Genomic DNA, 119,297 nt, shown 5'->3' on the forward strand with positions numbered 1-119,297 from the left:
CAAGTATTCACGGAGCAAATAACTGCTTTAGGGTTGTGTGCCGAAGTGCTGAAGTCGCAGTACCTTTTCATGGCATGTTACGTTTCGGTGCGTACTTTGGATTTTACAGAGCATCTTTACATTCCCAATTTCACTTAATCCTCTTCAGGCACTTACTACCTGACCACTGCTCCATTCTGCAGAAGAGGAATCCCAACCCTACTCTTGCCAGCCCACCTCGTTATTTTGAAATCCCCTAGGTCAGCACAAGGCACCTAGTCTTGCTGCCCCCGAATCCAAGGAAGGACACAACTGAGACACCGACAGGGCTCCTAGTGGCATTCCGAGCTCAACAGTCCCTGCCAGCAGAGTTTTCCAGCAAAGGTGACTAATAGGAAGCCATTTTAAAAAAACATTTTATTAGGGGCTCATACAACTCTTATCACAATCCATACATATACATATATCAATTGTATAAAGCACATCTGTACATTCTTTGCCCTAATCATTTTTTTCTTTTCTCTTTTTTACATTTTATTAGGGGCTCATACAACTCTTATCACAATCCACACATACACATACATCAATTGTATAAAGCACATCCATACATTCTTTGCCCTAATCATTCTCAAAGCATTTGCTCTCCACTTAAGCCGTTTGCATCAGGTCCTCTTTTTTTACCCCTCCCTCCCCGCTCCCCTCTCCCTCATGAGCCCTTGATAATTTATAGATTGTTATTTTGTCATATCTTGCCCTGTCCGGAGCAGGAAGCCATTTTTGTTGTTGTTTCTCAGAACTTCCATATCATTTTGGTGCTTCCCCCCAAAAACAGAATTTCCTCCGAAATCAAGATGAAAGACCCCAAAGAGAAATCAAGCTGCTGAGCCATCACGAGGTTATTTAATTCGATGATTTCATAAGAGGACACATGCGAAGCTAATGTGCATGTTGCAGTTTTATGTGGGATGTTTTCACCCTGCTGTGGTTTAGCCAGTTGGGGGGTGGCCATTGCAAGTGATAGGACTAACTGAGCTCTCTTACCCACTGAGGCATGCAGTATCTCACAGAACTCCAAAGCAGAATGAAGTCAATTCTAACAAGGGCCTGGGAATCCGTTTGGAAATTTAGGAACTATGGCAGTTTCTCAACAATCTTCACTCTCTTTATTCCCCTCCTCAAATATTCCAGGGTCTACCTGCTCCTGCTCTCGTGTAGCTTATAGTTTAATGGAAGGGGCACATCCATTTCAAAGGCACAGTAACTAACGTATCGTTCCAAATGACTTTAAGTGCTTTGAAGAAAGAGCACAGTTTTATAAACACCCATGTAACCCAAACCAACTAACCAAACAGACAAACTCACTCCCATCGAGTCAATTCCAACTCAGTGACCCTGTAGAATCTCTAAAAACTGTTCTTCTAGCACAGCCTCATCTTTCTCCAGTGGAGCAGCTGCTAGGTTTGAACCGCTTAACTTGAAGTTAGCAGGCCAAAGCCTCACCCACAGTACTACCAGGACTCCTGAAATAGAGTGGGATACGGAAGAAGACTTCCCCGAGGACGTGGCATTGGGGCTGAAATGCCCAGGATGAGGAGGGTGGGGAATGCTATTGTTTTTAGGTGCCATTGAGCTGGTTCTGACTCACGGTGACCCAATGTACTACAGAACGAAACACCACCGGGTCTGTGCCATCCTCACAATCGGACTTAGGTTGGAACCCATGAGGCAGCCACTGTGTCCATTCACCTTGTTTTGCTGAGACTGGGGAGTAGGGGCGCAGGAAGTTCCCAAGCAGGGACGGCAGCTCTGTAAGTAAAGGCTCTAGATCAGAAATGCATGTTGGGAGCCCTCACGCTGTCCTGCTAATGGCCTCCCTCATCCAGATGATGTAACTGTATTTTGGCGTTGTCTTTGTCCATTTTGAGACTTAATAAATGTTCTTAATCAATAAATTTGAGCTTGGGGTCTTTTGTACCCTAAAACCACCTACAGAAATGAGTAACAGTGCAATGTAGCTGAGTGTTGACTGTCTGAAGGGAGAGGTGTCTGGTGGTTAGAATGATGACCGAGCCATGGACCGTTGGGAAAACAACTACCAAGCTGGAAGCTGCCCGGTGAAGAGGTCCATTTAGCACGAAACTGAGGGAGCCCTCCAGTCAATAGCCACCATGAAGACCTGACTGCTGACGACAACTTCATGAGTAAGCTTGGGGCTGGATCCTCACTTCGTCCAACCTGTAGATGTGACCTCAGCTCCAAGTAACACTTTGATTTTGGCCTTTGAGAGACCTTGAACTACAGGAGACTTCAAAAGCACACCTAGAGCCCTAGACTACGAAAATTGACTTGGAGCCTTGGCTATTTATCAGACAGTTTGTGCTTAGACCAGGATTGAGAGGGGTGAAGGAGCTGGAATCAGGACCCAGACTTCCTTGGATAACTATTTCACACAAATCAGGTTTCTTAGTTGTAGGTTGAGTTCGGCAGTCTCCTCCAACAGGATAAAGCTCCATGCAATGACATCCTCGTATCATGGTGGGATACAGGCCACTCCCTGAAATGGAAAGCTGTGGGTTCTGGGCCTGGGTTTGCCACTCATTAGCGCAGAGGCCTAGTTCAAAGCGTTTTAATGTTTCTGATACTCAGTCTCTAACATGGGCAAAAGTGAAATTTGCCCTAGAGATTTCTGTGAGGGATTAAGTATATAATAGAGAAAATATTTTCTGCTGTAAAGACTTCTGGGATGGACAATTTTAAAAAGAAAGAAAAGACATATGTGGAGTCCCTGAGTGGTGCGAACGGAAGGTGGTGGGTTGGAGCCACTAGAGGGGCCTGGAATGAAAGGCCCGGTGGGTGATCTGCCAAGAGCTCACAGCCACCTGACCCCAGCTCTACACAGACTCCTGGGGCCATCGTGAGATGGCATTACCTGGGGGCACTGGCTGATTTTGGAAATTGTGTAGTATTCCACAAACTGGGCTGGGGTGGTGAATGGACAAGTTCGAGAGATGAATCTCCGTCTTCACATTAGAATTAAAAGGAAGCCTTCTTTAAATAACAGAAGAAGGGGAGTGGCATCGGAGCCTCTGTAAAGCATCTCTCTAGAGGAGGAAAGGCCAGATGAGAGCGCTGGTGGGCGCTGGAAGACCAGCTGGTGCTGCTGCAGCTTCCTGTGGTCAAGATGCTGGTGGTTTCGGTTGGAGAAATGCCAGTGGAGACAGAGAAAGGTGAAGAGGTTTGAGAGAGGTGAACTGCCTCAACAGCAGAGGAACTAGAGAACAGGGAAAGGGGGCTCCGCTTCTAGAGAGCATCATCAGTTCAGTCTTTGACAGCTGGGCGGAGACAGCCAGCGTCAGGACCGCACAGTCAGAAGGCTGGGCTTTTGATTGATAGCTGGGCGTGGAGGAGCTTGCCTGGGGAGAGGGTGGAAAGTGAGAAGACTATCTGTGATTTAGACGCAAGGAACATCCACTTACGTTCAGGTAGATGAGGGGACGGAGTTGAGAAGAAATGGGCAGAGAAAGAGGAAGCATGAGAAAGTACCTCATGGGAAGGCAGGCAGTGTTTTAACTTGGAAATAGACCTGGCAGCCCCACAGCTTTTAATTTCAAATTCCCAGCGGGAGAACCTGATCTACGGTGGACACATTTGTACCATCAATTCAATACATGGTAGCTGTGAAGCTTCATCCCCTGGAATACAGGCACAGTGCCCAAAGAGCTCATTTTCTTCCTCTAATCCTGCTATTGGAATCTTTGTGGTCAGGCCAAATGGTCTTCTGTAAGTTACCTGGATAACCAAGTTCTCCCCTACTTCAGGGTCTTGACACCTATCATCTCTGCCTAGTCTAGCCTTCACCCTACCCTGAACATGACCTTCTCCTCTTTCTCTTTCAAGGTCAGAGCTCAAAATCCATTGTACTGATGCCAACTGGATCACTTTCCTTATTACCCTTTACCATATCATCTTCTTTCTTTCTTTGGTAGCACTTGCCACAAGTTGGAATTTGTTTAAATTTTAATATCTCTTTACCCACCCCTAGAATAGAAGCTCTGTATGGACAAAGGCAATGTCTATCTCAGTAGTTCTCAACCAGGAACAATTTTGTCCTCAAGGGACATTGGATAATGCATAGAAACAAATTTCATTATCACAACGAGGAGGGGATGCTACCTAGTGGGTAGAGACCAGGGATGTAGCACAATGCCCTACGATACACAGACAACCCCACAACAACAAGTTACCTGGCCCACAGTGCTAAGGCTGAGAATCTCTGTTATCTTGTTCACCATTGTAAACTCAGCACTGAACACGATGCCCGATACCCGACGTCTTTATTGAAATAAATAATTAAAAACTTGTTCAGCAGAACAGAGCTACCGTTTGCATGCTGCATTTCCTTCATTTTCTATCTTCTTTCCTCCCTAGGAAAACAAGCTTTAAAGTATCTGTAGAATGGCTACACAAACGAGACTCGTTTTCCAAAGTGAAGACAACAAGCTTCAGGAAAACCATGAGTAAGTATCTTTTCTGAATTTGCGAATGAAAAACGCTTATGGGAATTGAGGGGAAATATCTGCCTTGAAGTGTGACTGGGTGAATAAATGGTCATATTATCTACTTCAGAGCTTTAGTGATCTGCCTGTCAGAACCATAGAATAAACTGTTTTATGAACCTGGAGTCCATATTTGATCAGGACTCTACCAAAATCCTCCCAGGGGCGCCACAAAAATGAAGATCCATCTGGAATCCCTTCAGGGTCTCCGGTAAGAGGAGAAGCAGTGATAACGTGGAGTGTAAGGCTGGGCATTGATCAGATCACTTCATGTCTTATAGCACGACGAGAGATGCTGACAGAGGTCCAAAGCAGCAGTCGAACGAGAGGGATGTCAGTGGATGTGGCAAACCGTCATATAATGGATTGCTGGTCACACACGTAAACCAAACACAGGACTTGCTGGTAAACACCGTACTGCTCTGTCCAAGAAGCAGCGCTTACAAAGTGTTGTGTTTTGCACTCAATGTAATTCTTCAGGCTACAAATAATTAGTTAAGCGCTCATTTCTAAAATTCCTCCTTTAGAAAGGATGGGAGAATCTGTAGACTGTTGATAGAAATTGGATAGCCTTCTTGTCCATGCTATTAAGTAATCCAGAGTATGTGAAAATTTTGTCACTGCTACCAAAGACTGGCATCTAAGGGATTTAATTCTGAAATGTTCCCTCCTGAGATGTGTTTTTCTTTAGAATTCCCTAAAATCTAGCTCCAGAAATAAGTTTCAGGAGTGCTATCCAAGCAGTAGGGTGACGACAAAAGAAACAACGTCTAGTCTGAAACACCTGAGCTGTGGGCTTAGGCTGACTCTAGGTGTGGAGAGCGGTCTTCCTAAAGGATGGGCCAGGGGTGTAGAACTCAGAACTGCTTGTGGTTTGGAAGCAGTTGTCATTCATGCTTGTCAGTGCAAGGCTGGCCATACCCATCTCCCTAATCCACAATGGAGATATCTTTGAAATGATAGTTGGTCAAAAGCAAGAGTTACCAGGAAAGTAGTTGTGTGTTTGCTTTCTTAATCTTGGTAAGTTGTATTATAAAGAGCATGAGGAAAGGTCACTGTCGTCTTGAGAGCCTAAGAGAATCTTCCCAAGACTTCACACATGGGTTAGATCATTCCGTTTCATATTAAAAAAAATACTCATTTTCACCTCTGCTTCAAATGTATCCATGTTTGTGGTGGAACATACAAGTGTGCAAAGACCACTCTTAATGCCAGCCACCTCTGGGCCCTTCTTTGCCTGACACATGAGCAGCAGTGGGACAGAGGGGAGGGCTGTCTCAACACCAGGATCCTCCAGAGTCATCCTTCATGTGCTGTTATCAGATGTCACCGGGCCGGCTCCGACTTACGGGGAGCCTGGTGTACCAGAAAAGACAACACAAAGGAAGCGTGGTTACTCCTGCCCCGTCTTCATGGTCGTTGGTGTGTTTGAGTTCATGATTGCAGCCATCCAGCTCATTGAGGATCTCGCTGGTCTTCGCTGGCCCTCTACTTTACTCCATAGTCTGACCTTCTCCAACCACGGGACCATCCTGGTGACGTGTCCACAGTGAGCAAGTGGACGTCTCAGGCAATCTAATATGATCCATGAGCCACAAGGCTTGCGATGACTAGTTTTAACCAGGGGTTGCTGGGCAGGCATTTCTTCCTACCCTGAGTTGGTCTGAAAGCCTCATTGAAATCTCTTCCTCACGGATGACCTTCATGACGTATGGCCTACTCTTGGCATCACACCCAGCGTGACAGGCTAGCACATGGAGAGGCAGATTTGGTTTTCATTGTGTTGTGGGTACCAGGCACATTGAGTATAAGTCAGACACATAATTTAATATATTTGGTATACCCCGCAGTCAAAATCTAGAATGTGCTTAATAATAGATCTTCAAATGTTAATGATTCAAAATCCATGTCATAAAATACTATGTCGTTGTTGTTGTTAGATGCCATCGAGCCGATTTCAACCCATAGCGACCCCTTGTGCAGCAGAATGAAACGCCGCCCAGTCCTGCACCATTCTCACAAATGTCCTTATAGCTGAGAGCATTGTTGCAGCCACTGTGTCCATCCATCTCATCCAGGGCCTTGCTCTCTTTCGCTGCCCCTCCACTTTACCAAGCATGATGTCCTTCTCCAGGCACCGGTCTCTCCTGATACAAAGAGTGTGAGATGAAGTCTCCCCGTCCTTGCCTCTCAGGAGCATTCTGGCTGTACTTCTTCCAAGACAGATCTGTTTATGTTCTCTTGGCCCACCATGGTGCTTTCAATACCAAGATCATTTTGCATGCAGGGAAGACTGAAGGAAAAGGAATGAAAAATCGACCATTCCGACTCAAACCCAACTCACTGCTATTCCAACTCGCAGTGGTCCCACGGGACAAATTAGCACTGCTCGCAATGCTGCACCTGAAGCAGGAAGCAGGATTTCGTTTTTTGGAAGACGAACGAGTGCCCTCTAGTGTTCAGATTATGGGAAAGTGTTTCCTTAAATGGGGGACAGGCGGGGTTTCAAGTGGTGCCAGTAGGGGGTTCGTGAGATCAGAAGATGTGTTGCATTGGGTAGACCTCTTTAGAACATGGAAAAGCAACGGTGTTACTTTCAAAACTAAGGTTCTCCTACCCCAAGCTATGGCATTTTCTTTTTTTTTTCTCCTCTTCTTTTTTTACATTTTATTAGGGACTCATACAACTCTTATCACAATCCATACATATACATACATCAATTGTATAAAGCACATCCATACATTCCCTGCCCCAATCATTCTCAAAGCATTTGCTCTCCACTTAAGCCCTTTGCATCAGTTCCTCTTTTTTTTCCCCTCCCTCCCCATTCCCCCCTCCCTCATGTGCCCTTGGTAATTTATACATCGTTATTTTGTCATATCTTGCCCTATCCGGAGTCTCCCTTCCCCCCTTCTCTGCTGTCCCTCTCCCAGGGAAGAGGTCACATGTGGATCCTTGTAATCAGTTCCCCGGTATTTTCTCTTTTTTAGAAATCATTTTACTGGGGCTCTTACAGGCCATGGTATTTCCAGTGGCCTCGTGTGCATGTGAGAGTTGGACCCTGAATAAGGAAGACTGAAGACGAACAGATGCGTTTGCAGTGTGGTGCTGGCAAAGACTACTGACAGCACCACGGACTGCCAGAAGGACAAACAGACCTGCCTTCGAAGAAGTACTGTCAGATGCTCCTTAGTGACAAGACGGGGAGACTTTGCCGCACGCACTTTGGACGTGTGATCGGAAGCAATCAGTCCCTGGAGGGAGACGGAGTGACAAAGTGACTGCCGCAACGGACTTGAACATGAGCACAATTGTGAGGACAGTACGGGACCAAGCAGCGTTTCACTCTGTTGTCCAGGGGGTGGTGATGAGTCAGACCCGACTCAACCCCATAGGACAGAGTACAACTGCCCCTAGGGGTTTCTGTGCCAGAAGCCTCGTTTTCTCCTGTGGAGCAGCTGGTGATTTTGAACCCGCCGAGCTCTGAGCGGGGAGGGACTGGAAGGCAGTGAGAGAATGTGAGGATTCATGGTGGACTGCTAACCACAAGTTGCGAAGTTTGAATCCCCTAGCTGTTCTGAGGGAGAATGATGAGACTTGCTGTTGGTCTCCAGAGCCCACAGGGACAATTCATTACGCCATGCAACCCTATCGTGTCACTGGGTGGAAATCGATGCCGTGGCAGTGACATGATTTGTTTTTTTAGAGTTGGTGGTACAGTGGATGATGCATTGGGCTGCTGCTACCTGCGAGGCCAGTGGTTGGAAACCACCTGCTGCTCCGAGGTAGAAAGATGAGGCTTTCTACTTCAGTGAAGATGGACAGCGTCGGAAACCAAGAGAGGCAGCTCGGCCCTGTCCCATAGGTCGCTATGAGTCAGAGTTGAGTCCAGGATTGAGGTTTTTAAGTCAAAAGGCAAGAAACCTTGGTTCAGTAGAAATAGGAGCCTATTTTATAGATTTACAGCCTCAAAACCCTATGTAGAGTCTTTATGAGTTGGCAGGGACTTCTGGTTGTCGCGCATGACCTGAGCTATATGTTTGGGATCTATTCCACCACTTATTGCTCTGAAGCCTGGGGCAAGCGGAATTTTCTGTGCCTCTGTCTCCTGGTCAGTAAAATGGCATTAGTGAGCGACCCAAGCCACAGGCTGAATCGTGTGGGAGGGAGAGTGGCAGGATGCCCACACATGTATGCAGATTTGACCGAGGACAATTGCATATGCAGATTTACCTTTGTTGTAAGTACATCCATTCATGGGGTGGTACATACAACATACGGGGGTAAAGTTATGAATGCACCTTAGACCTAGCAAAACATCTCGTGGGCCTCCCTGTGGGATGCACAACAGGAAAGTGGGTGAAGGGAGACATCAGACAGTGTAAGATATGACAAAATAATAATTTCTAAATTATCAAGGGTTCATGAGGGAAGGGGGGCAGGGAGGGAGGGGGGAAATGAGCTGATATCAAGGGCTCAAGCAGAAAGCAAATGCTTTGAGAATGATGATGGCAACAAGTGTACAAATGTGCTTGACACCATGGATGGCTGTATGGATTGTGGTAAGAGTTGTACGACCCCCAATAAAATGATTAAGCATTTTTCAAAAACATCTTGTGGGAATGAGCTGGTAGGCCAGGGGGATCAGGACCCTAGTCTCAGGGGACACGAAGGTCAATGGCATCACATAGTTCACAAAGACAGTGTTCTACATCTCACTTTGGTGAGTAGCCACCAGAGTCTCAAAAGCTTGTGAGTAGCCACCGACGGTGTAGCGATTGGTCTCTTCCCACCCGTGGAACAAAAAAGACTGATGGATCAGAAAGACATGCGAACAATTAGCCCGATGGGCTGATGGATCATGCAGGTATCAGTCTCCACAGCCTGAGACCAGACCTCGATGGCCCATGGCTAACACTACCAACTTGCTCAGAAACGGACCTCAGGGGGGCCTGGATAGACTCGGAGAAATGTGAAACAAACCTCACAATCAGACAAGAGACCAAACTTCCTGGTTGGGTAGAAACTGTTGGAACCAGTAGCCCTCCTTCACCCTTCCAGTCTGGAACTGCCCTCCACTCGACGTTAGAACAGTCAGCCACTTACGAGCAAAGGAGCAGCCATTTCCCCCACGACAAAGTTCAGAGGGATCGCAAGGGACGAGGAATGGAAACAGGAAGCAAGAGGAAGAGGCAGGATAAGTGGTGATACGAGGGATGCGCTGGAACAAAATAGGTATGAATTGTTGAGTGTCAAACTATGATTGTCCCCATAATTCACCAAATTCACAATTTAAAATGGAAAGAAGGAAACAAGGTAATTGATGGAAAGCACTTTGGTGCTGGCCTGCTAACTGCAAGGTCCCTGGTTCAAACCCTCCAGCTACTCTGCAGGAGAAAAATGAGGCTGTTTGCTCCCATGAAGATTTGCAGGCTTGGGAACCCTCTAGATACTTGCTGTGCGTCAACTCGACGGATAAAAATCTTATGACAAGCCATCATTCCATTGTACTAAGCACACTTGTACATAGGTTTCCATTAACATTTCCAAAACATTTTCTTTCTACTTGAGCCCTTGGTATCGGCTGCTCTTTTTTCGTCTCCCTCCCACCCTCATGAATCCTTTATCAATTATATATTATTGTTGTTATTTTGTATCTTACACTGTCCATTGTTTCCCTTCACTCGCATTTCTGTTAAACATCCCCCTGAGGGGTAGGCTATTTATCTAACCTTAGGATGACTTCCGCTCTCTCCCCACCTCCCATCCTCTGACCTTCATGATATCACTACTCCCACTACTGTTCCTGAGGGGGTTATCTGTCTTGAATTTCATGTGTCGAGAGTGCTTATCTGTACCAATGTGTGTACTCCGGTCTAGCCAGATTTTTAAGGTAGAATTGGGTCATGGTAGTGGTGGTAGTGGGTGAGTGGCGGGGAGGAAGCATTCAGGAACTAGAGGAATGATGTGTGGTTTGTCAGTGCTATACTGCATCCTGGTTGAACTGTCCCTTCTGTAGGGGATGTCTAATTGTCTACATATGGGCTTTGGGTCTCCACTCCAACACCCTCATTCACATCAATATAATTGCTTGTTTTGGATCTTTTGATACTGGCTGCTTATTTAACTTCTAGCGTTTAAGATACCAGATGTTGTATCTTTTGATAGCCAGGAACCATGCACTTTCTTCACCACATTTGCTTATGCTCCTATTTTGTCTTCAGTGATGTGTCGGGAAGGTGATTATCAAAGAGTGCCAGGTTATTAGAATGCAGTGTTCTTGTGTTTAGGGAGGCCTTGAATAGAGCCCCAAAGTCTGTCTGCTATCTTAATACTTTCTTAAACATTTTATTAGGGGCTCATACAACCCTTATCACAATCCATGCATATACATACATCAATTGTATAAAGCACATCCATACATTCTTTGCCCTAATCACTCTCAAAGCATTTGATCTCCACTTAAGCCCTCTGCATCAGGTTTGTTTTTGTTTTTAATAAATCATTTAATTGGGGCTCATACAACTCTTATCACAATCCATACATACATCAATTGAGGAAAGCACCCTTATACATTCATTGCCCTCATCATGATCATATCTTAATATTTAACATATAAATATATGTAGAGTGACCTCTATCCCTTTCATTCTAAATTAATATATTTACATATATACTTGCCTATAGCCATACCTCTATAAATAGCTTTTGCTTCCCATTTCTTTCCTCTGTTTCCTTTCACCTTCCTCCCCCTGCCCCACTATCATGCTCTCCCTCCACTTGGCTCTCAATAATTCCTCTCAGATACATTGCACCTGATCAAACCCCACCAGGCTTCCTGGTCATCATTTTTCGATCTCTTGTTGTTTCCTCATCCCTGAGTTAGTTGGCTCCCTGTTCCCCCTCCCTGCCCCGTCCTCTCCCATGTCCCTCCATGACTGCTGGTCCCATTGGTTTCTCCTCAGGATGGTTTGCCCTGCCTATCTTACATAGACATAGGCCGAAAGAAAACAACAAACAAACAAACAAAATGATAGTCCCAGGTCTGTCTGCTGATCCTTATATGTGTTTTCCTGTCAGGTATGATGAGGGGCCAAGCCCTGTCCCCCGAGGCAGAAGTCTATTTTCAGGATTCCTCAGGGACTTGGTTCCTTTGCTCCCCTTGCTGCCCTGTCACACTCCCTTCTTGTTTCACCCAGCTGCGCGTGGGTAGACCAGGCACACTTTCTGCAGTGTCTCCAGTGCTGTCCATAGCACTGAGGGTCAGTGAGAGACCAGCCCTAGGGTTTTGGTGGGGTCAGCCCTAGGGTCCTCTACTTTCTTTTTCTGAGGGTCATCCACCTTGACCTTCATGTACCGTGACCCTAAATATGCCAATGAACATATGCAAATCCAATGTGATCAATGAGGTACAACACATAAAAACCTTACTAGTAAGGGGAGGAAACATTGAAGAACTAGAGGATAGATAGGTGGCATACCGCACCCTGGCTCTATTATCCATTCTGTGTCTTCCTTCAGAGAGGGACTGACCAATCAGCATGCAGGCGGATTTTGGCTCTCCCTGGCATTCACACCCCTTCACATTGAGTTGGTTGCATGTTTTCAACTTTTGATACCTCTTCCCATTGACACCTCTGATATGCCAGGGCGAGATTAACACATGTGCAACGTTAATTAAAGTAAGTTGTTATTAGCTGGCAGTTAAGGGGAGGCAAGAGCCTGATGCACCCTCCACCCCGAGTTCTTAAGATGGAAACTTTTAATACTATTGAATAAACAAGGCATAGGGGCCAGGTGGCATCACACTATATGGGGAAATTGGGAACTTGGATACAAAGGCAGGTGGTATGATATTGGGAAATACTGAACCTGACAAAAATAGAGCAGGGGGTTAAACACATTGTCAGCAAGTTCAAGAATAAATGGCAAAGGCTCAACAGTTACAAGAGTGAGGTAGTTAGTTTATTGTGCCAACCTGGCCCTTAAACACATGTGGGGTTAATTGAAGGGCGGGGAGATAAATGGCTCAGTGAACCTCGCCTTTCTAGTTCTCGGGTCTCTTGCTTTGTGATGGTCAGACCAGGGTGCAGCTGCCTTAGCCAGTTCCCTGCTTCAGCTGGCAAGGTTCACTTCCTGCAAGACATCCCTGAGGAGGAGCCACATGGACCTACCCCAATGCAGCCCTGGGTGCTGGAGCAGGTGTGTGGAGACCCCTGCCAGCGCTGAGATGCTTACACATTCACTGACTTGGTTTTCCTCCTGCAGTCGGCATCATTGCATCTATTTTGTGAGATGGAGGAGGACTTTGTGGATTGGTATCAGATATATGTGTTACTGTTGGACTTGCGGGCTTGGGCAGCACTGGGTTGGGATGTTTTCTTGATGTGTACTTAACCTTTATATAAAACTCTCTCTTATACATGAGTTTCTGTGGATTTATCTCTCTAAAGTACCCAGACAAAGAGGAATGACAGTAGTTTCAAAACGGCCATACTTGGGTCAGTACAAATGGCTACACTCTGACTAATTCATACAGTATATTTACATTGTTTAAATGGCTACATCTAAATTGACTGCTATATCGTTGTTACATTGGAGTTGATTGTGGTGGGTTACTACACCTCATGGTCACCAGGCTGTTGTGTTTCTTCCATGTGGGTTTTGTTGCTTCCCTGCTAGATGGCTGCTTGATTAATTATAAGCCTTTAAGACCCCATACACTATATCTCTTGATAGCTGGACACCATCAGCTTTCTTCACCACATTTGCTTATGCACCCAATTTGTCTTCAGCGATCATATCAGGAAAGTGGGTATCATACAATGTCACATCATTAGAACAAATCATTCTTGTACTCAGGCAAGATTTAAGTAGAGGCCCATAGTCTATATAGTCTATCTTCCTTGTTATATATATACATGTATCCCTCCTACCCCACTGTTATGTTTACCCATCATTCACCTTTCAGTAATTCTTCTCAGATACAATTCACTTGTTTAAACATGATAGATAAACTATTCACTCCTCGCTGGCAATTTTAGAACACTTACTATTCCCCTGTACCTGTCATTATTGGCCATTCATAAAGTGAGTAGTGGCCCACTTGGGCAACATGTAAAGCCCACATCGACCACCTAAACAGTGAATTCAAAGGAATGTAGTTTACTCCACACACAGCTTCCTCTGATAGCTGAAAAATATTTCCCCAAAGCAATCACTCACTGCCCATTCAACTCTCTTAGTACTGATCTCTGGAACAGATAGCATGAGGCCATTCCCCCTACCAGTCATCAATGAACAGACATTTGCTGAGCACCCCTCAGTCTGATGAGGAGACAGCACTCACCCCTCTGCAAAGAGAGACAACCCAAGTATGGCAATAAGTCAAGAACACCAAACAGAACAATTGAGATCTGAGTACTAGGGAGTCTGCCACCGTTGCTCCAGTTTACCAGGGGCTTAAAGCAGGCAGGGCAGTGGAACAGCTGCATCGTGAACAAAACAGAAGGCTTTAGATCTGCTCTGGTGGTTGTAATGGGAAAATGGAGGTAGACTAATGAGAACTGGGATGTCTATGTAGTTGGCTTGGGGGTGCATATTGGTCTTTCTAGTTGGTTTTGAGTTGAAAGCAAAGGGGAAAAAATGGGAAGCTGGCAATCATGGTCCTGGGACATTGGTCATTTAGCTTCCTGGACTGGTTGCTGCTGAGGTGGTCTGTTGTATTTTTAGTCTCTTACAAGGCAGCAGGTAGTAAGTGACTTTAATTTCTACACATATATCAATACTTTGGGTCGATCAAAGGTGTTAGGGAGAATGAGGGCGTTGTCAGGGCAATGGCCAGAGAGCACAGACCTCCACAGCCCTTTGTTTCCTCAGCAAGGTGAGTTGCTAAAGCAGGTCGGATCCGTCTGAGTTGGCACTTGGGTACCTGTGTGAGGAGAACCTGGGGCAATCTTAGTCTTGCCTCTTTCCACCGTTTTCTACTCGACTGTTTTTTATCTTGTAGAAACTACAGGGGCAAAAGACCCAGTCTTCAGCTTGCGAGGACTCTGAAGATTGGCTTTCAACTCACAGTTTACAGTTTGAGAAGCTCACCTTGCCTGACCTCATCAGTCAAGGCACAGCTGTTATGTAAGTCTGTGAAGCCTGCCCTCCCCTCTGAGCCTGCATGGCATACCCACCTCCTGGGACCCAAAAGACCACCCTCCTAAGTCTTTGCTTCTTCAGGGAGGAGGGAAACAATGTCGGACAGAAAGTGCATTTCTCCACCCAGCTCATCCACCATTTCGAATCCAGGCTTTCTGCGTAAGTATGTTTCCCCCTGTCTTCCCAACCACCCAAAGCCCAGGAATTCTCATTTCAGTAGCCTGAACCCGGCATTGTTCAAGCAGCCATCTCTATGGGGCCTTGGGAAGATTTCTCCTCCCTTTAGGCCCAGTTTTCTCTTTTCTGAGGAGCTCAGGCCACAGAGGTTCAAGCACTCGCCTGCTAACCAAAAGGTTAGTGGTTCTAATCCATCAGGTGCTCCATAAATGAAAAATGCGGTCAACTGATTTCATGAAGATGTTGGTTGTTGAGTGCCATCGAGCCAGCACGTGCGACAGAGTGAGCCATTGCCTGGTCCTGCACCACCCCCTCATATTTCCTGTGCTTGCACTGTTGTTGCAACCACCGTGTCCATTATCTTACAGAGGATCTTCCTCTCTTTGGCAAAAGAGGAAGCATGATGTCCTTTTCAAAGAAGTGGTTCTCCTGATATCATGTCCAAAAGATGTGGATCAACTCCCTGCAACCTTGCTTCTTCTTCTTTTTTTTTTTTTTTAAAGCTTGTAGTTAGTTCAAGAATTGTTTGTTGGCCTTTAGGAGTGTTTTCCAGTCCAGTCTGTTGGGGCACCACACCCTGGCCCCAAAGTCCACTTCCAGCATTCCCTGGCAACCTTGCCACTCCATTCCCTTGCTGTTCCGCTACACTCCCCCAGTGCTTTCCCTTAGTGTGGTGGGATCAGGTCAGGCTCAATTCCCACACTGTGTCTCCGGTGCTGTCCCCGCAGGGCCATGGGTCAGTGAGAGGCGTCATGTCTCATAGTGGGGCTGGCCATGTGGTCCTCTCTGTGGACTGGCTGCTCTAATGGGGTCACATCCTCAGAGCCTGGTGGGCCAGGATGTGCTCCACTCTCTCCTCCTCCCCCTTCATCTGCTCCTGTGTTCGCTGATCAGATATGTCCCTCTCCCAGAGCTACAGATTCAATGTCGTCCTTTGAAATAAATTCTTCTGTGGGGAGGGGCAGGCATCCACATAATATTTGGTACTGAGGCCAGCCTCCCAGACCTCTCCACTGGTTCCCTACACAACCTTGCTTCTGTGGAGCATTCTTCTCACATTTCTTCCAGGACGGGCTCATTTTTGTAGGAGCGCATGGTGGCTTCAGTATTCTCTGCCAACACTCCAACTCAAATGCAGCCATTCTTCTCCAGTCTTCCTTATTCATTGTCCATTTCCCCCCATGCGTGGGAGGCAATTAAGCATACCATGGCTGATGCAGGCGAACCGTGCTCCGCAAAGGGATGTCTTTTCAACACTTTAAAGTGGTGTCTTTTGTAGCAGATCTGCCCAATGCAATATGTAGTTTGATTTCCTGACTTCTGCTTTTATGTGTGTTGATTATGGTGTTGAGCTAAGTAAAATGAAATTCTTGGCAATTTCAATTTTTTCTGTTTATTGGTCCAGTTATGAGAATTTTTGTTTTCTTTACACTGAGGTACCATTCACAGTGAAGACTGTAGTCTTTGATTTCATCAGTAAATGCTTCCAGTGTGTCATCTTCATATCACAGGTTGTTAATGAAACTTCTTCCAGTCTTGGTTCGGCGTTCATCTTTATGTAATTCAACTCCTCATATTATTTGCTTGGCAGATTGGATAAATATCATAAAAGAATCCAATCTTGATGCTCCTATTATCTAATTTTAAGCCCCACAGTATCCTGCATTTCCCTTTGAACTAATTTTGGTCTGTGTATAGGTTCTGCCTGCGCACAATGACGTGTTCTGGAGTCCCCATTTTTCTCAAGGTCACCCATAATTTGTGATGATCTGAGGATGTCCGCATTGGGTTGGGTCATCTTTCTTTGGAATGGGCCCAAATAGGAATCTCTTCCAGCTGGGTGGCTGTCTTCGGAACTTCTTGGCATAGACAAGGGAGTACCTGCAACCGCATCACCTGTTTATGAAAACATTTCCATGGTTATTCTGTCAATTCCCAAAGCTTCGGTTCTTTGCCAATGCCTTCAGTGAAACTTGAATTTCTTCCTTCAATAGCATTGGTTTTTAATCATAGCTGCTTCCTGAAATGATCGAATGTCAACCATTTCTTTTTCGGTATAGTGATTCGGTGATTTCTTTTCCTCTTCTTGTGCTGCTCCAGGTGTCCTTCAGTATTTTGCCCTCAGAACCTTCCAATATTACAACCTGAGGCTTGGATTTTTTCTTCATTTCTTTCAGCTTGATTTTCTAACTCCAGGGCTTTGCGCATTTCATTATAATACTCTATTCTCTAGCTGCTCTTTGAAAATTTCATTTTAGCGCCTTTACTGCATGCTTTCTTCTGTTCTCGTTCACTAAGCAAATTAGAGCAGGTGCAGAATCTTTTCTTTCTTTTTTTTAAACATCATTTTATTAGGGGCTCTTATAACTCTTGTTACAATCTATCAGTTGCATCAGACATATTAGTACATATATTACCATCATTCTTTCAAGACATTTACTTTCTATTGAGCCCTTGGAATCAGCTCCTCTTCCCCCCCCCCTCCCGACCCTTATGGCCCCTTGATAGATTATAGACTGTTATTATTTTCATATCGTACATGACCACTGTCTCCCTTCCCCTCTGGTTTCTGTTGTTCTTCCTCCTGGAAGGGGGTGTGTAGTTATGTGCCATTCATTGCGATCAGTACCCCCTTCCTCCTCACCTCTCCCCCCGCTCCCCCTTCCCTTTTGGTATTGCTATTCCCATTTCTGTTCCTGGGCTCCATGTGTCATGAACATTATCTTTTGCCTATACCTATGTACATGCCCTGGTCTAGTCCAGAGTGGGAAGCAGCACTGAGATCATGATAGTGTGTGTGTTGGGGGGTGGGGTGGGGAGGGAGTCAGTGAGAAGCCTCAAGGGATCAGAGGAATATTGTGTGTTTCTTCGGTTCTTTACTGCGCCCTGGTTGACTCATCCCTTCCCTGCGACCCCTTTGTGGAGGATGTTCCATTGTCTGCAGTTGAGCTTTGGGTCTCTGCTCTGACCCCCTCATTCTCAACAATGTGTTTTGTTTGTTTCTTTGTTTGTTATGGGTCTTCTGATTCCTGTTACCTGGTCTTGATGACACCTCATGATCGCACCAGCTGGTGTGCTTCTTTCATGTGAGCTTGTTGCTTCCCTGTTGAATGGCCGCTTGTTTAACTTCAAGTCTTTAAGACCCAGATGCTGTATCTCTTAATAGCCATGCACCATCCACTGTCTTCACCATATCTGCTTATGCACCCATTTTGTCTTCAGCAATCTTGTCGGGGGGTGGAGTGGGGGTGAGGTGTAGGGGGGAGCATCACAAAATGCCATTTTGTTAGAACAAAGTCTTCTTATATTGAGGGAAGATATGAGCTGAGTCCCAAGGCCCATTCACAGCTTCAGTGTATTGCTTTATAAATATATGTACATAGGCCAATACCTCTATTTTTAGGGATTAATGTATTAACGTAAGTACACACCTCTGTCAATACCTCTATCTATAGCTTTGCTTCCTAGAGCCGTCCTCTGTTTCCTCCTGCCTCCTCCTGCCCCACCATCACATTCCCCTTCTTCCTCGGGAAAGATCTCAGAGTCTTTTCTGTGATTTATTTTTCTCTCATCTTTTTAATGTCCCTTTCTTTCTTCATATATGTTTTTAATAGTTTTATTAATGTGCAACTCACATATCATGCAATTTAATCACGCAATTATATTAAGAAGAGGTGTACAATCTTCACCATAATCAATTTTGGCATATTTTCTTTTCATACTCGTTGTTAGACCCCCACTCCCTCCAACCTCCCCTGTCATTCCCCTAGGTGATTATTGGTCTATTTACTGTCTATATAGATTTACCTTTTCCCTGGATTTCATATCTAGAAAAGCATACAAAACATAAACAGGAGACTAAAAAGGACAAAAGAGAAAAACATGACTAGAAAGGGAAGCTGAAAATAATAAAACCTGAAGCCACTTTAAAACGGGTCAAAGGGGAGCTCAAATGATGGTGGTACATTGTAACTGAACTCCATCTCCCATACTTGCTTTTCCAGTGCTCTCTGCCTGATAGCAAGGTGATTCACGTCCCTAGATTGTGGTCCCAGGGGCCTCCCTGGAGTCTTAATCCCTGTGCAGACTCTGCACATGGAGTTTGTCCTCCCGCTGTCACCCATAGCCTTTGATAACCCAGGTGTTCACCATTTGAGGTCTGATACTATTTCCTCCTCCAGCCTGGATTTTATTAGTTGCAGTCCTTGGATCACAATGCTGGTGTGCTTCCTTCGTGTGGACTTAGTTGACACCTCACTGACATGCCTGCTTGTTTTGAGAAAAGTTTTTAAGACCTCAGATGCTATTCTTTCTGATAGCCAGGCACCCCCTGAGTTCTTCTCCACACTCAGCTCTTGCACCCATTTCTTTAGTGATCTCCTCATGGGGCAAGTATCGAGTAGGGCCGTATCATAAGAATTAATTGTTCTTAGATTAGGGCTCAAATTAAGTGTGAGCTCAAAATCTATTCACATCTGTATGGATTATATAGGTCTCTGGTTCAGGTGAGAGTTATCGAGTTAGAGTTATCAATATCTTTTCATTGGGGAATGTTACAAATCATACCCTGCAGGCACAAAGTAATTCTATTAATAGTATTATTAATCTAGCCAGTGGTATAGAATTTGAAGCACTATTGAGAAAGGGAAATTACACATGTATAGGCAAGCTTTTCATACCACAGTAGTTGAATGGTTGAGTTGTATAGATTAAAATTTTAAGTGGCTGGACACTATTTACCTGAAACATGGAGGTTGGTGATAGGGCAGAACTCGCAATAACACTTATTCACAGAGGCAGAACCGTGCCTATCACACTAAGGCATGTAGAAAGCAAGGGGAGCATTTAAGTAGTACATATATGGTTGTCCCAGGCCACCCTTACTTGGGAACCCTCAAAGAAAGAGATCCAAGTTCAACAACCCCCAATTCCACACCCTTGGGATAGCAGTCATCTGCTTCTTCTCTTACTAGGACATTTCAGCCTTAAGTCCAAAGAGGGTGTCCGTTCCATAAGTCTCCTACAGGTGCGTTTGAGGCAAAGCTCAGATTGCTTAGTGGGGTTTCTACATGAATCCTTCTGGTGTGACTTATGAAGGATATTGTGTGCCTCGAAAGGACAAGGTCTAAAATCCCAGTAGTCTATAGCACATGGCCTGGGTCACCAAGGGCTAGATAGAAACCAAGTCAAAAGTACCCAGTTAGGAACACGGTACTGGGTGGATTCTCCCCTTGAATTCCATATAATTACTGTTGTGTTTTTTCCTGATGAAAGTTGTTCCACCCAGTATACCCACCAACAGAGTGTAATTGCCCTCTCCAAGACATGCATGTCCTCCCCGAGTCTTGACCTGAATCATCAGCAAGTGTCACTCATCACTCTTGTAGGAGTGTCTGTGGATTCGGGGTACCCTTAGCACAATATTGAATGGCAGAAACAGAATGGTCTTCTCCCTTCCCCCCACCATCTTGAGAAACTGACCCCAGCTGAGATGAGATCATACAACATTTATTCTTTTGTGATTGCCTGCTTGTGAACTGTGCTGCAAGGAACATGGGAGAGCATACATTTGTTCATGTCTGTCTACTGCATCTTTAGGGTAGATGCCTGGCAAAGATATTACTGGGTTGTATGGTATTTCTATTCCCAGTTGTCGTAGGGAATGCCATGTCATTTTCTACAATGGTTGTACATGTTTGCAAGCCCACCGGCAGTGTGCAAGAGTTCCAGTCTCTCCACACCTCTCCAGCATTTGTTTTTCTCTCTCTTCATGTATGCTTTTGATGGTCATCTTATGACTTGTCTGGTCATTTGTGTTCCATGTGCCAAATATATTCTGCAGATGGTCTCCAAATTCTCAGGATCATGTTTTGGTTCTGTGGACTTGCTTTAATTTTCTTCAGCTTCAACTTGAACTTGCGTATGAGGAATGGTGGTATGTTCCACAATTGGGCCCCGGCTTTGTTCTGGCTGATGATATTGAGTTTTTCTGTCCTCTCTTTCCATAATTACAGTTCACTTGATACTTGTGTATTCCATCTGGTGAGACCCATGTGTATAGTTACCATTTAGGTTGTTAAAAACAAGGTATTCACAATGAAAACAAGGTATGTACAATAAGTCATTTGTCTTACAAAACTATACCATGTGATTTCCAGCTTCATTTTTGTCACCAAGGCTATATTTCCAACTAGCAGTCCTTCCTCTTTGTTTCCAACATTTGCATTCCAATCACCAGCAATTATCAATACATCGTGATTTTACATGTGGCCAATTTCACACTTTACAGGTTGGCAGAGTTCTTCAATGACTTCATCTTTGTTTTAGTAGTTGGTATAGAAATTTAAATAATAATCATATTGATGGGCCTTCCTTATGGGGGGTATGATATTTTCCTGCCACTGCTTCAAACACAGAAACTGCAAGGATGGCACAGGACCCAGTGATGTTTCATCCCCTTGCATGTGATGAGTTGGAACAGCAGCCGCACACCTGTTCCTCGTTCGCTTGGTCTTTTACCTGGTGTCCTGGCAAACTAACACCCAGTTTCTCTTTGCTAGACTTGTCATATGTATGGGGACTTCAAACTCTTGGGGGGAAATTTCATTATCTTTTCATTCCATTTTTCCATGCACGTTTCACAGCCACCTTGCAGCCTCCCAATGCTTTAGACACCTTTAAAAATGTGCTGCGCAGACCTTCCTTCCCTGTAGATACATAAGTGACCTCAGGTGACACATGTGTTTGATGTCTTGGCAGAGCGATCGAAGTCTATCAACAGAGGATCCAGTGGCTCACTGAAAACAGCAGGAAGGTAACACGTGTGCCTTTGCTCTTTGTTCTCTTTCATTCCATCTGTATTATTTAGAACTCTTTCTGTTGCAAGTGATCGCCCCCAAATTAAATTGGTTTAATACAAAATAGCACTTTCTGAATCTTATAAATGAAAAAACCCAAGCTCAGCTCACTCCAGATGCCCAAAGCATGTCACCATTTCCATTTTCCCCTGGACTCCATTTCCTTTAGGTTGGTTTTATTCCCAGGAAGTCTCTACTCAGGCTTAGGAAGATGTCACCAGGGGTTCTACACTTCCTAGTCAATAGTTAGAGAACTGCAGTGGGAAAGGACCTTACTCTCCTCTCCCAGAACATCCAGCAACTCATTTAAAAAGTGATTTAACCATGGAAGGGTAGGAAGTGAGAATACTATATCAAGAAAGTCATGGGGGGCAGGGGTGGGGGGGGTGGAGAAACCAAACTTGACCATTGATTCCCATAGGAAAGGGAAAGAGCTGTTACACAGGGGCATTGAGTTTATGTCAACGGTGGTAGAATAATTTGGAAAAGGATATCGATAACAGCTGTACAACACAAAGAATCTAATCAACGACACTGAATGATACAAGTAGAAGTTGTGGAATTGGAGATTTTCTGTTGTGTATATTTGCCACAATTAGAAAAAAAGATGAATAACAATGACTACAAAGAAGAAGAAAATCTTCCAGAATTGAATATGGTGACAATTGTACAACTGCTCTTGATATGATTGAATTACTGCGTTGTTGGCATGTGGATGAAATGCTAATAAAACTCTTAAAAAAGAACATCCAGTCAAGTCCTCAGATGTCCTCTGATCTCACTGGCCAATATGTACCAATCATTATGGCCAAGGGAAGGAGACATACTCACTCTCTAGGTCTCACCTTGGGCAAAGCAGGGAAGGGACAAGAAAGAGGACCTTGGGTAAATGCTGGCCTGACCTCGTGTAGAGGGAGACATGGTGGCACATGGAAAGGGCCAGTGGACAAGGCCATTTTCCTCAGAAACAAAACTTTTCGTGAATACTTGATAATTCACTTTTAACTTGCCTTAGCTTATTTTCCTCCAACTCAGACTTTTCTACTCTTAAGTCATCCTAAACTCTTGTTTTAAACTCTATACCAGACAGATCCTGAGATTCATGCTCCCTCCAACTCCCCTTCCCCAGTCTGCACAAGACCAGTAGGTGACAACACAGTGCTGAGGCTGCCTCTCCTAACCACTTCTGGAGTGTAGTCTCCATCTCAGATTCAGAACATCTGTGTCTCTCTTAGATTTCTCTGTGAATGCAGGTACCCAGCTATGGCACCTCACACCCCCGGTTGTACATGATAACACAGGTAGAGAGAACCCCACCCATTCGCTCATTCCTGTGAAGCCAACTCTCTGACACACACAGAACCTATGGACCAGAGTAGAAGTGCCTCATAGGGTCTCCAAAGATGTCATCTTTAGGGAAGCAACTCTTTCCGTTAGCAGACCAGCACTTAACCCCTGCACCACCAGGGTTCTTGAGAGAGAACTCAGAAGGATGAAATCCTCAGGTGCCCCGACATCCTCCATTCAAGGCATGAGGCACTTAGATCATCCAAGTGGACAGGGATGGATGGGCATGTCCTCTTTTCCACCCTTTCTGAGACAGATGAGGCATGAAATAAGCCCAGATTAGATCCCAGGGGAGACATCACCTGTAATTAAACTATCAGGCCCCTTGATGAAGCATTTGAGTGATTGGTAGGCCATCCCTGGACTGAATTACAAATTGTGTGCTCAGGGAGGCCCTGGGCAAAAGGGTTTCGGTCTCTGTATCTGATTTAGAAACTAAGATGGACGATGTCAACGTAGCTCTTCTTGAAAGTTTAATTAATTCTTTTCCTCAGACACCAAGGGTAGAATTGTGATGAAAGGCAAATCATTGATTACAGAGGTAACCAACCAGGCCAATAATTCTGGCCCTGGCCATATTCTTCTTGGCCCGTTCCTTTAAATGTTATTGTTTAACTTGTTACAGTGAATTAGATAAAGATTTACAGAGCAGATCATCAGTTTTCATTCAGTAACTCTTACTCATTTTGTTCCACTCACTCATTACAGTCCCCTCAGTGCAACATCACGTATCCCACTACTTCCCAGTGTTTCCTGTTTTTATCCCCCCCCCCCCCCTTAGAATCTTCTGAACGCTGTCCTTGGGTCAGTGCTGCCCAATTGTTCTTAAATACTTGATTATTCTGACACAGGGGTGTCTTAACTATTATAAAAGTGAGTTAGTAACATTAAAAATTCGGTTATTTCACCCTTAGCCCCGCTTTCAGACCTTTCTGGCATGCATCACTAGCTTTCCATTTCCCTTGTGCACTCACACGTGTTCAATAACTGCTTCAGGAAATAATTTCGGAGCTTCAGTGGTTAGGCTTAAGGGAATGCATATTGTCAGTTACAAAAGCACTAATAGAAAGCTTATTAAAATATTTAAAAGGAATATAACTCGTCCTATATTGAACAGTTACTGACTTGTTAAGCTGCATTGTCTAGAGAAACAAATCCAGTGATTATATATCTATATAATGCCCCTGTGTAACAGCTCTTTCCCTTTCCTATGGGAATTAATGGTCAAGTTTGGTTTCTCCACCCCCCCACCCCTGCCCCCCATGACTTTCTTGATATAGTATTCTCACTTCCTACCCTTATATTTATATTATAAATCCACTGATATATAATCACTGGATTTGTTTCTCTAGACAATGCAGCTTAACAGGTATATATATATATATATATATATGGTTTACATCAAGAAAGCATCGCAGCCCAGTCCAACTCAACTCCACAAGTCCGATGCTAGTCCAGAAGTCTCTCTTCTGACACAGGTAGCTTCAGGCTTGTGAGGCAGGAAACAGGATGACACCAGTCAGGGGGCGCAGCGTCTCATGGATCTTTAAGGTCAACGGAAACCTCACAGGGCGCCTGCAGCTCTCAGCGTTGGGTAACTCACGTGAGGCTTCCCCTTAAGACAGGCACAAGGGCAGGAAGGCACAGTAGCAGAAAGAGAAAAAGGCCCTCACTCTTACACAAAAGGCTCCACCCCGAAGGACGTGTTGCCTCCTTGATTATCAGACTCCACACTCAACCAGCAGTGTCTAGTTGACATGAAATCAGCTGACTAGCACACTGGCCCAAGGCTTGCTGAGAGTCGGAATTGACTTGATGGCGGCAGTGCATTTTTCTCTTCTGTTTTTGAAGGATGACCAGTGTCCTGGGAAGCCTCACACTTTATGTGGGTCATCAATGCCTATCATGTGACTACTGAATCAGACATTGTTCTGGGTTCAAAGTTACAAATATAACCAATAGAAAGATTCTGCCTTCATTCAGAGAAGAAAGACAATGAATTAATTAACAATGCATATGGAAGGTCAGTTTAAACGTCAAATGGGACTCATTGCCTTGAGAGAACGCCCAATTTCCTGTGAATAAAGGTTCCAGCTCGTCATGCGACTGTGGCAGGATGAACACCTCCTACATGGAGAATCCCACAGCCATGGGACAAACGAAGCAAAGTCTGTGAGAAACAGTGAGAAGCTCCTGAACACACCGCTGCTGCCACTGAGCTTCATGAACGCATCTGCCTTTGACGGCCAGAGAAGGAATACAATAAATAAGAATATAAAGAAATTAAATGAGATAAGCTGATGCAATTAGGTATCAAACTTTATAGCCTAAAACAATGGATGCTTTTCTCTAAATTTCTAGCTTTTGTACAATGAATGTGTGTTACTTTCATAAGGCTGAAAAATAAATATGAGAGACAAAAGGTTTAATAACAGATGCCACCAATTGGGGAAGATAATGCCTAGCTCTAAAGTCAGGCTATTGGGTGGTTTTTTTCTCTGTAAATAGGGTTTCCATTTACTTCTGTAGAAGTGAAATGTTTGCCTGAGGGTAGGGGGAAGGTTGGGAAAGAGGGAGCCAATCACAATGATCGACGTATAGCCATCCCACCCCCAAGGGGAACAAACAACAGACACATGGATGAAAGGAGACAGTGCATGGTGTAGGATATGAAAATATTAATACTTTACAATTTATCAAAGGTTCAGGAAGGGAGAGGAAAAAATGAAGAGCTGATACCAAGGGCTCAAGTAGAAAGAAGAAAATATTTTGAAAAGGATGATGGCAACATATGTACAAATGTGCTTGACACAATGGATGTTTGGATTGTGATAAGAGCTGTAAGAGCCCCCAATAAAAGGATTTTTTTTAAAGTAGTGAAATGTTTGCATCTCTATGTTGCTCAGATAGGTGAAAGGTTTAAGAGACGGTTGGGAAACCTCTTTTCCAACAGGAAAAGATCTTGGATATTTTTAACATCATTCATGGGCCGTACACAATTATCAACTTAAAAATTAGCCTGCTCTCTTGGTCAAATACTTAATGAGCTCGCTTTAGTGTGAGCTTGGGCAAGGCGGGTGGTGCTAGCTGGTACGGATGGTTTTTGCGGGGCTCGTCTGGCTCACCCTTGTTTTGAGAGAAGAACAGCATTGTTGGTGCGTCCTGTTTCAGAAGGCTGTGTTTGGTTGTAGGCATTTGGCCTCATCAAAGGGGCCCGAGTCGGCCTTCTCATCGGTGTGTCAGCGGTGAGCAGTGGTCCTCAGCGAGAGGAGTTTCAAAAGGACCTCATGGTAAGTCCCCAGCATGCAGAAGTCCCCGAAACCAGGCCTCCTCCCTCTCTGTGAGCTTCATTTTTTTTTTTGGTTACAGCGAATGCAAAATGAAGTATCTCATAAAAGACAGTTCCCACTTAATTATCATCTACAGTTTAAAAAGTGTGTTCTGTTGCGAGACACCCCACCCCAGTAGTTTTCAGCTGCAGTGTGAACTTCTAGGATTCTCATCCTCACAGTACCCGCTTCAGAGTCCACAGTGCCCTAGAAAGAGGATGTGGAGACAAGACTCGCGTGGAGTTGACTCCAGCATATCGGAGCCCAAGGCTTCTCAACATCTTCTCAACATCTCCCAGGGGAGCGTGTCTTCGAGTTTCTTTTTTTTTTTTTTTTAGAACCTGCCTTGCACATCCCATAGTTTCTTTGGTATTCAGTTCTAGTTTGTTTGGAGGAAACACATACTATCAGTCTGAGTCCATAACAGAGACGCGACAAACTCTAGAGTCAGATGCTAGAATCGGATCCCAGCCACCTCTACCAGTTGGGGGCTGTGTGACCATGTTGCCTCCTCTCTCTGCGCTTCACTGATCTCCCCTGCCCAGGGGGAATGGTAGCTCATAGGGTGGTTGGGCTGAAGGGAGTTCAAGAAGAGCATGCCCAGCACAAAGCCTGGCAGAGAGCAAAACACCTCGATAGTCTCTGTCAGGTCACATAGAGGGTCTTTTTTCCAACCCTGAGAGCTTGGGATCAGGGAGCTCTGGTGCCATATGAGTAACTGGTGATATAGTATGGTTTCATGTTGGGCTGCTAAGCACAAAGTCCATAGTTCAAAGCCATCAGCCACTCCTAGGGGGGAGGGAGGGGGATGAGACCTTCTACTCCCATAAAGCACGGTAATCTCAAAAACCCACAGAGGCAGTTCTACCCTGCCCTCTAGGGTTGCTACAAGTCCGAATGGGCGGGATGGCAGTGAACTTGGCCTGGAATGGTGCTCTAGTGGGTTATGAGTGAAGCTGCTACCACAGTTGCTGTCAGCGATGGGAAACCGCCAGCCATGTCCCTGGAAAAAGAAGAGATTTTCTACTCCTGTGAAATAGTTCCAGTCTTGGAAACCCAGCGGGGCAGTTCTACTCTGTCCTATAGTGTCAATTTGAGTCAGACCCGTGTCCTTGGCAGTGAGAGTGAGAGCTTGAGAGGCAGACGAGAGCATCCAGAGCCTGTTCAAAGGCCTCTCCTAGGACCCACCATGGGCCAGGCCCTCGGTCCTGTCCCCTCCCTCTGGTCTTAGCCTGGGTCAGGGAACAAGACCTTTTCGATACAGGTTGCCCTTCAACACAAGGCCAACCAGCCAAGTTTCCACAAGGCCACTGAAAACAGTAGCTAAGGCAAGACTCGGGTTGGTGGCATGCAGGTGAAATTTCCAACTGGCCAGGCAGCAGGGGAGGGGTTATCTTTACTGTTGGCGACTCATAAGCTACTGCTTGAGAGCATCGCAAGCAGATGGCAGGCCTGTGAGACACACCACTGCCCCGCCCTCTGTCCTCCCTTTGCAGGTGTCACAGTCCCAACGGTGTAGCCTTAGTGCAAATTGAGCTAGGCAGCTAAGACTCTCATCATATCTACTTCCCATGATCCAGCGTGATCCAGAGTGAAGCAGTCCGAAGGTGCTGCTTCAGAAGCGATCTTAACCATCAGTCAATGGGAGGGAGGGAGGGAGGGAGGGAGGGAGGGAGGGAGGGAGGAAGGGAGGGCACAATCCCAGTGCTCGGAAGACCCATGCCCCATGCCACAGTCAAAGGACCAGCTGGATGAGCAACTAGCCAGCACCTGTCACAGTCCCTAGGAGACACAATGGATAGGAAGGAGAGGTCACCTTGGAGCTACTAAGCCTAGCTTCAAGCAGCCTTGCTTCAGTACAGCTCAATTGAGCCCTGGGGGCCAGTCAAGGCAAGCGAGGGGGATGCAGCCCCCCTCACTAGCCCCTGGGCTCCTGGAGCAGCGGTTTCCTTCTGCCTGGCAGAGCCTCGTGGACGACCAGCTGAGCCACAAGGAGAAGTTGTATGTCCTCTCTTTCGGTGCCATCACCAGAGCGCTCTGGCCAGCCCCAGTGGAAGTCAGCGTCTCCAAGTAAGTCGCCATCCTCCTCCCCTCACCCAGAAAGGGTTTACGCATCTTCTTCTCCGCCATTGGCCTCGTTCTATGGAACGTAAAACAGCCCCAGAACTCAACCCGATAAAACGACTTCAAAGAGACAATTCCCAAAAGGGGAAACACAGGTAGCCAACCATTTTGGGGGGAAATGTTCACCCTCATGAATGATCCACAAAACGGAAGGCAAAACAACCCCAAGACTCCATTTCTACTCAGTGAAGTAGCAAAGATGACTTTAGCATGATAAAAATAGTACCCGCTAGTGGTTCGATATTATTATTATGCAATCAGTACGAAAGGATAAATAGACAGCCATTGCAATACTTTGAGCTCCATCGAGAAAGTGCCAGGCCAGGCAGAGCCAGGCGGCACTGGGCAACTCGGACTAAATAAAACTTAACGCTTCATGGGCAAAGGGGATCCTAGGAAGCTGAGGCAAAATGTCTTACTACACATTTTGTGTGCAAACTTGCCTGGAGCCACACAAGCAGTGGCACCCAGCTACTTCTGTCAGTTTCTCAGACCTCTAAGAAGTACTCAGAGAGGTGGGAGATCATGTCTGCTAAAGAGAAGGGGGAATTTGAAGACATGGCTAAGGCGGACACAGCCTGTTATGAGAGATCAGTGAAAACTTCTTCCTAAAGGGGAGAGAGGAAAAGGTCAAGGATCCCAATGCACCCCAGAGGCCCCCTTCAGCCTTTTTCTTGTTTTGTCCTGAGCATCACCCTTAAATCCAAGGCAAGCCCCGGTCTGTCCATCGGGGAGGTTGTGACGAAGCTGGGAGAGATGTGGAATCACACGGCAGCCGACGGCAAGCGGCTTTATGCAAAGGCAGCCAAGCTGAAGAACTATGAGCAGGATATTGCTGACACCTGATGCCACCAAACACGGAGTTGTCGAGGCTGAGAAAAGTGAGGAAGAGGAGGACGAAGAAGACATGGAAGATGAAGAAGTCGGTTTTAGCGCAGTTGTTTTTTTTCTTTCTCGTCTATAAAACATTTACATCCCCCCTGTATACAACTCACTCCTTTAAAAAAATGGAAATATATGACTATGTAAGATTTGCTTTTAAACTGTAGTGTCTTTTGGGGTGCAGTTTTGGGGAGGCACAGTTAACACACTACCGAATGTGTCTTCACACAGCCCTGTCTTTTCAATAGCCACTAACCTTGCCTGGTGCAGTATGGGGTTGTAAATGGGCACACAGTACAAGTTAGTTATGTATGGGGATGATAGTTTGTTTGGGTTTGGTTTTTCATCTTTGGTTGTCTGATTCTGCAGCTTAGACAAAATAATTGTTGTTCTGTTAACTGAATACCACTCTAATTGCAAAAAAAGCTGCAATTGGTTTGTGGACATTCTGAATGCTTCTAAGTAAATCCTTTTTTATTTAAAAAGAAAAAAAGTGTAACTGATGACAAGTGAACTCCCCTCGGACCCCAGACTTCCACCTCACCTCTCAGAGGTGACCAACAATAACTGTGTCTTAGGTCCCCTTCCAGAAACAGGCCAGGCACATCCATGCAGCTGTGCCTTTGTCCTCTTTTATTTAAATGAAAACAGGAGCATGCAACACTTTTTTCAAAGCGTTTTATTGGTTTTCCATTCAACAATTGATAGACATTTTGCTTCATGTCACTGATTGCCATCCCCACAATGTAATTGTATAGCCCACGTCTTCCCTGTTGTGTTAGACAGGGTTCTCTAGAGAAACAAAACCAGAATGCTAATAATTTTATATATATTTATACAGATAGATAACATAATAAATAGTTAATTAAATTATAAATCAGTACAAATGGCTCAGTGCAACACACTCCCGTGAGACAGTTGTGAGACACTGGCAGTCCTTCAAGTCTTGAGGGCCACCGGGTAGTCCTCTGCAGAGCAATTCAGGCTATCCGGGCACAGGCAGCAAACAGCAAAGCAGGTCACCAGCAGTCAGCCAGATGACAGGGTCTGACAGTCCCCAGCTCAAGAGATGTAAACTCCGATTGTGTGGCGAAGCGGGTCTTGAAGGAACCTTAAATTACAGCGACACAGTCCACAGGTTAGATGTCCCACAGGTCGTGTAGCTTGCAAACTGAGGCACAGAACAAGCAAGGCGGCCGCATACTGGTCCAATGATCAAAACGCAAGAGACCTGAGAACTCGATAGGCGAGGCTCACCGAGCCATTTATTCCTCCGCCCTTCAACTAACCCCACCTGTATTTATCGGCCAGGTTGGCACGATAAACACCCTCACCTGTATTTCCTGCTTCCATTCCGTCTTCATTTCTAGCTCTTCTGAACGTTGTCCTTCAGGAAGTGCTTCCCTTTTCTTCTCAGACGGTTGCTTATTTTAAAGCTGAGCACCTCTCTGGTGTTATTGTTTCTCTTCTACTCAATGCCATCGAGTTGCTTCTAACTCAACACAACCCTATAGACAGGGCAGAATGGCCCCTGGGGGTTTCTGAGATGATAACTCTTAACAGGAGTAGAAAGCCTCATCTGTCTCCTAAGCAGTGGCTGGTGGTTTTTAATTGCTGGCTTTGCAGTTAGAAGCCCAACATATAATCCACTACCCCGCCAGGACTCCCTTGTTTCCCTAATATACCTTACTCTGGATTGGCTGAAAATTGAACCACATGGGAGAAGTTTACCTCCAGGCCTGAAGGGTGGCTAAGGGCCATCGTCTCAAGGATCCCAGCAGTCTCTATTCAACCAGTATGCCCAGCCTTTCTTGGCATTTTAAGTTCTGCTCCAATGTTTCTCTTCCACTCCACCCAAGACCTTCGAATGTGATCCCTTTCCGGGAAGTTGATAGTGGTAGCCCCTGGCACGTGCTTCTGGACTCAGGGCTAGTGGAGGGCAATGTTCATGTGGTCCTTTAGGCCAGTGGACTTGTTTTCCTTTGTCTTGGCTTTTCTTCGTTCTTCTTTTTTTGAACAAGGAGAAGCCAAGTGTTGAACCTCAGGGGCTGCTCATGAGCTTTGAAGACCCTCAGCAGGACTGGCCAGGAGGATATAGAGCAGTTTTTGTGAACTGGATGGTGTCAGTTGACTTTGGTATTCCCTGAGACTGTAGTCCTGAACACATAATGCTTCTGAACCTTGGCTTTCCCACCTAGTACTATATCCTGAATATCATTCCCCATCAATGTATACATAGCTACCCCCATTATAATAGAAGCAGTGATAATTCATTGGGAACATTTTTGCTTTCCAGGCAGGGGACCCAGGTTAGATTCCTGGCCAATGCATCACATGGACAACCACCCCCCATCTCTCCACAGAGGCTAAGGTGTTGCTATGACGCTGATGCTGGACATAGGTTGCTCCAGACCACTATGGACTCAGAATAAAGACCTGGCAATCAGCTTCCAGAAATCTAAGAAAAACCCTGTTGGACCACAATGGTTTGCTCGGCAGTCAATCAGGGGATGGCACAGGGATGGGGAGTGTTTTGTTCTGTGGTAGCTGTAAGCCAGGGCCTGACTTATGACAGCTAACCACAAAATCGTATCCTTTTTATCGGCTACATATTTCACTGGGAGCATGTATTATGGTGTCTTTAAGTATTCCTTGATTCGGGAACTACTTTTTAAAGGGGGAGTTCAAGGTGGTTCTTAGTTATACCAGTAAGTAGAAATTTCTTTTCTGTGAAGCGAGAACATTCTTGAAGATGCCCTGTGGGTTAAGTACTCACTACATTGTTCTCTGGCTGTTTAAAAAGGAAGCTTGACAGCTGTAATAAAGGCTTATTAGTACCAAGCGGATATTTTTTTATTTTATTTTGTCACATAGAGAGAGAATTGCAAAGAGCAGGACTCACTCACTAGGCCATGCGAGGGACTGAAAAAGAAATGGTTTAGCCATTTTTCCCTCTCACCTTTGGACGACGCATCCCACCCATTGGGGAAGTAGCTCGCTGCCCAGTATCTACTCCTAGAGCCTTTGCATGGTGGGGGCATTCACTCAGTGCTCCAGATTGAGCTTTGGATCCCAGGAAAGTTATATGTGGAGATGGAAAGTGGCCGAGAGGGGTGCTCATCCCAAGATCCTTAGCTCACAGAGTAACCAGAGCTCAAGTTCTAGAGTCAGCCTTGGATGGAAATCTTCATTTTACCAGTTAACTGAAGTCTGACCTTGGGCCAATCACCTAATTGAGTCTCAGTTGCCTCATCTCTGTTGTCATCAGTTGCCATCCAGTCAACTCCAATTCATGACAACCACCACAGCAGAGCCAATTGTCACCCAGGCCGGTGTCATCTTCCCCATCACCAGTCGGAGCTCATTGCCACAGCCCTTGTGCCAATCCGTCTCCCGACAGGCCGACCTCTTCCAGCAAAGGATCCCTTCGCAGGACATGTCCAAGTCAAAGGAGGAGATACATCACTTTGTGTTTTTATTAGGTGGTTTTCAGAAGTAGATTACCAGGTCTTTCTTCCTAATCTGCCTTAGTCTGGAAATCCCATTGAAACCTGTCCACCCTGGGTGACCCTGCTGCTATTTGAAATACCTGTGGTATGGTTTCCAGCGTCACGGGAACACATAAGCCATCACAGTAGGGTAAACTGACTGACATGTGGCGGTCTCCATCCCGAGAGTGGCTTCAATAAACTAACATGCGCACCGGGCCTGGCACCTGGAGAGAGCGTCCTCGATTCCACTGTTAGTGGCGTCTCCGTGGTTATCTTTGCAGCCTCCAGGAACTCAAGCACTGGGTGAAGAAACTACAGCCAGAAGGAGGCACCAATCTGCTACAAGCCTTGAAGAAAGTCTTCGCTGTCAAAGCCCTGAATTCTCTGGTGATCATAATGGGAAGCTGGTAGGTCTCTTTTCCTAAGTGGTAAGGGGGCCAAAGAACTAAACTATTGTTTGAGACAAGATCGTCCGGTATGACTCTTCTTCACACATATTTGAGAGCCGAATGATCTGTACAAGCTCCCCTTTCACAGATGTGGGGGATGAAGAAGCACCGGGACAGGAAAGCCAGGGGGTCAGGCTGGGGCCCACCCAGCCCAGCATGTTACACAGATGGCGTGGGATGCAGGTGGTCAGTTATATGTCCCCAGCTGAGAATTACCATTTTGCTCTGGAATGTTCTCAAAGTGGTTTGTTTAATCGGGGGTCCCCACTTCTTTTCTTCCCCTTCTCCCCAGCCCGAATCAGTCCTCTGAAATCCTCTCCGACTACATCCAGCAGTGCACCATGGGAAGGAGTGTCACCATCCACATCACCACATACAAATGCAACAATCAGGTGCCCCCTGTGAGTAGCCTAGGTTCTCCAGGGTTTCCTTTGGGTCTGGGGATCATGAGCTGGACCAACCTTTGAAGCTCTGGTCCCGGACTGTGGACCAGAAATGGTAGTTCCCTCCTCTCCTCTGCCTCTCCCCAACTTAGCTTTCCTTTTGGTCAAATGGGAAGCATTGGACAGTTGGGAGTTTGAGTAGAAGTGAAAGTTAGTTTGGGTATGGGCGTTGCCCTGATGAGGCACCTTCCCTGCAGGCTGTCCTAAGGAACCTCGCAGAAGCTGTTGAAGGCTGCTACCATTGCAATAGCCCGGAGACAGAGGTAAGGCCTTGCAAACATTGTTCTCTCCTGCCTGCCCTGTCTGCCTCCAAGGTGGTGTGTAGGGGACCTGCAATGTTTCGTGTGCTTGCTTCCTGCCCCGCCCCTCCACTCAATCGGGTTTGCCAGGTAAAATCGGGTTAAAGTTAATACGTAGGTTGCTTAGGGGACACTAAGTTTCCGTTAAAGGTGGAAGAATAATTGAGAGCCAGATAGCTGTGATGATAGTAGAGCATGATGAAGGCAATCAATGTCACTCGATTGTAAATATTGTTGAATTGGCCACTCTTTCAGTCTTTTTTTTTCTACCACCATAAAATGGCATCTATATGAACAGAGACAATATACAAGTCACAAGACATCCTTGGGGGGGGGGGCATGCATGAGAAGTTGATTGCCTGCCTGTGAGTCCAAATGCATTTTTAAGCCCTAACCAGTAGAACCCCGAATCATTCTCCAGGGGTGATTAGCAAAGGCCCTACCCAACCCGTGCCCTCTGAAAACCAGTAAGTTGCCACCGTAGCTTGTATTTGATCTTCTAAACAAGCCCCTGCTATTGCCACAGCAGAGCAGAATGGGCAATCAATTCCATTGCCTTGTGTCCATTAGTGTTTCTGTCCTAATTAATAAATAAATGGAACCCATCTCATGTTCACTGGAGGTAAGGGTTAACAAATGTGTGTAGCTCCATTTAGCAGATTGAGAATCCAGCCTAATGCTCACAGAAGCATTCTGCACAATGAGCAGCCTAACGGTAGAAACAACCCCACAATAAGTAGCCTAGCGGTAGAAATGACAGATCAAGGGATAAAGTAAATGTGATATGTCCATGCAATGGAGTATTATGCAGCCATAGGAGAAATAAAGTTGTAGCACATGCTTACAACATGAATGATCTTTAAAACCATTCTGCTAACTGAGATAACTCAGACACAAAAGGACAAATATAGTATGATCCCATTCATATAAAATATGTACAATAGACAAACGCATAGGGCCAAAGTCTCTTGGTGAGTACCAGGAATCGATGAGAGGGGAAAATTGGAGGATATAACTTAGTGGGCACTGAGTTTCTATTAGGGGTGTTGAAAAAAATTGGATTTGGAGAGAGGTGATGGCTGAGCAATATGATAAACCCAATGTCTCTGAATTGTATGTGTAAAAAGGGTTGAACTGACAAACATCTTTTAATGTATGAGTAAATTTCACCACAATAAAAAAATTTCCATACGGAATTATCTGTTCAGCTAATAGACTGTGCCTTGCTGACTAGTCATTGCATAGAATCAAACCCCAAACCAAACTCCCGGTCATCAAGTCGATGCCGACTCACAGTGACCCTATAGCACAGTGACCCTGTAGCACCGACTAGAGCTGGCCCTCCGTGTCTCTGAGATTGAAGCGTTTTTGTTGTGCTGTGTTTTTACTTGTCAGAACGGTGCAAGATGGGCAGCATGTACTCTATTGCCCAGAGGGTGGATATGAATTAGAATTCCCTTGATGGTACCTCACAACAACAAGACCATACTCACTGATGCAGGAGTTAGGACTTCAGTATACATTTCCGGCTGGGGAGCACAATTTAATCCATAACAAACCTCTTACCCTGTCATCTAGGAAATTCAAGAAAATAATCTCAAATGTACTATTTGTGTAAAAGGTATTATTCACTTACAGTCTACTTTGGAAATATTGGTGAAAATGATAATTTATTTTTAATTATTTTAATGAATTGGTTAAACCAATATTTACTATCTTACTAAAAGTCTTAACAATATGACTAAATATTCATGAGAGAGATATTCAAGAAAATACTACATATTATATACGATAAAATTTGGTTAGAGCAGAGACTGGTAATTTGAATAATAATGTCCAAAACCTCACCCTTTTAAATTATATATGGAAATATCTATTGTGCCTAATTAAACATTTTTTAAAAATCATTTTATTGGGGGCTCTTACAACTCTTATCACAATCCATATATACATCCATTGTTTCAAGCACATTTGTATATATGTTGCCATCATCATTCTCAAAACATTTGCTTTCTACTTGAGTCCTTGGTATCAGCTCTTCATTTTTTCCCCTCCCTCCCCGTTCCCCCCTCCCTCATGAACCCTTGATAATTTATAAAATGTTATTTTGTCATATTTTACACTGTCCCACGTCTCCCTTCACCCACTTTTCTGTTGTTCATCCCCCCCAGAGAGGAGGAGGTTATAGATAGATCTTTGTAATCAGTTCCCCCCTTTCTACCCACTCTTGTTTTTAATTCATTTTATTGGGGGATTGTACAACTCTTATCATAATCCATATATCCATCCATTATGTCAAGCACATTTGTACATTTGTTGCCATCATCATTCTCAAAACATTTTCTTTCTACTTGAGCCTTTGGTATCAGTTCCTCTTTTTTCCCCTCCCTCCCCCACCCTTCCTCTCTCACGAACCCTTGATAATTTATAAATTATTATTTTCATGTCTTATACTTTCTGATGTCTCCCGTCATCCACTTTTCTGTTGTCCATCCCTCAGGCAGGGGGTTATATATAGATCATCATGATCGGTTCCCCTTTCTCCCCCACCTTCCCCTTCCCCTCCTGGTATCTATACTTCTCATTGTTGGTCCTGAGAGGTTTATCAGTCCTGGATTCCTTGTGTTTTCAACTCTTATTGGACCAGTGTATATCCTCTGGTTTAGCCAGATTTTTAAGGTAGAATTGGGATAATGATAGTGGGGGAAGGAAGAAGCATTAAAGAGCTAGAAGAAAATTGTGTGTTTCATTGGTGCTATACTGCACCCTGACTGGCTTTTCCTTGTGACCCTTCTGTAAGAGGATGTCCAGTTGCCTACAGATGGACTTTGGGTCTCCACTCCAACCTCTCCCTCATTCGCAATGATATGATATTTTTTGTTCTTGATGCCCGATACCTGATCTTATCCACACCTTGTGATCACTCAGGCTGGTGTGCTTCTACCATGTGGGCTTTTTTATTCTCAACTAGATGGCTGCTTGTTAATCTTCAAGCCTTTAAGACCCCAGGCACTATATCTTTTGATAGCTGGGCACCATCAGCTTTCTTCACCACATTTGCTTATGTACCCCCTTTGACTTCAGCGATCATGTTGGGAAGGTGAGCATCATGGAATGCCAGTTTAGTAGAACAAAGTGTTCTTGCATTGAGGGACTACTTGAGTAGAGGCCCAATGTCCATCTGCTACCTTAATACGAAACCTATACATATATGCACCTAGATATAGTTCCCCATCATCATATATAAATATATTTACATTTGTACATGCCTGTATTTAGACCTCTATAAATGTCCTTTGCCTCTTAGTTCCTTCCTCTATTTCCTTTTACTCTCCTCTTGTCCCACTATCATATTTAGCCTTCATTTGGGTTTCAGTAATTCCTTGTTACATTGCCCTTGATCTAGCCCTACCAGACCTCCTACACCCTCCTCACCAGCAATTTTGGATCACTTGTTGTTCCCTGTCCCTGGAATTGTTAACACCCACTTCCTTTCCCTGGCTTCCCCCTCCTCCATGCCCCACCCCCTTGGTCCTATTGTTTTCTCCTCCAAATTGTTTATCCCGCCCATCTTATCTAGATAGATCTGCATAGATAATAATAGGTACAAAAAACAAGACAGAGCAAAACAAAGCAGGAAAAGAAAACAAAACAACACACAACAAAATAAAAGCCTGTAAATAATTCAAGGTCTGTTTGTTGACCTTTAGCAGTGTTTTCCAGTCTGATGGGGTGCCATGCCCTGGCCCCACAGTCTACTTTTGGTACTCCCTGGGGATTTCATTGCTGTGTTCCCCTTGCTGTTCTATTGCACACACTTAGTGTTTCGCCTCAGTGTGGTTGGGTCAGGTCAGTCGTAATTCCCTCACTGTGTCTCCAGTTTTGTCCCCTGAAACACGATGGGTCAGTGAAGGACATCATGTCTCAGAGTGGCTCCTCTCTGTGCTCTGAGTGGGAATATCGTCCTCAGGGTTTGGGGGGCCAGGATGTGGAGATTGAAACTCTTTACAGGGGTAGAAAACCTCATCTTTCTCCCAAGTTATTGAATAGTCATGAACAAAATAATATTTTTATTCCACAAATATGCTTAAGTGTTACAAATATTAGCCTTTTCCACCAGAGAACCAAGGTCGGCCAACATTTACCTTAAATGATCCTCCCTTTAAGAAAGGAAACGTTTTGTTCATAGCAGGCAGTGTTGTACCAGTGCTACCACAACCACTTTCAAAGCATGGGACACCCACCCCGTGCACCCCCTCCTCAGAAGCCCTGATTCACCCACACTGGGTGTCATATGGATGGGCCTTCTTGAACCTAACTGTCAGATTCTGAAGGAATTGAAGACTTTGAGGTCTTGGAATACAAGACATGAATGAAGCTGATTGATTTCAGAAAGCTTCTCTTAATACCCATGGTCCTCATTTTTAAAATGTTATTACTTATTTGTTTTTGTGAATAGATATAGCAGAACATATGCCATTCGGTAGCCATTGACCATGTTCTTTGAGTTGTGCACCCAGTCTCAGCCTCCTCTTCTGAGTTATTCCTCCCTATTAGCACAAGTTAGCTGTCCCCTGAAGCTCCTATGTAATCTTTTAGTTGCGATTAAGATCTGTGGACTTCTTGATTTCTCTGCTGTTTTCCCACTCTGGAGGAAGAGATGGTTAAAAAATATCTGATGAGAGCGGGCAACTGAGAGTGGTGAGGACCATGGTGAACCGAATAGCCCCTCTCCATCTCCACAGGGCAGTCACTATTCAGCTCTGGTCAATTGTTGCTCTGGTAGAATGAGATCTGTCTCTCCTGGTCTTCGGATTCTTAATATTCATTGCTATCAAGTCAATTCCAACTTATGGTGACCCTACAGGACAAAGGTGAACTGCTCCATAGCACTTCCAAAGTTATGAATCTTTACAGGAGCAGACTGTACCATCTTGCTCCTTGAATGGCGGCTAATGGGTTTGAACCATGAGCTTTTCAGTTACCAGCCCCCAACTTAACTCACTTTGCCATTAGGGCTCCTGATTTTTCAATAGATCCAAGAATAAGGATTTAAATAGTTTTCTTTTAAAAATCATTTTATTGGGGGGCTCTTACAAATATTATAATAACCCATCATTCAATAGGATCAGGCACACTTGTACTTATGTTGCCATCAACATTTCCAAAATAATTTCTTTCTACTTGAACCCTTGGTATCAGCTCCTCTTTTTCCCCTCCTTTCCTGCCCTGATGAATTATATATTATTATTGTTCTTTTGTGTCTTACACTGTCTAAATGTTTTTCTTAAGCAAATGATTAAGCAGCTTTTTCATCCATATGTTGTGTCAACACTCCTCTGTTTAGTTGTAAAACATTGTCACTACCCCCAAATACATGATTCATATTCATTAAATAATCACACTTTATTCTTCCCCTTGCCAAGCCCCTGTAAACCATCAATCTGCTTTCTGTCTCTATGAATTCACCTATGTTGTATTTTGCCTAAAAATGAAATAATATCATCATTGATGTTTTCTATCTGGTTTCTTGCACTTAGCAGAAATGATTTTAAGGCCTGTCCACATTGTGGCATCATTCTTTTTTATGGCTGAATAATATTCCACTGTATGTATATACCATAAAATTGTTTATCCGGTCCTGTGTTGATGGACATTTGGACTTCTATCTTTGGGCTAGTTTGAAGTAATGTTGCTATAAGCATTCATGTAAATAAATGTTTGGACTATGGTTTCATTTCTCCTGGTTATAGATCTAAGAGTAGAATTGTGGATATACATATATATATATACCTGTTTAACATTTGAGGAACCATTACACCATTTTCCACAGCAGTGAGCTGTTTTATTTTCCAGCCATCAATGTAAGGCGCCCTGGTGGCACAGTGGTTAAGTGCTCATCTGTTAAGCAAAAGGCCAGTGGTTAAAGATAACCAGATGTCCTACAGGGAAAAGAGAGATCCATCTGCTTGTGTAAAAATGTATAGCCTTGAAAGCAAACCCTAGGAGGCAGTTCTGCTCCGTGCTACAGGATCATAATAATTGAAATAACCTCAATGGCACTGGATCATACAGCAATATAGGTAGGTTCCAACTACATTCTCACCCAGACTTGATCTTCTCCTTGTTTTTGTTTTTTTGTTTTCAATTCTTCAATGTCAGCCTAGTGAATGTGAAGTAGCACTTTACTTAAAACCAAAAACCAATTATTTTATTTGGTCAGAAATATATGTAGGGGCTTCAAAGTGCTCAGGGGAAAATTCCTTTATCTTTTGATTCCCTTTCCCACTAACATTTGAAGCCCCCTCATACATTAAAAAAATATTCGCTAACTTAACATGATTACATGTACAGTGCAGTAATGTTGATGATGTACATCATGTTGTAAAACTGCCGTCATGATTCATTTCCAAATGATCCCACTACAATGCTTACAAGCTTGGTGCGCCATGAGCAAAGACTCCCCTTCTCTGTCTCCTTCTCTCCCCTCCTCCCCTGGTAACCACTGATAAGCTTTGGGTTTATTCAATACTTGCCCTTTTCCAACCAACTGACTGCAGTAAGCATGTTCTTGGGGTTCATCCAGGTTGCAGCACGCATCCAGACGTTATTTCTCTTTTGCCTGAGTAGTATTTCAGTGGGTGTGTGTGTGTTTTCCAAACACATTTTGTCTATCCCATCAATGGGTTGCTTCCTCGTTGTGACGTCTTAAACGTAAGGAAATCTTCCCATTTTGAAAGCACTGCAGACTGATACTCTGTACGCGCAAAAAATGCATCGCAGGCTCCCTCTGGTGCATGGAACCCAGCTACGGGCTATGAGTAGCCCGTTGACTTCTGGATGACTGCTTGTTCCCATCTCCCAGCTCTATGCCAACCGGGACATGGACGAGATCCTGGCAGAACTCCATAAAGCCCAGAACCTGCTCCAACACATCCAAGCCCTGAGCCAGAGCGACGCATGTCAGGAGTTCACTGGCATGATCAAAGAGGTAGGCCGGCTGAGCAGTGTCTCTGTGACTGTCCCATAGGCACTCAGCAGGCCGCTTAGTACGGCATCTCATTATCGTCGTGATGGAGCTTTACCAATGTCTTTACAGACAGAAAAGGAGGGCTTTTTTAAAGGAGAGAAAAATAATGATTAATAAGCTTTCATGTTCAATGTTTTTAAAATATGAAGGAAATGATAGCACAGTGGTGCTCAGATATAGAAGAATTCCTAAAGTTTGTGAATTGCTTCACTTTATGGATGCTTAACCGCATACACTTGTCATGTGATTTAACCTCTTAGAGTGCTCATTTGTTTCCATTATTAAAGGGGACAGTACCTGGGCTAGATCAGAACTACTACTTAAATGACTTGATGAGGCAGCTGCTTTTTGAGTTCTCTGAAGCCTACCTTTTTGAACCCATGGAGGGGAGGTGGTCTACCCATTACCTTGAGGTCTATGGTGCTGATCTCAATGGGAAAGGCGGAGGAAAGGGTGGTAAATGAAAGAGGAAGGGAGTTGCTAGGTACTCCTGTCTCCCAACTTCCAGAAATCTCAGAGAAGGGATAGTAGGAGAAAGTTGAACTTTAATGTATCAGGTAATGTTAAAGATGTTCCATTCGCAGGAGAGAGGGGGAGAAGAAAGAGAGGGACAGAGTCAGTCAGTCAGTGGCTGAGCCAAAGGTGGGATGGGTGGGAAGTTGAGGGCTTTCCAGGTCTAAAAGATGACCATGCAATGTGATTCTTTTCATTTAATATAGGTTTCCACGGAGATGGCAAGAGGCTCACTCACAAGTCTCTTGCCTAAACCCCCAAAGCATGAGGGCCCCCTCGCAATCGAATTCCCAAACTTGGACAAGAGTTCTGCAGAATGGCTAAAGGTCAATGGGCTAAAAGGTACGTCTCTAAAGAGAGCAGAACCGAGGACACTGAAAGGTATGATCCTCATGGGCCTTCATGAGCAGCGCCTCAATCCTGTTATTTTTGCAGCCAAGAAGTTAAGCCTTTATCAGGTTCTGGCACCCAATGCCTTCTCTCCAGTGGAGGAATTTGTGCCTATTCTGCGGAAAACAGTATCATCAACCATCCATGAGGTAATCCAAACAGGACGTAGCCATCACTCCAGCCCGCTTGAGGGTGTTCCTTCATGGAGTTTCTTGTCTTCTTAGATGATCCATCAATAAAATGAGGAGGTGGAATCCAAGGACATGGTGCCTGGTGGCCTGATTTGAGATGCAGGATTTGCCAGAGCACTAGAACTTGCATCAACACAACTGTTAACATCTGGTCTTTTAAAAATCTAAAACACAGCTTGACAGATGGAGCGAGAGAGAACTTGGGTCCCATGGTCACCTCTTTCATGAAGGGTTTCTTCCACTCCATTCAGATAGAACAGATTCGTTCTCTTTTGTACCCTCACTCAACCTGGTAAAGCACCTGTAATTTGTTGGTATGCAGGCATTCTTACACACCTTTATTCGCACCAGGCTATATGAGAAGAAAGAATCTCTTCTCTAATTGAGTATCGCCAATAATTGTCAACATTAATTGACTACCAAGCAATGGGTACTTACTTGGTGAATGAGTGAGTGGGTACATGCAAGAAAGAACACAAAGAAGGATGGACAATAAGGATGAACAGGGACATGAATGAAAGTACTGAAGGATGAATTAAAAGTAGGCACAGGAATGAATAAGTGGATAAAAATATGAATAGATGAGGTCCGAAGGGAGAAATGAAAATGGTAATAGAGATAGAATAAAGTGAACTTGCATCCTTTAGGATGGAGAAATGGAAGTGAGGAATAACTGGTGAATGAAAAAAAAACACAGAAAGATGGATAAAATAAATGAAAGATGGATTGAGTGAGAGATGCATGGTTCTCACAATAGATGGATAATCAGCATTTCCCCAAATCTGTTTTGTTCACCTCCCCTGCCCTTGTTGCCCATGCTGGCGTGCAGAAGGTAATGGTACAATTTGAATGGCATGACGGTTCAATAAAGAATATCCACGTGGACCCACCCTTCCTCTATGAGTACCAGGTCAGTGATGGACCCAAGAGTCAGGCTACGAATATGGGGAGAGGGATGGGAGGAAGGCACCCTAGGTTGTGGATTACCAAGCCACTGTCCCATGGTCTGAAGATCCCTCTTGTAAACTGAGCCTTGGTCCTCCCCCACAGAGACCTCTGGGTACACCCTCCATGGTCAGGGACAAAATCCACTACCGTCAAGTTGACACCAATGCATAGCAACCCTATAGGGCAGAGTAGAGATACCCTAAGGGGTTATGATTCTATTAATCTTTGTGCAAGCAGGCAGACTCATCTTTTTCCCTCAGAGAAGCTGGTGAGTTTGAATTACCAAGCCTTTGGTTAGCAGGCAAATGCTTAACTCATTGCATCACCAGTGCTCCTCTGGGAAGGGCCCACGATGCCTTCAATATCTATAAGTGGGGTAGGTTTCCCTCCTACCCCATTTGAGGCAAAGGGATATTTTGATACTGCTGATCCTGCAGCAGCCCTTCCCATGATTTAGCAGAATGTCTATATTGCCCGGGTAACCACCCCCTGACCCACTGTGCCCATAAAAGGATTGGGCTCCACACCCTTCTCCCATCGACCCTTTCATTGGCCATTGTTGAGCAGTCACTGGCCACGCCCCCTGGGTTTACAGAAACAGCTCAACCGGGCGATGCGCATGTATGAGAGGCGGATCGAGTGGCTCTCCCTGGCCAGCAGAAGAATATGGGGCACCGTCTATGAGAAAAGGTACCTTCTAATGAGAATATCATTCCTTTCCAGGGCCTGGGGTTGGGGTGTGGATCAGCACGGCTTTCTCTCATTTCTTCCCAATCAGGAGTGTCAGGAGCATCACTTAGATTGTGGTGGCTCTTAGCTCTTGCCACCTCATTCACAACCAAAAACTGCCAAGTCCCATGCCCCGGACTGCTTGTGTACCAGACCATTGTGATTCACGGCGTTTTCATTCGATGGTTGTCTTAGTCCGGGTAGACTGGAGAAGCAAATTCATGGCCACTCATAAGTATATAAGAGAGAGTTATATATAAAGGGTAATTGAACATTAAGCAAACATCCCAACCCAGTCCAGTCCATGTCCATAAATCCGATATTAGCCCATATGTCCGTTACCAATCTATAAAGTCCTCTTCAGACTCACAAAGCACCTACAATGACGCTGAATTCAGGACGATCACAGGCCAGTTGGCAGATCCAGTGGCGTTGTAAGCATCTCAGCACTGGCAGGGGTCTCTACGTGGCTTCTCCGGCTGCAGAGGTCTGGTTGCATCAGGGTAGGGCCATGTGGCTTCTCCAGCTCAGGACACTAGTGTAGTTCCATGTGTCTTTTCAACTGCTATGTTTCCCAAGGAGTTAACCAACAGAGAGGTGTCTCCCACCTCCAATTAGGAAATACCAGCGTTCCCAAAATTCTCAGGAGAAGACCAGGCCCACCCAGAGGCCTCTTGGGTTATATCTTGATTGACAGGTCAAACTCCACCCCTTCACTCGCAATCCTCTCAAATGGACAACCAGATTATGTAGCTCCCACAGTGGTTTTCAGGAGTAAATTACCAGGTCTTTCTTCCAGTCCGTCTTAGTTTGAATCCTCCACGGAGGCCTCAGGCCCAGGGATAGGATTTTTGCCCTCCCTGTGGGAGACCTGGGTTTGGTGTCCAGCCGGCCCGGAGGGCACACGCTGACGTGGGAGACTTGCGGGCCGCTGTGATTTTGGATGGGCCTTGGTTAGATTAGAGAGCAGCCACCATCCAGCCAAGCCCTCCGAAGAAGGAAGCCTCCACCGCCATCACCAGTATTAATACGATCGTCCTCCTGTCAGTCAGGAGTTTTTTTTTTTCTGTTAAAAAGTGACAGACATCAAATGCAAATTGGCTCAAGTAAAACGGGGACTTTTGGTTCAGTATAACTGACCGTTTTAGGACAGATTGGGCAGCCGTCTTCAGGCATGAGTGGATCTAGGGGCTTATTGTGCAGGAATCTCTCTTCATGTTTCAGTTGTCTTATTCCTTATTCATCTTAGTTGCAGGCAAGCTGTGAGTATTGTTATGAATAACATCGAATAATAAACCAAGGATCAGTGAGGTTTGTTGACTTGGCTAAGATCATACAAGTGTTATTAATAGCATCTAATAATAAACCAAGGATCAGTGAGGTTTGGTGACTGGGCTAAGATCATACAACTAGGAGGACATGGTGCTTTTTTTTTTTTACTTTTAGGAAATGTTTCTTCAACCAAGGTCTTCCGACTTCAAATTCAATGATTTTTTTCCCACCTACTATTTGTATCACTTTCTCAGAATGAGAATTGGTGGGACATGGGACTTACGTAAGAATTAAAGTAGAGGAGGGTGCCGGGAGGGAGGGGAAAAATGAGGAGCTGATACCAAGGGCTCAGGTAGAAAGCAAATGTTTTGAGAATGATGATAGCAACAAATGTACAAATGTGCTTGACACAATGGATGGATGGATGGATGGATGGATGGATGGATGGATGGGTTGTGATAAGAGTTGTACGAGCTTCCAATAAAATGATTAAATAAAAAACAAACAAACAAAAACAAATGGGAAAAATTTTTAAACAAAGAATTAAAGTAGAAAAAGAGAGGGAAGGAAAATGGGACTGGCCATCTTACCAGGAGGACGGAATAAGGTCAAGCTAGGCCTCTTTATTCCTTTAGTACATGCTTGCCTTGTTTCTGTTTTCTCGGCGAAGACCTTAACCTATAATAATAGGTGTTAGTATTTCAAATGGGAGAGAGACGGGACTTTCCCCTTCCACAAAGAGTGACAGTCTCAGAAACTCACAGGGGAAGTTCTACCCTGTCCTATGGGCTCGCTACGAGTCGGCGTCCACTCGATTGCAGGGAGAGTAGATGCAGAGAGAGAGTAGGCATGTTTTGAAACATGAAAATCATCCCCACCCCTTAAACTTTATTCCACCTGGAAGACAAGATGTCATGATCCGTGTCAGTCTGCTGTTGTAAACCCCTCTGCTGGCCTCAACCTGTAGAGTAGCTCTTGGCCAACTGTGAATCTAGCATGCCAAAATCTGCCCGGAAAAAGCTTTAAATAGTAAAATGGAACAAAATAAACGTTATCTAAGAGGTTCAGTTCTCCTCATACAGCTTGTGTTTCTTTTTAGGGTGGTGATACTGCTCGATATCTCGGAGACCAATTCCATGTACATTATTCATATCCAGCACTCCCTGCGACTGCTGCTTGAGGAGCAATTGTTGAACAAGGACTGCTTCAACATCATCGCGTAAGTGTCTCAGAGGTCACGGTCAGGAAGGGAGGGTGTGTGTGTGGGGGGGGGTGCTGCCATTACTGTGCTGGGGCTGCTGGTATGGAGCTGGGGGACAGAGGTTAGGAGCACTCACTGTCCTTGGACCTCAGCAGGCTTATCACAATTGGGTGATCTTGTTTGGAGCATTGAATAATTCAATGGTTGTAGGATGGTCCCATTGGGGTAAAGGTGATAAGAGGCCCCAAAATACACTGCTTGATGAGCCAGGATAAAGTAACTTAGCCCATTGCCCCATTTGGCTTCTGAGCTGGTTAAACACAAAAGAGAAAAAGCAACACTTGCGGGCATGCCCTTGTCTCAGTCCTAACCTCAGTTATAGCAAGCCACAAGATTTCAAACATTTAGGATTCCAAATCTAAACTTAAGTTTTAGATATATGTGTGTGTGTATATATATATATATATATATGTGTGTGTGTATATATATGTACACACACATCTAAAGCAATTCTACATTTGAATTCTACACACATGCATATATCTGCACATTTTCGTTTTAACTGTGATATAGGTGCTAAGGAAACATTGGGCATTTCAACAAGCTTCACGTGTGTCGTTTAGTGACATTATATTTTTCAACACCATCTTTCTCCATTCTCAAATTACACTAGCACTCTTCACAGAAGTTCGGAATCCCCTAAGGCGTGCCTCCTTTCCCCCTTCCTCCTGCCCGCTCCAAATGCTGACCCCTTCCCCGTGGTCTCTGGTTGTCTTGTTTCCCTTTGACCTCTCCACGGGTACAATTTGTTCATTCCCATGCTTTACAACATATGGCCACCAGACAGGAGAAAGAGAGGAATAACTCTGAGGGAAGGGAGTATTTCTTATTTTTATTATTATTATTAATCATTTTATTGGGGGCTCTTACAAATCTTATAACAATCCTTCGTTCAAGTGTATTAAGCACAATTGTACATACATTGCCATCAAATTTCCAAAACTTCTTTCTACTTGAGCCCTTGGTATCAGCTCCTCTTTTTCCCCCTCCCTCCCTACCCTCAGGAGTATTCTTTTTTCAAAAAATGGGAGTAAAAATGACAAGACATTGAACAAGATATGTAACAAGACATTTGCCATTTCAACATTTTTACGTGTATGATACAGTGACAGTAAGTGCACCCGTCCATCTGTTTCCACTCCTTCTCACCTTTTTTAGCAGAAATTCAAAGTCACTGCCATTAAGTCCATTCCAATTCATGGCTCTTAGTGACCCAATATGACCACGGTGAATGTTGGTACAGAGATGCCTGCTTGTGTGCCTGCTTTCAATTGGAGTGGAATTTCTTAGTCACATGGTGATTCTGTTTAACTATTGAGGAAGCAGGAAGTTGACTTTTTTTTTTACAATTTACTTAATTTTTATAACCTTAAAAACCAAGCTCACTGCCATCGAGTCAATGCTGACTCATACCACCCTTGTTCCTTGATGGGCAGTTCAAAACCACCCTCGGCGGGAAAAGACTGGCCATTCTGCTTGTGCCAACAGTTACCATCTCAGGGACCCCGAGGGTTGCTAGGAGTCAGCATTGACTTGATGGCAGTGGGCTTGTTTTTTTTAAATTTTTTATCGGAGGACTTTTTTTTTAATATGAAGAGATGTAAACATGTGGAAAGGCAATGAGAAAGAGAAAGAGGGAAGTGCAGCCACGTGTGTACAGACAAGCAACTGTAGAACACGGTTCCAGAAGAGATCGCCAGTGGGGAAGTCAAGAGCCCAGGTAGAGGAATTAGTCCAAAACCAGAGAGGAGCCACTTGCGCCTTGACTAAATTCAAACGCACTGCCGTTGAGTCGATTCTGACTCATAGCAACCCTATGTGTCTCCCCCCTCCCCCGTGGCGTTCCAAGACTGTCAGTCTTTACAGGAGTAGGAAAGCCTCATCTTTCTCCTGAAGAGAGAAAGGGGATTTCAAGCTGCTGACCTGGCAGTTGGCGGCCTCACTGTATAACCCACGACCGCACTCCTACTGCTCCTTGATAAAGGAGATGAACTCCCTTCTCAAAGATCTTAAATGCTCTTAAAGGAAGAATGCAGTGCGTGTTATAAGAGGAGCCGGTGCGAGGAGAGCGTCAGGGAGGAATCCCTGACTCGCTGGGGCTGAGGACGTGACGTGGAAAAGGAAGAAGGCACAGGTTATGGTCAGCACGGCAGGAGGGAAGCTCCCTGTGTCTTTGTTGAGCGCCCAGCTCTGCTCATACTTTGGATACGCTGGGCATGCCGTACAGTGCAAGGAAATTCCATCACTGGCCCTGGTCAGGGAGATCATTCAGTTTGAGGGGGTAAGGCCTGGTGCCTTATGGGTTATGCATTGAGCTGCTAACCACAAGGTCAGCTGTTCAAGCCTACCAGTTGCTCCTTGGTAGAAAGATGAGGCTGTCTGTGGTCCATATTTAAAGTCTATAGGGTCCTATAGCATTGCTCTGGGTCAAGATCAATGCCAGGGCAACTGAGTGAGAAGTCTGCAGAGCCCAGAGGGCTGGATAGACGTGCTTCCTCCCTAAGAACAAACCTTCTCTGCTTCTTTCCAAGGTTTGGAAGCACAATTGAAAGTTGGAGACCTGAGATGGTACCTGTGAGCCATGACAATTTGCAAAGTGCCTGGCGGTAGGTAACTGCTTGATGCCGTGCCTGCGGACAGCCTTGGCCAGTGTTATTTCCTCCAACATCATCCCCTCTGCCCTCCAACAGACGTAGGCAGAAGACAACTGCTTTTCGTCCCCTTCCTTCCTGGTCCACACGAGCCCTCTTTCCCTGCGAGGCCTTGGTAGCCTTCTCTTTCAGCATCGCCTCCTCTGCCTCCCCAGGTGGGCCCTGAGCCTTCAGTGTCAGGGCAGTAGGAATGTTCTCAGTGCCCTTCGGAAGGCCGTAGAAGTGGATTTCAAGGACAAAGAGAAACATCAATTGCAAGGCCTCTACCTCTTCACTGGAGGCATACCCGACCAGGACATGGTGGGTAGGCAGGGCACTGCACCCTGTACCCTTAGTGACCCCATGTCTTCCCCTAACTGGAAGCCCAGCAACTAGTTGGCCCAACATTTTTCTTTCTAAACCAGTACTGCTCAAATTTGACCTTGTTAAAATGCAGATTCTCATTGAGTTGATCCGGGACCAGGCCCAAGAGTCTGCATTTCTAACAAGCTCCAGGGGATGTCAATGCTACTACTCCACAGACCACAATTGGATAATGGCTGTTTGGTCTCCAAACAGCTCCTCGGGCCACAACTTATTAGGTGGTTGAAATTGTGGCCCAGGCTTGTTTGCTTCTGTCTTGAGTGCTAAGTACTAGACTGGGCCCACCACGGGCCCTCAAGAAAGATTTGTTAGGCTGAACTGGCCTGAACCACAGCCAGGAGTTTCTCCTGCTCTCTCTGCCCACAGTCCCTGCTCAGTGCTTACATGACAGAGGCGTGTGCAGGCTGTGACCTCCAGCTGAATGTGTGCCTATTCTACGTGGGTGAGCCAGAGCTGGACAGCATGCCCCCTGCCTGCTATGCCAGCTGCACAGACACAGCCGATGCCTACAGGGAGGCCACCCGGGCTGTTGGGGGACGCTTCCACTGGTTTGGAGATACAGGTGTGTGCTTGTTGGCTGACCCTTCCCCATCTCGTCCCAGTCAGCTTCTTAGCACCAACATAGCTCCCGTAAGCAGTAACTGTGTTCCAGGGACTCGGTATGTGAAAATCACATTGGAACATGCCGTTGGTAGCTACTGTCGAGCTGGCCCGATTCATGGAATGACTCTCCTGCACCATCCCCACCTATGGCTTGGGCTATTGTTATCTATAGGGTTTTTGCTGATTCCGTTTTTGGGAGTCAATTTCCAGCCCTTTCCCCTTGATCCATCTTACTCTGGAAGCTCCATCGAAACCTGTTCAGCGTCATAGCTGAACCACTCTATAATCGTTTAGAGTGATAGAGCTGAAAAGAGCCCTAAAGATCCCCTAATTCAGTGTTTCTTAAAGTGTATCTTCACACACACAAAAAAAGTGTATCTTCACAATAGGATCCAACAAGATAAACGTAGGAAATTGGCTAAGGAATATTTGTGTGTGTGTGTATATGTGTGTGTGTGTGTGTGTGTGTGTGTGTGTGAATTAGATAGGGGTTTCCATTTCCGACAATCAATTTTGTATTCAACAGCTTAAGCTACCCCCTTAAGCAATCAACCCCCCCCCAATAGCTTCTCTCCTCCCCCTTGTGGAATTCTATCGCCCCCTTCACCCCAGTTAAGCTCTGCTACTCTGTAGCCTATTGCTTCGTCTTCCTTGCTTTGTCTCCACTCCCTTGGTAACCATAAAGGTCGGTTTCCTTTGGTCTGAAAACCTCTGTCTTGATTTTTCCTTTATAGCAGTGGTCTCAAACAATAGTTGTCCTTTGATGATGAACTCATTTTGAGCATAATGTTCTCACTCAGCATATCGTGTCTAGACACAAATATGAGATACTTTGCCCTTTCAGCACTATTCGTAAATGATGAATAGTGTTCAGGTGCATGTATGTATCAAAGTTCTGTATCCATTCTTCTATTGTGGCCACTTACCGGTAGGTTATTTCCATCTCCCTGCTACTGTAATAGTGCTGTGACGAACATGGGTGTGTATATGTCTGTCTGTACTGTGGCTCTTACCTCTTCAGGGTATATTTTAAAGGGATTGTTGTATGGAATTTCTATGCCCAGCTGTTTGAGGGAATGTCACACCACTTTCTACAGTGATTGCGTATTATTAGTCCCACCGCAGTATGAAGTTTCCAATCTCCTCACACCCTCTCCAGCATTTGTTACTTTCTCTTGTTGTTGTTAACTTTGCTGTCAATGCCGGTGTCAGTCGCTATCTTATTATTACTTTAACTTGCTTCCCTCAGATGGTGAAGATCATAAACATTTCTTTAGATGTATCTGTTGGCCACCTGGATGTCTTCGTCAGTGAACTGGCTGGTCATGTCCTTTGCCCATTGAAATTCGATCCTTCATCTTTTTCTGGTTGAGATGCTATAGTTTTCTATGTATTTTAGAAATTAATCCTTTGTCCAATGGGTCATTGCCAAAGAAATTTTCCCCATCTGTGGGATATCCTTTTTACTTTTTTGATGAAGTCTTGTAATATACTTAAGAGTCTTATTTTCAGTAGGTCTCAGCCATCTGTTTGTCTTCTGCTGCGTGTGTGTTTCATTATGTTTGGTAGAGTGTTTATGCCCTGTTTAGGGTCCTTAAGTTTACCCCTGTTTTCTCATTAATAATCGTTATAGCTCTGGAACTGACATTTAGGTCATTAGTCCATTTTGAGTTTGCTTTTGTATATGGTGTGAGGTATGAGTCCTGCTTCATTCTTTTGCAGATGGAAATCTAATTTTGACAGCAACATTTGTCGAAACAAACTATCACTTCCCCATTTCATGTTTTTCATCACTTTGCCATTGTCTCTATGATCTTTTATCTCTGGGCTCTCTGTTTCTGTTCCATTGGTCTACGGATCCATGATTGTACCAGTACCCGGCTGTGTCGACTAGTGTGGCTGTTGAATAGGCTTTGAACTTGGGAAGTGAGAGTCCGCCTATGTTATTCTACTTCTTACGTAGTTACTTGCTGATCCAGGATCTCTTTCCTCTCCGTATTGAGTTGGTAATTAGTTTTTCCGTTTCTTTAAAGAACAAAGTTGCGATATGAATCAGAATTGCATTACACTTATAAATTGCATTGGGTAGTTTTGGCATTTTCACAATGCTAAAGAATTTGATTGATCCATTTGAAAGGCTTTTCATTTGGGCACAGAGATGTTTTGTTTATTATGACTTCATCCTGCTTTTAGTAGTTATGTGATGCCCTTTGTCTCTCACGATGGATGTTTGCCTTAAGCCTCTTTTATCAGAAATTAATACTGCCACTCCTGCTTTTATTATTGTCATTAGCTTGATATATTTTTCTATCCTTTGATTTTTAGTCTATTTTTGTCTTTGTGTCTAAGATGTATTTCTTTTTTTTTTTTGATTTTTTTTTTATTAAAAAACATTTTATTAGGGGCTCATACAACTCTTATCACAATCCATACATATACATACATCAATTGTATAAAACACATCTGTACATTCTTTGCCCTAATCATTTTCTTTTTTTTAAAATTTTTTAAAAATTTTAACAATTTATTAGGGGCTCATCAATTCTTATCACAGTTCATACATATACATACATCAATTGTATAAAGCACATCTGTACAGTCCCTGCCCTAATCATTTTTTTCTCCTCTTTTCTTTTTTTACATTTTATAAGGGACCCATACAACTCTTATCACCATCCATACATATACATACATCAATTGTATAAAGCACATCCATACATTCCCTGCCCCAATCATTCTCAAAGATGTATTTCTTATAAGCAGTAAATTGATAGTTCTTGGCTTCTTATTGAGATGTAGTCAATTAATTAATACAGCCCTCCAAGCCATATTCTCCAGAACCCTGATGGCATAGTGGTTACATGTTAGGCAGCAATCCCAGGTTAGCTGTTCAAAACCACCAGCCACTCCATGGGAGAAAGATGGGACTTTCTACCCCTGTAAAGAATTACTGTCTTGGAAATTCACAGAGGCAGTTCTACCCTCTCCTATATGGTGACCATGAGTCACAGTTGACTCAATGAGAGTTAGTTTGTTTTTGGTGTTTGAGTTTGGCGTTTGCCATAACCCTTCTGTGATGTATTGTAGATTCTAGCATCTATGCCTGTGGGTTTGATCCAGTTTTGGAGGGCGCTCTGTGCTACAGGATCAGGGTGGGGTGTATTGTAGACCCTACTTTCCTGGGAGGTGTGATTTAAGTCACCCTCGTTGTTTTCCTTGTGGGTGTGGTTGGCTGAAAAAGAGAAAACTGCATCTCCTATCAAAGCTGCTCCATTTGGTGCCTTCCGTTTCCGGCTGACTGGGCCTTTGTAGAAATAAGAAAACCGGCTTTGACTTCTGAACATTTTTGGCTTCCGTCTTTGGGCCTTGAATTTGGCTGACCTCTGCCTGACCTACAGACTCGGCACATAACAGCACCCACAATGGCATGAAACATTTCCTTAAAGTGAGACGTGGCAGTGAATCGCAGAGCCAGGGGCGTGAGGGATGATACTCAAGGGAGGAGTGGGATCGGGATGGGGAATGGAGAGGAATAACATCTCGGAACAGTTAAACACTTGGGACACCTTTAATCTCCAGCTCTTTGGGTCTAGTCTGGTAATAATTCTTCTGAAAGAAATTATTATCAAAAAATATTATCTCACTTATGCAATCTTCTGCTCTCTATTTCTTGCCTGGTGCATTTAATCTATTTCTATTCAATGTTATTATGGGCATATGTGGGTTTATTCCTGCTGTTTTGCTCTGTGTGTTGTTGTTGTTATTGATTTCTTTGCTCTTTAGACACTTCTGTGCTGAGTTTCCTGTATCCATGGATTTTCTTGTCCTTATTGTCCTTTTTTACAGCATTTTGTGATTTTCTTCTCTCTCTCGTGCACTCTCTTTTTTTATGAGGGTTTTCCATGTTGTTTGAGGTTACCTTTACATTTATATTTTTAATTTCATCTTAAAAAATTTTTTTAAATGTCATCTTTAAGACAGTTTGGTCTCTCTTGCAAACTACTTATCTTCTTCTCTATTCAAATGTTTTGTAGCTACGCTTTCCCCTCTATTTTATTTGTATTTTATCTTCATTACATATTGATATCTCGGGCCCTCTGTTTTCAGTGCTGTAAGTTTGTTTTATTTTGAATATTGCTTTAAGTGTGATTTCTGGGTGGTGATGTCTTATAAGTTGATCTTAGATTTATGTCTGCTGTGGATTCTCTGTCTAAAAGATTTGCTTTACTCTTTATTTTTGTAAAACTGTTCTATTTTTCACAAATTCTTACATGTCTGGAATTATCCTATTTTCCTCTTATAATTGAGGGACAATTTTTCTGGATATAAGATTCTGGCTGGCAACGTTTCTTTCAGAGTTTTATGTATGCCATCTCATTGTCTTCTTATCTGCATGGTTTCCGCTGAAACACCCAAGATTATTATTATTGCTTCTCCTTTGTAGGTAACTAATATTTTTTTCCCTGAGCTACTCTGAAGAGTCTCTCCTGGTCCTTGATATTGGGAAGCTTGACTGTGATATGTTGGATTATTTTCTTTCTTTTTTTAAAAATCATTTTATTGGGGGCTCATACAATGCTTATCACAATCCATACGTACATCCATTGTGTCAAGCACATTTGTACATCTGTTGCTATCATCATTCTCAAAACATTTGCTTTCTATTTGAGCCCTTGGGATCAGCTCCTCATTTTTCCCCTCCCTCCCCACAACCCCTTCCTCATGAATCCTTGATAATTTATAAATTATTATTATTTTGTCATATCCTACACTGTCCGATGTCTCCCTTCACCCACTTTACTGTTGTCCGCCCCCCCAGAGAGGAGGTTATATGTAGATCCTTGTAATCAGTCCCCCCTTTCCACCCCACCTTCTTTTGAGGTCTGTTCTGTTTAGGGCTCACTCGGCTCTCGAACAGTTATTTTCTCCTCTTTTATGATATTAGGCAAGTTTATTCCAGAACTTTTTGGGAGTGTTTTCTTTGTGGATTTTATTGTTTGATCATGTTCCAAAATCCCAGTGAGGCTTAAATTGTTCCTCTTGATAATGTCCCACATAATTCTTGTACTCTCTTCATATATTTTTGCTCTTTCTGTGGGTTGTTCTTGTAGACTGAAATCCAGAGATTTGTCTTCAAGCTCCCTAATTCAACTTTCCATTGCTTGAATTCTACTGCTTTGGTATTTTAAAGTGTTGTCTAATTCTATTAATCCTATGTGTTCTTTGTGTTTCTTATGATCAAGTTCCTAATTTTTCTCTAACTCTCAATATTTTCCTCTCCCTTTGAACATATCCGAACCTCAGGCTTCTGAATTCTTTTTCTCGTGGTCCCAGTGCCGTTTATTCTGTGGGAAGTCCCTTGGGCTCTGTGGCTCAGTTGCACATTTACGCTTGCCTGTCTTGCTTCTTCGTGTGATCCGAAATTGCTGCTTCTGTGATATCATGACACAGCTGCTGGGGGTGGGAGGGTGCTTATGTGGGGCAGGGGGACAGTTCATTGTGTCAAGTGGTGGGTCCAGGGACGGAATGACAGAACGACAAAGCAAAAAGCAATCACTAAAGAGAATAGCACAGTTTGCATGTGCTCTCTGCTCAGCCCTGGAGAACAGCAGGGGGCATGTGGCCAGCGTCCTGTTTTGCATACTATTTGGATGTGATGTCTCCACTGGGGAGAACGTAACTATTTAACCAGAAAGCTCACAGGTAGTAAGTGGTGGAATGAGAAGTTACACTCCGCCAGGCCAGCTTCTATTTGTATTCTTAATCACTTACTCTAGTATCTCTCAAATGAATCACCACTATTCCCCACAGACCGTTGATACTTTAAATAACACTGTGTGTTTTTATTCATGAGGTAGCAGACAGTTTGCTCCAAACTTCCTTTCCATGGAGGTAAGAGCTCTTGGCTGGATGCCAGGCCCTGGGTCCCCAGACCAGCCGCACTCTTGGTAACCTCACTGTATCTACCCATCCTCTCACCACTGGACAGTGTAGGGTGGTCACTAGTAAGCTCCACTATGACCTCCAAAAATGGGGCCCTTCTAGGGACCACGGCACTTCCCCATGCTTTGTTTCCAGGCATTTATGAGAGCGATGATATCAACGCCATTGTGTCCGAGATGGAAAAGGCTTTCCAGTACTCTCAAAAGGTGAGCCCTGTGCCCTTGTGCATTGACAAGCAGGCTTCAGATGAAGCACTGGTGTTTCTTAGAAGAAACTTGGGTTAGGTCCATCTACTGTGCCTACCTGAAGCTCCTTCCGAAAGCTCACTCCTCAGCTAGAGGCCTTTGCACCTCCCATCTCCTCTGCCTGCTCTCCCAGTTCCACATCGGAAAAGGTGTCTGGACTGGAGTTCTGGATCAGAAAAAGGATCTGGGCAGGAGAATGACATTTGGACTAGTCTAGGCCCCCGGGCTGGAGAAAGAGCTTGTGAACAGCCATGATCAAGGCAGGAAGGAGACTGAAAAAGATACATCCTGCCTTTCTGTTTATTTGTTAAAATAATATTACAAGTTTCGTTTGTTTTTTTCTGTTATAAAACGAAAGGATCCCTGGTGGTGCAGTGGTTAAGTACTCATCTGTCGGTGAGCAGGTGGGCAGTGAAAACCGAACCATTGCTCCCTGGCAGACCAGTGTGGTGGCCGGCTCCCATAAAGTGCATGTGTGTGTGTGCATATTCATGCATGATTGTGTGAGTGCCTGTGTGTATATGCATGCACGTGTGTACATGGATGTATATGCGTGTCTCTCTGGCCACTGCCTGGAGGTACGCAGTGGTCAAGGCGCTGCTAACCGTGCCACCCCCATTGCAGTGTGCCTTGCTTGTGGCCTCCCTGAAGAACCAGTCAGGAAAAGACCTGGAAAGCTCTGCTCTCCCTAAAGAACAGCCCAAACTGCTCAACCGAAGAAGCCAGCCCCCAAAGCTCCAGCCTCCCAAGCCCACAGCCCTCTCCATGGCCAGAATGGTTTGACTCCCCTTGCTGAGAACATGCAGAGAATTTCCCCCCCATTGTGTCTCCTTGTCTTTCCTAGATCTCTATGTAGCTGGGCTCAAGGTCCTTGGGCCCAGGGCCCAGGGCCAGCGGGGGGAGTGGAGGTGGTGGGGGGGGGGGAGGGCAGGCTCTTCCCTGGTAAGCGGCCCAGGTTGCCTCCAGCCCTGACCTCCAAGGGAAGGAATGTCCCTGAGGGACCTGTTTCCCAGCTATGGGGGACCTCTGCCCTCTTCTCCCCAACCCAACTTAGGTTCTGCTTGGCTATCCCTGTTTGTTTTCCAGCACCTGCGCTAAGGGCCCCCGAGTGTGGGCACCCACAATTGCATCTAGGGCTTTCAGCCCAACCCAGAGGGCCTCTCTGGATGATTGAATGAAGGGATCTAGTGGGCGCTTGCTGTTGCTGCCCACACCTTAGCGTGATGGGAGCAAGAGCCTGGGGGAGGGCCTGCGCCTGACAAGACCTTCCCCATTACAGCCTACCAAAGCTGTCCTGCCCACAGTACTCTGTGCAATCTGGAGTCTTCTCTGCGGCGATGGCTGGGGGAGGACGTCCACATCAGCAGTGCTTGGTAGCAAAGGGGGTTCTTCCATATTCACTGACCACACCTGCTTGTGCACACTGTCATCTGGCTGAAGGCAGCAACCTCCCAGAGCATTCTGCCCACACTATCCCTGATCTCATTCAAAATCCGCCCAGCCCAGACAAAAGCCCTTCTCCTGCCTCCTCCTGTGGCAGAGGTGCCAAATCCCAGGGTCTTCTGCTGGGACTTCGGTGGTTCCTAATCGGACCACATGAAAAGCCTCTGATTTTGGTCCTCAGAGTACAAGGCCAGAGGCTCCCTGAGGGGCAGTGCCCAGGCCTCTCTTACGGCAGCACATCCAGAGATCTCCTCAGCTGTCACAGTGTCCTGGGAAAACATCTCTGCGTTCCCTTGAGGCCCAGTCATGAAGGGGCTCCTGCCTGCCCTCTGAGGTGCTCGCTGGAGCACAAACATCACCTGCATGGTTGTTTGTCATGGGGGAGGGTCAGAAATCCCAGTAGGAAAAGGAGCAGGTAACTGATAGGAAAGTTCTGGCCAATCCTCTCTGCTGTCCTAGCAGACTCTAGCAAACGCTCTCTCTCTCTCTCTCACACACACACACACACACACACACGCACACGCACACGTGTACTTTGTCACCTCCAAACCCCGAGTTCCCTTGGGATCTTCTGCAAGGATTCCTAATAGACAGGTTGTGGCTGGGGTGACTAGCTTACTAACTGCCACAGAGACCGGGGTACTGATGGGAAAGGCGGCCTGTTTTCTAGAATGTGAAAGATGCTTCTGACAGAGAGAAGACGTCCTCCTTGAAAGCTCTGAAATGGCGTCCACTCAGTGGCAAAGCTGTCTTCCCACCAGGTAAGGCACAGCCATGGTCAGCCTGGGGTGCCGGGGTAGGTGAGGGATGGCGCAGACAGGCCCCAGTGCCGTAGCCATTTCTGTGTCAATAACAAGCCAATAAGATGCTCAACGATCACAAGTCGGGTTCATCTCCCAGCCCCTTTGCTAAAATTGTCCCGCTGAAAGCTTCTAACCATTTTGCGTAATAGGCCCTCGATTCGTTTCCCATGCTGCAGAGAGAGCGTGCCAGTTGACAAGGGATCGGTGTTTTCATGAAAGACTCGGTTCATTGGACCGAAGACCAAACATCTAATTTCTAATGTAAAAGACATAACAGCGTGATTGGGCGCGTTACTTCTGGAATCAGCAAGCCCAGGCTGGAATCTAGCATCTCCTCATTGTCTCTGAGGCCCACTGGTCTCATCTATAGCCTGGGGTGCTGAGGATAAGCTAAGGCCATGGACAAAGCCCTTAGCACCCAATCTAGTGGCAATCTTCTCCCGGGTTGTAGTTGAGTGGATTCTAACCAGCTGCATCAGAGGAGAACTATAGGTCTTCAATAGCTGACTTTTCAGAAGTAGATCATAGGCCTTTCTTTTAAGGCACCTGTGGATGGACTTGAACCTTCAACCTTTCCAATAGCATGTGAATCATTTGTACTGCCCACTATGCAGGCATGGCAAATGATAGCTCTAGTTACTGCTGATCTAGGCAAGGTCAAGGGCTTTGGGGGCATCTCAAGTTCATCTTGGACAGGAAAGACGAGGTTGAGAAGACCCTGAGTCAGGCAGGTCAAGTTTGCCACATGCAGAGCTGACAGGCCAATGTCCCCTAGCTCCAGCCCACTCCGGAAAAGAATGGACTACAGAACAGAAGAGGAAAAAGAAGCAATCACGGGAATCAGAGACATCTCTTTTGATGTTCTATACCGATACAGGGAATACTGTGGGTAAGTTGGAGGCGTGAACCTCACACAAATGCCTGGGCGGTCCCCCAGTCTTTGGGATCCATTCCAGGACAGCAACATCCCTAGATCAGACCCAGCCTCCAACAACTCAGTTCTTCCAGCCAGGGAAATGCACCTACGAAGACTTGAGACTGGCAAGAAACAATATTGACTTGCTTAAGTCAATATTGAATATCAGGTCCCCGAGGTCCTTAGAATGGCACTCAGGTTCCACCCATGACGGGCAGAGTGCTCAGCTCTGAGACTCCTTGGGAAGAGAATGGAGATGATTCTTTTGGGCCAGTCTGAAGTCAGAGGACCCCACCCAATGATTGAGGCTGTGAGAAATGGAGGGCATCGTGGTTCCGTGTTGGCAAGGTCAACAGTTTGAAAACACAGGGCACTCATGAGAAAAAGACGGGGTTTTCTACTCGTGTAAAGATGTCCAGTCTCAGAAATCTATGGGGGCAGCTCTCTGCTGCCCTGTAGGGTTACTATGAGCCAGAATTGACTTGATGACAGTGAGTGAGAAATGGAGGCATTCCAGGGATGGTGTGGGATGCCCGTTGACCGACTAGTTACCCTGTGGGAGAAAGATGAGGCTTTCTGCCCCTGTAAAGATTGGCAGTCTTGGCAAGTCTCCTCTGTCCTATAGGGTCACAGTGAGTTGGAATGGACTTGATATCAGCAAGTGTGGGGGGTTTAGTGGAAAGAGGGTCCTATTAATAGCCTTCCATGTAACCACCTCCTTTTTCTACCTCAGTATATTACACCTAAGGAATTACACCAATGAGTTGGTGGTTGACAGGGAAATGGATCTGTAAAAGGGGAAAGTAGGAGAAGAATTGCCCCTTGCAGAAGAAACTCTTGTTTCTCCTAGGCTCTGTGTACAAGAAGTACCCTCAAGGAAAAGGTATAAGAAGAATTAGCCCCACTATAGAGTTGCCCAGAAAGGATAAAATTTGCTCCAGCCAAGAGGTGCGTACATGCTCCGTAGGCACTAATACCATTCACCAAGTTTTAGTTGTGGGAGGCCGGGGGAGTGATGATGACTATACTTCGAATGATTGCTTATTGTGGGGATGGGATAAGGGTTCATTTAAAAGATCCTCTCTAGTTAAAGAATAGGCGAACCTTTTACTTATAAATAATTTTTTTGGAATGTATGGATATGCTTTATACAATTGATGTATGTATATGTATGGATTGTGATAAGAGTTGTATGAGTCCCTAATAAAATTTTAAAAAAGAAAATAAATACATTAAAAAAAATAATTTTTTAAAAGACCCTTTCTGATTAAAAAATATTTTTAAAAAACAGACCCTTTCTAACCAGGAGAACATGAGCAAGTTATTTAGCTAACTCCCAATCGCAGTGTCCTTGTTTATAAATTAAAGGCAATTGTACTCATCCAACCAAACAACATGAGGACTCCTTTGGAGTAAGTAGATCTTGTGCAAAGTGCACTTTGCACAACTGTGTCTTGTGCAAAGTCATGGGTGTCGTAGAAGCAGTGGTAGACACTGGATTAGGGCGTGTAGGTGCTCAATGAATCTCGCTCCCTAAGCCCATTACTTCTTGCGCATCTCTCTCCAGAGCCAGGGGAGGAATCTGCAGGCAAAGATGCTGAATGAGGGTGTAGGAATCTGAAATAGAATTCAGAAGAGTGTTGGAACCCACAGACCAACTATCTGGCATAGAATTTGGAAGTGGGGTTTATGAAGAAATGAATCAGACATTCAGTGAAGTCTGAATTCTCTGAGATCCTGGCTCCTGGCTTTATTAAAACCAAAAAACTCAAAGCCACTACTGTGGTGTCCATTGCAGCTCATAGTGGTCCGACACTTTCCTGCAGAGTGGCTGGTGGGTTGGGACCGCCACCGTTTGCTTAGCAGCCAAGGACTTTAACCATGGTGCCACCGGGGCTCTTAATTGGTTGAGTTGATTTTATTAGTTCTCCTTTATTTTAAAGTGGGTAGCCAATTATGGGCTCAAGAAACTGAAGCTGGAGATTTCCAGATACATTGGTCCCAGGTGCACTCATCCGAGGTCAGCCCAGGGATCGGCATCAGCCAAGCACTGCAGTGTCTTCCCCAGCGTCGAGATCAATGTAAGTCACCACTGTTTTTCCTCCCCAAGGCTCAACTCCCCTTAGCTGTAAACTGTAGTGTATTGTAGAAAACCCCACGTGAATGCAAGACAGCACAGCTACCGTCCTGTTATTAAGATGCCCCACTACCGGGAGGTAGGACACCCTCGTAAGAGTAGATGTAGAATCCTGTTAGAAGAGAAGCCAACCCCACTGTGCCTGAGAACATGCTGGGGTAGAAGGATCTTTGGAGTGAGAACCAACGCAATTACTGAGGACATAGACAGGGGCTGAAGTTGTCACCATTAAGAACTCTATGCCTCCCATAGCGTCAGAGTCGTGCTAGGATGGTGAGATGCTCACAGGGTAGGGGAACCAAATAGGGAGGAGCAGGACATGAAGAACGTTCTCGTATTTGCTTGTTTGTTTTTTTGGGGGGGATAGTTTACATTTCTTTGACCCTCAAACTTTAAAACAAAATGAAAAGCTAAACATGCTTTTTAAAAGATCCCAGTCTTGCTCCTTGCCCTTTGATATGTATCTCAACATCAGGAAACTCTGCAAAATGACAAAAAATAGCCCCCCAATTTAAGCACCCTACCAGAATTTAGTAGTAGTTTCAGAAGCCTTCCCCCTCTCCTGCCAAAACGATCTTTTCATTAGAAATTTCTGAACATTGCCTCTACTGTGGGACTTGGTATTAAGGGTTTTCTACTTTAAATTGGGGGGTACTGTGCTTTTTATTGAGCTGGCCACCAAGCCATCATCCTCAAGCCCCGTGCCTTATTTCCTGCCAGTGAGTCATTTCTGATTCATAGTGACTCTATGTAGGATTTCCAAAGCTGTAAATCTTTACCGGTGGAGATAGCCTCTACTTTCTACTAGGGTCCAATGCTTGGGTTTGAACTACAGACCTTTTGGTTAGCAATCCAACCCTTACCCAGTAATACTACCAGGGCTCCTTCTACTCCTTACTACTTCTACTAGATTAATAGGAGAAAAAAATTCTAAATGTAGTAAAACACACACACATATATAAAATGTTTTGGGAATTATCTACAAGTGGAATTAACTGTTAAAGGTTGTTGATGGAGAAATGTATGAGGTGGGGTGTGTGTGCGTGCACGCGCATGCGTGTGTGTGTGTGTTTACCTTCACTTTCTGTAATGCAGGGCCTGGTAAGACATCTTCAGTGGACGCTCTGGGAAACTGAAATGTACATCACACATATGGAGAAGGTGATGAAGCGCTATATCCAGAGGCTACAGTGGCTGCTTTCTGGTGAGTAAAGGGTCTGAGGGACACCAGGTCACTCTTCCCAGACCGGGGACTCGGGAGATGTCAGGTCAGTAGGTTGGGTCAGGTTTACCATTCAGGTCCAGCATGACTTAGCTGTTCAGAGGTCAGGCTAGGTGCTGTTTGTCTAGGACTGAGGGACAAGGAGGTGGTGCACAGGCCAATCGAGCCCATGGAGCACCCCGACTTGAGGGTCTCACCTTCTGGGGGCTTTCATGAAGGTGGAGCTGGTGAGAGAATTCTGATAGAGGGAAAGCCTTCTTTACAAACATCACTGCGACCCCCCTGGGTGCAAATAGGCAGGCTGAGGAGAGTCAAGTTTACACTCAGAAAAGGGTAGACAGGCATTGAGGGAGACAGTCTGAAGCACCCACTCCAAGAGTCGGAGGGAAGAGCATTTAGGCTCTGGGGTCTGGAAGCACTCCTGGGACAAGAGCAGGAAAAGAGAAGACCTTTTACAGAGGGCCAACAGGTGGCCCTGTGCAAGCCCATTTGGTCCGGTCTTATGCAGTAGAGACTGATATACCGTATATACTCGAGTATAAGCCAACCCGAATATCAGCCGAGGCACCGAATTTTACCACAAGAGCTGCATTAAAAATGTGCTGGGAAATGGTTTATACTCGAGTATATATGGTAATCAGTCTTTGGGCAGTAGGTATAGCAATGAGTGCTGCTTTCTAAACCTTTCTGGGGTAATTGATGATCTTTTGGTCTCATATACCTAGTTTTTTAAGGAGCATTATACTCACAGGAAATGCCCTTTATTTTGGGTGCCAATCTGTAATTTGACTAACAGTGCCCTCAAGAGATCATTTCAGTTCGAGATTTAAGGACTATCTCAGGGCAATAGTGTCAGGGAGTTCTCTAACCACGATGGGTCCAGTGCGTGGATTTTTTTTTTAAGAGTTTAGATGATCGGGATCCAAAGGAGTCCTAGTGTTGCACTGAGTTAAGCAGTGAGCTGCTAACCACAAGACTGGCAGTTCGAGTCCGCCAGTTCCTCTGTGGGTGAAAGATGAGGTTGTTGCTCCCTTGATGACTCAGTCTAGGTAAACTTCAGGACAAGTTCTACCCTTGCTAGCAATCGGGGTCAACTCCATGGTAGTGCGTTTGGTGTTTTGTTTTGTCTTATCAGGGCGTGTCCCTGATTAGAATAATAGGGTAGTGGTAACGGGGCACCATTTGGTTCTTCTGGTCTCAGGATAGATGAGGATTCAACAGAATTTTCATTATGCATTTAATGCATTGTAAGCCTCTTGAGGGCAGGAATCCCCTCTGGTTCACTATGATGCTTTTCCCCCCACGCGGTAGATATTCACTTCATTTCTGTGACCACTTCACTTTATGCTCTCGAACATCTCTCTGAACCCCAAACCATACCACGACACTATAAAGTCCAACCGCTTCATTTTAGAGATGAGGAAACTCGATCTCAGGGGGATTAGAACCACGTGAACAAGTCGTCGTGGCAAAAGCAGTGCTGAAATCTGGCTTCCAAAGACCAGACTCTCCTAACTAGTCTGCCCCTGGGCCATCGCCCCTCCAGTAGCACCAGCAGAGACCATCTCTCCATCGCTGTGGAGTCTACTCCGGCACATGGTGACCCCATGGGCATCAGAGCACAACTTTGCACCACAGGGCTTCGAACTGCTGATGTCTGTTTCAGAAGTTGATCACCAGGCCTCTGGACTCAAGCTTCCGACGTGTCAGCACCTCGACACTTCTGTCATTTGAACATATTCCCAATGGATTGACATCTGATCAGTTTTCAGTCAGATGACAAGTGTTGCACAATGGAATGATCTAATAGATATAGTGAGGAAAAACACCCAGGACACACACACACACACACACACACACACACCTTCTCATCCCTTCCCTGCCTTTGTTCCCACCCTCCTCGGAGCAGGGAGCCGCCGATTGTTTGGCGCCATTTTGGAGAGCAAGGTGTGCATCCTGCTGGACACGTCAGGGTCCATGGGCCCGCACCTGCATCAGGTGAAGACAGAGCTGATGCTGCTGATCTGGGAACAGCTGAGGAAGCACTGCAAGAGGTAGGAGTTTGCATGTTATTATCTCCACAGGTCTGTCTAGATAAAATAAGCTGGATGAACAATCTGGAGGAGAAAACAACAGGACCGACAGTTCTGGTGGGACATGGGAGAGGGGGAGGTGTGGGGAAAGGAAATGGTGTTAACAAATCCAGGGACAAGGGAACAACAAGTGGTCCAAATCGGTGGTGAAGAGGATGTAGGAAGCCTGGTAGGGCATGAACAATGGCAATGTAACAGAGAGGAATTACTGTAACCCAAATGAAGGCTGAGCATGATAGTAGGACAAGAGGAAAGTAAAAGGAAATAGAGGAAAAAGCTAGGAGGGAAAGGGCATTTATAGTGATCTAAATAAAGGCATGTAAATATAAAAACATCTTTATAAATGAGGTTGGAGAAATAGATCTATGTGCATGTATTTATAGGTTTAGCATTAAGGTAGCAGATGAACATTGGGCCTCCACTCAAGTACTCCCTCAATGCAAGAATATTTGTTCTATTAAACTGGCATTCCATGATGCTCACCTTCCCAACACGATCACTGAAAAAAAGTGGGTGAAAAAAAGAGAAAGAAAGCGGGTGCATAAGCAAATGTGTTGAAGAAAGCTGATAGTACCCGGCTATCAAAAGATATAGTGTTTGGGGTCTTAAAGGCTTGAAGGTAAACAAGCAGCCATCTAGCTCAGAAGCAACAAAGCCCACATGGAAGAAGCACACCAGCCTGTGTGATCACGAGGTGTTGAAGGGATGAAATATCAGGCATCAAAAACCACATCATTATGAATGAGGGGAAGTGCAGAGTGAGGACCCCATAGCCCATCTGTAGGCAACTAGACATCCCCTTATGGAAAGGTCGACTCCCCACCCACTATCATGATCCCAATTCTACCTTACAAATCTGGCTAGACCAGAGGATGTACATGGTACAGATAGGAACTGGAAACACAGGGAATCCAGGATGGATGATCCCTTCAGGACCAGTGGTGAGAGTGACCATACCAGGAGGGGAGAGGGAGGGTGGGGTGGAAAGGGGAACTGATTACAAGCATCTACAGATAACCTTCTCCCTGGGGGACGGACAACAGAAAAGTGGGTGAAGGGAGACGTCCCACAGTGTAAGATATGACAAAATAATAATTTGTAAATTATCAAGGGCTCATGAGGGAGTGGAGAACAGAGAGGGAGGTGGAGAAATGAGGAGCTGATGCCAGGGGCTTATGTGGAAATGTTTTGAGCATGATGAGGGTAATGAATGTATAAATGTACTTTATACAATTTATGTATGTGTGGATTATGATAAGAGTTGTATGAGCCCCTAATAAAATGATTTTTTTTAAAAAGAGGTAGGAATCAGGGCTCGGGCACGGAGGGTTAGCTCTCATTTCCCTGGCCTGCGCTCCTCATACTTTATTGGAGTGGGAGAAGCACAGGGTTCTGCTGCAGAAATAAAGCAATTCTTGGAACACCACCTCACATCTTGGGACAAATGCAAGCAGAGCAAAGAAATGTCATGTTGTCTGAAAATGCACTTTTCAGCTGAACTTATTATTATTATTATTTAAAAGTAGGGGTAGTTCTCTCTATCCAGAAGGAGACTCTGGTCCCAGGCTGGGACTCAACCTTACCTTTATAAAGAATCAGCAATGATTGAGGACTTTGGGTGGTGCAAGTAGTGGTATGTTCATCTGCTGACTGCAAGGTCAGTGGTTCAAGTCCACGCAAGGGTGCCCAGAGAAGAAGGCCTAGTGATCGGTTTCAGTGTAGGTTAAACCCAAGTCCACTGCCATCGAGGGGAGTTGGACTAAGAGCGACTGTCGATAGGGTTTTTGAGGTTGTAAATCTTTATAGAATCAGCCTCAACTTTTTCCCGGGGGAAGAGCTGGTGGGTTGGAACCACCAACCTTGAGGCGAGCAGTCCAACACTTCCCACCAGGGCTCTGTCAGAACATCTGCCACCTGCAAGAACACTGCAAGGGGCAGTTGTACTCGGTCACAGGAGGGCCTAATAAGTTGGCATCAACTGGATGGCACCCAATAACACCAGCCAGCGCCTGTTGGGCACTTTCTATGTGCCACGCCCTTTAACTCATGGTTTGATTTTATCCTCACTGTAGCCCTATGATGCATTGCTTTCGGGTTTCCAGTTTCTAGCTAACGAGACTAGGATTTAAAGAAATTAAAGCTTAAGCTAGAATGTGACTTACCCGAGATCACATGTCACGCAACCAGTCACTGACTGCCCTTGGATTTGAACCGATTTCTGTCTGCATCCAGGATCTTAGGTGTACCTTCTCATTCTCTGATAGGCGTGAATAGTCTCACTAATTCCAGTCTGACCTGGAATTCAACATAGACCAGCCTGATATAACCAATCTCCGTCTCTCCTTCTCTCCTCTTCCCGTCTTCTCAGTTTTAACCTGATCAGCTTTGCGGACGGCATACAGCCATGGCAGGACACTCTGGTGGCGACCACAGATAAAGCCAGTCATGAGGCTATGCGATGGGCGACCCACCTAGAAGCCCGGGGAAGCACCTCAGTCTTGCAAGTCTTAACGGTGAGTTCATCACTGAACCCAAACCCCATAGCCTCACCTATCCTGATACTAAGAAGGTGACCTTCCTTTGGCATGGCCCTTCAGAACGCACAAAGCAGGTTAGCGACTCTGAGGTCCTGGTGGCGTCGTGGGTGGGAGAAAGATAGGCTTTCTGTGCCCGTAGAGATTTAGTCTGGGAAACCCACCGGAGTAGTTCTACTCTGTGAGTCAGACTAAACTTCATGGCCTTGAGCTTGGTTGGGGGCTTTCATATTTACCGAGCCATCTTTGTACGTCTTCTCCTCAACCCAGTGAGACAGAGATTCTCTGGAAATGAGTTCTGGTTAGTCCCTGGACATCCTGAGTGGGGCAGATGGTGGACCTGCTCAGCTGTAGACTGAGAGCTTGGAGGCTCATGTTAAGAAACGCCACGGAAGCAGTTCTCTTCTGACACACGTGACGTCTCCATGAGTTGGCGCTGACTCAGTAGTCGCTGGTTAGGGGTTAGCCCCTGCCCTTGAACTCCCCTTCCCGTGGTCTTGCAGAAGGCGTTCCATTGTCCGCAAGTGGAAGGATTGTACCTCCTGACAGATGGGAAACCAGACACGAGCTGCAGCCTGATCCTACGGGAAGTCCAAAAACTCAAGGACAAGAGACCTGTGAAGCTGCACACCATTTCCTTCAGTGGCCCAGACAGGTGAGAAAGGAAACGCTGGCTGAGTTGATGTTCACCTCGCCCCTGGCCCCATCCCTATGGGGAGATTCGCCTACAGCCAGGTTTGATGCTCTGGTCGTGGGAGCGCATTTATGAACGTTGAGGGGAAAGCTACAGGGGAAAACCTAAGAGGTTCATGCAGCATTGTTCTGGTTGCTTCTGTAAAAGGTCACTTCCAAAAAATATTTGTTACATCAGAGAGAGCTTGTTCCTTCAAGGTGTGTGTGTGTAGGGGTAGGGGGGGTTGGGGGGGAAATGCTATTATTACATAACAAGTGATAAGACCCAAATGACTTTAAAACTAAAAATTATTAGATAATGATATTGTTTTAAAACTGTGATGACCAGAGTAAGTTAAGGCCTTACTTCATCGGCTGGCTTAAGCCATAAGCTCCTTAGAGAGCAATGCTGTACTCCTTCCTGGCCCAACGGAGAGTCGGCATTGGATCCATGCCCAATCAGCGAATGGGGGCTGGCATGTACTGGCCGTGGACTTTGAGGGAATCCAAGCTAAATGGAGTCACCAATGTGGTAAACCCCAAAACTTAGCAGCAACTGACTGGGAAAGTGGGCTGGGGGGTGTGTGTGCAAATGGAGGGCAAGTAAAGCCCCCTCCCCCCCCACCCCGGACCCGAATTCCATTACCAGTGCAAGTTCTCCTACATCCAAAGCCTTCAGCTGGCCCTCATCCCTGCATCTAAGGGAACTTGCCAGGGGAGCTGGGTGCTGCCCAGTCACTCAGCCTCACCCCAGCCTTCTGTTCCTCCCCGCTAGGACAGCGGTTGAATTCCTGAGGAAGCTGGCCTCACTCACCGGGGGGCGCTATCACTGCCCTGTCGGGGAGGACACACTCTCCCGAATTCATGGCCTGCTGACCAAAGGCTTCATTGATGAAAGGGTAGGTCGTGGGGCTGCTGAAGTCTGATGACATGGCCAACAAACTTGTCAGCAGATGGTTGTTTCCTCTAACGAAAACGACCCCTGCTTCTCTGGGAAGACACCCCACTAGGAAAAGCGTGCACTTCCCTGCTGTTCTCCTTTCAGGCTCCTTGTCCTTAAAGGTAGGAAAGAAGCCAGGTTTGAGAGTTGTAAAACAGTAGATGACTTCTATTTATTGAGCATTAACCATCTGTAGGCACCCGTCATGATTTAGAGCAGTGGTTCTCCGCCTTCCTAATGCCCGTGACCCTTGAATACAGTTCCTCGTGTGGTGGTGACCCCCAACCATAAAATTATTTTTGTTGCTACTTCTTCACTGTCAATTTGCTACTGTTATGAATTGGGCGACCCCTGTGAAAGGGTCGCTCAATCCCCAAAGGGGTCACAATCCACAGGTTGAGAACTGGTGATTTAGATGACCTGTTTTTAATCCTCCCGAGCATAATTACACACATTTACAACAGATGGACAAGCCAGGACTCGGTAGGTTAGGAATGCTTATAAAGTCACAGTCAATGCCAAAGCTGGAGGCCCGGCACTCAAACATCCCTGCTTTCCCTCCCGCCTGTTTCTCTCCTCCTGTGTTAAATCACTGAAATATTGATATTAAAATTATCTGCTCATTAAAAATTGAATAAAGGTTCCATGATGCAGGTGAGATAAAAATATGAATGATCCTCTTCTGGCTTGATAGAAAAGTATGCCCTGTGTTTATACCTTTTAGAGATATGGTGTTGCCAATTATAACATTTCCAGGGTAACAAATAACCGAATCAGATAACCAATAAGTATTTTGGATTTCTTTGGGGAGGTTAAAAGTTACTTTCTCAATGGATGGTGCCTGGCTATCAAAAGATATAGCATCTGGGGTCTTAAAGACTTGAAGATAAACAAGCAGCCATCTAGCTGAGAAGCAACAATGCCCATATGGAAGAAGCACACCAGCCTATGTGACCATGAGGTGTCGATGGGATCAGGTATCAGGCATCAAAGACCCAGAATAAAAAATCATGTCAATGTGATTGGGGAAGGGAGTGTAGAATAAAAACCTAAAGCCCATCTGTAGGCAATTGGATATTCCATCAGGGTACAGTATAGCACCAATGAAACATACAGCTTTCCTCTGGTTCTTTAATGCTTCCGCCTGCCCCACTATCATGACCCCGATTCTACCTTACAAGTCTGGCTAGACCAGAGCATGTACATGGGTACAGATAAAAGCTGGAAACACGGGGAATCCGGGACAGATAAACCTCTCAGAACCAATATTGAGAGTAGCCATACCAGGAGGGGAAGGGAAAGGTGGGAGAAGAAAGGGGGGACTTATCACAATGATCTACATATAACCCTTTCCCAAGGGGACAAACAGCAGAAAAGTGGGTGAAGGGAGACATCGTCAGTGCAAGACATGAAAAAATAATAATTTATAAATTAACAAGGGTTCATGAGAGAGGGAGGGCCAGGATGGGAGGGGAAAAATGAAGAGCTGGTACCAAGGGCTCAAGTAGAAAGAAAATGTTTTGAAAATGATGATGGCAACAAATGTACAAATGTGCTTGACACAATGCATGGATGGATGGATTGTGATAAGAGTTGTACGAACCCCCAATAAAATGGAAAAATGGGGACAAATTTTACAAATCATACAGAGAGCAGACCAAGTTAGTCTGCAAGAGTAATATTCACCCTTATTGCCCAGGAAAGCAAGTTCAAGGAGCCTACAAAGGTTTCGGTTCATTCCTTTGTCAGTTCAGATTCTTTGACTAGCTTTTGGATGCTGTGTGGGATCTCGCTCGTTGCTGCCGCTGAGAAGAAGGAACAGCTTCATGGCATCCTAGAGTCACTTGTTCATCGGGAGAGCTTGTGCTTTTTAAGGCTGGCCTCTGTCCTTTCATTCGTTACTGTAAGAAAACGTATGCCTGGGATGCTCCATTGTCCCAGAAGAAATGGAGAAAGAGCTGAGGAGATTTGGCATTTCTGGTCTCCAGAGCCCAGAGCATCACTGACAGGATGAAAGTCTGAGACCAGCTTGACTTGCCACCACCGACTCCCTGCACTGCCTCTCAGCCATTCTTTCTCTAAGTGTCCTGTTTGCAGACTGCCCACTCACCGCCTGGGTGAGCTTCCTATCCCTAAAGACAAGCAAACGGGGACCCGCGAGGTGTCACCGCAGAGGGTAGAAAGTTGCATTGAATTAGCTCTAAAATTATTCTGAGCGTTTGGCTTTCCAGGCCCCGTCCAGTCATGTAACAGGCTCCATTCATTTCCCCTTCCTGAGGACCGTGTCTTGCCACTGTTTGAAGGAGATGATTTAAGGAGACTAGCTCGGGAGATCACCAAGGCCAGAAGCTTCCTCTGCCAGGCCCAGTCCTTCAGGTATGCTCTTCAAGCGCTCGATCCCACCCGCTACTTGGCTCCTGCCCAATCAGACCCTGCTTCACGGGTGCATCCAGACAGGGACCAACCAGTTATGGCACTGGTGCCACAAGGACCCTTGTCCTGCTTCTCCCCATCATGCCCAGAAGTCTGGGGATCGGGGTGACTTCATCCTTCATCTCCTGCCCACCAGATCCCAACTCCAGAAGAAAAGCACTGTGGAAGTCAAGGTCACTGATTGATCGAGAAGCATTGTCAGGTAAGGGGCTGGGAAGGACGGAGTGCCTACTAAGCTAGGCAGCATCACGGAGAGGGATTCTTCCAACTAGAAGGGCCATTGGACATAGAATCATTCCCTGACCGTATCTTGTGCCATTGGGGCAAGATGACCTAGAAAGCCGTAACTCACAAATCATCCCCAGGAGACACACTGGTAAGCACCCAACATCCTGGAAGTTGTGGAAGGAAAGGCTCTCTTCTTTGTGTACTGAGTTACATGTGAGTCTGCCTTAGCTCGCCTGCCCTGTCTCTCAACACCTGCTGCCCCCCACCCTTCAGTCTCTCAACACACACCCCCCACTTCAGACTGCTGCTCCCTGGCATGTGCTACATTTTGAGCACCCTGCTGGGAATGTCCATCTTGCCACCTTCTGACTTAAGGAAACTGAAACCCAGGGACTTCCACTCCTCTTTCAAGGCACGGCTCCGTTGTGAGAATGTCCCAGGGCCCCCATCACTACCTGAGAGTCTCCGGACAGATCTGGGAGCCTCCAGCTTTCTGGCCATAGCATCCTGACCAAACTCGCTCTTCTTGCACTGAGCAAGATCACTTGTCTGATTCCTCTCCTTGAGGATGCGCTCCCTCATGATGAGGCTGGTGTTCTAACCATCTCTGAGTCCCCAGAACCAGCCACTCGGAAGACAGCGAAGGCACTCAGTCAACACTGCACAGCCAGCTGTGGACAGCAGTCTGGTGAGGCTGCTTCTGCCCCGGTTCTCTCACCCTGGAGTTCCCACTACCTTGGTCTGTGGAGGCCGAGGCACATTCCCCACTGGCCCATCTTGGAGAAAAGGAGAAACAAGTGAGTCCTCACCACCACCACCCACCCCTGCAGTCACCGACACCAAGCTAAGCTGAAAGCTGCTCCGGAGGCCAGAGCAGATGTTCTAGTTAAGCAGGCCAAGTCAGACTGGGTCTCTGGGCCCATGTATATATGTATATATCAAGTGAATATACCATATATTGTGTTTTCTGGGGTCATCTTTGAAAATGAAACATAAAATGCCTTTGTTTCATGAACAATGTTAAAATTACTTTTCAAAAATTATTTTAAAAATCACTTTTAATAAAGTGATCCTGGATGTGTATGTGTGTGCATAGACTTTATTCATTAAGAGATTGGTATCCACAATGGATGTATAGATTGTTATAAGAGCTGTAAGAGCCCCCAACAAAATGATTTATAAAAAATATTATTTAAAAAAGAGATTGGTATCCAGACATATAAAGAACTCCTTAAATCTGTTCGGGGGGGGGGGGGAATCCCAATGTTTAAAATGGACAAAAGGCGCAGACAGACATTTCACAAATGGACACTGGGTATATGGGAAAATGCTCAACAACCTTACCCATCAGAGAAATGCAAATTAAAACCATTAACCAGAATGGCTAAAAATAAAAAAGACGGACAATGTCAAGATATGGAACTAGTGAATTCCCCTACATTGCTAGAGGAAGAGAAATTAGTTTAAACACTTTGGAAAACATTCTGGCAATGTCTACAGAAAAATATAACCCTACCATTGACGTAGCAATTCCACCCCTAAGTGATTACCCAAGAATGGGTGCATATAATCCACAAAAGACTTGGACAAGAGTACAATGGCAGCATTGTTAATAAGAACCAGAAATCAGAAACCACTCAAATGTCACCAATGGTAGAGTGGAAGAATGGGCTGTGATGCCTTTGTACAATGGGATATTATGCAGCAAGTTTTAAAAATGAACTATAGCTATATTCAATAGCACGTCAATCTCATGAACAAAATTGGCCAAAGGATGCCAGACATAAAGGAATGCACACTGTGCTTCCATTTATATGAAAGAACAGGAAAAAGTAGTTGTTGGTGATAGAAGTAGGAACAGTTATTATTTTTGGAGGAGCATTTACTCATGAAAGCACTGTGTTAGTTTGGGTTGACTAGAGAAACAAATCCATAGACATATGTGTATAAGTTTCATATAAAGAGTCATTGCACATTAATAAAATATGCCAGCCCAGATCAAGTCCATAAGTCCAATATTAGCCCATATGACCAATATCAATCTATAAATCCTCTTCAGACTCACGCTAAACATACAATGACACAGAATGTAGGAAGATCACACATAGGCCAATGGGTGGAAAGTCTTGTGGATCTAGTGACAGTGGAAGCATCTCAGCACTGGCAGGGGTCTCCATGTGGCTCCTCCAGCTCCAGCACTCTAGCATAGCTCCATGTGTCTTGTCAGCAGGAAGACAAAACAGTGTGTCCCGCCTCCAAAGAGGAAAACAGGATTTCCCAGAATCCTCAGGAAAAGGCCATACCCCCACACAAGCCTCATTGGCTATGACCTGGTTAAAAGACTAGACTCCACCCCTTCGCAAGTTGACAGATTATTTAACTGCCACAAGCACCAAGGTACATCTGGGGTGCTAGATAGCTTCTCAGTCTTAATAGCAGTGATGGTGTTAATACATATTGTCAGTTGCCATTGAGTCAATTTCAATTCCCAAGGCTAGACTAGAACTGTGCTCCACAGAATTTCTAAGGCTATGTCTTTTCAGAAGCAAACCACTAGGCTGCCTTCTGAAGTCTCTCTGCATGGGTTTGAACCACTAACTTTTCAGCTAGTAGTTAAGTGCTAAACCATCTGTGCTGGCCAGGGAATCCTTCATTCGTGTACATATGTAAATATTCAAAAAACTGTAAAGAGCGAACTCAGTTCATTATGTCTGACAAGGCCCCTAGGATGCCTGGTGGCACAGTGATTACATGTTGAGCAGCTAACCACAAGGTAAGGAGTTCAAAACCACCAGCCACTCCCCTGGAGAAAGGTAAGGCTTTCTACTCCCAGAAAGTGTTATATCCTCTGAAACTCACAGGGGGGAAGCTCTACCCTGTCCCCTCATGATTATGAAGAGGAATCAACTCAATGGCACTTAGTTTGTTTTTGAATTTGTGGTTTGGTTTGTTGGCTTGATAAGCCTCCTAGCTGATTTGGAGTTGCATAATGCATGACTCCTGCTTTTACTATGCTCTATTCTAGACCCTACAGGGCACCTACCAGTCAGAATTGACTCAGTGGCACTGAATTTGTATTCGACCTGAGCCCTGGTGGGCTAGTGGTTATGCTTTGGCCTGCTAACCTCAATGTCAGCAACTTGAAACCACCAGCTGCTCTTCGGGAGAAAGGAAGCTTTCTACTCCTGAAAAGAGTTACCATTTTGGAAACCTCCAGGGACAGTTAGTTCTACCCTGTCCTGGGATCACTATGAGGTGGGATCAGTTCCATGGCACTGAGTTTGTTTTTGGGTGTGGCACTAAGCCCTAGGGAGACATTGACCTAACATGGTGGATCATGGTCTGGTCATCAGACAGCTATGGAAAGGCTGTGACCAGAGCAGCTCTGAAGGATGGGGGTCACAGAAGAGAGCATGTAGCCCAGTCTGGGTGCTACAAAGATGCATCTTTAGCAGGGGTAGAGGTGGGAGAGCACAGAAAAATCTTGGACAGCTTCTCTTCTCGATGATTTCTCTTGTTAAGTGCCAGCGAGTTAGTTGTGACTCATAATGAACCTTTTTACAACAGAACAAAACACTGCCCAGTCCTGTACAATTCTCACAATTGTTCTTATGTCTTAGCCCATTATGGCAGCCTGTGTTAGGCAGGGTTCTCTAGAGAAACAAAACCAGGACACTTATGATTTAATAAAATACAGTAAAAAGGCATAACAGCTAATTAGTCCACACAGGAGTACAGAGGGCTCAGTTCAACTCACTTCCATGAAAGAGTTAATATACTGGAAGTCCTTCAACTCATGTGGGCTGCTGGGTCCAAAGTCAAAGAAGCAGAGAGCAGAGTCCTCCCTTGGGCAAGGCAGGCAGAGTCTGACCACAGGCAGCAAACAGCAGGGCGGGTCAGCAACAGTCAGTAGCTCAGGAGCTTAGCAAAACAGACCCAGATGGGATATCAAACTCAATTAATTCAAGGCAAGAGGATCCACCAGCCTCAAGCTCAAGTGATGTACGCACCAGCAGCATGGTGAAGCAGGTCTCGAAGGAGCCTCAAGCTCTAGTGACATGATCCACAGGTTGGCTTGGTCCATGAGTAGTGTAGCTCACAAGTTGAGGCAGAAAATTAGCTAAAGCAGCAGCACACTGGCCAGATAACCAGAGAGCAAGAAAAAGGGGGCGGGGGGGGCAGGCCTTACAGAGCCATATTTCTCTTTGTCCTCCAAACTGTGACCTGATTAATTCCACATGTTCCTATTGGCCAGGTTGGCACAATAAACCTATCACACAGCCACTATATCAATCCATCTCCTCTAGGGCCTTCTTTTTTCAATGTCCCTCCACTTTACCAAGCATGATGTCCATCTCCAGGGACTGGTCTTCTCCTGATAACATGTACATGAGACAGGGTCTCACTATCCTTGCCCATAAGAAGCATTCTGGCTGTACTTCTTCCAAGACAGATCTGTTTGGTCTTTTGGCAGTCCATGGTACTTTCAATTTTCTTCACCAGCACCATAATTCAAATATATCCATTCTTCTTCAGTCTTCTTTATTCAATGTCCAACTTTCACATGCATATGGGGCAATGGAAAATACCATGGCTTGGTTCAGGCATACCATAGTTCTCAGAGTAACATCCTTGATTTTTAAACACTTCGAAGAAGTCTTATACAGCAGATTTACACAATGCAATCCAGCATTTGATCTCTGACTGCTGCTTTCATAAGCATTGATTGTGGATCGAAGCAAGACTAAATCCTTGACAACATGGATCTTTTCTCTAGTTATCATGATGTAACCTATCAGTCCTTTCACCTTTATATTGAGTCATAATCAATATTGAAGGCAGCAATCCTTAATCTTCATCATCAAGTGCTTAAAGTCTTCATTTTCAGAAAGCAAGATTATCAATAAGCCTTCCTCACTCCTGTTACTGTATTCTTCTTCATATAATCCAGCTTCTCTGATTATTTGTTCTGCATAAAAATTGAATAAGTATGGTGAGAGATATAACCCTAGAGCACACCTTTCCTGAATTTAAACTGTCCAGTGTGCCCTTGTTCTGTTCACACAACTGCCTTTTGGTCCACGTACAAGTTCCACATGAGCACAATGAAGGGTTCTAGAATTCTCTTCCTTTTTTTTTTAATATATATTTTCTTTTTTTTAATAGTCCCATTGGCAAATAATTTACACATCATAAGCTCTACAGTTCAATCATTCAACCACAACACAAAGATTGCATAATTACCGCTATGTCAACTTTAGAGCATTCCCCTCCCCCATGGTTAAATTGACCCCAAGATGATGTTTATGCCATTACAATCAGTTCTAGTGCTCCCTCCCCACTCCCATCCTCACTAGTCACTCCCCAAATCCCCCCTCCCTACTCATTCCCCCCGCCCCTGTATACCCTATATCCCCCTGTATCTGTATTTATCATCTTTCATCCACTCTTCCTGTGCTTCAAAGTTGGGAGACCCAATAGAAAACAAAATCGTGGTAAGGGTAGAAACATAATACTATACAGAAAAAAAAATGCTAATGATGCTAAGTTGGTTTATTGTGCCAACCTGGCCGATAAACACTTGTGGGGTTAATTGAAGGGTGGAGGGATAAATGGCTCAGTGAGCCTCGCCTTTCTAGTGCTCAGGTCTCTTGCTTTGTGATGGTTGGGCCAGGGTGAAGCTGCCTTGGCCAGTTCCCTGCTTTAGCAGGCGGGGCTCACTTCCTGCAGGGTATCTTTAAGGAGAAGCCACATGGACCTATCCCAATGCAGCCCTGGGTGCTGGAGCAGCCGTGTGGAGACCCCTGCCAGCAATGAGATACTTATGCATTCACTGACTCTGCTTTCCTCCTGCAGTCGGTATCATAGTGTCTATTTTGTGAGATGGAGGAGGACTTTGTGGATTGGTGTTGGACATATGGGTTAATGTTGGACTTATGGGCTTGGGCAGCACTGGGTTGCGATGTTTTCTTGATGCGCACTTACTCTTTATATAAAACTCTCTCTGATACATGAGTTGCTGTGGATTTGTTTCTCTAAAGTACCCAGACTAACACAAATGCTTAAGAAGGAAAAGACCCCAACAATGGTCAAAAAGCGAGGGAAGAAATTTCTGTCATGGAACCAGTAAAAGAAAATAGCACCCAGAACAAATTCAAGTCCAGTCTATAAGCTGGTCAACTGGCCACCTGTCAAGTTCGATTCACAATTAAGATTACAATGGTCTCTGCCTGACAACAAAGTTGTTTGAAACTCTTGCCTGTGGCTAGAGTGGATCTGCCGATGACTCAGTCTGACTAGATGCTCTGCAGATGGGTTTTGGGCTCTCACTGCCCCCCATAGTCCTCCACAAATTAGGTGTTCATCATTTTGCTGTGATGCTTTTCTCCTCACCATATTCAAGTTTTGCGATTGCCATCTTCGTTTCACACAAGCTGGTGTACTTCTTCAGTGTGGACCCAGTTGAGTCCTTGCTTGGGGCCATGGTGTAACACTGATTGTTCTTAAGCTGGAGCTAGGATTTAGTGTGAGCCCCAAACCTGGATCTATGCCTTTATTTTATTTTTGTTTAATTAATTTACTATAATTTGGGAGCCGATTCATATATCATATCGTTCCATAGTCTAATCATGTCACACCTAATTGTACAATTTTTTGCACATTTGTACACGTTTTCCAAAGCATACTTCTCCTTCTGGGACTTCTTGACATCTAGAGTTCCCATTCCTCTCAAGGTTATCCACAGTGCATTATGGTCCACACAATTGAATGCCTTTGCATTGTTAATGAAACACAAGCAAAAAAAGAAACACAAGCAAACATCTTTCTAGTATTCTCTGCTTTGAGCCAAGATCCATCTGCCATCAGCAATGATATGTCCCTTGTTCCATGTCCTCTTCTGAATTCGGCCTGACCTTCTGGAAGTTCCTTGTCAATAGATGGTTGCAACTGTTGTTGGATGATCTTCAGCAAAATTTTACTTGGATGCAATATCAATGATACTGTTCTATAGTTTGACCATGACTGTTGGGTTGTCTTTCTTTGGAATGGGTACAGATATGGATCTCTTCCAGTCAGTTGGCCATCTAGCTGTCTCCCAAATTTCCTGGCATTAACTAGTGAGTGCTTCCAGTGCTGCTTCAGCTTGCTGAAACATTTCTTTTTCTTTTTTTAAACCTTTTATTAGGGGCTCATACAACTCTCATCACAATCCATACATACATCAATTGTGTAAAGCACATCTGTACATTCTTTTCCCTAATCATTTTCAAAGCATTTGCTCTCCACTTAAGCCTTTTACATTAGGTCCTCTTTTTTCCCCTCCCTCCCCGCCCCCCCATGAGCCCTTGATAATTTATAAATTATTACTTTGTCATATCTTTCCCTGTCTGACGTCTCCCTTCACCCCCTTTTCTGTTGTCCATCCCTCAGGGAGGAGATCACATGTAGATCCTTGTAATAGTTTCCCTCTTTCCAACCCCTTACCCTCTACCCTCCCAGTATCGCCCCTCACACCCCTGGTCCTGAAGGTATCATCCACCCTGGATTCCCTGTGCCTCCAGCTCCTATCTGCACCAGTTTACATCCTCTGCTCTATCCAGACTTGCAAGGTAGAATTCAGATCATGATAGTGGGGCGGGGGGCGTGGGGGGTTAAGCATTTAGGAACTGGAGGAAAGCTGTATTCTTCATCGGTGCTACATCGCACCCTGACTGACTCATCTCCTCCCCTAGACCCCTCTGCAAGGGGATCTCCAGTGGCCGACATATGGGCTTTGGGTCTCCACTCTGCACTTCCCCCTTCATTCACTATAGTAAAAAATTTTTTTTCTGATGATGCCTTATACCTGATCCCTTCGACACCTTGTGATTGCACAGGCTGGTGTGCTTTTTCCATGGGCTTTGTTGCTTCTGAGCTAGATGTTCACTTGTTCACCTTCAAGCCTTTAAGACCCCAGATGCTATCTCTTTTGATAGCCGGGCACCATCAGCTTTCTTCGCCACATTTGCTTATACACCCGTTTGTCCTCAGCGATCATATCATGGAGGTGTTCACCCAATGATATGATTTTTTGTTCTTTGATGCCTGATAACTGATCCCTTTGGAACCACGTGATCACACAGGCTGGTGTGTTCTACCATGTGGGCTTTGTTGCTTCTGAGCTAGATAGCTGCTTGTTTATCTTCAAGCTTTTAAGACCCCGGACGCTATATCTTTTGATAGCCGGCCACCATCAACTTTCTTCACCACATTTACTTGTTCACTTCACTCTCCCCACCCTCACCCTCAATCCCCAATACTCCTTCTGTACTTCATAAACTGGGAAACCTAACACAAGCAATAATAAAAACAAAATGAAACAGAAATAAAATAATAATATAAAGATAAAAATAAAGATCAAGAAAGAAAAGACCACCAGCTGTATTTCAAAAAGCCAGAGAAGAAATTTCTTTCTTGGAACAAACTAGAAATATTTAAGCCTAGAGAAAATTCAAGTTGGGTCAAGAGCGAGGTCAACAGGTTATACTTTGATTTGATTCGCCATGATCAAGTTTACAATCATCTCTGTCTCAGAGTAAAGCTGTTCAGATCTCTCACCTGTGGCCAGCTGAAGCCTTGTTTTAGGCTAGAGCAGTGGTTCTCAAACTTCCTAATGCCACAACCCTTTAATACAGTTCCTCACGCTGTGGTGACCCCCAACTGTAAAATGATTTTCGTTGCTACTTCATAACTGTAATTTGCTACTGTTATGAATCGTGTGACCCCTGTGAAAGGGTTGTTCGGCCCCCAAAGGGGTCCCGACCCTCAGGTTGAGAACCACTGGGCTAGAGGATTCCTGGTAGTGTAGTGGTTATGTGTTGGACTGTGACCTGCATTTTCAGCAGTTCAAAACCACCAGCAGCTCTGGAGAAGAAAGACTGAGCTGTCTACTCCCTAACTCTGCCAATATTCTGCTTCTGTTCAGTAGGTTTTCAGTAGCTGACAAGGGTCAACGCTCTCCAAGGGGTTTTCAGTGGCTAATTCCTCTGAACGGACCGTGAGTCCTCCTTCATCGTCTGTTCTTAGTCTGGATGCTCTGCTGAAGCCTGTTCCCTTTGGCTGACCCTGCTGGTATTTAAGATACCAGTGACATAGCTTCCAGCATCGCAGCAACACACACACTACCACAGTGCAACAGACTGACAGACGAGTGGGCGTACGGGGGTCATTTCTATAGGCACAGATAAAATGTCCTGTGGTTGTGTCGTAGGCTATGCTCCTCCTAGGAAGAGAACAGTGACTAATTGGTCCTGGGGACTATGAATTCTCTGGACTTACTTTTGGGAGAAGAAGAGATTGGTCTTTGTAAATGGGTGGAAGAACCAGCGGCATGACTCCAAGCACAGGACTTGGGCTTACATCCCAGTCTTTCCTACAACGATGGTAATGGCTACTGTTTTGGGAGCAACCATGTAGTAAGCACTATGCTAAACTTTTTGCATTTAAAGCCTCAGCCATGAAGTTCACAACTGTAAAGCCCACACCATTTCCAGTTTACAGATTGTGATGCAATGAATTTTCCCCTCAAAGCTATGTATTTAATTTCTTTTTTACAAAACAACTTTATCACCTTCCATGCACTCTCCATTACACTTATGCATTTTTCAAATCTACAATTTCATTCTTTGAAACATGTTTTTCAAACTCATCTGTTTGGATGGCTGACAGAACCCCCCTCGTTTTTGTTGTTGTTGTTTTTCATCTTCACCTCTTCTACATTGTCAAATCACTGTATTTTCATGCCCCTCTTCATTCTCAGAAACAAAAAGAAGTTGCATGGAGCAAGGGCAGGCTGAGTAAGGTATGTGGGACAAGAGAGGCATGCTGTTTTTTTGCCAAGAACTGGAGATGGCTACATGATCAGGTGCATTGTTGTGGTGGCAAAACCAGACCCCGTCTGCCACAAATCAGGCCTTTTTGTCATTCACTGCTATGCTATCTTTTCAGAACCTCTAAATAGAAAGCTTGATTAACAGGCAATGAATTCTTTAATGAGGCCCTTCTAGCAATAGTCCTTGTAACACTCACTGAATGATTGGATGGGATGATGCAAATAAAGCGCTTCTGGACCACCAAGGTGATTTAACAGCGTGCTAATAGTGCAAGTAAGGTACATGGCATCTTTGTGAGGGTGGGGCTATGTAAATACATTTATAAAACCCTAATAAGGGGATTGATCAGTTTTGCCATCCTGCTAGGTTTAAAAGAGCCAGTCCTAGAGCAGAGAGGGGACTTCAAGACCATCAAGAAACAAGCACTGGGAATAGAACCCATCATTTGGACGTGGGGTCCCTGTGTTGAGAGCCTACTGGGCCCTGAAGATGGAACTATAACACCAGAAAGCCAGCGAGAGATGGTGAAAGTGGTGACAAAGAAATAGCAGCACCAGAGGCAGCAGAGGCAGCAGTCTGGCAGCGGACCACTGAGAAAGGGTGGCTTGAGGATGCTAAACCACAAAGCAGGAGAGCTGAGCGCCTTCAGGAGGAGGCTTGCTGGTGGAGAGGCATACCTCCCCTCTAGGCACTTAATGGCCCCTCTGAAGAGTTTTGTAATACTTGCTCAAGCAAGATAAAGGCCAGCCTGAGGAGCTGAGGGCCAGGTAGAGACCTGACTGCACACAGCTGAAAGAGTCTGTTCTGATCAAAGAACTGTATCATGAATGTTCCTGAGCCTGAATCACAACCTGTTACTTCCCTAATAAACCCCATAAATATGAGTCTGGGCTGTGAGTTCTGCGCAACCATTGCAGTGAATTGTTGGACCCAGTGGAGGGGACAGAGTGCATGGGCGGGATGAGTGGGCTTGGACCTGAGGAAAGAGTTGGAGAGTTGAGACATAACCCACCTCAATTCCATAGGAATCCACCTTGGGCTGTTGATCTTGATTCGCCTTCCCCCTGGTGGAGGTAGAAGGAGGTGCCTCTCTGATACCATTCCTCACGCTTGCCCACAGCCAAGTAGAAGCCAAGATTTGAATCCAAGCCTTTCCCAGCACAAGCAAAGCCTCCTTTTCCTCCCTCTCAACCTAGCTTAAACGAAGAACCGAGCTGTAAGGATTAAACAAGCTACCTTATCACTGGCACATAGCAGGGGTTGCTTAAGATGTTGTTTTCCCTTTCCCTAACCCCACCTTGGTCCACAGAGGATGTGCATGGGGGGAAGTGCAGTCCCAGACCCCCACATGTAGCTCTAGCTGTGGGGATGGGGAGGCGTTCCATCTCAGTGCTCAGCACATAGGACAGATCAGCATATAGTAAACATGGAATGATGGCAAGGACACGCAGATTGGTGGAAGGATGCAGGGGAGGACGGGTGGATGAAGGGAAGCAAGAATAGAATAGATGGGTGGAAGTGTGGATGGGGAGCGGGAGGGAGGGGTGAGAGGCACATGCGTGGGTGAATGGACAGTTGAGTGAATGGACAGCGCAGGTAGGAGGATGGCCGGTGAAAGCAATGGACGGCAGAAGAGGATGGTGGGCAGATGGGTACGAAGAAGGGAGGGAGTGGGGAAAAGAAGGAAGCCTCATTGAACAAAGAGAGAGCGGGGCGGAAGACTGGGTGGGTGTGCAGACGGGGACCGAAAGAAGCAACCGTTTGTTGAAGACCTAAGACGACGGTGCAAAGCGAGCAGAGCTGGACTCGGAGCCTGTGCGTTCTCGCATCCCACTACCGCGGGATGGACTTGGGATCCGCCTGGCGGGTGGAGGTGCCCAGCGGCGGGAGGGAGCGGCAGCCGAGGGAGGCGGGGAAGCTCCGCTTGGCCCCGCCCCGAGGAGGCGTGGCCTCTGGGTGCCCGCCTCCCAGCCGAGAAGGCGCTGCGCCCCGCTGGGAGCGGGCAGCACCGCGAGAGCCGCGGCCAGGTGAGCGCTGCCCACGGCACGGGCGGGGACGCGGGAACAGGAGGCGCGGGGTGGGCGGCACTGGGGAGGACCAGCTCTGGAGCTGCCCGGGTTTGGGCAGCACCCCTGGGTGGGAAGTCGAGCACAGGACGCTCCTTCTGGCCCCGAGCCGGGCTGGCGCGCCCTGGACCGGACCGGCGAAGTCTCCTGCATCCTTTTGGCCCTTCCTCTCCCCAAACCCCACTTTGGGGTCGCCATCTCCCTGTATTCTGGGTCTGGCCCAGCCATGTACTGTGACTCTATCAAGGTTACGGGATGAGCTCGGGGCCTCAGTTTCCACCTCTGGAGGATGGGGACAGTGGCCCCTACTTCAGGGCGCCGCCAGGAGAATTCAGTGTGGCCTTGTTCCCGGGGCAGCCGGCTTTGCTGGGCACACAACACCCTCGCGTCCTACCACCGCTCTGAGTGGTTTCATTCAGTCAACCGAGAGCCATTTCCCGCTCCTCTCCCCTCCTCCTCTGGGTCCCGCGCCGTTTTCTAGATGCTGCTCTGCGGCGGCAAACAGGGAGCCAGCCCTGGGGTCTTGCATTACAGTGAGGCTTAAAGGGCTTGTGACGTCGGCTCTCTCAAGAAAGCGCCATAGGCCGGCAGAGCAATTATTTGAGACCATTTTACAGCTGTGAATACTGAGGTACAGTGAGATTTTGAAGGTTATTGCCCAAGAGCACACTCCAGCAAATGGGCACTCAAGGCGAAGACCCAGGCTTAGTCCCATAGGGATAATGCGCATCCTCTCCTATAAAGACTACCATATTTGTAGGATTGCTGAGTGGAAATCTGCTGAAGGCAGTGGGTTTTTGCTTTACATATATAAAGATAGGATTTGACCTTCCCAAGAACAGGGTGCTCTGGGCTCAGAGAGAGAAGTGTCCCACCCTGGGGTTGTGCCCACCTAGGAGGGAATTAGATGCCCCTATGGTGGGCTGGGATCCTCATGGTCAGCAGTTCAAAACCACCAGCAGCTCCTCAGGAGAAAGACTGGGCTTTCTACTCCTGTGAACAGCTACACTCTTGGACCCCCACAGGGGGTCGCCGTGAGTCCGCATTGGCTGGATGGTAGTGAATTTGAGAGTGAGAGCTGCCAGCCACTCTGAGGAGACAGATGGGGCTTCTGTTTCTGCAGAGATGTGAAGGCTAGGGGACCCTGTGGGACAGTCCTTCCTCCCCCAGGGATGCTATGAGTCAGAATTAACTCAGTGGTAGTAGGTTTTTGTTTGGGCTCCTTGGGGACAGGGCCCCTGTCCTTTGATATCACCAGCAACAACCCTGAGGTTGTTGTCAGCTAGTCACTTGGTCACTCACCAAACATCTGTTCGTTGATATTAGTGGACACCATAGATACAGACACTTGCCTGTCTGTATTCGTGGAGCCCGGCACACAGTAGGCCTTCAGCACATAGTTGCTGTTATTAAGGGAGGTGATGATGATGACCAACCTCTTATCCAGCCTTCTCCTCTGGTGGGATCAGGGAGTGGAGGCAGATGGTGGTGACCACGACTGACATCTGACTTACTTTAGATCCAGGCTGAGGAGGATGAGCTCCTCAGTGAGGTGGTCTGAGGTCATGTGCCTGGCCAAGACACCTGCAGAGCTAACCACTGGTCCCTTGGGCACCTGGGAGAACCAGAGGCAGCAGGTGTCAGCGCTGGGCAGAGGAATCATGCACAGAGCCCACCCTCCTCTTCCTCTAGGTCCAAGAGTCTAGGAAGTCACACCCGCCCTCCGCAGCCCCCAACCACTCCCATCCCCCCACCAGCCCTAGTTCAGAAAACAGTCACCTTCCAGCCTGGTCAAGTTCCCTTAGCATGATTTAATCTGCCCTCTACTGGTTCCCACAAGGGAACTGAAGATTTTAAGGGAAGTTAAGAATTCTTGGTGTGGGGCTCAGCCAGGCAGTGAGGCTATGGGCCTCAGTTTCCACCATTGTAAAATCCAGGGCATTGGCCCTGGCTCTCTCTGAGAGAGACCAGATAGCCCAGAGACAAACAACCATCTTAAAGGTTCTCAAGATTCTGAAAGGAGCCAGTTCCTGGGGAACTCGGGGTGGGGGTGTCTCTAATTTCTACCGCAGTCCCTAAGAGTCTGATAATCCACATGACTTGACATGACTCTAAAACATGTTTCTACTCTTTTGCCCCACAGGTGGACAAATCCAGGGGCCCTGGGAGCAGTAGAGGATGAAGCCCAACCCGACAGGCTCCTCCCCAGAGGCTTGCAAAGCCCCTGACCAGGGCGATAAGAGCTGCCCCGTCTGCCAGGCCTGGGGTGGGGTCTCAAGTCCAGGGTTTGACTTAGGGTCTGCATCAGGACCCAGGGTCGGGACTGGTACAGCGCCGGGTCCTGACTTGGGGACTGGCGCTGTTTCAGGGCCTAGGCCAGAGCCTGGTACAGGGACAGCATCTGGGCCCGGGCCTGGTGCAGTCAAAGGGTCAGGGCTGGGATCTGCTGCAGTTCCCGGGCCTCGGTCAGGGCCAGGTGCAATTTCAGAGCCTGGACCAAGGGCAGATTTGGTGCCAGAGTCTAGGTCTGGTTTGGGTGCTGTCCTGGGGCATAGGCCTGGACCTGGTACTGTCCCAGCATCTGGCCTGGAGCCTGATAGAGTCCCAGGATCTGGGTCTGGGTTAGGTCCAAATACTACTGTGGGGTCTAGGCCTGGTGGTGCCCCAGGGTCTGTCCCAGGGCCCAGCGCTACTACAGGGTCTGGGCCTCAGATTGGTACTGTGCCAGGGTCTGGGTCAGGGCCCAGGGCAGTGGGACCTGAGCCTGGTGGTGGCCCAGGACCCGGCCTAAAGCCCAGTGCTGTTGTGAGCTCCAAGTCTGGAGATGTCCCAGGGTCTGTCCTGAGGCCCGGTGCCATTGCAGGGCCTGAGCCTCAGACTGGTACAGTGCCAGGGTCTGGACTGGGACCTGATACTGTTCCAGAATCTAGACCAGAGGGTTGTATGGTTTTGGGGCCTGGGTTAGGTCTGGGGCCTGCACCAGGAGCTGGGTCAGCACTTGGGTCAGCAACTGAACCAAGAGTTGAGTCGGGGCCAGGACCTACACAGGGGCCCACGGATGAGCCCAAGCCCAGTGAGCCAAGGGTAGCCCCCACCCCAGCACCAAAGCAGAAGACTCAAGCCAAAGCCGCCCAGGCGCCCAGTCAGAAGGTTCTGGTGACTGGAGGAGGAGGCTATCTGGGCTTCAGCCTGGGTTCCAGCCTGGCCCAGAGCGGCACCTCTGTCATCCTGCTCGACCTCCGAAGACCTCAGTGGCAGCTGCCTCCAGGAACCCAGTTCATCCAGGTTTAGGGACAAGGGGTTGGGGGGACTGGTGGGGACACCCAGGCTCTTGCGAGGAAGGAGGGCAGTGTCAGGTCAAACCAGCTGTGTGTTTTAAAACCCAGGCTCTAGCATCGCACTGCTGGGCACAGACCCCAGCTCCCGTAGTGCCCATCTGTGCAGCCCTGGCCATAGACTCCGCCTCCCAGAGCCCAGTGACTCACCCACAGAAAGGGGAGAGTCATAGCAATAACAATAGTACCCACTGCATGAGGGTCTCATACCACGTTAATGAGATAATGCGTGTAAACACCTAGCGTAACCCTGTCCCTTAGAGAGCTTGCTAAGTGGCAGCAGTGGTGACTGCAACTGACAATATGTATTGAATCCTACAGTGGTCCCCACCCACCAGCCTTTTTTGACCCTATGCACGCTTAGCCTGGGAGAGGGCAGGGCTCTCGGATGGAGCTGAATGCAGAGCTGATACCTCTGTTTGTCTAGGACTTGAACGTCCTGCTTCACCTGTTGCCCGTTGCAGGCTGATGTCCGAGATGAAGAAGCCCTCCACCACGCATTCGAAGGGGTGGACTGCGTCTTCCACGTAGCCTCCTATGGAATGTCCGGTGCTGAGAAGGTAAGCTTCTCACCCATGATACTTGGAGTTATATAGGTTCAGATCCTAGCTCTGCCTCCCCCCGCCCCTGCCCCCACCCCCACACCTCTGTTTCCATGCTGACTCTTCACTGGCTGGGGAAGGAGTTTTAGGTACTCCCAGCCTGAATTTGTGTCCATTGTCTAGCTGTGTGACGTAGGGCAAGGTAACTTAACCTCTGTGAATCTCAGTTTCCTCATCTGTGAAGTGGAGGTATTATTCCTGCTTGTCTTAACTTTTCCAAGAGACAGTGTGATTATCTTTCACATTTTAAATTCGCACATATCCTATGAGCAGAAATGGCTCCTATATTTGAAGCATTGCCTTGCTTTGATTGTATTGAAAGAATAATAAAAGGTTTTACTTTTTATTTTCACTTTCATGTATTCTGTCTTGAATACTCTTTCTTTCGGGATCTACTTCTTTGCTTTCGTTAGTATTTCCCAAAGTGGGCAATACCACTCCCTGGGGGCGCTGGAACTATCTGAGGGACTGCCAAAGCAGATGTTGTTGTTGTTGTTGTTAGGTTCCAAGTCATAGTGACCCTGTGTCCACTAGAACAAAGCACTCTCCAGTCCTGACCCATCCTCACAATGAGGCCCATGCTTGAGCAAATTAGTGTAGCCATTGGGTTCAGCCATCTCCTGGAGGACCTTCCTGTTTGGCGCTGCCCCTCCACTCCCAAACATGATGTCCTTCTCCAGGGTGGACTCTCCTGACCACATGTCTAAAGTATGGGCGATGAAGTCTCATCTGGCCGTAGTCTGGAGGCTCCATGGAAGCCTGTGCACTATGAGTGACCGCAGTGGCATTTGAAGTGCCAGTGACATGTCTTTCAGCTTTACAGCAACACACAAACCACCCCAGTCCGGCCCAGGGACAGTCAAGTGTAGTGGTGGGAAAGCAGATCCCTGCGCTTTGGAAGAAGGAAGGCCAGTGCGCTCCTTGAAGGCAAGGATGGAGAGACTTCATCTCACACACTTTGGCCATGTTGGCAGGAAAGACCTGTCCCTGGAGAAGGACATCCAGTTTGGTAAAGTTGAGGGGCAGTGAAAAAGAGGAAGGCCCGCCAGGAGATGGGTGGACACAGTGGATGCAACGCTGGGCTCCGGCCCAGGAACCTCTGTGAGGATGGTGCAGGACCAGGCAGCGTTCCATTCTGCTGTGAATATGGTCATTAGGTGTTAAGCTCATCAGCACCTATTTACAACACCCCTTAATCCTGGATTATGAGCTATGGTACAAAAATGTTTCATGGCCAGTGGACACTGAGTCATTTTTTTTTCTGGAAGGGAGATGGTAGGCCTTCTGAGGTTGGGACCCTCTGCCCTATATCATTGTTTTTCTCTCTGGAGAACAGCTTTTGACTTTATATATATATATATATATATATATATATATATATATATATATATATATATATGCATATATATATATATATGCATATATATATATGCATATATATATATATATATATAAAATAATAATATGATTGTATTGTGTTTGGGGTGGAAGCTTACCCTGCCGTGTAGACTCCCATTGACCATTTCTCTGCACGGCGATTAGCGACACTGATAGTCTCTTCTCAACGTGTGGTTGTCCTCTTGACTTCCACGCCAGTTGTCCCTGCAATATTGTTCTTAGTAGCGCACAGCGGCAGCAGCCTACACGCCCACCCGCTGGGGAGGATGCGCGTCCCTGGCGCTGTGGCCGCGCAGTGAAATTCTAGGCAGCCGCTCAGAACAGAGTAACTCGATAGGCGTTGATCCGGAGCGATTTCCAAGGTGCGGAACAGAGTTTGCTGTCGTCGTCCTGTTTGTTTAAAAAAGAGCTCAGGTGAATGTGTCCGGATACACTCGCACATGCACGTGCACTGACATGAAAAGTGCCCGGGTGAGATTGTGCGCATCCGCCCACCCATACACGTGTGCTGCTCCGAATACGCGGTGGGGTTCTTGCCAAGGAAACAGTGGGCACTGGACGCGGTGGCTGCCTCCGGGGCAGGAAAGGAAGACTTGCTGTGCCCTGTATCACTCTGGTTATTTGAATTCTTTTTAACCTAGTGATTGTATTACCGACCTCAAACAAAAACACCTGTAGCCAGAGCAAGTGTGGTTTCAAGATCAACAGACCCGTACTTGAAGGGCTGTCGTGAAAGAGCCCTTGGTGGAGTCGTGGGTGAAGTTGGGCTGCTAACCGCCAGGTCAGCGGTTTGAAATCACCAGCCACTTCGTGGGAGAAAGATGAGGCTTTCTCCACTCATAGTTGAAGCCTCAGAAAGAAAGTCACAGGGGCAGTTCTCCCCTGCCCTCCAGGGTCGTTAGGAACCGAAACCCCTGGATGGCCGTGAGACCTGAGAGGGCTGTTGTGAGCATTGACTGAGACTGGGGTGTCCAGGCTCAGCCCAGCCACACACACACCAGAGCACTTACTGAAGAGCAATTGCTTTAGGTTTTCAGCCCTAAGGGCTAAGGCCCCAGAAGTATGACTACACCCATGTTACAGATGAGGCAACTTAGACTTGATCATAGGTCATGCGTGGTATTTAACAGTCTTCAGGCTCATTCTGCCTGACCATGAAGGTTTACATTTACAGGTAAGGGAGATGAGGGGCCAGTGGGTGGGGAGGGGCAGTGGTCTCCCTGGGCCACCAGGTAGAAGATGGCAGAACTGGACACTAGAACCCTGGGCTCTCATCCTGTGCTGCCCTGCAGCCCCTTAGTCAGTCTTTCTGTGCCTACCATCCTGCCCCGACCCCCAGCACAGCCTTATAGCCCCTGCAACAAGGTCTGAGTCTCCCCCTTGCCTTTCCCACCTCCACCTTGTCTTTTAGCTGCAAAAAGAGCAAATAGAGTCGATAAATGTCGGAGGCACCAAGCTAGTGATTGATGGTAGGCACACAGAGTTACCTACCGTGTGGTGTGCTGTGTCTCTCCCTTTCTCGCTCACTCGGGCCATTGGCCTACCTCCTGGGGCCAGGCGATGGGGTGGATGTAGGACCCTCTCCCCTGCTATTGCTCTCCCAGGGGAAGGCCTGGGAGCCAGCACATGCTTCACAACCGCAGGCCTGCCCGGGGCCTTGCAGGGGCCAGTCAGCATCGGCATGGTGTGCTGGCGACGTGGAGGGCAGTTTGGGAGGAAGAGCAATTACCAAAGGGGCTATAAGGAAGGCCATGTCAACGCTCTGGGCTCGGCCGGCCTTGTCCCTCTCTTTGTCTTCTCTCTGATTCTAGCATGCCTTTTTGCTATGTGGCCCCCTAGAGTGAGCCTCTCTCCTGTCCTGACTTTGGCGAGGTAGTTCTGGGGTCGCACTTAGAAGCATGAGTGAGCGGGCCTGGGGCTCAAGGGCTCAAGGAGCAGGGCCATGATCCAAACCCCAAGTTCGGGCAGACAGGCCCTTCCCCACTGAGCAGCTTCTGCATGATGGGGTGTCCCAGGGCTAGTGTTATGTTGAAGATGGGTGGGTTTGCCGAGGGGAGGCGCCTGGGGGACCCCTGGGCTGACTGCTGGCCCCGTGTGTGTTTTGTTTGCACGTGTGTGCGGTGCTGTGCGCCGCGGCAGTCTGTGTCCACCGGCGCGTTCCAAGGCTTGTCTACACCAGCACTGTCAACGTTGCCTTCGGTGGGAATCCCATAGAGCAGGGTGATGAGGACTCCGTGCCATATTTCCCTCTGGAGAAGGTACTCGCTGCCAGGAGAGGCAGGTGGGGGCAACCCAAAGCCCAGAGGGGAGGAATGGGTGGAACCAGGCATGGTCGGGTCAGCCTCACAATCAGGGTGCGTTCTAGGAAAAAGGGTCCCCCAACCCTGGGTGGCACGAGCCCCTCCAATTTTAGCTAGTGTGCCAGCAGGGCTTTGGACTCTGCCGGGCCACTCGCTCCCTGTGTGAGCCTGAGCAAATGCTTGAACCACTCTGACCCTGTTTCTTCATCTGGGCACGATAGCACCATCTCTCGGGTTGTGGGGATCTGGAAATGAGATAAGGTCCTTGTGAGCACCACGTGAACACGAAAGACTACTGAGCAGTCCATCGCATGCCCAGATTCACCACCGCCGGGCAGGCATTTGGAGCTGGCAGGAACAATGAGTCCTTTCTACCTTTCTCGCTGCTCTGGACCCTGCGCACCTGTCTCTTTTCACAGCTCAGGAGGAGAAGGGGGTGCTAGGACTCAGGGCTCGGGGTGGGGGAGAATCCAACCCTGGTATGCTTGGAAGCCAAGATGAGCCAGGGGCCAGACCAACGGGGCAGTGGGCCCTTTCCAGTGGCTCTGTTCCCCTTGTCCACTTGACAGCATATGGACCACTATTCCCGAACCAAAGCCATCGCTGACCAGTTGATTCTGATGGCCAATGGGACACCACTTCCAGGTGAGTGGGATGGGGCCAAATCCACATGCCTCTCCTGAAAGCCCCAGGTGAGTCTAGCTCAAGATCCTTTCTAAGGCCCACCTCTGCCAAAGTTCACCATAGCATGGGCCATTCACCATGGAACAAATCTGAGCCCCCCTGATAGGTGCCAGCCACCCTGGCAAGAGTCAGGTCCAGTTTGTCCTCCTGCTGCTCCAAGCCTGGGGGGAGAGGGCAGACCTGGAGGTGGGGGGGGGGAGACTAGGCATGACAGTGTGATTCAGGGAGAGCAGGGCTGTGGGGGCTCCTACCCTAGCTGACCTGGAAAGATATGCTGCGGCCACCGAATGGAAAGACCATTGTAGGTGAAGGGTGGAGGAAGGAAAAGGATGTCCAGCAGCAGGCACTGCAGGGGCAGAGGCCCAGTGGCAGCAAGGGGACCAGTGTCAGAAGGAAGGTGCACAGGGTCATGCAGAGCCTTGTGAGCTGTGTCATGCTGCCGGGGCTTGATTGGGAGCCATTGAAGTTGGGCTCTAAGCAGGGGGATGACAGGGCAATGTGTGTTTTAGAAAGCTCCCTCTGGCCACCGTGCTGGGCCGGGTTGCAGGAGCAGAGGGAGGTTCCAGTAAAGAGGCGATTTCCAAAGCCGGCCGAGAGGCAGCCATGGCGCTGCGCTGTTGGTAGCAGTGTGCATGGAAGCACAGGCTGAATTCAAGAGCCATTTGGGAGGCTCGGTTGACCGGAGCTTTGGAGCAAGACTGGCGGGACCTGTTTGAGCATTCATGTGTGTTTTGCTGACCCCTGTCTGGTGACCCAGGTGGTACTGCGGGTACTGGCCCTTTCACGCACTGTGGACTCTCTGTCCTCAGCCCAGCTCCTCCGACTGGCCTTGCAGCTCTATGGGGTGAATGGGGTGGGGGCAGGAGAGCAGTACCCTGACAGCTACTCTATAGGCGAGGAGACAAGCTCAGAGGGTGACCCCAGGCTAGCTCTCTTTTCTGCAAAAGCAAGCCAAACTACTGAGTCGATTCGGACTCAGAGTGACCTTGTTGGATAGAGAACTCTCTCCTTAGGGTTTCCAAGGCTGTGAATCTTTACAGAGGCCAACAGCCTCAATTTTCTCCCATGGAGCAGTTGGGGGTTTTGAGCCACCAACCTTGCAGTTAGCAACCCATACTTAACTCATTGCACCACCAAAGAATTTTTTCTTTTCTGCCACCAGGAGTATATCCAATTTTAGGCGCCTTGTTGACATATGAGGAGTTGGAATCGGCTTGACAGCAGTGAGTTTAGAGAATTTGGGGTTATTTATATACCAATTTATGAATCATGAATATGGAATAAGGTACTCTACAGAGCTTTGGAAGGGTCCATGAAGTGAGGGGCCCTAACCCTTCACCTTTATTAACTTCCCGGAGAAGTCTGCCTCAGCTGCCTGGCTGTACTGCCTCTTCTGGTAACAGCGAAGCAATCGATGGAAGCCTGTGTGAGCCACCAGTGGCTGGGCCAGCCTGGTTTTACCGGGTCTCATAAAGTTTCCATTTTTGACAGGGTGCAGTCTTACCACTTTGCCATCACTGGCTTAAGTGGAATTTTTTGCATGTTCCTTCTCTGACAGATTTTCACCAACCACAAGTTCTGGCTTCCATAGATTTTAATATCTCAGGGAACTTTAAAAAGTTTGTGGGACTGGTGCAGAAAGGAGCTGGAGGCACAGGGAATCCAGGGCGGATGATCCCTTCAGGACCAGGGGTGTGAAGGGCAATACTTGGAGGGTAGAGGGTGAGTGGGTTGGAAAGAGGGAATCAATTATAAGGATCTACATGTGACCTCCTCCCTGGGGGGTGGACAACAGAAAAGGGGTGAAGGGAGATGCCGGACAGGGCAAGATATGACAAAATAATAATTTATAAATTATCAAGGGCGCCATGAGGGAGGGGGTAGTGGTGAGGGAGAGGAAAAAAGAGGACTTGATGCAAAGGGCTTAAGTGGAGAGCAAATGCTTTGAAAATGATGAGAGCAAAGAATGTACAGATGTGCTTTATACAATTGATGTATGTATGGATTGTGATAAGAGTTGTATGAGTCCCTCATAAAATGTTTTTTAAAAAAAGTTTGTGGGAAAAATGCCATTATCTTTTCATTCCATTTTTCCACGAACTTTTTGAAGCCCCTTGGTACTAGAACATGAACATGGTTACAGAACAAAGTGGTTCCCACTTTGTTTCAACACCTTACACGGCTTTTGTTTTGTGATGTTGAATGAAACTCCCACAAAGTGACAGCTCTCATCCCATTTCCTCCTCTTGTTTCCCATTTCCATTCACTGTCCCTCCTTCATTCCTGTCACTTCCTGCCAGCTGAGCTGGATTCCGGCAAAACACCCCTTTTGATTGTTCTAAGTCCAGATCCTACTTTTACTTGCAGAATTCTCCTCCACGCCTCACAACATCCCTGTAAGGTGGGAGCCTGAGCTATCCCTAAATTCAGGACCTAAACAGATTCAGATAAATCCTCAGCGAGACAAAGGATAACGGCTCCATTTCTGAAATTCAGAAAGAGAAAAGAAATCACAGAACTTGGTTTTGCTTACCATCTAAACTCAGAAACCAAATGGACTGCTCTTGGAGCTCTAAGGACACTTGAGATTAAAACCTCCAACGTGTAGGTGAGAAAACTGAGCCTCAAGGTGACACCGCTGCTAGATGGCAGAAGTGGGATTTGGTCCCTCCCCACCCCTCTCCCCAACACACACACACACACACACACACACACACACACACACACGGGCTCTGACACCAGGAGCTTGGAATTAACCACAGTGTCACACTGCAGCCCCAACTGAGCAGACCTCAAGCAAGGGCTCTGTTCCTTAAAGACCCTGGGAAGATCCAGCTGGGTTTCCCCAGGAGTTTGACCTTGGGCAGTTGATTTCTCTTTTCTCCCTAGGGCCTCCCCAGGCCACACCAGCAGCCTACATGCCAGACACCCAATCCTCCAGATGAGAATTATTTATACGAACACCCCCAGCTTTCCATGGTCAAGAGAGTCATGGATATCCTGGGCCAGCCCCTCTGTGACGTGACTGCCTAGTGCCCCACTGGCCAGTGTCACCTGCAACCTGATGCCCTCCCTTCCCCCTACACACACAGCCAAGTGACCCAGAGTTTAAAATTAGCTGCAAGCTGTTTACAGAAGAGCTCACCTGATACCTGCCTGCCCAGATGTCCAGCTATGGTCACCCCAGGTGATTTCGGTTCCCTATTCCCCACACTGGTCCCTTAGGTCCCCTTAACTGTAGCAGAGTCCTGAGAGGTACAGGTCCCAGATCAGTGTAAGCAGGGTGTGTCCCTGCTGTCACTGAGTGAGTAAGCTTCCTGAAGCTGCCGTAACAAATGACCACAAACTTAGTGACTTAAAACAACAGAAATTTATTCTCTCACAGTTCTTGTGGCTAGAAGTGGGGAAAAAATCAAGGTGATGGCAGGGTCTAACTCCCTCCAAAGTTTCTAGGGGGAACCCTTCCTTGCCTCTTCCAGCTTTGGTAGCCCCGAGCCTTCTTCAGCTTATGGTTCCATCACACTTTCATGTGACCATCTCTTCTCCATCTGTTTCTCCTCTGTATACCTCTCATAAAGACACTTGTCCTTGGACATAGGACTCTTTGAGATCAGCCAGAATGATCTCACCTCTAGCTCGCTAACTTAATGATCTATGTAAAGACACACCACCCCCAAATAAAGCCATATTCACAGGTCCCTGGAGAGGAACCTATCTTGTGGAAGGCCACCAGTCAACCCACTGCTTTGGGCCTTACTGTAAAACAAGGGTTTTGGAGAATGTAGCAGCTAAGGGGTCTAGTCATGACCAGGAGACACTGGCCCTGGCCAATTTAAGGGGAAAAGGGACTTATGTTGGAAGAATGCAGGATCAGTCCCAGAAAAATGGCCACTGGGCATGGAAAGGACCAAGCAAGAGCTGACCCTCAATTCTTCATGGTGAACCCACTCTTAGGCATCAGCCATAGAGAGTTACCTTCCTGGGTGAGAGCATCTTATTAGCCCAGCTTGGGCCCATGGCAACCACTTCCCTGCGAGACCCCATGCAAAGAGACAGGAGTCCCCCAGAGGAGATTGGGCTGCTGGCCATGGAAGAGAGTCTACAACAAGCTTCCCTAACTGGGCCGCAACCCATTGGGGAACCTGAGCCTTGAGAGAGAAGATCTTGTTAGAGGCACCCTTTCATTTAAAGGATTGAGACTGGGGAGACAATTAACTTAAAAAGGAAGAAAGTTTAAAACTTAAAAAAAAATCTTACTTTAAACACACATGGATTAGGTGGGAAAACCAAAAACTGAGTAGGCATTCAAAGAAATGTGTTTGTGGCAGCCTGTCTGGACTGTAGCCCCCGAGAGGAGACACGTTCGCTCACTCCCACCACTGGGAACCGTTTGGTGGAGAGCTTGAGAAACCTGGGGTTCCACTGGGATTACCAATGGGAGTCTGAGGACCAGACCCCTTGGCAGTCCTTTCCTTTTTCCATTTATTTTCTGACAAGCACAACACCCATTTCACAGGTGGGGAAACCAAGGCTGCGCAGGCTGAAAGACAAGATATACTGCTTGTACTGTGCTCGCAGAAGCAGGAGTGTTAGTGGAAAGGGCCTGGGCCTTGATTTTCTATCTGAGCTCCACCACACGGAGCTGTGTGACCTCAGACAAGTTACGTTCCTTCTCTGAGCCTTGGTTTTCTCATCCCTAAACCAAGTGTAATAGTAGGTCCCACCTCAGCAATGCCTTGGGTGTGGGGGGAATTCCCGGCTTACCAGACATAGTAGGACCTTTCTGAGAGTGGTCACAGTCACTGACTCACTAACCAGCAGCAGAAAGAGCTCAAGTTGGGCCTGCAGGAGTGTGGGTCTGTGAAATGGCCATGGGGGGGAGGGGGATGGGGAAAAGGTGAAGGCCACCACATCTGTCAAGTTCAGGGGCTGTGAAGATGATCTTCATCTAGAGTTTACCTTAGCCACTGGCCTAAGAGCATCATGAGGACAGGGACCGTTTCTTGGCTGTCCTGGGCGTCTTGACAATATCCATCCTAGGGGAGCCAAACTTGAATAGTGTTTATCGAGTGACTAACAGATTGACTGAGAGAGTAACTAATTGAATGAGGAAACCCCAAGAGGCAATTCTTCCCCTCCAACCTGTCCAGGTAAGGACAGGAGATGTGGGCCACCTGTCTCTCCCTCTTCCTCCTGGTCCTGACCACTCTCCTCTGTGTCCTAGGAGGAGGAACTCTACGGACATGTGTGCTCCGGCCCCCGGGTATCTATGGCCCCGAGGAGCAGAGGCATCTCCCCCGAGTGATGGTATGTCACCCAGCCTCCTCTGACACTGAGACATGTTGTGTGCATGCTGACAGGGCCCACTCAGCTAAGAGTCCTTATCTGACAGTTACTTCCTCAACTCCTGAATTCCATCGTTCATGCCCCTCAGGCCCACCAGCATGTTCCGTAGGCCAGCCTCAAGACTTAGCCCAGTTCACCAGAGATCTTACCAGGTGCCAGCCCGGTTAGGCCCAGGTGGGGAGACATGGAATTGTGGCCCCAAAGAGAAAGGGGACTGTGTTCTGCCCTGGTCTGTGGACTCCTTCAGGCAGCAGTTCTCAACCTGTGGGTCTCGACTCCTTTGGGGGTCAAATCATCCTTTCACAGGGGTCGCCTAAGACCATCGGAAAATTTATATTTCCCATAGTCTTAGGAACCGAGACACCACTCCTCTATCCAGGTGGGTCCGCCCACATGCAGATATGCCCATCTATGAGTACCCAGCTTGAAGACTGTTAACCCATGCTTCAAGACAAAATTTCATTTACTTGTCATTGGAAATAAAATTTCACAATATATAATTACATATTTGTCTTCGTGATGCATCTCTATGCTTTCATTATGTTCCATTTGTAACCATGAAAATACATCCTATCAGATATTTACATTAGGATTCATAACTAGCAAAATTACAGTGATGAAGTAGCAACAAAATAATTTTATGGCTGGGGTCACCCCAGCATGAGGAACTGTATGAAAGGGTCGCGGCATTAGGAAGGTTGAGAACCACTGCCATAAGGCTTTGTCCCAGGCTGTCAGGACGAGGGTCTTCCTGCAGAAAAGCATCTGTAGAGAAGACGGGGTGCCTGGGACTTACCAAGGAGGACTTGGAATTTCTGACAGCCTAGCTGGGGGGCAGGTGCCCTAAGCATAGGTGCAGTGTGGGGAAAGCTGGGTAGAGAGACTCTGCAGTGGTAGGAGCACAGCAGAGAGGACTTGGTAGGTAGGTCCTGGAGGGCTTCCGGAGTAGGTGACGCTGTGCGGAGAGAAAAAGAATTCACCAAGGGAAGGAGTGGTGGTCAAGAGAGCCTCCAACCAGTGGAAACCACCTAGGCCAAAACCTGAAAGTAAAAAGGCCACGGTGGCTTTAGGAAGCAGCTAGTCTCTGTGGCGTATGGGAAGGTCCTGAGCAGGAGAGAGGTTTGATCTCCTTTAGGATCCAAAAGGAACGGCCCTGCCGCCTGCGGTGCCTAGCACCCACAGCAGGGGGGCAAGCGTGGAAGCAAGGAGCCCGTTAGGCTCTGGCCAGCAGAGAGAGAGAGAGAGAGAGAGGAGGTGGACGTGAGGGTGGGGAGGAGTGGGGGTGTTCTGGATAAAGTGGAGTCCACAGGATTTGCTGAGGGGTCGAGTGAGGGGTCAAGGCGTCACGGGTGGCCCGAGGTTTGGGATAATGGTAATGATGATGATCATTTTGCCCTGAGAGGGGGAAGGTGAGGGCTGAGGCGCAGCATGGGAGAGACCAGGCTTTCCTTCTGGAGGCGGTCAGGAGGAGGTTGTTGGGCCATCAGCAGAGAGGTCCGGCAGGTGTTAGCCCGGGGTCGGAAGTGATGGAGGAGCCCTGGTGACTGGCTTGGTAGCCACTCTGGGTTGAAACCACCAATCCTTCCCAGGGAGGAAAAACAAGGCAGTCTCTTCAACACTCCCCACCCCCAGGTGTTCCTCCCCTGCCCTATAGGGTCCCTGGGCATCGGGATGCACCCACAGGCAGGATGCTTGGTTTGCTGGGGTGTGGGGAGAGGGGGCTGGCAGAGTGAGAAAAGCGGCAGTCATCCAGAGACAGATGGAAGGTCTGCCAGGCCAGGCCGGGGCTTGGGGTGATCGCCCCTCCTCTGCCACCAGAGCCACATCCAGAAGAGGCTGTTCATGTTCCGGTTTGGAGACCGCAGGGCGCGGATGAACTGGGTCCACGTGCACAACCTGGTGCAGGCCCACGTACTGGCAGCCGAGGCGCTCACTGCGGCCAAGGGCTTTGTGGCGGTGAGTCTGCAGGCCTCCTCGCACGGGTGCCAGCTGGGAGCCCACCCCCACCTGCCCCTCCAGGATTTCCCCACCCCATCGGCCCCATCACCTAATCTTAGGACAGCTGCCTGCAATGTCAGCTCAGGGAGGCTGGGGTCTGGGCGTGGTTGTTGAGCTGAACATCATGAGTTCATCGAGGTGACCTTGAGGCAGATGGTGTTGACCCTGAAGTAATGGTCACCAGATGCCCGGCATTGGACGTGTAAAGTCTTCCTGAAGCTTCCCAACAGTCCCGGGGTTGGGGGGGGGAGGTGAAAAAGTGTGTGGGGGGGTCCCATGATGACCCTCCCATGTGTCAAATGAAGAAAGGGAGATTCAGAGTTGGGTGACTTGATGGAGGTGTGGTAGCACCAGAAATCAATGTAAATTATCCAGCTCTTTCCCGTCATGGGGGTCAAACCAGGAGGGGATCAGGGGAGAGAGGGAGTAGCTGCCAGGAACCCTGTGAAAGGGGCGGGCCCTGCTGGGGTGTGAGTGCTTGACCCTCCTCCCAATGTCCCCTCAGAGCGGGCAGGCGTATTACATCAACGATGGAGAGAGTGTCAACCTCTTTGAGTGGATGGCCCCGCTGGTAAGTCCCTAGACTCCTGCCCCCAACCTGAGTGAAAATCCAGGTATCCATGTGTGTGCTCTCCCTGCTATCCTTTCTGCTTCCAGAAACTCAAGACAGCTTCTTGAAGAAGGTTTGAATAACTTTCCTCTGGCCAAGGGTGTTGTTGGAACTGGCTTGAGCTAGGTGGCAATTGCCCCTTTGGGGGAACATGCCCTCCTCCTTTGCTGCAGTCCCCACTCTGCCTGCTGCCCCAATTCATGTTGGCTTCTATCAGCAACCAAATTGCCTTTGAGCCTACTCAACTCATGGCAACCCCATCGTCCCGTATAACTACACACCTGAGGGTTTCAATGGCTGATTTTTCCAAAGAAGATTTCCAGATCTTTATTCCCATGTGCCCCTCAGTGGATTCGAACCTCCAATCTGTTGGCTAGCAGCTAAGCACATGAAATGTTTGTGCCGTGTTGTTGTTGTGTGCTGTCAAGGTCATTCCAACTCAAAGCAACCCTATAGGACAGAGTAGAGCGCCCTTAGCATTTCCAAGATTGGGCTTTTCCCTCCTGATGTCGATTTATTTTGTTTGGAGAATATACACAGCCAAGCATGCACCAATTCAACAATTTCTACGTGTACTATCAAGTGACATTAATTACATCCTTCAGTTGTTTAACCATATCACCCTCCTTTTCTGAGTTGTTTCTCCCTCGTGAACATAAGCTCACTCACCCCTAAGCTTCCTATCCAATCTCTTGAGTGTTGTCATTGTATTCTCATTTAGATAATTCTTAAAAGACCAAGTTTCTAATGGAAATAGGTCCATCAAAAAAGGACAAATATGGCACCACTCTGGTAAAAAAAAATTAAGAAAAAGTTTACCACCACCATGGCCACTCTCAAATAAACCATAATATTTAAAGCAAACCTGTGTTAATAGTGCAGCACAATTTTTGGTCCATTTTAAGATGACTTCAGGGGATATTTTTACCTTAAAGTCTAAAAATTATCTCAGAGCAATAGTTTTAGGGGTTTCAGAAAATCTAGCATCTATGAGAATGTTAAATCCTGTTTTAACATTCCCCCCTTTTGAAAATGATTCATCTAGGAAATATTTGATCAATATGTTTCACTGATGGTAGCTGGGCACCATCTAGATTTTCTGGTCTCATGGCAAAAAACCATGAGACCATACAACTACACATTCCACATGCTCCTCCTATTCCTGATTCTATTTCTTCCTCTGTTGCTCATGGTGAGTAGAGACCAATTTTGGGGTCTTAGCTAGCCTCCAGACACCACATAGTGGGCTGTAAGCTTTACTAAAGCAAGATGAGAGGTCTTTCCTCTTCCTGCTAGCTTATCATGCTATGAGGGCTCCTTGTCGACTTTCAGCCCTGTGGAAGTTCTGTTTGTGACCCACCATAGTATGTGTTGAGGCCCTGAAAGAGGAATATAGGAGGTAAACCATGGCACAAAAGAAAAGTATTTATTCCTAAGACCTCCTACACTCAGCCCTTTCCACAACTCTACCTCCTCTCCCAGCAGTGCACTGGCACATTCTCCAGGCCAAACCTGTTGGAAGAGGTAACCAGTTTTCTTGGCCCTAGACTTTGATTCTTCAAAGTTGCCGTCTAAGCCATGGCAAGGAGCCAAGTCCACAAAGCAGTTGCCTTTTCTTCCCAGATCTCGCAGTTGCTTTTAAAAATGTTATTTAAAAAGCAGCTTTGTTGAGATATCTTTCATAAGCATATAAGTCAATGGTTTTTAATACCACTAAAGAATCATCACAATCAATTTCATAGCATCTTCGACACTCTAATATATATATATTCTTAAAAAGCAAATGCCTCCACGAGTAGTCACTTTCTTCCTCCTTCTACCCTTGGCCCCTACTCTGGACAACCACTTGTCTACTTTCTCCATATATCTGCTCTGTCTATATAGAAATGTTATTCTCTGTATATAGATATGTCTGTTCTGGGCATTTCATATAAATGAAATACCATACATACTTGTGTTTAAGCCGAGTTTTTCAGAACATTTTTATCATCATTGTTTATTTATTTTTTTAAATAATTTTATTGGGGGCTCGTACAACTCATCACAATCCATCCATCCATCCATTGTGTCAAGCACTTTTCTACATTTGTTGCCATCATCATTCTCAAAACATTTCCTTTCTACTTGAGCCCTTGGTATCAGCTCAATTTTTTTCCCTCCATCCCTGCTCCCTGCTCCCCCATGAACCCTTTTAATGGTAAAACTAGGTGCCTCGGCTGATATTTGGGTTGGCTTATACTTGAGTATATACGGTAATACAAAATATGGCCTGACTTCTTAGCACAGTGTTGTAAAGGTTCACCCATGTTTTAGCATATGTCAGTACCCCATTCCTTTTTCTTGCTGAACACTATTCCTTTCGATGGCTATACTACATGTTTATCCATCCATGAGTCACAGGCATGTGGGTTTATCCACTTTGGGAGCAATTATGAATAATGCTGCTATGAACATTTGCTTACACATTTTTTCGGGGGACATATGTTTTCATTTCTCTTGGGTAAATACAGTCATTCTTCAGTATCCACAGGGATTGGTTCTAGGATCCCCAAGATACCAAAATCCCTGGATGCACAAGTCCCTTTGTAAATTGGCATAGCATTTGCATATAATATATGCACATCCTCCTATATACTTTATTTCTTTTTCTCCTGTATACTTTAAATCATTTCTAGATTACTTATACTGAAGGGAACAAAAGAGACCCCTAAATCTAAAATATCACTAAAGGAAAATATTTACCATGGCTTAAGTAGGAAAAGGCAAGACAAAGACAAAAACGCATCATCCAGATAAGGGAGACTATTAGAACGAAGTTGCGATGGTGCCCGAGGGCTCGCCTAGAACTGGAGACTTACACAGGACATGGGAGGGCAAAGGAAATGGGTACAAGCGCATGACTGGCAGCAGATCAATACATCACAGTTATAGGTGGGACTACAGAAGCAGGAATGGGACCATAATTGGTTCGCATATATTATACCAGACAGGAATGCTTATAAGACTGGTCCAGGGCTCTCTGGCCAAGGCAGTCAGGGCGTGACTTGTGACCATGAAAGCCTGGCACTCTAAGTTCCATCGAGGACACACCCAGGCAAGGCCCCTGGGGTTATGCCACTTCTCCTTGGCCTGGCAGCCACTCTCTGTGGCTAATACTCTGCCTGGCTAGTCACGCTGCTTTCAGTGGTCAGAAGGAATTCAATGGAGGCTGAACTCATGAGCAGATGCATGAATGGACTCAGGGCTTCCTCTGTGACCTCACTGCCATTGATTGGGTTCCTTGGATTTCTATGACTGTAAACCTTTATGGGAGCAGACAGCTTCATCTTTCTCCTACAGGATAGCTGCTGGATCCGACCAGCAACCTGCATTCATGGCTCGGTGCTTAATCCACATCACCACCAGGTCTCCTTTCTCTAGGAATATCATTGTTGTTGTTAGGGGCCATCAAGTGAGCTCTGACTCACAATGACAACACTGCTGGTCCTCACCATCCTCACAAGTGTTATACTTGAGCCCATTGTTGCATTCCTGTAGTCAGTCCATCTCATTGAGAGTCTCCCACTTTGTCGCTGAGCCGCTCTTTATCCAGCATGATGCCCACGATGTTCTCCAGTATTAATAAGAACCCAAACCCAATGCATTGCCATCAAGTCAATTCTGACTCATAGCAACCCTCTAGGACAGAGTAGAACTGCCCCTTTGGGTTTCCAAAATGGTCGATCTTTATGGGAACAGAATCCTCATCTTTCTTCTGAGGGGCAGCTACTGGGTTCAAACTGCTTATCTTGTGCTTACCAGCCAAAGGCGTAACTCATTACACCACCAAGGGTACGTCGCAATTAAATATGTGAGCGATTCTGAGTTAGAAACCCACACCCTGCAGTCATTTGCTAGGGTAAATTTTCCTGTGGAAGGGTAGAATTCATTTCCAGCCTGGCTTGGGCTTGTGACTGGCCATGGGTGGGCCACCAATGGCTGGATTAGCAGTGTGTCAAAAGAAACCCCTGCTCACCTGGGTGGAGACTGGGGGAGGGGGAGCAGCGGGAGAGTGGAGTGGGTGACCTCTCCACACTAAACCTTTAAGGACACATCCTTACGTCAGGCCATGTTTCCTTGCAGTTTGAGAAGCTGGGATATAGCCCGCCCTGGATCCAGGTGCCTACGTCCTTGGTTTACCTGGCAGGTAAGGAAGGGGGTCTGTGTGATCAAAGCCCTCCTTGTGCTATGTCTACATATGTTACCTTATTTTAAACCCAAGCAAGGGCTAGGGTGAGGCACCCAGGTTACAAAGCAGGTAAGTGCTCCAAACCGGACCTTGAACTTGCTCACCTGAGAGCGAGGCTTCCTTACATAGAATACCTTGGCAGCCCCGATGTTCACCCTATGCAAAAGCTTCTCCCACTTGACGGTGGGTGGGACTGGGCCCACTGTGTTCAGCTCAGGGAATTTCGTCACAGGCCCAGGGTGCAACAGTGGGAATTACATCTGGACGTGCTGCTCACCTGGGCAGGCCATGTGCTGGAAGACAAATGCTGGAAGTCAGGAGTACAGGAGCCAGGGGCTCCCGGAAACTAAAGCTGCTTTTGGGTCCTGGATTTTCAGCCTCCACCAGAGGGCTAGATTCTGCGTCCAAGGCCATCCCTGACAATGACCAGCATCCCTCTGCCAACTTCTTTCCAGCTGGCATGCGGAGGAGGCTTCTGCCATAGGGTGACCCACCTGAGGGGACAGAAAGCCCTGTCGTCCCTTAAACAGCTATGTTTCTAGAAAAGCTGACTGCGTCCATCTGTACTTCCGAAGCACTGGGAGGCTGGCTTTTTAAAGCAGTAATGTGCACCCATTTGTCTCCCGGGGCCCATGTAAGCATGTCCACACAGGACACTCTTGGCTCTCAGCTGAGGAAAGATCAGCCACAGCTGGTGGGAGTTTTGGAGGAATTCAAAAAAAGAACAACAAAATAAAACATAACACCTCACTGCCATCGAGTCGATTCTGACTCATAGCAACTCTAGAGGACAGGGTAAACACACACACACACACACACTGGTAGGGTGTCTACGGCTATAATCTTCACAGCAGCCGGCTACTACATCTTTCTCCTGCAGAGTGGCTGGTGGGTTCAAACTGCCAATCTTTGGGTTAGCAGCTGGGCACTTTCACCCACCACGTCACCAGGGCTCCTCGTTTTGAGTAGGAGTATAAGTGCCCAGTCCCAGTAGTCCTCAACACTGGCGTCACTTTAAAAACAACTGAAGAGCGTCATGAATACACAGAATTGATAACTATGTAGACGCTCATGTGCACTTGGGGTTACCAGGGATGGGTGGAGAACAGGAATCTTCCAGAGTAGACACATTATTTTTGGCGATGCCGAAGTTAACATTGCGTGTGTGTAAGTGTTCACAGGTCTGGCTAAGGTAACCGATGTTACTAAGATGCACACAAGGGGAAAAAAGACCTTTCAGTCATTTTATTGTCATTAGGTACCATTGAGTCCATTTCAACCCATAGCGACTTTATGCACAACAGGATGGCCCTGCGCCATCCTCACAATGGTTCCAATGCCTAAGCCCATTGTTGCAGCCACGATGTCAATCCATCTCCTTGAGGTACTTCTATTGCCGGTGCCCCTCCACTTTACCAAGTACAACGTCCTTCTCCAGGGACTGGTCTCTCCAGAACAAACGAGAAGGAAGGAAACCCTGGACTCAATGAAGAAGCTAGTCTACAAGACCAACAGTAAAAAAAAATTAATTAATTAATTAGTTTTTAAAAAAAGACGAACAGTCTACACCAACAATGGTCTTATCCGCCCGGAGACCAGAAATACTCGCTGTGTCCAACTATGGCTACTGATCATTCTGATCAGAACCACAACAGATGACTCCTGATAGGCTCGTGGAAAAATGTGTTAAGTTCTCAGAACCTCACACTAAAAAGAAATCCAGACTTATTGAACCAGCTGAGACTGGAGGATGTCCCAAGATTGTTGCCATGAGATACCTCAAGCCAACACTATCTCCTTGTAGCTAATTAGCAGATGGGTTCACAAAATACAGCAGACCATGCTTCAATGCTGTGTTCCTTTAAAAAAGTTATCTAGATGATGGCAAAGGGTCATCAATTACCTTCAGGTGAATGTGAAAAGGGGACAGAGGAACTAGATGAATGGCAGTAGGAAGCCAGAATGGCCTTGTGAAGAAGGCTTCCTGTGTTGACTGAAGAAAATGTGTAGAAGGGGCTGAATGGGACCCCAACTTCTGTATAAACTTTCACCCAGCTATGCATACAATATATATGTATACCATATATGTATACGGATGTACATGTATATGTATATAGAGACTGGCATCTGTGTCTTTCCTAGACCCACAGCATCTTCTCAGTGAATCAATATTATACATACACATGCCCCAAGGCACCAGTATTTGTTACCGTGGTCCAGACGGGTGCCATCCAGGTTGAGAACCGCTGCTCCAAACATTTTCCTACTATAGTGAACATGTTGAAATAGCAATGAGAGAGACAGTGGCCCTGGCAATACCTTGGAATCTGCTCAGCGCCATTTAGCAACTCCAGTCTTTAATATTGGGTGCCAACAAGGCACCCAAGTGCCTGCCAAAAACTGATCTAAAGGAATCGGGTGGCCACACGCGTGTGCTAAGTGAAGAATCTCTTAGTACACACTGAAGAATGCTTCCAACCGACTTGTCCCTGGGGGCTTCTCCCGGACCCTTTAGGACAAAACCCACTCTTCTCCCCACACAGCCACAGTGATGGAGTATCTGCACCTGGCCCTCAGGCCCATCTGCAGCGTCCCACCGCTGCTCACTCGGAGCGAGGTAAGCTGGCTGGCTGGCTGCTGGGGGAGCCTCTGCGCCCGGGGTTGGGGGTGGGCACCCCCTTCCAGCCCCTCCGGTAGAGCGCCCCCATCTCTAGCCCTGCTACCTGCCATAACTAACCCACCACGTGGGTCCAGGCTTGGTGCTGGCTCCTTCGAGCCTTTCCTTAGGATGTACTCTCAGAGTCTGCAACTCTCTGATCGTCCAAACCCATGCCTCCTGGCTGGCACTCCCCTCGCTGCCCGGCCTCCCCCCGCAGGTGCGCAGCGTGGCCGTGACGCACACCTTCCAGATCACCAAGGCCCGCGCTCAGCTCGGCTACGCCCCGGCCGCGTTCCGCTTCGGCGACGTCGTGGAGCGCTACGTGCAGTCCACGCCCGCACGGCTCCGGGGCTCCACGGCGTGGACGCTGCCGCGGCTGCTGCTCGGCCTGCTGCTGCTGCTCGGCCTGCTGCCCTGGGCTCTGCGCCTGCTGGAGCCGCGGCCCCGGGACGCTGCGGAGGAGCGCCACTGACCCAGCCCGGGCAGCGGACGCCTCCGGACCAGTCTCCCCTTCCCGCCTCCGCACCGCCTCTGTCCCGCCTCCGGCGCTTTGCCCGCCCCTGGGACGGCCCCCGCCCCTGCTTCACCTCTTGAACCCTGATCCAGCGCGCACGCTGCTCCCTGGGCCCTGACCCTGACCCTGGCCCTGGCCCTGGTCCACCCCTAAGGCTTGGCCCAGCCGCTGCTGCGCTCCCTAGGCCCTGCTTCCGCTCCGCCCCTTCTCACCTCGGGAGCCCTGGCCCTGAACCTGGCCCCCAGGATAATGGCCCTTCCCTCCCCTCCCGCTAGTCCAGCGGTTCTCAACCTGTGGGTCACGACCCCTTCGGGGGTCGAACGACCCTTTCACAGGGGTCGCCTAACCCTCGGGAAACACATAAATATTTCACAGTATATAATTACATATCGTTTTATAATCCATCACTATGCTTTAATTACGTTTACTTATGTTCAATTTGTAATCATGAAAACGCATCCTGCATATCCGATTCATAACAGTAGCAAAATTACAGTTGTGAGGTAGCAGCGAAAATAATTTGATGGCTGGGGGTCACCACGACATGAAGAACTGTATGAAAGAGTCGCGGCAGTAGGAAGGTTGAGAACCCCTGCTCTAGTCCAACCTTCCTATAACGCCCCTGCCCTGCCCCACCCTTGGAGCCTGGGCCCAACCCCTAATCCGCCCCCTGGAACTCTGACCTTGCCCCTGAAGTGTTCTCCGGAGGTAGTCCCATGATTGGCCCTTTGCCCACCTCTACCCCTTTCTGGCCCATGCCCAGAATCTCCCCTCACCTACCCGCATGCCACTCCTTGGTTTCTCCGTTGTGAGGCTGGACTTCAGGGACGCCTTGCTCCTCTAGATTCGGTGTTGTCCCTTTAATGGAATTTCAGCCCGGCCACAGGCCCTTCCTGCTTGTCTCCGCCCCCTTTCTATGCCCCCCACCCCCACCCCGTGAGCGCTTTGGGGACTGGGTGCTGCAGATGAGTGACTGGAGAAGGTTGGGATGGCTTTTGCCGCTTGCCCTGTTTGTTCTGGAGTCGTCTAGCAATCTTGGGAGAAACCATCCTGAGTAACACTGCATTTGACTACAGGTCTCCCCGGAGGGACCCCAAAACCTGGCCTTTTGGAGTGCCTGGTTTATGAGTCTGATGATGGCCCGGCATAGCAGGTAGACTCCCGGCGACCCCCTGCATTACGAAGTAGGACTGTTCCATTGGATTTTCTGGCTGCCACCTACTTGGGGGAGCGCTGGTGGCATTGGGGTTATGCCTTGTGCTTGGACCCTCTTGGTTGGCAGTTCCAAATGACCAGCAGCTCCGTGGGAGAAAGGCTTCGCTTTCCACTCCTGTCAACAGTTACAGTCTTGAAAATCCCCAGGGGCTTGCCATGAGTCAGCATTGGCTTTTGAGTCCGGGATCTTTATGAAAGCAGATTGCCTTTCTTCCGTGATGATGCTGGGTTAGTAAAGTAAAAAAATATTTGGGTGGGGGGCACTCACGGGGGCATGGGTACAAGTAAAAAGCAAAAATCCTGAAAAAATTGGGCATTTCAGAAGAGCCCCAATATAGTTAGCAAAAAATTGGACGCTGTGGGTCAGTTTGTGTTTTGCTTTTTCCTGAGGGTACACCATCATCGGCTTCGAGGTCTTCGTCCCTTATCACGTAGGACGACAGCGCTCAGTCCACGCCTACTGTCCACAGAAAGAGCAGCTCCCTGTCACCCTGTGGTACCGGTCCGTTGTGGGGACCGCAATACCAGTGTGTAAAGAGATCCTTGTACAGCTTCTAATAAGCATGCCTAGTTGAGCACCCATTGAAGAAAACCATCCCAAGCCTAAAGAAATCCTGATGGAGGAGAGCAAATGGATAACGAACAGCAGCGTGGCCACCACCACGGGTGTCCCTTCGTGCTGAACGAAGACATTTAGAAGCAGTTAAAAAAACAAAACGGTGCTCCTCTGCTTGGTTGGATTGCGTGTGTGTGTGTAATCCTTTAAAGACTGATAATCATCCTTTATGTCATCCTTTATGTCTGTTTAATGCTTGACAGGTTGATGTCCTATACAGGCTTTCATATAGATGATGTTATTTTCCATTTCCTGGCTCCCTTTTAGAATGAGTTGACCATGCCCATGGTACAGAGGAGGAAATGGGTGTGTGTGCGTCTCAGCTTGAGCTCTGGACCTTGAAGCAGCTGTCCGCTGGCTGAAACACAAGGCATGGTGACTCCTCCTTTTCTGCACCCGAATCACATAGGGCTTGAGCTCTGGGACCCTGTTGTTCCCCAGAATAACAAACCTGGAGATGTTTGAGCCTGGCTATCTTGGGTGTCCCTCCTTTCTCAGTAACACCCTGCATCTATACTTAGCTCCATCCTCTCCATCATGTTACTAGTCCAAAATTTTATCTACTGCCTAATTTCATTTTTTTAAGCTCAAAAGCTAAGAAGGATCTCTCTCTTTTTTTTTTGTAATATCTCCAAGTTATCACTTTTCTGAGGCTCTGAAAGTGGAATGTCTAAATCCTGGGTAGGTGGCAGCCTTGCTCACTGTGTGGAGAAACCGCGCTCCACCCCTCCTTCTCAGGTATCTCTGTGTCCTTTGGAAAGGGCTGACAACCTCTACCCAAGAGCCAATCGAATCCCTGTGAGAATGTTTGGCTTCTTGGGAGGCCCTGACAGGTCCAGCCGAAGAAGATCTGAGACTCCTTGGAGGTATTGAGCATCTTGAATACGGAAAAAATTGTCACTTTTGACAGCACAAGATGACATAACCAATCAGACAGGACTATTGTGGGTACCCAAACTGGTCTCTGTTGTACGGCCCCTGTCAGCCATCTAAAACATCCTCAAGTCTCCTTTATCTGAACAAGTACCCTGGAGAAGGTGAGTGACCATGAATTCTCCCAGGACCCACCGCTCTTTCCCTCCCCGTAGCGGCCCGGTGATCTGTCAAAATGCTGTGCTACTCACTTGACCCAGAAAACCCACAAAATCATGCAAATCAAGAAGGTTGAATCTGCAGGTCCATTTTAAGAACACCCATAGAACTGTCCAGGCCATCAAGGGTATGCAGATCCGGAAAGCCACCAAATATTTGAAAGACATCCCGGTGTCACTTTGCAGAGGCAGCGTGTGCCCTTCCGAAGTTACAATATCACGGTTGGTAGGTGCACCCATGTTAAATGGGGGTTGGACTCTGGGTCAATGGCCCCCAAAGAGTGCTCAATTTCGGCTACACATGCTTAAAGAAGCAGAGAGCCATGCTAAACTGAAGGGTTTAGATGTGGATTCTCTGGTCACTGAGCACCTCCAGGTGAACGAAACCCCCAAGATGCGCTGCTGGACTTACAGAGCTCACAGTCGGATGGATCAATCCATGAACGCCCCCTGCCACTAACATGATCCTGACTAAAAAGGAACACATTGGCCCCAAACCAAAAGAGGAGGTTGCACAGGAGAAAAAAGATCTCCCAGAAGAAACTGAAGATGCAAAACCTTGTGGCTCGGGAGCAAATTAAGCTTAAAATAAAAGTTAAAGCAGGAAAAACCAAAAACAAATATCCTTCCTAAACTCCACCTTCACCTTCCAGTGCTCACACCCCATCTTCAAAATCAAACTTCTTGATTTGTCCCGAGTTGTCCACACTCGGGGTCCTGTTTCAACTCTTACCATTGACTTCAGCCTGTTCCAAAACGGCTTCCCTTGAGGTCATCAATGACTTCCTTCTCCATAAATCACAAATCAAGTAGATATTTTTCCATCTCTTCCTAGCTAAGCTGTTCAACATAATTAGCTACTGGCTTCCTTCTTGAAACATCCTCCTTGTTCTCTGGGACACCACCCCCATTATTCACTTGTGTCTCTGGCCGTCTTTCTCTGACCCTCTCCTACTGTCCTGCCCTTAAGGTTCTGGTCATCAGCTCTCAGTTCGTTCGCCTCCCTTCTCACTCAGTGCTCTCTCTCTGGGCTAAGCCACGCAGTCTGATGGTCTGAGCCGCCAATGCCTCCCAGATAGATATTGTTGCTTCAGAGTACCCTCTTGACCTTCAAGCTTTTATGGCCAACATCCCACTCAACCGGTGTGTTACACAGGTATCTCAAACTCAAAACGAAGCCAACAGATCTCCTCATGGTTCCCTTGAGTTTCCTCTTTACCCTACACTCCCTTCTGGTGGTCCAAGCCTCCAACCTGGGCGTCCTCCCTCTTCAGTCCTTTACATTTTATTTATCTTGATGAGCACTTACACAGGATAGCATGTACCAGGTACAATATAATGGCATTGTGGCTACAGGTATGATTTTGTGGCACTGATTACATTCTCAGAGTTGGTTAAAGGTTTAAAAACTATCTCAGGCTATAGTTTTAGGGGTTCTTCTACCTTTCATGGCTCCAGAAAGTGTAAAGCCCAGGAGAATTTGAAATATTGTTCTGTAAACAACTCCCCTTTTGATCAGAATTCTTCTGTAGAATCTGTGATCGAAATGCTTACCTATGGCAATTGGGCACCACCTAACTCTGCCAGGCTCTTATCAAAGGAGGTAGTCCTCTATTGAGGTGACCAGCCACACAGTTCATATCCCCCTCCTGTTCATGACTCTCCTTCTTCTGTTACTTTAGGAAACTAGAGACCAGTCGTTTCTTGGAGGACCACTTTCCTGCTTTCAAGACTCAATGTTAGCATGCAACAAATTAGGAGGTAGAACAGAAGCACTACACACATTCCCTGAGGTGTCCCATGAAACCATGTTCCTAAACTTCCAAACCAAGGTTAGAGATACAGCAGCCTCAGCAACTACCTATATTTATTTTTGTCCTTGTTGTAAATATATAGCACAACTTTGCCAATGTGACTTTTTACAGGTGTACAGCTGAGAGCAATCACACTGAGCAGCAGTACATCCTTTCCCTGAATCCATATGACTTCTCACTGTTCACCCTCCCCTTCCCTCCCCCTCCTGCTCCCGGCCCGTTAATAAATGTGGGTCTCGATACAGTTGCCTCTTCTGATCTTGTTCTATACCTGACTAATAAAATAGGTGTCCTTTTGTGGATGATTTATTTCACTCAGCACAATGTCTTCAAGTGTGATCCACATGTACATTGTACCGAAGCCTCACTTCGACTGGCCGAGGAGTATTCCGTTGTGCACTCAGGCCACATGTTGCAGGAACTTGGCATTCCTCTGTGGATGGGCATTTAAGTTTCCACATTTGGGCTATTGTGGATGGTGCTGCGAGGATGGTGGGTGTGCAAGCCTCTTTGCATCCCTGTCCTCGGCATCACTCTGGAGATGTTCTTTTTCTTCACCCCTTAGTCGGTTCCATCTCCAAAATGTCACCTTTTGTCCTCCACGCCACTGTGTTTCCTCTTAGGCAACTGCAGTAAGCTTTGAAAGGGGGATTCTGTTTCTGTTGCCAGAGGGAACTTTGGAAATACCAAACGTGAACGTACCATCAGTGTATGACCTTTCAGTGGCTTCAGTTGCCCTCAGGATGAATCTGGAATCCTGATGACATTACTAACCCTCTGCGCGCCAGCCTCATCTCTTGCTAGCCTCCCTGAATTGCTTTCATCGTTCCTGGTCATGCGCGCCTTTGCCTCTAGAGCAGCGGTTCTCAACCTTTGGGGGTTGAACGACCCTTTCACAGGGGTCACCTAAGACCATGGGAAAACGCCTATTTCCGATGGTCTTAGGAACATGCAGATACGCCCCCACCTACAAGTACCCGGCGTGAAGACTGTTACTTATGCTACACCATGCTTCAAGACAAAATCTCATTTATTTGTCATTAGAAATAAATATCTCACAGTATATAATGACATATCATTTTTGTGATTCATCACTATGCTTTCATTGAGTTCAATTTATAACCATGAAAATACATCTTGCCTATCAGATATTTACATGACGGTTAATCACAGTAGCAAAATGACAGTGATGACGTAGCAACGAAAATAATGTATGGCTGAGGGCATCACCCCAACATGAGGGACTGTATGAAAGGGTCGCGGCATTAGGAAGGTTGAGAACCACTGCTCAAGAGGGCTCCATGTACCGTCCCCTCTACCTAGAGCTGCACCCCTCTTTCACTTGGGGAATTACTCAACTCTATGTCCCAGGTGAAAGTCTCTTCTCTGCCTCCCTGGGCGAGGCAAGTATTCGGCACCGCATGACCCTCATCACAGCTGTTAATGAACGAAATCACAATATCGGGCGAGGCAAGTATTCGGCACCGCATGACCCTCATCACAGCTGTTAATGAACGAAATCACAATATCGATCAACTCTGAGTACAAAGAAGTGTCAGGCCGCTACGATACAGTCGCTAAACGAATGCACCGATGCGGGAGTGGTGAGTAAGAGGCTCCGAAACCAGCGAAGTTGAACATTAGGTCTGAGCACGGGGACCTGAGGCCCCCGGGGATAGGGTCACTTAACATCTTTTCTACCACCTGAGGTTTGCGGAGCTCATGGACTCAGAATCAGATCCTGCTTAAACTACCCCAGGGGCCTTTGTTGGTGTGTTTTTTGGGGTGGGGTGGATGGGGGTGGGTGTGGAGATAGGGTAAGGAGGCCTCAAGGTATGACGGGCTAAAGATCTAGTCAGCCTGTTGGATGTTTGGCTAAGTATACCAGACGTTTCAGTAGGTGAAAGATGCTTAAAGGTTCAAAATCAGGGGTAAGAACTATAGGGGTATGTGTGCACTATATATATGTGTGTATATATAGTACACACATACACATTCTCTAAAAAGAGGGGAAGAAATGAATGGAAGGATGCGTAAAAGTTAAAATATCTAAATACGAAGAAAAGTAGGAGCATAAAGCATAATGGCAGCGGTGGGATTCGAACCCACGCCATCGAAATGACTGGAGCCTAAATCCAGCGCCTTAGACCACTCGGCCACGCTACCTCCCGCTTGGGGTGCTCTTCTCTCTGTCTATATTAGTGTGATGACGTGGGTGCTTGGTTAGTCTCGCCTTCATAAATGTGCGCATAACCCATTTTGTCCCGGCGCCTCGTGCACCTACCACCAAATAGGCCTGGTAGCAATATCTGACATGGAAATGCAAGATGAAAACAAGGAAAAGGGGAGCCCATCAATGTAAAGAATGCATGTGGTTTGGGCTTTGACTTTTCATGGGCGTAATACCAACTGTGGCCACCTGGGGGCAGTGCCATCCTGCCGCTGCTCCGGCGAGACAGGGCGGGGGCGTCCTGGGCAGAGAAGCTCCCTTTGCGTCCAGCAGAGCTCGCCTTCCGCAGGCCGACCCACGTGCCCGCACCAAGTCGCTTCCGTAGCCCTGAGTGGCTCCACAGCCTGACCTCTGCCTCAACGGCGTAAGTCTGCGGAAGACAATCGTTGAATGCTTTTACTCGGGTCCTTTGCCTGCGTGGCTCCCTGATCCTGTTATCTCCGCTGAACCGCGGGGAACTGGACGCTCAGAAAGGCGGAATCACTGGTGCATGACCCGCATCCCCGGCCGTCGCAGGGTGCTCTCTACGTGGATCACTTCCGTGCTCTTTAGAAACATGCACCCTTTAGGGAAAATGCAGAGATGTGCAGAGCATAGCGCCGTGCACTTTCTTCAAACGTTTTCAACTAAAAGGCGAAGTTCGGCGGTTTGAAGCCACCCTAGAGGCACCGCTGAAGAGGAGACCTGGCGATCCTTGGCAGCAATAAGGTGCAGCTCAGCTCTGCGTCGCCACTAACGACAACCCCTCTGTTTCTCAGCACCTTCTCCAGTGATTGGACCATTGGCTAACCATCGTCTCTCTCAACCATATCTCTTCTCTCTCTCTCTCTCTCTCTCTCTCTCTCTCTCTCTCTCTCTCTCTCTCTCTCTCTCTCTCTCTCTCTCTCTCTCTCTCTCTCTCTCTCTCTCTCTCTCTCTCTCGTCTCTTGCTCGTAATTTAATGCTTCAAACAAAGAACCAACAGAGCCCTCACGCACAGCGATCCTGTAGGACAGGGTGGAACTGCTCCTGTGGGTTTCCGCTAACGGCCCTCTGGTCGACATTTTCAGGCACCTAAATTACCGGTTGGTCTCTGCTAACCTCAAGCTCCGCGGTTTAGACCCAGCAGCCGCTGTGCGGAAGAAAGAGGAGGCTGGAGGCCACAGCCTCTGAAACCGAATGGGACACTCCCACTCTGCCCGGAGAGAGTCGCTGTGAGTCAGAAGTGACTCCTGACTGGGAACTTGGCTTTGGGAATCAGAAGCTTAACAGGAGCCCTGGGGAGTTATGTTAATCACACTCCAGCTAACCTACAAAAGTCGGTGGTTGGAACCAGGCAACCTGGCAGTCAGTCTGCTTCTGCACAGAAAAGCGCCTTGGAAAATTCTATCCTGGCCTATAAAGGTTACAGTCTGTGCTCTGGCTTCGTTTGAGTAAGCCTATCTGGTAACAGCAGGTCTTGGGGAAAGAACTGTTTGTAGCGATTTTCTCTATCTTCCTGCTCCAGCAGAACCTATAATCCCGGTGCAAACAAGGCCATGGCTCCTTCCTCTGCTCCCTGGGAACGTCTCCTGCTGCATTCCCCAGGCCAGCTGAGTCGGCTCCTGGATAATTTATGACTGCACAGGGGAGCTGCCAGGGCCACTCCTATGCAAAGCTGGCCACAGTCTGGCAAGGGTGGGGAGGCTCTGCTGAAGTTGGTTTTCTTCTGCTGGCGGCATTTAAAATGATCTTGCAAAAGGAATATGTTTTCTTGATCAAGCAAATAAGGAAAAAGACCAATTAGAAAAACGTCATGTGGTATATTTGGGTGGGGGGAGAACAGATATATTCACCTTTCATTTCTCCACCTAGCTGCATTCTATTCACTTTCTAATCAGTGACGTTATCTTTCATTACAAGAAAAATGTGATATACTGCATGTCATTGTTTATTAGGGGGGGGAAGCACCCAAAACCCTAGGCAATATGTAAAATAGCATGCGTGTTAAGAGGGAAATTCTCCCCCTCCTCAGTTCCCTCCTTTAGAAGCAAACCTCACAGGAGAGATGATCCATCCAGGCAAACGAAGCCAGAGGACCACACCCATCTAACCTCAGGGTTTGCTTTGCACAAGGCAGCGGAGAAACACAAAAGGATCTTACTCGAAAATTCAATGCCACCAAGTGAATTTCCACTCATCGCCACCCTATGGAACAGAGAACTGCCCCTGTGCGCGTCTGAGACTGTTAACTCTTTCCTGGAGTAGAAAGGCCCAGCTTTCTCCCATGAAGCAGCTTGTGATTTCCAACTGAGGGCTTTGAGGATCACAGCCCAACGCTTAACCATTGTGCTTCGAGGGGAAAGAAAGAAACAACAAGAAAAGGGTGCCCTGGGGTGGATTCTGACCCGAGGACCACATGTGTGTCAGGGTAGATCTGTCCTCCTGGGGAAATGTCAATGGCTGCTTTTCCAGAGTGGATCTGCAGGACTTTTTTTTTCCCCCAGAGTGTCTCTGGATAGACTTGAACCTCCAACTTTTATGGCTGACCAAGCACATTCACCACCCAAGGACCCTGAGGACTCAGCTTTCTGCAGCTGCAAGGGGGCCATTTGTGATGAGCCCCATTTCTCATGCCTGTGGGTCCAGGACCTTGTGAAAGATGGAGGGTGAGCAAGGCTATCATGCTGCTGCTTAAATACATACACCCTGTGCCAACCGTGGACGGAGAACCCAAGCAGATCATATTTTGAGAGCATTCCTTCTTGTGGCAGAGTAGCTAGTGTGGTTCTCCAGCCACCAACCAAACTCCAGCCTTTAGGAGGGTTATACCCAGGCTTTCTTAGCCATTTGAAGTCTTTCTTTGGAATATTCCACAGCCCTGGTTCTTTTTTGGGGGGTGGGGGTGGGGGTAGGGAGACTAAGGGGTTGTCATCCTCTGCATGGGGCTGATGACTGCAAGGTCAGCAGAAAGATGAGACTTTTTACCCCTCTGAGAAACCCACAGGGGCAGTTCTACCCTGTCCCGTAGGGTCGTTAGGGGCTAGAATTGACTTGATGAAATTGGTAACAGCCAGACAGCCATGATTGGGTGGAAGCATTTAAGGACCAGAGTGCTGCTCCCTGTCATATCTTTTGCTGGACATCGGGTGGGCTTGAAGCAGAGTCGGTGATGGGTCCCTGAACAGAGGACTGTAGCCAACAGCCCATGAGTGAGGAGTCAACAAACATTTGCTGTGTGGCGCTATGGTGGCAGTGGTCAGTTTGCAGCCTGACCTAATCTAGGCTGCCCAATAAAGGCCCATACAAGTGAACTGGGCCTGTGCTATTTCTTACCATGATTATTTTCTCTTGGGAGGGGGGTGGTGGTGGTGGTGGTAGTGGTGGTGGTGGTGGTGGTGGTGGTGGTAGTGGTGTGTGTGTGTGTGTGTGTGTGTGTGTGTGTGTGTAAGAGAAAGAGAGGGCTAATCATTGTAGCTGGGAAAGCAGAACAACTGAGAGGCTCCTTTGGGAGAAACCTTGGAAGCATCAGAACGTGGCAGTGCCAACCCATCCCCACCCAGCTGTGGTCTCAGGTGAGTCAGGAAAACTTCCGATGTGAGGAATATCCTCCCATAAGTTAATTTTTGAAAAACAGCTTTATCGCTATATCACTCACTTGCCACGCAAGCTATTCAAGGGTGGGATTCAATAATTTGGGGTACATTCATGGAGTTGTACAGTCATCCTCACAATCAATTCACACACACTTTCATCACACCCCGGACAGAAACCTAGACCCATTAGCAGTCGCCCTACATTAACCTAGCCTCGGTCTCCCAACCCTCCAAACCAACTCCCTGCCATTGAGTAGATCCTGACTCACAGCAATGCTATAGGATGGAGGAGATAGAACTGGCCCTGTGGGTTTCCAAGGAGACCGGAGTAGAAATACTCCTTTCTCCCACAGGAGGCTGGGCCTTCAAACTGCTGGCCTTGCCGTTAGCAGCCCATTGTGTGCCCACTCTGTCACCAGAGCTGCTTTCTCTGCCCTCAGCAAACACGCATCGAATTTCTGTCTCTTTAGCTTTGCCTATTACATTTCATATAAATAAAAGCATACCTTTTGTTGCATGTTTTTATATGAATAAATCATTCTATTGGAAGCTCTTACATATATTATAGCAGTCCATACATCCATTCTATTAAGCAGATATGTACAAATATTGCCATCAACAATTTTAAAACATTATCTTTCTTCTGGAGCCCCTTGATATCAGCACCTCTTCTCTCCCTTCCTCCCCCGCCCCACTTCCCTTGAGAACCCTTAATATATTATTTATTGTTATGCATATATCTCTTATACCAACCCTTCTAGCCCTTCGCCTACAGTCCTGGTATTCATCCCTCTCCAAGTGGCTATTTTGCCATCATGACTGTCAGTTCCCGCTTCCCCTCTTCCCTCCCCTTCCTCTACTCTCCTGAAGTCATTACTCCCGTAACTGTTTCTGAGGGGGTTGTCTATCCTGAATTCTGTCATTTGAAAGCTATCATCTATACTGATGAGACATACCCCTTCGTGTCTGGTTTTTTTTCACTTAGCATGTTTTCAAGGTTCATCCATGTTGTATCTTATATGAGAACGCCATTCTTCCTTTTGTTCTTTTTTGCTACTCTCAGTTTGCTCGGAGCCCTGGTGGCACAGTGGAGCGAGTACACAATGTGAAGCTAACCACGTCAGCAGCTCGAACTCTCAGGAGCGAGATGAGGCTTCCTGCTCTGGTCAAGATTTACAGCCTCAGAAGCCCAAAGGGCAGTTCTGCTCTGTCCATCAGGTCTAGATGAGTGAGAATTGACTTGAGGGTGGTGAGTTTGAAATAAATAATGTGATGATAAACATTTGTGTACCTATCTTTGGATGGCCCGGTATTTTCATTTCTCTTTGGTATCCATCGTAATCCCAGGATTAACATTTTGAGGAACTGTCAAATGGATTTCTGTTTGCATCCCTTCTAGACACGTGGGAAGGTTCCAGTTTCTTCACATCCTTGTCAACACTTGTTCTTATCTATTTCTTGGAGCCTCCTCAAAGTGGGATGAAATGCTATCTCAACCTTTGAAACATCCATGCTTACAATGC

General features: G+C 46.8%; 2 protein-coding genes and 1 non-coding gene across 3 annotated transcripts; 2 read left to right on the top strand and 1 right to left on the bottom strand.

Moving 5' to 3' along the window:
• Nucleotides 1–4,805: 4,805 nt before the first annotated feature.
• Nucleotides 4,806–71,599, top strand: VWA3A (von Willebrand factor A domain containing 3A). The gene is made up of 31 exons (XM_075528116.1): nucleotides 4,806–4,940; nucleotides 14,545–14,669; nucleotides 14,766–14,843; nucleotides 21,621–21,675; nucleotides 26,257–26,355; nucleotides 28,358–28,464; nucleotides 33,173–33,298; nucleotides 33,633–33,741; nucleotides 33,981–34,046; nucleotides 40,948–41,073; nucleotides 41,832–41,967; nucleotides 42,061–42,164; nucleotides 43,036–43,116; nucleotides 43,750–43,844; nucleotides 46,255–46,374; nucleotides 48,948–49,022; nucleotides 49,223–49,367; nucleotides 49,797–49,992; nucleotides 56,112–56,182; nucleotides 56,846–56,998; nucleotides 58,335–58,425; nucleotides 59,243–59,356; nucleotides 60,234–60,331; nucleotides 61,327–61,464; nucleotides 62,616–62,724; nucleotides 64,652–64,796; nucleotides 67,204–67,348; nucleotides 67,873–68,024; nucleotides 68,817–68,940; nucleotides 71,260–71,357; nucleotides 71,551–71,599. The coding sequence occupies exons 1-31, from the start codon at nucleotides 4,806–4,808 to the stop codon at nucleotides 71,597–71,599; spliced, it is 3,465 nt and encodes a 1,154-aa protein (XP_075384231.1).
• A 14,159-nt stretch (nucleotides 71,600–85,758) lies between these two features.
• Nucleotides 85,759–107,212, top strand: SDR42E2 (short chain dehydrogenase/reductase family 42E, member 2). Its single transcript, XM_075528118.1, has 12 exons — nucleotides 85,759–85,813; nucleotides 86,681–86,865; nucleotides 87,380–87,475; nucleotides 90,327–90,384; nucleotides 91,055–91,173; nucleotides 91,785–91,860; nucleotides 97,124–97,206; nucleotides 99,064–99,201; nucleotides 99,749–99,814; nucleotides 103,976–104,039; nucleotides 106,625–106,698; nucleotides 106,958–107,212. Exons 1-12 carry the CDS (start codon nucleotides 85,759–85,761, stop codon nucleotides 107,210–107,212), a joined length of 1,269 nt encoding a protein of 422 aa, XP_075384233.1.
• Nucleotides 107,213–114,074: 6,862 nt separating this feature from the next.
• On the bottom strand, nucleotides 114,075–114,156 carry TRNAL-UAG (transfer RNA leucine (anticodon UAG)). Its single transcript has one exon. It is a non-coding gene; the product is annotated as a tRNA-Leu (tRNA).
• Between the last annotated feature and the right edge of the window lie 5,141 nt (nucleotides 114,157–119,297).

Source organism: Tenrec ecaudatus, chromosome 12 (assembly GCF_050624435.1).
Source record: "Tenrec ecaudatus isolate mTenEca1 chromosome 12, mTenEca1.hap1, whole genome shotgun sequence".
NCBI lineage: Eukaryota > Metazoa > Chordata > Mammalia > Afrosoricida > Tenrecidae > Tenrec > Tenrec ecaudatus.

Excerpts from the sequence above, each read along its gene's own strand:
- VWA3A (XM_075528116.1), top strand. The coding sequence starts at position 4,806 with ATGTCTTATAGCACGACGAGAGATGCTGACAGAGGTCCAAAGCAGCAG. Across the intron at positions 41,074-41,831 it reads TCACTGGCATGATCAAAGAG|GTTTCCACGGAGATGGCAAG; the intron begins GTAGGCCGGCTG and ends CATTTAATATAG. Across the intron at positions 64,797-67,203 it reads CTGAGGAAGCACTGCAAGAG|TTTTAACCTGATCAGCTTTG; the intron begins GTAGGAGTTTGC and ends CCGTCTTCTCAG.
- SDR42E2 (XM_075528118.1), top strand. The coding sequence starts at position 85,759 with ATGAAGCCCAACCCGACAGGCTCCTCCCCAGAGGCTTGCAAAGCCCCT. Across the intron at positions 87,476-90,326 it reads GAATGTCCGGTGCTGAGAAG|CTGCAAAAAGAGCAAATAGA; the intron begins GTAAGCTTCTCA and ends CTTGTCTTTTAG. Across the intron at positions 91,174-91,784 it reads CATATTTCCCTCTGGAGAAG|CATATGGACCACTATTCCCG; the intron begins GTACTCGCTGCC and ends TCCACTTGACAG.